Below are 144,179 nucleotides of genomic sequence, written 5' to 3'. Positions count from 1 at the left end.
AAAATCTCCAGAAACAGTGACTTTACAGGTAATGCAATGACACTAAATTCTTATCAATCAAGAATTACTCTGAATGTAAGTGGACTAAATGCTCCAATCAAAAGACATAGGGTATCAGAATGGATAAAAAAACAAGACCCATTATACACTGCTTACAAGTGACTCATTTTAGACCCAAAAACACCTGCAGATTGAAAGTGGGGGAATGGAGAACCGTTTATCATGCTAATGGATATCAAAAGAAAGCCGGAGTAGACATACTTAATCAGACAAACTAGGTTTTAAACCAAGCACTATAACAAGAGATGAAGAAGGGCACTATATCATAATTAAGGGGTCTATCCAATGAGAAGATCTAACAGTTGTAATATTTATGTGCCCAACTTGGGAGCACACAAATATATAAATCAATCAATAACAAACGTAAAGAAATTCATTGATAATAATAACAGTAAGGGACTTTAACACTACATTTATAGCAATGGACAGATCATCTAAGCAGAAAACCAACAAGGAAACAATGGCTTTGAATGACACATTGGACCAGATGAACTTAATACATACATTCAGAACATTTCATCCTAAAGCAACAGAATACACATTCTTTTCTAGTGTACATGGAGCATTCTCCAGAACAGATCACGTACTGGTTCACAAATCAGCCCTCAACAAGTACAAAAAGATTGAGATCATACCATGCATATTTTCAGACCACAACACTATGAAACTTGAAGTCAACCACAGGACAAAATTTAGAAAGGCCACAAATACATAGAGATTAAAGAATATCTTACTAAAGAATGAATAGGTTAACCAGGAAATTAAAGAAGAAATTAAAAAATACATGGAAGCAAATGAAAATAACACCACAATCCAAAAGCTTTGGGATGCAGCAGAGGCAGTCATAAGAGGGAAATATGTAGCAATACAGGCCTACCTCAAGAAGCAAGAAAAGTCTCGAATACACAACCTTACACCTAAAGGAGCTAGAAAAGGAACAGCAAATAAAGCCTAAAGCCAGCAGGAGAAGGGAAATAATAAAGATTAGGGAGAAATAAATGATATAGAAACAAATAACAACAACAATAAAATCAGTAGTACAGGTCAATGAAACTAAGAACTGATTCTTGGGAAGAATTAATAAAATGATGAAACCCTAGCCAGACTTATCAGAAAGAGAAAGGACCCAAATAAATAAAATCACAAATGAAAGAGGAGAGATTACAACCAACACCACAGAAATACAAACAACTGTAAGAAAATATTGTGAAAAATTATATGCCAACAAACTAGGCAATCTAGAAGAAATGGATTAATTCCTAGAAACATACAAACTAACAAAACTGAAACAGGAAGAAATAGAAAATTTGAACAGACCCATAATCAGCAAAGAAATTGAATCAGTAATCAAAAATCTCTCAACAAAAGTCCAGGGCTTTCCAAGAGGATTCTACCAAACATTTAAAGAAGAGTTAATACCTATTCTTCTCAGACTGTCCCAAAAAATAGAAATGGAAGGAAAACTTCCAGACTCATTCTACAAGGCCAGCATTACCTTGATTCCAAAACCAGACAAAGACCCCACTAAAAAGGAGAATTAAGGCCAATATCCCTAGTGAACATGGATGCAAAAATTCTCAACAACATAGTTGCAAATCAAATCCAGCAGTACATTAAAAGAATTATTCAAGTGGAATTTATTCCTGGACTTCAGAGGTGATTCAATATTTGCAAATAAATCAGTGTGAAACACCAGATTAATAAAAGAAAGGATAAAAACCATATGATTCTCTCAATAGATGCATAGAAAGCATTTGACAAAATATGGTATCCATTCTTGATACGAGCCCTCAACAAAGTAGGGATAGAGGGAACATACCTCAACATCATAAAGGCCATATGTGAAAGACCCACAGTTAATATCATCCTCAATGGGAAAAAACTGAGAACTTTTCCTCTACAGTCAGGAATAAGACCGGGATATCAGGGATATCCACTCTCACCATTGTTATTTTATATAGTACTGGAAGTCCTAGCCTCAACAATCAGACAACAAAAAGAAATTAAAGGCATTCAAATCAGCAAGTACGAAGTCAAACTTTCACTATTCGCAGATGACATGATATGCCATGTAGAAAACCTGAAAAATTCCACCAAAAAATTACAGAACTGATACATGAATTCAGCAAAGTCACAGGATATAAAGTCAATGTACAGAAATCTATTGCATTTCTATACACCAATAATGAAGCAGCAGAAAGAGAAGTCAAGGAATAGATCCCATTTGTAATTACACCAAAAACCATAAGATACCTAGGAATAAACCTAACTAAAGAGGTAAAAGATCTGTACTCTAAAAATTAAAAAGACACAAAGAAATGGAAAAACATTCCATGCTCATGGGTTGGAAGAACAAATATTGTTAAAATGTCTATACTACCCAAAACAATCTACACATTTAATGCAATCTCTATCAAAACACGACCAGCATTCTTCACAGAGCTAGAACAAATAATCCTAAAATTTGTATGGAACAAAAGACCCCAAATACCCAAAGCAATCTCAAAAAAAGGAAAAGCAAAGCTGGAGGCCTCACAATTCCAGACTTCAAGCTGTATTACAAAACTGTATTCATCAAGACAGTGTGGTACAGGCACAAAAAAAGACACATAGATCAATGGAACAGAAGAGAAAACCCAGAAATGGACCCACAACTATATGGTCAAGTAATCTTCAACAAAGCAGGAAAGAATATCCAATGGAAAAAAGTGTCTTCAACAATTGATGTTGGGAAAACTGGATAACAACATGCAGAAGAATGAAACTGGAGTACTTTCTTACATAAATAAATTCAAAATGGATGAAAGACCTAAATGTGAGATAGGACTCCATCAAAATCGTAGAGGAGAACACAGGCAGCAACCTCTTTAACCTCAGCTGGAGCAACTTCTTACTCCACATGTCACCAGAGGCAAGGGAAACAAAAGCAAAAATGAACTATTGGGACTTCACAAGGTAAAAAGCTTCTGCACAGTGAAGGAAACAATCAATAAAACTAAAAGGCAACCAATGGAATGAAAGAAAATATTTGCAAATGACACATCTGATAAAGGATTAGTATCTAAAATCAATGAAGAAGTTCTCAAACTCAACACCCAAAAAACAAATAATCCAGTTAAGAAAAGGCAGAAGACAAGACTAGACATTTTTCCAAAGAGGACATCCAGATGGCCAATAGACACATGAAAAGATGCTTAAATCACTCATCATCAGGGAAATACAAATCAAAACCACGATGAGATACCATCTCACACCTGTCAGAATGGCTAAAATTAACCACACAAGAAACAAAACATGTTGGCAAGGATGCAGATCAAGGGGAACCCTTTTACACTGTTGGTGGGAATGCAAACTGGTGCAGCTACTTTGGAAAACAGTATGGAGGTTCCTCAAAAAGTTAAAAATAAAACTACACTATGGCCCAGCAATTGCACTACTTAATATTTATCCAAAGGATACCAAAATAGTGATTTGAAGGGGCACATGCACCCTGATGTTTATAGCAGCATTATCAACAATAGCCAAACTATGGAAAGAGCCCAAATGTACATCAACTGATGAATGGATAAAGATGCGATATATGTGATATATGCGTGTGTGTGTGTGTGTGTGTGTGTGTATACATATACATATACATATACACACACACAATGGAATATATTATCCGTCAATAAGAATGAAATCTTGCCTTTGTAACGACATGGATGGAGCTAGAGTGTATTATGCTGTGAAATAAGTCAGTCAGAGAAAGACAAATACCATATAATTTCACTCACATGTGGAATATAAGAAACAAAACAGAAGAGCATAGGGGAAGGGCAAAAAGAGAGAGAGAGAGGGAAGCAAACCTAAGAGACTCTTAACTATAGAGAACAAACTGAGGGTTAATAGAGGGGAGGTGGGTGGGGGATGGGCTAAATGGGTGACAAGTATTAAGGAGGGCACTTGTGTTGAGCACTGGGTGTTATATTTAAGTGATGAATCACCAAATTCTACTCCTGAAACCAGTATTACACTAACTAGAATTTAAATAAAAATTGCAAAAAAAGGAAAGAAGAAGGATAATAAATCAGTAATAATTGTAGTAACAGTACAAGTAGTAGTAGTAGTAGTGATATTAACAGCAATAATAATAGTTTATACTCACTGTTTATTATATCGTATATATGGTCATATATGTATGACCATATCTATCTATCTATCTATCTATCTATCTATCTATCTATCTATTTACCTTAATGATAAAATCTTTTAAGGATTATCAGCATTTTCACATCAGGACTCTGAGACATAGAGAGATTGATTATGTAGCCAGTAAGAGACATTATTTATACATTTATTGACATATTTCCTCTCATAAGTTTCCATTTAGATGTAGTGGTTCTAAAGTACATAACAGTATTTTCAGATATTTTGCACTAACAACTACTAAGTGGGATGGAGCACTGCCATCTCTTGCTAATTGAGAACAGTGCAATAGAATAAATTTAGTCCATTTCTAAAGAAATGTTGCATGTTAAAATCTAGTTCTTATGTTCATATTTTTATTACAACTTTTATAACTGGGCCTAACTCCATACTAATTGTTTTAATCACTGCAACTTCAAGTTATATGAACTACTTGGCCATAATTAAGTAATACAACATGACAAGCAGTCCCTTTCAGGATGATTACAGGATATTATAATTTCATAATAAACTCCAGTGATGTTCTATCTTAATTATAAACCTTAATAGATTCTGTACACACTTAATCATCTTCTACATTGATATTCCCATAACTTTTAAGCAGTTCTGCTTGCATATAACCAGTGCTCAAACATAGAGTCACTAATGGGGCATAACGAACAAGTTATCACTGTACTTTAAGATGGAAACCACTCATTGATGTATGTGATTTTTCAAAGTTATACATGTATAAAATTAAGTGATTAAATCTTATAGTTTCATTACATATATAAAAATATAATATATATATTTGGCAGAAAATAAAGTGGGACTATGAGTAAAATAACTATATGTAAATAATAAAATATACTTTATTTGCTTTTTTTTTCAGAGAATGGATTGCTTTTATGTATAATAAAGCCTGTATTTAAAGAGTTTGTTAAATATTAGAAGAGATTTGTTTTAAAATTTCCAACTATAGAAAGTTAAAAAAAATTATGTTGAGTCTCTTTTTCAATAACATAAGTTCTTGCCAGAGACAAATCCACTCCAAAACATCTCTAGAAATTTGTAACAAATTCTCAGATGTCTCTCTTTGGAAAAGTGTTAAAAGGTAAACCTTGGTGTCAGTAATAATTTTTTTTCAAAATTAGTGTAATAGATCTTTCTCCTTTCAAATCATTTCTCATTCCCCTCTCCTATTCCAAATATCCATCAGTACCATTCACTTTTCCTTGTTAATACTTTGAAAATATCCAGTCTTTTTGATTACCAGCCACCAACCCCCCATTTTTACTGTCACATTACTAGTCCAAATTTTTAAAAAATGTTTTTACAGGTAATTGATTGCAATAGCTTCCTGAAACTAGTCGCTTCTTTCTCACAATTTTCAAGTTCATCAGCTACACTGAAGGCTACTTGATGGAAGTCACGTTTTTTGTTATCTACATCTCTCCATATCTCTCTCCCCCAGAAACACTAAACACATATACATATACATCTATTAGTTGCCTTTCTGTTGTAAAGAAAGGCTTTTCCACTCCCATTTATTTCTTTTTATTGGTTGATGGGTGTGTTGATTGATATCAATAGGGACTTTCAAATTCCTCTCCACAAAGCTTATAGGAATTTGCATGGGCACCAGAAACTACATGTGAATGCCTAGTTCCCCACAGACTTGCCAGTGGAAAGTCTTGTCATTCTTTTAAATGTGCATCAATTTGATAGACATGATATCACAGTGTTTTAATTTGCATTTTTTTCTGATTATGAGTGACCTAAGGGCCTTTTTAATGTATTTTTAATTGTGTATTTATGTCTATTTTTAGACTTTCTCTTCTCTTCTTTTTCTCTTCTGTTCTAATGCAAAGTTTGTTCATTCTTATGCCAGAGCAACAATATTTTAATTAAGGAAATTATACTATATTTTAATATCTGGGAAGATTAAATCTCCTTATAGTTTATTTTTCCCTGCTTTTTCTTGCAAGTTAACAAAAAGGTTTAACTTGGTATTTTTATTTGGATTGTGTAAAATTTATGAATTAAGCAGAACATAAATTTTATGATGGTTGGCATACCATCCAAAACCAGTAAATGTCTTTACATTTGTTCAATTCTCATTTTGTATCTTTCACAAGTTTAAAATATTTTCTCACATAGTATAGTATAGTTTTTGTACATCTCTTGTTAATTTTATTCCTAAATATTCTGTCTTTGTTGCTATTATAAATGGGGTTCTTTCTCTCTTTATATGTTCTGACAAGTTATTAACTGTGTGTATGAAAGATACCGATTTCTGTATATTAATTTTATATCCTATCCTATTTTACTGTATTCTTATATTATTTGAATTAGTTGTATAATAGATTCATTTTTCAGGTTGACTATCATATCATCTGCAAAAAGAGATAGTTTTGCTTCTTTTCCAATTATTCATTCCTCTAACTGATTTCTCTTGTTTAATTGTATTGGCTAGTCGGGGCGCCTGGGTGGCTCAGTTGGTTAAGCAACTGCCTTCGGCTCAGGTCATGATCCTGGAGTCCCGGGATCGAGTCCCGCATCGGGCTCCCTGCTCGGCAGGGAGTCTGCTTCTCCCTCTGACCCTCCTCCCTCTCATGCTCTCTATCTCTCATTCTCTCTCTCTCAAATAAATAAATAAAATCTTTAAAAAAAAAAAAAATTGTATTGGCTAATACTTCCAGTATAATACTGAGTAGCAGTGGAGATTGTTCCTAATCTTAGTGGAAAAGTCTATTCATTCCATGTTACATAAGGTGCTGGTTTCAGGACTAAGGGGTATTTTAGTATATCTATATTTTCTTCTTTTTTCTCTCCATAGTTACCTAGTAGTATGTATATTTTGTTAATTAAAAAAGAATTTTTTTAGAATTTGATTTATTCATTTGTTGTATGATTTCTGTATTCTCTACATCATTAATTTCTTTCATCTTTACTAATTCCATATATGTTCTTTTGCTCTTCCTTTCTAAATTTTTGTTTGGGAAATTATTTTATTTATTTTTACTTTTAAATCTTAGTATGAGTACTTGGGGCTATTATTTTTCCTCTGATCAATGATTTCAATGAATCTCATAGATGATGATATAGATGTTTTTATTATCTTTTTTTAAGGAATTTTAAAATTAAAATTTTTAATTTAAATTTAAATTTTTTACATTTTTGTGTTTCTCGTTTCAACCAGGTTTTGTTTAATAAGCTTTTAAAAATATTCTCATTTGGAAGGATTTTTTATTATGTTAATAATTTCTAGCTTGTTGTTTTGTCATCAGTTAATATTATTTAAAATATTTCTAATTTGTGGAAATTATTCATATTTCCATAGTGACCTAAAAACTATCAATTTTTTTAAAGTTGCACATTCTCAAACTTGAGAAGAAGGTGTATTCCATTATCACGCCCCATTACCAGTGTGTAAAATTCAATATGTATCCATATGCCCTACCTTACTGATGAAGTTTAAGCCTTCTATAGCTTTTCTTATTTTTGTCTATTTGAACTGTCTTATTTTCAAAGTGATATGTTAAATACTCTTTTTATTTTCATGCTTCTATTTCTGTCTTCATGAATCTCTTTAAATTTCTTCCTTATAAAATAGCTGTTTTGTTACTTAGTATAGACATACTTATGTGTTATATTTTTATTGTGAATTGTGGCTTTTAAGATTTAAAATGGATCTCTCTCTTATTGTTATGGGCATGATAATACGGTAGGCAAAATTCTAAGATGCCTGCCAAGATCCCCACCCCGTTGAACATATCCTATATAATATCCTGTCCTGGAGTATGGGCAGGACCTTTGAAGATTATGGGGTATCACTCACAAGATTAAATTATGTTTTGTGGAAAAAGGAATTTTGCAAATATAATTGAGGTTTCTTCTGAGTTGAATTAGAATTAATTTATGATTAACCAGCTGAATAAACCCAACTCAATTAAGCAAGACTTTAAAAGAGACAGACATATACTCTCCTACTAGCCTGAAGAAGCAAACTACCATGTTTCCAAGAGGGTCACATCGCAGGGAGGAATGGGTAACCCACAAGAGCTGAGGATGGCTCCCAACTGATGACCTATACGATAAAAGGTACCTCAGTTGTATAACTGCAAGAAATTGAGTTAATCCAACAATGAATGAGCTTGCAAATGGTCTCCAGTGAGATTATGGTCTTAAGGCAACACCATTATTTCAGTCATGTGAGACCCTAACCTGAGAAGTTTAACCTATAGAATTGTGAGACAATAAAAGTATATATTGAGTTCATTTAATTGTGATAAAATATAAATACATAAAATGTACCATTTTAACCATTTTAAGTGTATAGTTCAGTGGCATTAAATATATTCACACTGTTGTGAATCACCACTATGCATCTCGGGAAACTTTTCATCATCTCATACTGCAACTCTGTGCCAAATAAACAATAAGTTCCCATCTCTGAATTTAACTATTCCAGACATTTCATTTAAGTGGAATTATATAATATCTGTCCTTTTGTGTCTGACTTACTTCACTTAGCATAATACCTTCACAGTTTGTCCATGTTGTAGCATGTATCAGAATTTCATTTTTATAAGATGGATGATATTTCATTATATGTAGATATCACATCTTGTTTATCCATTCATTGGTCAATAGACATATGCATTATTTCTACCTTTTGACTGTTATGAATAATGTTGCTTTCAACATTGATAGACAAATATCTGTTTGTGTTCCTGCTTTCAGATCTTTTGGGTAATATAGCCAGAACTGGAATTGCTGGATCACATGCTATTTCTATGTTTAATTTTTTAAGGAATTGCCATATTTTTTTCCATAAGTGTCATAGTAGTGCATCATTTTATATTCCCATCAGCAATGCATAAGAGACCTAATTTCTCTACATTCTGGCCAACAGTGGTTCTTTTCCTTTTCTGTTTTTGTTGTTATTATTTTTCAATAATATCCATCCTAATGAGTGTAAAGTAAAATATCATTGTAGCTTTCATTTGCATTTCCTAATGACAACTTCATTATTTTGAAAGTGTGTATATCCAGTTTCCTCAACACCTTTTGCTGAGAAGACTGCCCTGTCCCCATTGAATGTCCTTGGCAATCTTCTCAAAAATCATTTGACAAAACACATGAAGGTTTATTTCTATTCTGTTCCATTGGTCTATATGTCTATCTTTATGCTAAGACCACACAGTTTGGATTTCTAGAGCTTTGTAGTAAGTTTTGAAATTAAGAATTATAAGATCCCTACCTTTGTTCTTTTTCAAAATTACTTTGGCCTTTGCGGTTCCCTTGAGATTCCATATGCATTTTAGGATGGGTTTTTCTATCTATTTCTGCAAAAATCATCATTGAGCTTTCAATAGGTATTGTATTGAATCTGTAGATAGCTTTGAGAAGTATCAACATTTAACGATATTATATCTTTCAATCCATGAGCACAGGATATCTTTTCATTTATTTATGTCTTATTTAATTTCTTTCAGCAGCATTTTGTAGTTATCAGTGTACAAGTCTTTTGCCTCCTTGGTTAAGCTAATTCCTAAGTATTTTATGCTTTTGGTGCCATTATAAATGAAATAGTTTTCATTATTTTCTTTTCAGATTACCCATTGTTAAGATGTAGAAATAACTGATTTTGTCTGTTGATTTTGTATCCTGCAACTTGTTGAATTTGTGCTGTCTTCTGGTTTTTCTACACATAAGACCATGTTACCTGAGAACAGAGATTATTTTATTTCTTTGTTTTCAATTTAGATGTTTTATTTCTTTTTATTGATTCATTGCTCTGGCTCAGACTTCCAATACTATGCTGAACAAAGGAGGCAAAAGTGGACATCTTTGTCTTGTTTTTGATCTTAGAGGAAAAGCTTTCAGTCTTTCATTATTGAGTATGATGTTAGCTGTGGGTTTTTCACATATGACAATGTTTATTATTTTAATCTGCCAAGTTTGAGGTAATTTGTATGCAGAAATATAAAACTGATATAATAATGAAGAAAACTCTATTAAAATAAATTAAAACATAATTAGAGGTGGAGACTGGGTGTCTTTTATCTCCTCTTTAGAAAATCTAAAGAAGAATTTAGATGAGGTGATGTCACAAAATAGTAAGGGTATAAAGGGAAATAACTTTGCTTTTGTGTCTCCCTGTAAAAATATAAAATATATTACAAGTGCATAGACATGCTTAAGAACAGATTTATGCTTACACATTCTTTCTCTCTTTCTCTCTTACTTTGTCTCTTGATTTAACACTTCATTGCTTCCTAGTCATTCATCAGAAGATTTATATCATATTATTGGTCTGTTGCAGATCCCTTCTTTATCAGGATCTGATGAGGTTCCAGGAAGTATTTTTTTCTTTTTTTCTTGTCATTTGTAAATATAATGTCCTTTAGAAAAGGACAACCATTTGACTGCATATACAGAATAGAGGAAAAGTGTTGTGATGACTCAGGAAAAAATATAACTATAATTGAAGGTTTATCAACTAAATCCCAGGCTTTCTTTCTTGTCTCATTTATTACAACTGCCTAAAATTTATAGTCTTTAATGTGTCTGAAGCTACAGCCTCTTGTCTCTAACCTCATCACCCTTAAGAGCAAGGACTTTGGAACCTGACTCTGGACTCAGATCCTGGGTACATTATGTATTTGTTTTGTAACTTTGTATGGGTTCCTTAACCTACCTGCCACTCTCAGTCATGTCACATTTCAGATTGAATTTAGAATCTCTGCTTTCTAATATCCGTATCAACAAATTTAACCAAGTCCTACATTCTATGCCTTTTAACCTGATCCACCATCCATAGGATCCATTCCCATACATGTTCCCTAAGTTTATGACAATACAAATTGGCAAAATTTGCAATCACTTTGGTATGATTTCTATTTATACATAGGCTACATTTTTTTTTGTTTTTTGTTTGTTTGTTTGTTTTTACCTTACTCACTGGAGCTACAGTCTGATTGTAGGTCTAGAAACAATGGGAGGTTATGGAGCATGTTTTGAAAAGGATTAGCAATCTCCTGTAATTCAACTACTTCAAGAAAAGCCATTACAGATTCCTTAGGTAAGAGATTAACTTTTTCAAACAAGGAAGGAAAAGCTGCTTCTATAGGCAAAAGAGGCTCAGAATTATTTAGGAATCAAGTTCCCCAGCTTTATTAGAATCTGTTCCATATAATCCCATCCATATTTTCAGATAAAGACTCCTTCCTACGGAATGTCCAACTTTAGTAATAAGAGATCTTGTGAAGTTGTAAATTTAAATGATTTTTAATTTAACCAGAAACAATTTTAAACTTCACTTTTAGACTTGGTTTTCAGAAATCTCAGTCCTATAGCTATAGGAGATAAAGGTTTATTTCAGGGTAAACATAGATAGAAGAATTTTCCTATCTTATCCTTGACTGGAAAGTAAAAACTCTGAACTCATTATGTACTTTCTGAAGAAAGTCTTTTGGTACACTTAGAAGCCACCAACCAGACCTATTATTCTTTCTTATTTTTACAAAATATTCTGTGGCAAAAAGTACCTGGTCATCCAAAACCATTCCTTCTATAGACACTTGGTTACAGGTGTCTACAGGTGATATTTTACGTTATGTTTTTGCCATGTTAACCATGTGTACATTATCACTGTTCATAGGGTCATTAATGTCTTGAAATATAATTACATCAAGTAACAAATTCCAGGTAGCCCGGGGCCATTTCAAGGTACCCTTTCAAAAGGTTCTGCTCCCCTAGAGTCTTTCTGGAATGAATTTCTCTATAATTTAAGGTTCAGTCAAAAGTAGAAGAACAGCTCGGGGTGATATAATAACGGACCAATTATAGGGAATACGCTGTGTGCAATTATGGGTGCTATGGAAGGTTGTTCACTCTGTATCTTATAAGAGCATGAAATTACTGTAGATCAGCAGTCAAGGAGAAAAGTGAGGCATGAAGCAAGAACAACTGTAAACAGTGAAGACAAACTGGAGCCCTCCTCTATCCCTCACGGCCTCCCATCGTTTTTTTTTTTTAAAGATTTTATTTATTTATTTGAGAGAGAGAGAGAGAGAGAGAGCACATGAGAGGGGGAGGGCCAGAGGGAGAAGCAGACTCCCCGCTGAGCAGGGAGCCCGATGCGGGACTCGATCCTGGGACTCCAGGATCATGACCTGAGCCGAAGGCAGTCGCTTAACCAATTGAGCCACCCAGGCGCCCCTCCCATCTTGATGGTGCAGTGAGGTGCAAAAGAAGTGAGTGCTCTTTATGTGGTGCACAGTTTGAAGAAAGTAACAAGTAGATACAGTGGGATTTGGAGTCCCTGCAATCCCAGCTGCTGCCCCACACCACCTTCTGTAAGACAGAAGATCATGACAAGGTGTGTTTCAGCTGCAGTGTGCTTGCCCCCTACACTGATTTCAGAGAGTGCTGGCTGCTTCTTCACTTCTGTCTTGCAAATCTCACAGTCTCTCCTGTGGCAAAACCTAAAGTGAAAAGGAAAACTAGGAAATCTACTTCCATTTAACTCAGTTGATGATGTGCAAAACTATCAGAGCATGTAGATATTATTATGTTAAACTACAGAATTCAACAATTCTTTGAACATTTCGGAAATCAATCTTATCCATCCTAATTATTCTATTTTGACCCATTATCTCAGCCTTTAGATCTTCAGTGTGTAGAGAGATACTGCATTTTGACCTGTTGCTTAAAACTGCTAAAAATTCATACATTATATGTGGGTTGAATTTCCATTAAGTTTGTTATTTCTCTAGGTCAGTTTCCATAGTGCCTGTATTCGATAGCATGTTTGTTTGCATATAATAGATCCCAAATGCAAGGAAAGTGTGAAAAAAAGGAAATATGAGTAAAAATCAAAATGTAGACCATATAATTTACTGACAGTTTCACTCATGTCAATTAAGTGCCAAGATTAGGGCTTTTCATTGCTGATACTCCATGACTCAACCTCCTATTAAGTATCAACCCATGGAGTCTGAGTAAATTTGGGGAGTTTTCCATAATTTTGCAAAATCTGAAAGATCCATCATGGGAAAAAATTCTTGAAAGAGAAAATACATATTACCTAATGCCAGTGTGTATTTGACATAAAAATTAACATTTAAGAACTTGCTCTGCTGGTTTAATTTGTATAGAAATAAACGGAATGGAAAGAAATCAGAGAAAGAGACAAACCATGAGAGGCTCTTAACTCTAGAAAATAAACTGAGGGTTGTTGGGGGGTGGGATGGGGGATGGGGTAATGGGGTGATGGGCATTAAGGAGGGCACGTGATGTGATGAGTGTTATATGCAACTGATAAATTATTGAACGCTACATCTGAAACTATGTTGGCTGACAGGATTTAAATTTTTAAAAAAGTGGGCACCTGGGTGGCTCAGTCATTAAGCATCTGCCTTTGGTTCAGGTCATGATCCCAGGGTCCTGGGATGGAGTTCCATATTGGGCTCCCTGCTCAGCGGGAAGCCTGCTTCTCCTTCTCCCTCTCCCCCTGATTGTGTTCCTGCTCTCGCTATCTCTCTCTGTCAAATAAATAAATAAAATCTTTTAAAAAAATTAAAAAAAGAAATTAAAAAAAGAAATAAAAAATAATATTGTAGCAGGTAACATTCTGTCTTTCACATCATTTAACAAGAAAGCTATACTTTAAAGTCATGTCTTGTCCCAGTTGTCAGTGATTCCCGCCAGTAGTACACATCCAATATTCTGCATGAATTTATTTAATGCAAGAGCTATGATGTTGCTGACTGTAAAATGCGAATTAATTTTTCGTAGAATATCCAACCAGCCATTTAAAAAATCTGTATGCTGATCTAGTGGGTTTAAAGCCTTTATGTATTTTATCTTGTATTCTATATAATTCCACCTATGTGATAATTAGTTATTACCACAGAATTAACAGAGACTAAAATAGTCTATCTGCTGAAAAAGAAGTTATTGGCTTCCATTATTGATTTCTGCGTTTAGAAAAGTAAGAATCATTACATACATTTCAATGCGACTCTATTCCATAACTAAATCATCAATATCTTTCTAGAGCAAATATTTTAAAATTCTAAAGCGCATCCTATCAGAACAGTCATTTTCAGTTCTTTTTTAATATTTTTTAAAAAATTCCTTACAAGTCTTTCTTCCATCTTTTTATTTCCATTAAAGTTATTTTTCTTTTTCTTTTAGGTTCTTTTTCTCCTTAGTATGCTAACTTACACTTACTTTTTCTTCTGTTTGCTTATTTAATATTTATTTCAATTGTCAAAATCCATTAAATATTATTCTCCATCTCTATTCATTCTTATTCAGCTCCAGGTAGAAATGAACATTCCCTTCTTTGTTCTCCACTGTGCATATATTTCTATGACAGGCTCTATGATAATTTATTCCTCTTACTTCTTTACATGTCTGTCACCTCCACTATCCTGAAAGCACTCTAGAGTCAGAGACTATGTTTTACTTTAAATCCCTAATGTCAAGCGCATTATCAGTAAAGCAGGCAGTGACTGAAGGATGGATAAGTGGATGAGTGAATAATAGGATCAAAGTGCCTTAGGAATCAGAGACTGTTTTTCTCAGTGCAGAAGGAGTAGTGTCATCAAAGATGTATTTGAGAATCCATGAAGCAGAAGTACAGTGATGTTTGTACAATGATTGGGAGTAAAGTGCAAGAGAATGATGGCTCTGTAGGATCAATGCCTTCAGTGTGCTGGTATTGGTGCAACTGTTCATACACCATGTGAATGTAAGACAGAGGAATAGACATCAGCTTGAATAAGCAGCACGTTTTCATAGGGTTGATTTAATATTTATCTCCTGAAGCTGTTCCCTTCTGTTCACTGGGAATGAGCCATCTTCCCTATGAGTTAAGGAAAAAAATCATACAAAAGGTTAAGAATTACTGCTCCATGGTTTAAAACCAACCATAAGTTAAAATATAAATAAACTGTACATGAGACCAATTTAAAAACATATTGCCCATGATTCATTATCTGGCTGTTGTTCCAAAGGCTGATGGGTGTTTATATCAAAGTGGGGGAAGGACTGACATGTGCTCACATAGTACTTTCTGGTCTCTTCAGGCTCCTGATGAGACCTTCGGCCATATACATAGTAAGAGTGTACACATAATGATTTTCCCCAATTACGTCCTTAGAATAGTCATGGCTGCAAAGGCTCGGGCCATTTTTTGTCTCTCTTTTAATATGTGGCTAAATTGAAAACTATATTGAGAAAGGCTTCTTTTCTTCATTCACTTGTCAGTATTGTAAGACATTTTTTTGTTTCAGAGCCTCCTATTGTAGCAAACAATATTTCTTGATTTAATTTCTCTTAATTTTATTATTGTCTTTCTATTGGTGATTCTTACATATCACTTGAAAGACCGAACGACTTCATTTTGCTTCTCTTGGAGGTGGATCAAGCCAACCAAGAATTTATACATTGTTTTGTAGCTTAGAAACACATCTAAAATTAAAATTGACTTGGGTAGAGGAAGAATGTCTCCAAGAGGACTTGTATTTTCATTATACAAAGGGAGGATGAAATTGGTATTTTGGTTTTAAACAAGATACACACACACACACACACACACATACAATTAATGTGATTTGCAATTTTATCCTTTTCCTGAAAATGGTTCCAATTTTTAATATTACGAAACAGGCAGTAAGAAACACTTAAAAAAAACAAGATATAAACATAAATATATGATTCCTGGCCTAATGACCCTCAATAATCTCAGACTTGATATATCTAATTGTTTGCTACTTGATTTTGTGCCTATGAATAAATGCTTTAATATGGGTGCCAATGCGAATTCCTCAGATTGTTTCCATAGATAAATGTATCTAACACAAAGTCTTTTTGGCACAAAGCCCATCTAGGCAAAGGCTAAGTTAGATCTATTTTAAGGAGAATTCTGGTCTACAGAGACTTTGTTACATTGAAGTTACTATGCATTTTTAATTAAAAATAATTTTCAAATTTTTATGATATCCCTAGGGTGCTATAAAACCAGGGTTTGTAATCACCAAGATAGACAGTTTACCATATGGTTTCAGGTAGTATTATGGCTTTGTAAGTAACGGTTTTAGCTTTAAGTATATGTTTGTCAAATATGCTGAAAGGACATTATGTGCATTTTTCAGGTTTTAAGAAAGGAAAACCATGTTAATTCAACATTTTTACATATCTTTATCTGTTTCTTGTAATCCCTGATCCTCATTAATGGAATGCCCCGAGGGGCACTTACAAGCAACTAAGCATTGGTTGAAAATGCATTATGACTTTATTTTCTTCCCAGAAAAAAAAAGTCTCGATCCATTTCCATCCTTATAAATTATAAAGTGTTGCTGCCCTTCGCTGAGGTTTTAACAGCACTGAGGCAGAATTCTCGGCTTCTCAGGTATTAATAATGGCTCTGCCTGTCTGCCCTTCAGCTGAGACATTAAACTGAGGTCTCATCCCCTTGCCTCTAGTGGCTGCTCAGGTGGAGTTAAAAGATCGCATCACGCTTTCCTGAAAGAGGATGGGGCAACCTCAGAGCCTTGACCTTCATTTCCAAAACATGTAATACACAAGGCTGGGGGTAAGTTATTGCTTCATATCTGAAGCTGCCAACTTGATTTCCATGGGCTGTGGAATCCTCAGAATCAAAACCATGAGTTCGAATTTCATTTTAGACTATTTTGAAATCATGAAACGTAATACAATCTCTCATCATTCTATTTTCCAATGCCGTAAGGGGAATAGACATATCAGTAATTTGATGAGAAATAACTTTTCTGTTATAGCTAAATTTCAGATGTCTCTTTTTGAGAACCCATTACCTAAGTAACATAGGACTTTGTAAGGAGGAGGCATAGCAGTTCCCACTGGTTAGAGACCAGGTGTATATTTCATATACCACATTAAATCAGAAGCCTTAGAAGCGGGTGGAATGGTCCAATATACTACGGAACATTCCCATGTCATTTCAAATGAATTTTGATTATTTCTATACTACTTGAAGCAAGCAAATATACTCAGTAAAATTTTCCTTGAGTATGTAGTATTATCCATTATAAAAGTAACTGATGGAAACAACCCAAATGTGTATCAACTGACAATAGTAATAATGATAATAATAATAATAAACCAATGTGATATAGCCATACAACGGAGTCTTATTCAGCCATGAAACATGAATATGGGTACATGCGATCACGTGGACAAACCTTTATACTAAGTGAAAGAAGCCAGACACAAAAGGCTACATAGTATATGATTCTCTTTACAAGAAATATCCAGAATAAGGAAATCTAGAAAGACCGAAAGCAGATTAATGGCAGTCTGGGGCTGGGGGCAAAGGAGAATGGGCAATGACTGCTAAATGGGCCTGGATGCTGAGGCTGGTATGGAACGAGGTAGTGGTGCTGGTTGCCCAGCATTGTGAACGCTAAATGGCATTAAACTGTACCTTTTAGAATGGTGAAAATAAGGGCGCCTGGGTGCCTCAGTCGGTTAAGCATGTGCCTTCGGCTCGGGTCATGATTCTAGGGTCCCCACATCTGGCTCCCTGCTCAGCCAGGAGGCTGCTTCTCCCTCTGCCTCTCTCCCCACTCATACTCTCTCTTTCTCAAATGAATAGAATCTTTAAAAAAATAAATAAAATGGTTAAAATAGTAAATTCTGTGTTATGTGTGTTTTGCCACAATAAAAAAGGTGTTAATATAGGGTTAAAAAAGTAACTGGAATAGACAATTTGCATTTGAAAATTGGAGCGAAAGAAGAATTACCAAAATAACTCAAAGCACACTCACTTGGATTACGTGAAGAGAATTGCACCTTCCCAGAATATAAATTAGATTTCATTTTCTTCACTTGACTACGGGAAGTGAGAAACTAAATGCTATCACATGATTGTATGACATGAAACAAAAATGGAAGTGATCCCCAACTCTTATCTTACTGGAAAGTTAAATAAAAACCTCGAAGGCAGGTTCTTTCCATTTCACGCTCTTCCCCCCCAAAAGTGCCTCGCAAAGTTCCCACCACATGTTGCTCAAGCAAGGAATGTTCCATGTACGAGGAGGAATGCAAGGGAACCACTACCATTTTAAAAAGAACAAGTCCAAAATTTTAAAGAGGCCTCTTTTAAATAAAACTCCAAAGGCCCTGAACCATAAAATCAAAGAGAGAGAGATTTCTCCAAATAGTCGTGATCTCAGAAAGTCATACCATCAGACTCTTTGAGGTATCTCAGGAGAAAGCCCTGAGGCTACCTCAGCAATTGTAGACCACCTCCTCTGAGCATCTGTAATAGGAGTAGGATCACAATTCACTTATCTGTATCAAATAATATACTACACTTTGCTTTGTCACCCAGTACAGCAAGGAATATAAAACATTGTTTTCAGCTGGATAGAACAACCCATTTCAGAAACCACTGAAGGGAAGTGTCTGTTTTAAGAATTTCTTCCCTAACACCATTGTCCCTACCGTGGCTTCATAAAGAAGTCAACCAGTTTAAATTTATGACTCATGTAGCCTTCTGGGCCACTTCATTAAGCTCTGTTATACTACTGCCATGCAAGAGATGGATCCCACTGGAACTTTGGACATGAAAGGAATGAAAAGTCGGTTGAAATAATTCAAAGACAATAGACATAGGAGGAGGACGGAAAGATATAAAAGCCATCAGCTCTAGTTTTCTCTAGATGTGTGTGCAACATTTGATTTGGAAACTATGAATCGGATTGAGTTCTTTCAGCTCCTGAGTGAAGATTTTATAATCAGATGACCAATAGCATGTTTCCTCTTCTCCAAGGACCAGACCAGGGTGATTCTGAGCTGAAAGAAGGAAATAATTACCAAACATTTTTAGAATGATTTCCTCATGGGGAAGGAGTCGGGAAAGGATATGAGAGGACCACCTCTGTAAAACTTGGACTTAGCTTCCACAACTGAAGTGATAACTTTGACAGCCAGGTTGCTATTTCCAGTACATCACAACTCTCCATAAAACTCCCTGTGTAACTGTTCAAGGTAAGAGGCTGAATAAAAAACTATGATAAAAAATAAAGCTGGAAGAAGGGAAAAAACTTTCTGTACAAACACATTTTAAGTACGCTTATTAGGGTGAAGTAATTTTTACTGTAAATATTTCATGCTGAGTCAGATTTTTCCTATATATGATCTCCTACCTGGAAATAAATCAGAAAATTTTGAAGGCCGCATGAATATGTTCAAGCCACTGGCAGAAAAATATGCTAATGGTGCTTTAAGAGACTGAATAACCAACAATTTTCACAAATGCTTAATTCAGGGTGGGTGTAAAAATGCCAACTCCAACCAGTCAATTCAATCATCAGGTAAAAAAAAATCAATTACATTTATTAAAAACATTTTTAAAAAAAGTAAAATCGATTACTTTGGCATCGCGTAACCCAATGTATTAGCAGAATGATGAAATTCCCTGTTTTCCCTATGTGGTTTTACCCATGTTATGCACAAATACAAAAATATAAATATATACATCTAAACTAATACGATGAAAATCACCCAAAAGTCATATGGAAATGTGGAAACTGTGGTGGCACCAAGTTAATTAATAAATAAGGAGCATAGTTACTACTCTAGGGCACCATTATCATAAGAGAATGACATAAGATGCTAGGCACTTCCCTATTCTCTTTGAATATATATAATAGCAAAAGTAATAGCCAGTATGTATTGATTAACTCCAAGTGCACCACCTCACTTAATCTTTACAACAGACCAAGGCACAGAGACATCGGTCATTTTGCTGGAAGCCAGGAATCTAGCAATGTCGGAACATGGATTTGAACCTGTGCTGTCGGAAGTCAGAACCTGAGCTCTGAGCTTTTATTCTGCCCCTATGAGATTATTCTAGAAATAGGAAGCTAGATGTGTAAAGAATTTGCAATACATTTAACTCAAGTTCCTAACTGATTCAAGTGATGGGGCTGATTATTCAAAAATTGCACTTTTTGTCTTATCCAGGGTGTTCCTTAAAAAATTTATAAATTTAAACATACAACTTAGGTGATTAGGGTTCAAATTTTTATTGGTTGAGGATATTTATTTATTTTTTTTTAAGATTTTATTTATTTGAGAAAGGAGAGAGAGAGAGAAGGAGAACACAAGCAGGGGGAACGGCAGGCAGAGGGAGAAGCAGGCTTCCCGCCAAGCAGGGAGCCCGATGTGGGACTCGATCCCAGGACTCTGGGATCATGACCCAAGCCGAAGGCAGACGCTAAACCAACTGAGCCGCCCAGGCATCCCTGGTTGAGCATATTGAGAATGAGGCCTCCGTCCCAGACAAGTCAGGAGCCCATTTCTAATCAAATTCCAAAATGAAGATAGAAACATTTCATTTCTTTTCAGAAGTGTTCAATGAGAACACAGTGTCTTTATAGCACTGGCCTCAAACTTAACCTGTAACTGTGGTACCCACAGATCCCCTCACGCTGTGCCATGAGGAAGCAGTGTGAGAAACGGTCTTGAAAAGGAACAAACCCATCCTGCTCTCTAGTACGCAGGAATGTCATGTGATATTAAATTAATGCCAGATCAGCTTTCTTTCCACTTCTTCATTTCCTCACCTTCTCTATTGCCTTATTATCCTCCAGTCCAAGGGGGACCAGTGCACAGAGATTTTTGAGGTCTATCTGCGAAGACTAATAAAGTTGTAGAAATCAAAAATCTTAGTGTTATTCTTGATTACACCACATCTATCTCGCTTTGGTTCCTTGGGAAATCATTGAATCTCTCTGAGGCCCTTTCTTTCTTTGTAAAATGACAGTAATTATACTCACTCTGAGTTTCTGTGAAAATCAAATGAGATAATGTGTGTGAAAATGCTTTGTGGATTGTCCAAGTTGCTCTTTTTGGTGAAGAGGCTAATTTAATAACTAAACCCTTCTTAATATGATTATAAATCCAAAAGCCAAGAAAGCCTTTAAAAATGATGTATTTTGATTTCCTTGATCTTAACTACCAGTCTAAGAAAGTTGTGAATCCAAGTGATAGCCATGAAAGAGACAGATGCAGAGACCAGGGTTGGGATCCAGTATGGGGAGGACCAGGCCTGAACCAAAGGAGGAAGGTTAGCGAGGGCAGAATGTCCCATGAATGCTCAGTCAGCAGGCCTGGCTGGCATGCTGGCATGTTTCAAATAGATAGAAATGTCATTTTCAATTTTTTTAAGGGTTCTGAATTTCTGACACTTCAGATACGAATATATTTAATTATGAATTTCAAAGGTAAATTTGAATGTTTTGAGTAGGTTAGTCATTCTTACAATTTTTATCTGTTATGAATAAATATGAATGTGCTAAAAACTTCTCCTTCTACAGCAATTGTTCAAATGAGTTACTATAATTCTATAAGTACATAAACAAAATTCTCAGATACACAATCATTGCATTAACATTAAAAAATATTTAAAAATTCAGAATGTTTTATTGATGAAATTGCCAAATTTAAACAAATTTATTGTTTTATTGCCAAATTTCTACATGAGGTTTTTTTTTTGCTTCAGTGATGTGTATACCACCAAAACATACATGTGCAAAAATATGAGAAAACAGAAAACTGTAAGACTAGCTCATACACAAATTTGTCTAGCAATCATACTGAACATCCCTCTAAGAACTGTGAATAAGAAAAATCAGAAAAAGTTCTAACTTTAAAAAGGTTTAAATATGAATATTCATTTCACTCTTAACAATTAGTAAAGGTCTGGCCACGATTTTATTAGAAAGGGAAGACATAATGCCTATGACACAGATTTAAGAAAGGAACAAAATGAGGAAAATATATAGCAGTTAAACAAAGCACAGGGGAATTGGAGCTGTGATCCATATTTCATTTTCAAAAAGAGAAGACCGAATATCCTTTCAAGTTTTGTTCCCCTAGGGTCTCCAAAATAGGACACTATATTGAAATCAGCAGGTCATGCACAAGAAGATGGTTTAACTGCTAATTAACACTAGATGATATACTGAGAATTACATGCTAATTAATTCTCTGTAGGTCTAAGTGCCCTTTCTTCTGTCATTTTCAATGAACATATTAATATGAAGACTAAGGTAGCACGTCTGTCACATGAATTAGTAATCAATGAAAATTGTGTGTCAAAAATCAGACATATTAGGAATTTTTTTATGTATAGAGATGACTGAAGTGCAGAAAATTGCTTACTGGGAAAAAGCTCACAGACGTTCATATAAATGTCAGTGTGGCTATTTTGAAAAACATTACAGCGTTATCATGAGAAAAAGAAATGAAAGTGAGAAAGGCACTTAAAATCTAAAAGATCCCTTCTTGTAAACCCTTAATTTCAACAGAGTTGGACTTGTCTACTGCCAGAGCATTGTGACAGTGACCCAACTACGCCTCAGTGAGTAATTTCATAAAATCCCTTTAATAAAATCCCTTTAAGAGTGCTTCTTACAGCCGCCCCTTCTAGCCGCCTCACCTCCCGGGTAGAAGACATGGATGAGGCCGAGCTGCCTGACTGTCGGAAAAGCAAGATTTCCCCTGGGGTAAGGGACGTCTACAGTTAAGTTGGGTTTTGGGGAGTAGCCAGAGGTTGAGTAGTTTCACTGTGTATTCCTTCCAGAAAGCTCAGTATTTTTAATTGTGGTCACCATGTCTCGCTGTTTTGCTAATGCCCTCCATCAATGCCTCCTCTGTAGTCTTCTGAGGGTAGTGAGGCTCACCTGTTTAAGAATCTCCCCACCACAAATAAACATTATCAAACGGATTTTAAAACCTCTGTGGTCGATCCTGTTTTAAAAGGCCTCACTATCCGGTCTTTAGATGCGATTTGTCTACTTATTTATTTATTGCTTTCATACATTATTCTATTCGGTCTCCAACATTTAAAAAATACCTAAATATTTTACAATCATTAAAGCTGGCTGGAGAACTTTAAAAAAAATATTGTTGCAAGAGAGTTTCTAGCAAAAGGCTCCCTTTTGGTGATGTAAGGTTGAAATGTGACTGAATATAACAATTATAATTTTTCACTTGCAAAATAATTCATCTCTTGAGTAAACATTAGCTGTGCATACATTTTTTAATAAGGAGAAAATATGCATAGCTGCTCAGAAATGATAATGTGCACCCAATAATGCATATCACACAAGGGAATGTCATTGTTTTGCTCTGTATTGACAAGGTTTTTTTTTTTTTTAAAGCAATTTCATTTAGAAAGGTCAAATTAAAGCCCCACAAATGAATGTACATTCTATTTTAACTAACAGAATTGGTACATACTCAAAATCAAAGTGAATTTTCATTGGTAATATTTATAAAAATAGTCAAGGTATATAATGATAGAAGGTCTTTAAAGATTGAAAGAGCAAGGTTTGATGACTAACACTGCAATTTAATTGTTTTATGATGTTGCATAAGTTTCTAAACTTCTGTTCTTAAGGTTCCACATATGCAAAATAGACATAAAATACTTGCTATAACACAGTGGTCTTGTGAGAATTAAGTAAGAAAATGTAAGTCAATTATCTAGCATATTGCCTGGCATATAGAAGACAACAAATGTTAGAAAATAATGATTATGATAAAAATAAACCTATTTTTCTTTAATCAGTGGTCCCATATATTTAACTCCACATTAGGTTTGACCCAGGGGTAACCGATACTATTATTGAAAAGTAATAAATAAATAAATAACACTAACATGCAAAGCTAGTGCCATGAAAAGAATCACAGGTCCTGGTCAATAGCTGTGAATCTCAATCAGTGTTTAATACAGTGAATCACAGCTAAGAAATCTTAGTTTAGTCCCGGTGTGTTAATAAAAATCTCTTTACATCTTTGGTTGTTTTCCCTTCAAGAAAGGAAACGTATAGTGCTCGCTTCGGCAGCACATATACTAAGAAAGGAAATATATAGTAGTTAAATGCATAGGCATAGGTTTTTGGGGCCAAACCAAGATTTTATTTATTTATTTGTCAGAGAGAAAGAGAGAGCCCAAGCAGGGGGAGCGGCAGGCAGAGGGAGAAGCAGATTCTCTGCTGAGCAAGGAGGCCGATGCAGAACTCAATCCGAGGACCCTGGGATCATGACCAGAGCCCAAGGCAGACGCTTAACCAACTGAGCCACCCAGACATCCCCAAACTGTAGATTCTAGTCCTGGTTTTAACATTAATATCTGTACAACCCAGAGCAAATTGCCTGGTCTCTCTATAACTCAGTTTCTTTAGTGATGATAAAGGTAGTATATGCTTCATAGAATTTTTGAGGGCATTAAGTTAGTTGAGGGTATTAAACATTTAGAATAGTATCTGGCATGAAGTAAGAAGTTGATTTGTTATTATCTATAAAATAAAGGTAAGCTGGGCGCCTGGGTGGCTCAGTCGTTAAGCGTCTGCCTTCAGCTCAGGTCATGATCCCAGGGTCCTGGGATCGAGCCCCGCATCGGGCTCCCTGCTCGGCAGGAAGCCTGCTTCTCCCTCTCCCACTCCCCCTGCTTGTGTTCCCTCTCTCGCTGTGTCTCTCTCTGTCAAATAAATAAATAAAATCTTTAAAAAAATAAAAAATAAAAATAAAGGTAAGCTGTAGATATCAAAAGTTTCCTCTAGCTCTGAGCTTCTATAATCACATGATTTGAATTGCATTCTTACCCTTACCCACTAACATGAATTTTCCTGAATCTGACAGCCCTTTATCATTTTATTCCCTTCCTAAGCCTGAGCATAAGTATTGGAGACAACCGGCCTCCCTATTCCTATTTTAGCATGTATATTATAGAACTAAATATGTATATATTGTGTCTGAAAATTGCCATGATTTAGGTATAATCAACCTATTGTTTAGAGCATCAGTTCTACTACCACATAATTTAAATATACCTCTGCCAGCAAAAGAGAATAGGACAGTATTTCATTCTTCTCTCTGTGGTATTGAACGAACTAACATAGAATCAAGGGAAGGAGTGCTGGAGCTGTTTCAGGAAATTTAATTGCTCCCTAGTGTATCCAAATGCCCCTTACATTTGTTATATTCCCATGCATAGGAACTTCTCCCTAAAACTTCATTATCTTGACAAAATTTTCTTTTAGTCTTAGCAAACCCTTTCACCCTTGAAAAGGAGGCTTGTGCATTGCAGGGAATGGAGGATATCTCAGAGAAATCTGGGGACAGGTATGAAACAAAGGAGTGATGTTTGGAAGAACTTGCTAATAGCATAGTATCAGCAGTGGTGGCTATGAACTTAATAAATACATTAAGTTTTTTTCTAACAGTGATTGATGAAGTCATGCTGTTTTATACTCCATGCTAGAAGCCGTTGGCATCAAGATTCTCAGTCTGTTTGGTACTCCTTTCCATTCACTTCATCCGTTCTGATAAGACTTGTCATCTTATTTTCTTGCGATTTGTCCTCCTTGGTGGCCCATTGCTCATCTTTTGCCCAAATACATTTTGACATATGTCAGGTTATATCATTCATTATCACCACAGCAAAGGTCCCAATCCGTGCCCCTATTAAATCTTCATTAACTAGTTTACAAAAAGTAAGGCAGAAAAATAATGGAGGGTTTCACTATATCAGTCATAAATTACACAGCCACGTGTACACATGATGCTAATTATATGTCCTGTATATCCTTTCTTATACACTTCCTTATCTTACCTGCACAAAACATACACATCAACACTAAAAAATCTAAAAAGTTTTAAAGCTCACATTCATTTTTACATTTATATGTACTCTCTCCTACTAACCTAAGAGTAGAGGCAAAATTGAATTATAAACATATAAATCTATCCACAAGGGGAAAACAAGTGAGTAGAGGGAAGAAAACAGACCAGTAGATAAAGTATTTAAAGAAATGTTTATAGGTTAGAAAGCAGATGGAGGAATGGAAAATGCCTTGTCATAGAGGAGGAAACCACAGTATAATTACCTAAAGAGGAACGTAACTGCAAGAAAAGAATCAATTTGCTGGGGCGCCTGGGTGGCTCAGTCAGTTAAGTGTCTGACTTTGGCTCAGTTCATGATCTCAGGGTCCTGGGATCGAGCCCCGCATCCAGTTCACCACTCAGTAGGGAGCCTGTTGTTCCTCTCCCTGCTCATGCTCTCTCTCTAATTAGTAAAATCTTAAAAAAAAAAAAAAAATCAATTTGCAGCTAGAACCCCAGTAAGGCAAGAAATAGTCATGAAGCTCAACACAGAGAAACCTGGTCAAAAATGTACTAGAGTCAGGTGATTAATACCCACCTCTCCCTCAACCCTCAAAATATACATATGAAACACAGTGTTATGTTTCTGAAAAAAAAAAATTACACTGACAGAATTTTTGGTCTTAAGGCCACCAGGCTCAGTAGAGAGTTGAGGTGCAGGGCTGACAGTAGAATCTATAAAGACCTGGTACTGACCAGCCCCTTTCAAAGTATGTCCTCTGTCCTACATATCAGAACACCCACTTCAAGGTGTATTACCCCCAGCAGAAGATCAAAGAATTCTTATCTTGAAAAACTCAAATATTCCAATTTCAACACAAGAGATTCCCTCCAATGATCAAGTTTGCTCATCCCTGGATCATCCATGGTAACAATCAACAAGCCCCACTCATTGGAAGAAAGAATTTAGCCTCAAAATGAGAGACCAGAGGACACAATAGAGGAAAGAAACTTCGGGGAAATAGAAACAAAGTAGGGAGCAGGAAACTTAAGTGTATAATCAGTATCCTCAAAGAGAGAAGATAGTCCATCCATGAAATGAATGCAGCATGTGATTAATTTAAGGGGAACAATGAGGAAATAGGAAATGGCCCCTGAAAATTAAAAACAGGACCGCTGAAATTAAATATTACTACTACCAATCATGGCGATAGAAAGCTTGGGAGATTCATAGGACGCAGAATAAAACCAGTTTTTAAATGTTAAAAGCAAAATGAAAAGATGTTTTAAATGAAATATTTAATCAAGAGGATCCAAAATCCAACTAATAGAATAAAAAAATAGAGAAAAACAATCATACAACAAAGTTTCTCATAACTGAAGGTTTGCTCCAAACTGAAAGTCCAAATATTTATCTCCTAACACCTGGAAAAGAGGCAGATGGTATAGTGGTTATGCATATGGAGTCTAGTGCTAGACTGCCTGCATTCAACACCCATATCCACCACTTGCCATTGCCTAGTTTTGTCTTAGTGCTCAGTTTCTTCATCTGTAAAATGGGATTGACATTGATACTATCTACCTCCTGTGAGATAGGAGATCTTCTATTATGAGGATTAAATTTATTATTATTATTATTATTATTATTATTATTATTATAAAATGCATACAAAGTACATGAAGTAACATCTTAGAATAAGTAAAGAATTGATTGTTATTACAATTACCATAAAAATTTTGGAAGTGGGTGGGAAGAGTTTGCATATAAAGTATCAGGCACTGGAATGGTATCAGCTTTTATAAACAACACATTAGGAAAAAAAATTAAACCATGCTTTTATAAATTTGAGGGGAAAATATTTTTAACTTAGAATTATCCAGAAGCTGAGCTAACACTCAAATCATGAGGGGTAGAACAAAAGTGTTTGTAGAACTTCAAAATTATCATGTTTTTGTTGTTTTGTTCTGTTTTAAATACCCAGGCATTCTTTTTCAAGAAAGTCCTGGAACACAAGCTATCTCAAAACAGGGAGGTAAATGAAGAAACAGGAAGATATTGAGAGTCCAGAATCAAGAGCTCCAATAAAGGAGAGTAGTAAAAGTCATCCCAGGATAGTAGCTGTGCATCAGGTCCAGAAGGGAACCCAGTGTAGATTCATGAGTGAGTCAGATGTTTATCAGAAAGAGACTGTTAGAAAAAGAAATAGAACTGATAAGTTATTTCATGTCTTGGACCATTTGGAAAATATAGTGGAGAGGACTTTAATCCATGAATCTGAGTATTATGGAAGATCCACTATAAATAAAAAATAAGTGAATTTTAAAAAATACACAAATATTAATTGCCAAAAAAATAACATGTACAGGACAAAAAAAAACCATACTGTATATCTTGGCTCAAAAGTGAACACCATTTACAGGATGATAGTAACATAAGTACTGAGGATTTATTTAACCAAATCCCTGCTGTAACTCTCCCAAAGGGGGTAGGAAGTGGTGAGGAAAATCATTATCTCCCATAGTAGGCTGTTGCTGGCTAATGTTTAACACTGAGCTAAGAAGGCAGGAAAAAATTAGTACTTAGAAATAGAGTGCCAAATAACAGAAGAAAACACTAAACAAGTTAATATCTGTTGCTGGGTAGCATGAGAGAGGTCAGGGGGAATGGAAATGTGTTATTAACAGGTTTTATAATATAACTTGAAATTTTAAATTATGTGCTTGGAATAAATGGATACAGTGATAGATTAATTGTAAAACAGTATTTTATTAAAACCTTCTGGCTCTCTGATGTAAGTCTCCTTCATCTCTAGAACCCTCTCATCTTAGCTAAATAGTTCATATATTAGTTTTACCACCTCTATCTCTGACCAGCTTTTAGGCTTCAGATTCTCTCATAAATTCCCTTTTCTTTCATTTCGGGACCTGCCAAAGACCCTGTGGATTATAACAGCAGGTCTTTCCCATTAATGCTACTGGCAGAGATGCCCAAAATATTCCTGATTGATTGAAGCCTGGTTTGCTAGTCCCTCACTTTCGGAACACTAAATTCCTTTGCAAATTAAAAACAAACACAGCTGAACTATCTTATGTTTAATTTAGCCTAGCTCAGATTAATGGAACTTCAGGCTGTTTGGAACCCTGGGATAATTATAAGAATATACATATTAGCACCAAACTTTCTTCTTTAAATCATTGTTTTAAATACCACATTTATGAATTCTAAGATGGTAGGTTTTGGGAGTGGGTTTCTGTTTTGTGGGGAGTTGGGGGGATTGATAGTATAGAAATATAGAGTGGATAATAAGGAAAATGGATTGTTGTCACAAAGAAGCCCCTCTCTAAAAAATTACATCAGAATTGCTTACAAATTTTTGTCACAAATAATTACTAATTACCAACACATAGGTCACGGACATACGTATATAATATTATTTATTTGGTGTAGCTGAAATGACTGTCCTTGCTTTTTTTCCCCTTCCCACTGTATTTAACACATGGGAACGCTTTTCTTGGGTTCTAAAGCTACAGCTGCAACATACAGCTTATTTCATGGATATGGCAATGTTTAAGACTCTGGCTGTATAACATAATTTTCCCCATGCCTTTGCACAAAGAGAAAAACAAACACAAAACCAAAAACAGATGCCAAAGTCCCTCACCCTATTTTATCAAGCTTATAACAACATAGTCTGGGGAGCTATTACAGTCTCAAATGGCTCGTGCCTGTGTCACAGAATGCCTTTATAATATTTCTTTGGCCCTGCTTTTTGGATACACACACACACACACACACACACACACACACATTAACTCTCTTTGCTGTGGCTTTTAGGCTCTCCTGCTACAATTTATTCCAAAATATTGCCCAGTGGAAAAGTAAACACAAGTATTTCCTCAAAGATTATAGTATTCAAGGTTCTCCGTTATTTCTAGGGTGTCCATTTGTCCCTATTTGCCTGAGAAAGTCCCAGTTTATATGTTTTCCAGCAAATTTAAAAATAGCAATCAATTTCACTAACAAAATTTGCCTGGTTCAGGTTTTTAGGTGTTGCATATCTAAGGAGATAGTGGATCCCAGTCAGGTCCTTAGTTTTTAAAGGATGGAATATGTAAATATTCTAGATCCCTGCAAGAGAGACAGTCCTAACAGGAGTTAGGAAAGGTAAAAATAAACAAGCAAACGAGATGGAAGATAAGTAAACACGATTCAAATACACTTGAATCAAGTGGAGCAATAAGAAACATTAACAAATTGAATCCTGACATCTGACTTAGACAAAAGCTGTTTTCAGCCTGGTTTGAGATTGTTAGCTTGCAGCTGGAGACATCTTGTGACTGAGAACATCAGGCCTACAAACTGATGCTTTGGCTAAGCAGTCAGGAGTCTAACCTCACAGGATCTCTTATATGAGAATCGTGGTAAGAGCCAACTAACGATTCACCACTCAGACGTCTGCTTTGAGCAGAACTTGTAACCATATTGACATCACATTCTACTTCATCAACCACAAAATATGCTGTAGGAATACAGAGAAAGGGGCAGGTCACTTACTAGAATGGAAACTGGTGATAAAGAAAAGTTTTGTGAGAAAAAAACATTTTATCTAAATATTTAAAGATGAGTAGAAGTTTGCCATATCAGGGAAGAAGAAGTCAAAGGCTATTTCAGACCCATCGTAATCCAGGAGTATGGCTAGACATGCAGTACACGCCCGGACCCATCAGATGAGGCTCAGGGCCCAACCAATATCACGATCTTATTCCCACAGGCAAGATTCTGTTTGTCCTAAACACTATCATACTACACTTCAGTGGCTGGCAGAAGCTGCAAGTTATCTTCTAACATGTATTTTCCCCCCTTGTTCTTTAATTTAAAAGTAATGTGAGCACATGGTTTTCCAGTTTCAATCCCCATCCTCCCCTGTCACTAGCTGAAACCATATGACTTGATTGTGTAAATGGAAGGGTTATGTTGTTAAGTGCTTCTGGGAGGTGCTTACTACCACCGTTCCTCTCTGTACTGGGAATGTGGTCTGGAGTCATAGCAGGCAGTTTGAACCATAAGAACAGGAGCCACATCCAGGGATGGTGGAACGTTGAGCTGGGTATACCTGGAGCTAGTCTCGCAGTCCTGAATGCCCTATTCCTGTAATTATTTCAATCAAAAGAAAAATAAATACATCTCATGTTTAACTCACTGTTAGATTAGCCAAACCTAATCTTTTTTTAATTTAATTTTATTATGTTATGGTAATCACCATACATTACATCATTAGTTTTTGATGTAGTGATCCATGATTCATTGTTTGTGTATAACACCCAATGCTCCATGCAGTATGTGCCCTCTTTAATACGCATCACCGGGCTAACCCATCCCCCCACACCCCTCCCCTCTAGAACCCTCAGTTTGTTTCTCAGAGTCCATAGTCTCTCATGGTTCATCTCCCCCTCCGATTCCCCCCCTTCATTTTTCCCTTCCTACTATCTTCTTTTTTTTATTTTTTAACATAAAATGTATTACTTGTTTCAGAGGTACAGGTCTGTGATTCATCAGTCTTACACAATTCACAGCGTTCACCATAGCACATACCCTCCCCAATGTCTATCACCCAGCCACCCCATCCCTCCCACCCCCCACCACTCCAGCAACCCTCAGTTTGTTTCCTGAGATTAAGAATTCCTCCTATCAGTGAGGTCATATGATACATGTCTTTCTCTGACTGACTTATTTCGCTTAGCATAATACCCTCTAGTTCCATCCACGCCGTTGCAAATGGCAAGATTTCAGGGGGTTTTTTTGATGGCTGCATAATATTCCATTGTAATATACCACATCTTCTTTATCCATTCCTGTTAATGGACATCTCGTAGCCAAACCTAATCTTAATTGATAAACCTTCTTAAGGATTGTCATTAATTTAGGGAGATCATTGATATAAATGGCCTCACATCAGTTCCAGGTCATCTTTGAAAATTGTACCTGAAAATCAAGTCAGATTGAACTAAAAATAGTTTTAATTATGCTTTCTGTTAAATGGTTGTATTCCATAGCACATCCCTCCTCATTTTTAGGCAAGCTGAATATTCAGCTCTATTTATGATATATTTTAGGGAAAAAAAAACACTTAAAAGCCTTTGTGTTTAATGACACAGAAATAGCAATCACTTTTCAAAGATGTTGTGGGAGCATAGATTTTAAATCAAAACAACAATGCCATTTCGAGCTGGGATGGACAAGCCTCAGAAGGATTAGGATTTGGGTTCTAATTTGCAAACAGGGCTTGTGTTGGATTAGGATTTGACTCCAATTTCCCTTTATGGATTTAGGTAAAGCTTTTATTAATCACTCATCCTAAAGAGTGACTTGAGTCTGTGTGGGATGGAACAATAGATATATTTTTATTTAATAAACTCAAGCAAATGAAAACTCGGCAAGTGATGCCGGCTGTTACAGCTGAGCTTTCTGCCTCTTAGATGCCCATTGCCTTTTAAGAAACTATGTCATGTTTTCAGGAGTCTAGGATTCAATTCTCAGAATTCACTTAGAGTCAACACAATGCAAATAATGTCCATGTTGAAATAATTTGGAAGAATTTGTTTTTAGATCAAATTTTTTAATGTGTGCATATGTGTGTATATATATATATTATATTATGTTATTATGCATTACATACTATGTTATTAGGTGATATTTATATTTATGTATGTGTATATAGATATAAAACTAACATGCAAAGAATTCTAGCTAAGCAGAATTCTGTGTAATAAAATGACAGTAATCATCGAAGATAGGAATCTGTGACAATACAAATTCTCATGTAACTGCTCATTCGGATATCAGGCCATGGACAGCTGGTGCCTGAGTGCCTCACAGCCCACTTTGGCAAACAGGGGCATGCTAAGTCTTATCTTCTGTGTATGGAGAGAAGGCAAAGGTGGAGTCATGAGGTCAGAGAGGAAAAGGCTGGGTGATTCTGTCTCGGGAAGCTGGGGTTGGCAGAAGGTAGGACCTAGTTTAACCCCAAATTCTCTTACCCCGAATCTGCCTGCCTGAGAGGTGAATCCCAGCAACCATGAAGAATTCTAATGTCTGCTACTGACCAGGAACTCCCAATCAGCCCAGAACCTGGGTTCTCCCCCCAGTTTCGGCAAGGCACACAAGAAACGCTAGAAGGCACCTAATAGCCAGGAATAGAATAAAGGTTGCTCTACAGATGGAGCTCAGGAATTCGGGCAGGCCGGCTTGAGGGCCAGTCCCTGACAGTCATTTCATTAACCTCTTAATAGCGATTGACTCTTTGGACTACATTTATTGTACTTTGATGGAGTTGCACTGTATTGAGAAGAAAGGCAAACCTCTTGTGAATTACACATTGCCCATCATTTCCTGTGAGTTGTTGTAAATACATATGCCTGAGTCCACCCCCAGGAAATTCTCATTAGGGTGTCTTAATGGAAACCAGGCATCTGTATTTCAGAACTCCCCGCCCCCCCCAACCCAGTAAATCTGATGCTTATCCATATTTAGAATCACAAGTGCAAATTTTTGCTTTATGGGTAAATTTTGTCTTCTCAACAAGATGGAAAACTCCTTAAGTTTTAACACCTGCCTTTCTATTTCTCTTGGTTACTCAACTGCTGTTACTAAGACAGTGCTGAGCACGTGGCGCTACTTGAATAACGTGATGCAGTGGGACCATCTTACCGGTCCGGTCATCTATCCCTGAGGACCTCTCTGTCCTGGAATAGGGAAATGAGATAGCTGTCATTATATATAGTTATCTAGCTGTATGTCACTATGTAATTATTACTATAAAACTACAGTTACATGTTTAGTTATGACATGCACCTGTAACACTACGTATAACCTGTATATAACTACATACGGCACAAGGCACTCAGCTGTAGGAACACAACCCAAAAGAACTGGACACAATGAAGACAGTTTTCTCTCAGCCGTGGAGAAGAATGGTGGCTGAGGAGCCTTGTACCCCAAGTTGTCACTGTAGAGAAAGCAATATCTCAAGCAGTATTGAACATAGAGGTGATAAGGAATTAACAGACCACATGACATTAGTAGTAAAAGTGCTCTGCAAATGGTATGGAGTGGCCTGAAAGGAGCAGAAAGACAGCAGGATGTAGCAGCAGCTAGAGCAAGAGAGATGAAAAGGTCAGGGAAAGGTGTTGAGCAAAGGCTGGGCAGCATCCCTCCTTGGGGACTAGCGATGGGGGCTGTTAATCCTGCAGTCCTACAGGAACACTGAATAGTGACTTGCTCAGGACCACAAAACCGGTGAGGTCTAAGGCATGTCAGACTATGCACGTGAGCATAATTGGGGATTCTTAGAAGTATTGATGAAAGGTAACTCCCAAAGTGATGGGTATTTCCTATTGGCTCATGAGTGTTGTTGAGACTTGAGATAGGAAATAATGTGTGATTGTGAATGTATTCAACAGGTAAAAATTTCTGTCATATTAGTGACATACATTTTGTACAATTAGTGTTTTTTTTTTTTCCTGAGGAGCAATGTAGAATAAAAATTGTTTCCTTTTTACTTCGTTTTGTATTAAAAGGGGACCATGGGATTAAAAATAATACTCTATACACACAAAGTGACTTCATTACATGTAAACATATTTGTTCATTCAGGTATTGGGGTTTAAAATATTAGGAAACTAAATACAATATAGTGAGTCCACAGCACACTCTAGTAGCTCATTCTTTAAATTGAACAAAGGGCCCAATAAGACTCTAAATACATTTCCTTCTCTATCCTATGGGGCAGATTTTCTCTGTTGTGTTTTTCCTCCATTCAAGATAAAAAGCTAAGGCCTCTCCCACTGTTGTCAGTTTGTTTTTTTGTTTAACTTCTGAACGGATCTTTAAGTATTTGGCCCTAAATTTTTTTTTTGTTTCAGGCAAATCACATAGAGTTAAAATAACATGGTTGGGGCGCCTGGGTGGCTCAGTCGTTAAGTGTCTGCCTTCAGCTCAGGTCATGATCCTGGGGTCCTGGGATCGAGCCCCGCATCGGGCTCCCTGCTTAGCAGGAAGCCTGCTTCTCCCTCTCCCACTCCCCCTGCTTGTGTTCCCTCTCTCGCTGTCTCTCTCTCTGTCAAATAAATAAATAAATAAAATCTTAAAAAAAAAACATGGTTGTTAATTGCAAATAATCGCATCAGTGATTGTCTCTTTTTCCCTTTCCTTTCTTTTCTTATTTATTCCCACCCATACACATTTAGTAAAACCTCTGAATGGGGAGGAGGAGCTATCTTATTAGATGCTGTTATTAGAAGAAAAATGCCAATGTGGACTTTTGATTAAAAATATTTGCAGCTCTGTTTTCTTGGCCAGATTACATAATCATAGTGTACAGTTTTGTTTTGTTTTTTTTCTCCGCTTGATAGTTTCTGAACAAAGTCATTGTGGTTGCTAAGAGTATGGACTTGGGAGCCAGACCTCCTGGATTCAAACTCTGGCTTTGCCACTCAAGCTGTGTGACCTTGAACAACTTGTTTAACTTCCCTGGGCCTCAGTCTTGTCATCTCTGAAATGAAGATTTTTAATGACACTCCTCTCATGAGGCTGTCAGGGGGGTAAAACACACTAATATTTGTCAAGTGATTGTAGCCGTGCCTGAAATGAAGTGTTATATACATGTTCAATTCAAGTGTCACAGTCTTGAAAAAGGTATAGGTGTCGCAAAATCATCATAGAAAATATGTATCTTGATCTCTGCCCTCAGTTCCTGGCACAGGGCTCTTAAATTCCTTGGAATTACTTGGGTGATTAGATTGTCTTTTGTTCCAAGGAGATATTGCCTGGTGGGCTCCTGCGTAGGGGCTGAATGAGGGCAGTCCCTGGAAAGACCACACTGTGATTAGCAGCTTGCAACTTCCAGGGCACCTGGGTGGTACAATCAGTTAAGCGGCCAACTCTTGATTTCAGCTCAGGTCATGATCTCAGGGGCCTGGGATAAGCCCCACTCTGTGCTCAGTGGAGAGTCTGCTTCAGGATTCTCTCTCCCTCTCTGTCCCTGCCTTGCTCACTGTCTTTCTCAAATAAATTAAATCTTAAAAAAAAAAAAAAAAAGGAGATTGGAACTTCTAGCCCCACACCTTATTCTCCAGGAAGGGGAGAGGGGCTGGAAATTGCATTAATAATCTATCATGCCTACTGGATGAGACCTCCATAAAAATCTCAAAAGCACAAGTTTCGGGGAGTTTCTAGACTGCTGAATATGTAGAAGGGCTGCGAGGGTGGCACACTGTGGAAACCCTGCACCCCTTTCCTATGCCTTGACCTCTGCATCTCTTCCTTCTGGATGTTCATCTGAATCCTCTGTCATATCTTTTAATAATAAACCAGTAAAGATAAGTAAGTGTTTTCTTGAGCTCTGTGGGCCATTCTAGTGGATTATCAAACTCAAGGTAGAGGTCTTGAGAACCCTGATTTATAGCCAGTAGGTCCAGAAGCACAGGGGACAACCTGGGACCTGCAACTGGCATCTGAAATGGGGGGGGGGGGAGGGTCTTCTTGTAGGACGTCCTTAACCTTAACCTTATCCTGTGGGATCTGATGGTATCTCCGGGTAGACAGTGCTAGAACTGAGTTAAATTGTAGGGCACCCAGCTGGGGTCTGAGAATTGCTTGATGTGGGGGAAAAAACCCAAATATCTGGTGTTAGAAGTCTTATAAGTAGGTGAGGAAAGGAGAAGTGCAGGGAGTGGTTTATCAATACAAATGCTATATAATTTTAGATAAAATGTACTTCCCACATGCTTTTCATAACATTATTTGAAACAGTGCGTTATTCCATAGCTATAATTATTCATTTCATTCCCCAAGATTCAGAACTTCCAATAATGTGATATTATAAGCAACACTAGAATAACATGTATGTAAATAAATATTTTACATATTTGTCATACTTATCATAGGGTCAGTTTCTATATGTGAGATTTATAGTCACAGCTTACACATTCATAAGGCTTCAGATGCCACCAATAGGTTGCGGCAATTGGACTTCCCCTGGTAGTTTACAAGAGAATATCTGCTTGTACCCACTTGCTCACTAACACTGGGAATCATCTCTTCTTTTTAACTCTGAATTTTGAAATAAACTTAGAATCACATATACTTGAAAAATCAGTACAGGGCGCCTGGGTGGCTCAGATGGTTAAGCGTCTGCCTTCGGCTCAGGTCATGATCCCAGGGTCCTGGGATCGAGTCCCACATCGGGCTCTCTGCTCCTTGGGAGCCTGCTTCTCCCTCTGCCTCTCTCTCTCTCTGTCTCTCATGAATAAATAAATAAAATCTTAAAAAAAAAAAAAAAAGAAAGAAAAATCAGTACAGACAAGCTTGTGTACTCTCCACCCATAACTCTTATTAGATACATTCTTTGGCATTTTATACCAGCAGTTGAATACTAATTCTCCCTAACTTGATGCACATGTTAGCCAAGTGATAAAGAAAATATCATTTATTAAATGCACATAATTGTACTAAATGTTTCAGGTCCTAAAACTTACTCCCAAACCTCAAACTGCCCGTGAACCTGGAACACCATGTTGTTGTATAAAAGCCAGTTTTCAGACCACAGAGTGGAAATGAAAGACAATTACATGATCACCATTTGTAATGTTGTGTTCAGTTCTGGAAAGCACACCTAGAGAGGAAATATTGAAATCCTGAAGAAGGTGCATAAGGGAAGAACTATATAAGAGACAGATGAAACAGAGATGATTATAGGAGAAAAATAAGAACTAGAGGAGACAATAACTTATTCCTAACAATTATCATAAAGTGATATTGGCAGAAGGACTACAGTGCATTTGCATAGATAATTATAGCCAATATGAAAGTTATTCTAGGCATATTGTTATTTCATATATAAATAAAATGTTCATTGTTATTTTGCATAACAGAGAGAACACTCCATTGAATAGAGGTGTATAAAGAGGAATAATAAGAGCATCTAGCTCATAACAATTATGTTCATCACCTAATGCAGGGCCCAGTGTGCAGCTAATACTCAGTAAATAACAGCGATGTTATTTTATTATTTTTATTCTCATCATTCTTATTATTATTATAGTGATGGATTTACTGCTTTGGGAAATATTAGATCCATGAGCTTTTTAAATAAGGTTTCAGGACTGGGGAGAGAATGTTAATAGGAGGTGGGAGGTTAGGCTGCATCGACATATTTCCTTCCAGGTCTTTGATTCAATTATTATAATTATGGTTTTATTTATATTCAATGAGATTATCATAGAAAAGTTGTAAAATTAATCTAAGTCAGCTTTTCCTTAGACCTCCCTTCTCCTCTTGCCACTCTCTGGACAGAGGAGCAGCTAATCCAAAGAGAAATGATACCAAAAAGGGGCAAGAGATGAAAGAAGAAACAAAGAGATTGGGTAATCCAAAAACTAATGAATGGCTTCCTGAGAAATCCAGGAATAATTCTGCTTTAGGGCAGAAAAAAAAAAAAAAAGACCAGGAATCATTTCGATGTTTTAATTTGACTGTGAAGGAATCATGCTGGACCAAACACATAATAATGTGTTTCTTTTTTTTTTTTTTTTTTTTTTAGGAGGATAATAGCCAATATTTATTTTTTTTTAATTTAAATTTTTTTATTGTTATGTTAATCCCCATACATTACATCATTAGTTTTAGATATAGTGTTCCATGATTCTAATGCTCTTTCTTACCTTTGTGGAACCATCTTTCCTATTTTCCAACTTCCACATGGGTAGTCATAGTCACCCTCGCTGTCTGGGATCTGACTCTAATCAGTTCATCTTGGCACCAATGGAGTCCTAAAACTGTGTCTCATCTCCCCTGATAAATTACCTGTATTCAGTACTGTACTGAGATGGAATAACATTCCAATGAACTCTTGTTATGGCAATTCAAGTTTAATATGTCGCAACTCAAGAATAATAAGAGTTCATTTGAACAAGCTCTTTCAATCATATACCAAAATAAATATCAATAATGGAAATTCCAAGCAAGAATGGGGACTGGGAGATAATACTGGAGGTGTGTCTTAATGCTAGACATAAAACAACGTGTTTATTAGAGGAAAGAAAATTGACTTGGGGACTATGGCACGTTATGTTAAGATTAAAACTCAGTGAAGTACTGTTGGTGGACAAATAATTATTGAGTAGCCCCAGTACAGGAGTATTTAGTATGCTATTGGCACAGGCCAGATCTATAGTCAGAGTTTGTCTTTTTCTCAGTTGGTGCTGGGTGTTTTTCCACTGTTCTAGTTCTTCTGTGGATCTTTAGTACTTCATATATTGATGCTTTCCACTTTAGACCAAAGTCTAAATGTCATGAGGGATCAATTTTGAATCTTCATCAGTCTGACGAAGACTTGATATGGTATCTGAATAATGGGAATATGTCTGGAAAAGTACTGGACCTGAACTTTGTGGAAATCAAGACCTTATAGTTTGGATAGTCTCAACTGCACACTCTTTAGAAGTTACCCTATGTAGAATTGATAACTGAAGTCCTATCAATACCTCTTGATAAAGACAAGCAGATGTCTATGCTTAATTTAGTGCTTTGAGGGTCAGGGAAGGATAAAGCTGTTATACATAATTTCTCATCATTTTCTGATTTAATTAACTTCACTGTGATACTCAATTTCAGGACTGAGTCCCTTTCCATCAGTGATATAAAGATCTCTTTTTAAACTAATTTTCTAATGCTTTAATACAGAAGTAACAATGTAGGAATGTATAACCAATTGCCTAAAGTTATTTCAAAATATAATTTCACCCAAGAACAATGAAATGGGGTAAGCTTGACTAATGAATAAATATAACAGAACAAAAGATCACCATACTGATAATTAAGTTTAATAAATTATTCCAAAAGAAAAGCCCAGGAGAATTAACAGAATGAAGCTATTTTTTTTAGATTGTAAAAATGAGTTTCCCTAATTTTTATGCAATCAGTTGCTAAGTGCAGAAGAAAGAGTAAAAAAAAAAAAAAAAAACTATATCAAAGGTTATAGTGTTTATAACAGAGCACATATTCAACAGACTGATGAGCATAAGAATTTCTTGCCATGAGATTCAGATTCCTTGGAGAAGAATTGGATGGTCGTTGACCATACATGTTCATTGGGTCTGTAAGGCTGCACAAAACGGAGGATACTTCCCAGAGCCAAATTGATATTCCACGCATGATCAAAAGAGGGAAGACTATAATGCAGACATGCAAGAACCTGTGTTCGCCTATGGCAGCCCCTAGATGATCACAGCGTGCCTTTTCATGGATCTTGCAATCTGGAAAGTGTCAAGGGTTGCCCAGGTACTCTGAGACCAGCATTTAGATTCCAAGAGGGAATGAACAAGTAAAAATGTTATTTATTGATGGGTTTGCAAAAATTCTCACCTCTCGATTAAGCAAACTTTTTGTTTTAATAAAGAAGCAAGGATCTTAAAAAAAAAAAAAGAATTTCAAGCAATTAAAATATGTGATGGGGGAGGGTCTTTCTCTGAAACTATCAAAGGTATTTGGAGTTGGAACTTTCTAATAGGTAATTATAATTTCTTATAGCTGGGTAAGTTGACAGGTGGGTTGGAAGAGTTAGCATGAATCTCTTACATGGAGTAAAACAATTGCAGTCAGGTGGGACTGAGGCACCAACGGCCTCCCTCCACTCACGACTCTGTACCTCAACAACTTGATCAAAACTCAAAGTTTTCATGAATTTTGGAAGTGAAACAGGATGAATGCCACTGTAATAATTGTTATAAGAGAATTTCCAAAGAAAGTAGAAAAAACTTTAGTATATGCCCTGGGATTTGTTGTCTTTTGGCCATCGCCATCCTATGGTCTTGTCTAGAGTCAGATCGGTTCCTCTTTATTTTCATTTATTTTTCGTAAGAGTTTAAAGCCATCTTTCTCTGGTTGTGTAGTGCCATGTGATGTGGTTAAGCAGTGCAATTTTCTTACAAATGTCATGCCTGCCTTCCATTCAAGTCAGTTTGCACAGCAAAGCAGATGCATAGAAGCTTGCCTGCCTACTTTGAACATCCTTACTCAAAATTCTTGCCAGGAGACATAAACTGCTATACCCTATGGTTCAGTTCTGATGAGGAAATTCAATGACTGCCTGAAGAATTGTAAACTTACATGTCTAAGTCAGTGTTCGATGCTATGACAAAGTAAAAGGGTATTTAAAATAATTTGTTATTTTTAATAAAGTACCGAAACTTGCAAGTTATTTTTTTAACAGAATTTGGAGGGTTTGTCAAGCTAAACAATTGGAGAGAACACTCATCAACATCATTGAGTTGTTCTTTTCCCTTTAGAACTGGTTTTGCTCAGTTACATTTATGTCATCAGTCTAACTAGAGAGAACAAGAATAAGACACATCTATTAAAGATGTACTACTTTATTTACTGAAAATTTTGTCAAAGACATCACACCATATTCTTTTTATGAGAACCCAGGGGAACAATGTTTTTAAGGTATCAATATCAAGAAAACATGTGCTTCTCCTCGTTTTCTGGTTTGTTCTAATAAGATTATAAATAACTGCATTGACTCTGCTTTGACTGAATGGAAAATGTGAATTAAAGCCTTGGTCTCTTATTTAACATTTTATTATGGAAAATTTCAAATATATGCAAGATAAACTGGATAGTGCATTGCACCCCCATGCATTCATCATTAAACTTCAATTATTATCCAGTCTTTGGCTTTTGTGTCATCTGAACGATCTCCCACTCTCCACAATTATCATTATAATGACAATTATTTTATTTAATATATACATACCTTACACTTCATGAATATCACCGTGTAACCCAAAGCTTTATCATGATAAAGAACATTTCCATCTCCCTTGCCAGTCCATCACATTTAATGACTGAATAGGTACTTCTGACATTTATCAATTTTTTTAGAGAGATGGGGGAGGGGCAGAGGGAGAAGAAGAGAGAATCTCAGGCAGGCAGACACCCCGCACGGAGCTGGACACGGGGCTCGATCTTATAACCCTGAGCTCATGACAAACCTGAGCTCATGATGTGGGCTGAAATCAAGAATCAGATGCTTAACCAACCACCCAGGCGCCCTGCTCCTTTTGACATTTAAATCTGTTTTATTTACTTCTTCCCTCATCCACTTTCTTAGTTCTTTTACCCAGATACCATCTACTTATTTTTACCTTTTTATATTATGCATATATATTTAAACTATTTTTTTGGAGTATAGTGGTTAAATAAATTCAAGAAAAAGGGAATTGTCAATGGGTTATTAACAAATGGAAGAAAGTTGATATATCTTTAAAAGAAAGTGTTATTTCTAAAAAAAAAGTAAAAGAAAAAGTTATTTCTTAAACACGTCTGAAAGTTCTATAATAAAAATGAATATGTAGAAGAAATGTAGGCACATATTCTTCCAGGAAAGCTATTAAGAATTTATGGAATTATGATGTAAAGGCATGTTATTACTTTCAAAATAAATTTAAACTTAATTTAATAAGCAGACCCAATTTAATGACCTTTAGAAGAAAATAAATGTCTAGAATTATGTCTTTTTATATAATCAGCCTATGCTAGAACCCTTTACTTTCATTTTTAGTGGTTTACCCTTTGATCTCAAAATCTGTATTTGGTATAATAGGCTACATCCTTTCATGACAAGGCTTATTGCTTATGATTAGTTAATACTTTTTAACTAAGGTAATGCATTACTTTGGTTCACTAATTTTAATGACTTTATTTACAAAACTTCAACATGATCTCTTCATAATGTAACTTTAAGATGTCTAGGTCAGAATAAAAATTGCTTCTTAAAATGTGCTTCCATAAAATATTTGGTTATATGGATTAATAATAATGATGAAAACAAAAACAGAAGTAGCCTATATAGTAATTGTCATGTACCAGCTGTATTCTAATTGTTTGAAATATAATTTATTAAATCCTCATAAGAGCTTGTTGAGATATATGCAATTATCATCCCCATTTTATAATTGAGAGAATTCCCTAGGCAGCTCAGAGGTTAAGCATTTAATCTCTGGAAACTGACAGCATGGGGTTGAGCCTCAGCACTAACACTTGTTAGCCGTATGACCTTAGTCAAGTGCTTTTGTTGTCCAATGCTATGGAACTGTCAAAACTAAGTAAGTTACATGAACTCTATTTCTTTTTCCTCCCCTCCCCCCGCCATAGTGTTTCCTTCTCCAGGGATTCTCCATGTAGCTTGGGCTTCATAAAGCAAGGTGATCCTAGGCTATTCACACATTTATGTCTTATGACATAGATTTACATAAGCCTCACAACACTATCTTTCTTAGTCATTAATATTTGGCATCCTGGGCATGCATGCAGTATCTAACCTCCTTAATTAACTTTGTATTATTATTTTTTTAAAAAATCCACTATTTTAAGAAACCATTTTCTGAAAGGTAAACTTTTTGTTTTGATTCTTTGAATGACGAATACCTACTACTTTAACGCTCATATATCCAAAGGTAACATCTTTTCTGATGACTCTTATGAGTACATAGTCTCTGTCGTACCAACCCATATAAGTGAAACAGTACAGAAACATATTTACTTACAAATTAATTAAAGAGACCAATGTGTATAGGTGACTGAAAATATAATAGCAAAATATAAAACAAACAGACGCTGAAAGAACTTCATTAAAATAATAAGAACATTTCAGAGCTTTTTCTAATGGAGTAAGTGATTAAAAATATCTCAGGATTGGAAAAAAAAATTAGGTTAGGTGCAGCCGCCTCCACGTGGACCACAAGAAAATTAAATCAGGGACACTACAGCTCGGTTTTCTGGGCATTGGGTGTTTCTTGGATATTAAAGTTAAAATGAAAAAACAAGGATATGAAGGAGAAAACTTTTATAAAAACTGGGAGGGCAAATATGGGGTTATTTTCATTCCACATTGGGCCATGAGGTAACTTGATGGGTTATGTGGACATCAGCCATTGAAAGGACACCGTGCTATCACCAGGAAAGGACAAGGTTATCCCACTTGTTAACTCCTCCCCAACCCATGCTGCTTTTATATTGTCAACACTTTTATTCTATATCTGCAGTCTGTAGGACGTCAGGGTGAGTGGTATGGGAACCACTAATTTTCTTTAACAACAACTTAAAACAGCTTATGACAAACCTCAGCTTCTGCCTCTGCGTTTAATCAAGGGACTCCTAAAGGGATATTTGTCATCCTTTTTATCTTCTTTATCCATACTTTGAAAGACAGGGCCAACTCAACCCCTCTTCTCCTTCCTTCTTCTTTCTAGCTCTGCATCATTGAGTGTAGTAAAGGCCAACTCCTCAGCCTGCCCCTCAACCCCCCATCTGATCCTAATGGTCTTTGGAGCACTCCCGTCTGTTGTCTATCTACAGTCTTACAACAGTAAATCATCTCTTCTTTTTTTAAAAATATTTTATTTATTTATTTAATTGACAGAGAGACACAGCAAGAGAGGGAGCACAAGCAGGGGGAGTGGGAGAGGGAGAAGCAGGCTTCCCTCGGAGTGGGGAGCCCGATGCGGGCCTCGATCCCAGGACTCTGGGATCATGACCTGAGCTGAAGGCAGACACTGAAGGACTGTGCCACCCAGGCGCCCCAATCATCTATTCTTAACTTATACTTAAGAAAAACACAGTAAGATATTATCTTCCTTTTTTTTCTTTATTCAAGTGTAAATTATACTAATTTAGTGTTGTTTTTACTAACACTGCAGCAAAGTCAACCCTACTCAAAAGTTGATAGGAGTTTGCTTACATAGCAGGAGTACTGCCACATGACCCCACCCTCACCTTAGTACCCACCGTTAAAAGATAAACTGAGACATTTTAAAAATTTGAAGAGTTTATCTGAGCAAAAATCTATTCCAGTCGGGTAGTGCCAAACCAGAAATGGTTAGGCGTTCTCCACCAACAGGAGTCAGAGAAAGGCTTATCTAGGGAAGGTGTGGAAGCACAGAAAGGAAATTATTTGATTGGCTATAGTTTAAAGCCTCGTTAGCTCTTTGTGATTGGTGGTTCCAGGTTTTGATTTCATAACCTTGAGGCGTTTACTGGCTTAGATTTTGCTTTGCTTACGTACCCTGCCGCAACATCAGAGCCACCTCAGTCCAACTGCCTCCTTATTTAATCAATTTAACACAACTCTACTATTTCTTACTTTGAGGTTCCTAAAAACAATTAGTGCAATTTCACCAGAAGTTTCCTGTTAAAATGCCAATTGTTAGCTGGGAATAAAGGTGGGAAATTTAAGAGGATCTTCCCTAATATATATATATATTAGTGCAAAACAGTTTACTTTTTCAAAAGGCTAATAAAAAGATCATACATAGAAGGTTTCTACCTTGGGGGTGCATAGTGAAGATAAGATTACAAACAAAAGGTAACCTCTATGTTCAATGTTCACTAGCCTATGGATACAAAATAGGTCAAAAATTGGCCAGTGGCCAAATTACAAGGGCTAGCAGTTCCCTCTGCTTGGCTACAAACCTCAATATGTCCTTCACCAACAGACCACAAGGGGGTGCCTCCTTGGCACTCACAGGAGTTCAAGCAAGCACTCTACCACCTTCAGCCGCTCTGTACCCTGAACAGCATTCTTGGAAGTCTCTTCTACATTCAGCTGCCCCCACCCCCCGTTTTTTTTTTTTCCATGCCATCTAGCCCTGTGTTAGTGAGAAGTATTCCTTCAATTCCACGGGGCCATGCAAGACACAGAGCATTCTGGTAGATTGTCAGCTCATGGCTAAGAGGGAATGTGCCAATCTTCTGGGTACCCACACTCAGAGTGGCATTGCTGCTTAAGTCTGATTTTTCTTACATCACACACAGAGCCATTTTATCCTCAGGGTACCTGTGTGTACCTAAATTAACTTGGAATTGGGGAAATTCTAGAATTGCTGTCCTGCTGATCTCAGAACTATTTAAACTCTCTTTTGCCTGGCTTTTCCTTTTTCCTTTGCGATGCATTTTCGCTTGCAGACCCAGTAGTGCCTTGCAGAACTTTAGCTTTTATTGGCAGCTAGTCTCTCTTCTACAAATTTTATGTATCTGAACTTGGATTGAAGACATGGTACAATTTATTTTCTCCCTGTAGGAGGCTCCATGGAAATCATAGAAAGCAGTGGATGTGGACAGATACTTGGTTTTGAAAGAAAAGATGTTGGCTAAATTTACATGACTATTTGAGACAGGTGGCACCCCCTTTCCATAACCAATGGAATGGTCTTCAGAGATGCAGTCTTATAAATAAAGAAAATGACACCTAGAGCAGCCAAATATTTTTTTAAATCTCATATACATCTGCTGATGACAGTGTCCAATGTCATCTCCATTCTGCTTGATCCCTTGGAATACATAAATTCACATGAAGGGTAGACAGTAAAAAAGGAACAAGACACAGAAGAGAAGGGGTGTGCAAGTTAGTGTTTACAAAAGGGCCAGCATTTGATTGTGAGCTTAGCTTCTTGAAAATGGGAAGGGAAAGCAGCAAATGGAAGAAAAATCGTCACTACTTCAGACCTTTAAAAAAGATGTCCATTAACATAAGTATGTCAAGGACACAAAATAGAAAGTTTTTTATTAAAAAAATTATGAGTAGATGATTGTAGGCACAATAAAAGAATCACTGCTACTTTAAAACATAGCTTTTAATTCAAATGGTGCCGAATCAAGATATAATTAAGGCCAAAGTCTAGCTCCCATGGTACATACGTCAGAAATTTCACTCCAAAGAATGGAGAAGGCATTTTGGACAAAGCTTATCCTTATAGCACCTTTCTATGTTTATTTCAGTCTTTTCTTTCTCCATTTTTCCTATACTTTTTGCTTATCACTGAGCCTGTGTCCATGTACTAAATAAGCAATTGTGCTTTCACTGATACTTCAAAATGTTCCACACAAAGGAAAAGACAAACAGCATAAGATCGTGGTCCCTATGTTCTTTTTGACAGAAAGGATGAGAAATGCCACTCAAAAACATAATTTCACAATAAAATGTTGACAAAGCAAGGCCTTTCCCACGTTATACGGCCTATGTTCCTGCCAATAACAGTTGCTGAGATCGACAAGAAAGGGATTAAGTGAGCATTTGCTTAAAGGTGTTTTCATATAATAGTAGTGCCACCTGACTGAAAATACTGGGCCACTTGCGTGAAAATCGCTTCTCCACTGCCATAAATTGTGAATTTATGTCATCAACTGGAATTGCATTAATTCATTGTAATTGGTAGACAATATGCTCATGTGTTATGAACTGAAAAATAACATCAATACATTTATGGAGCTGGAGGTCTTTTTTTTTTTTTACTTCCTAATGAAATTAATTACATATAACAATTTTATTGAGTTTTTATTCTTCCATTTTTTTCCTTACTTAATGAATCTTTTATAATTTATAAAGTAAATTATAATTCATGAATACCTGATTTGAAAATCAACTGAAATCACTAAGGAAGGGAAAATAAATATGTGTAAATCCTTATTCAGACATTATTTGCATGCACATTTATAAACATGACTGTTTATATATAGTATGCTAAATGTCTATGTACAAATATAAACGCAAGAATGGATACAATTATATGGCTATCAGCCAGTAAAACATGCAGTGCACATTATACTTTGTGGAATATATTTTGCCTGGATGAGTTGAAACAGATTGTATAATAAAATGAACATGGCAAAAGTGGGTTTTAAGTCAGGAAACAGAACAGTAAAGCAATTTCCTGAGTTATTTAAATGCTTTCAATGAGAAATGTCATTACATACTTGAGTTACACTGGCATATAATTACATGAGCATCACAAATAACAATGTCTTACTAAGAAAAACAGAAGTTATTATAGAAAAATTATTTCCCTTCATGAATCTTCCTTTTAAGCTCAGGTAAATACACACAAAGAGGATTTGCATGTTTTCAAAATTAATTCCAGTCATTAAACCATCAATTATTATGATTTTAAAAAGTTTGTTTCTAATTACATTTTTAAAAATCTTCCTTAGTCTTAGTAATACTGTGTGTTAAATGTGAAATAGCAATAATTATTTACTGAGAGTTAAATTCAAGTAATATTTTTATTCAAAATTATTATAATTACAGAGAAGGTAGTAAAACCATAGATTACATTTTAAAAAAATATCTATTGATTTTTGTATTAAAATTAGATATTTGCTAGAATTCCAAGATATTTATTCTATAGTTATAAATAATTTAGAATGTAAAAAATCACAAGTGACCATTTCTCCCACTTTAATGATGATGAAGATCCAGATTCTACAAAATCATAACATTGAGTTCGTAAGGAGCCGAGGTCACAAGGTAATTAGATAAAGTGAATTTTTAAGTGTGACAAGACAACTGAGTAGAGCAGGATATATGAAGTGTTTTACCCTTTAGTAGAGTATTGGAGGAACTGAAGGTAATTATAAAAGTGGATAAGAAGAAAAGAACTGATATTTTGGGTCACCTTGGTGGCTCAGTCGTTAAGCATCTGACTTTGGCTCAGGTCATGGTCCGAGGGTCCTGGGATCAAGGGGATCGAGCCCCACATCGGGCTCCCTGCTTGGCGGGAAGCCTGCTTCTCCCTCTCCCACTCCCCTTGCCTGTGTTCCCTCTCTCACTGTGTCTCTTTCTGTCAAATAAATAAATAAAATCTTTAAAAAAAGAAGAAGAAGAACTGATATTTTAATGAATTCTTTAAGACCACTACAGACCAGAGTATCAGTTTAGAATCCGTGGGAGTCCCAGATACACAAAAGCCAATCAGTAACAAATGACCTACTATTTTCCATTGGTTTTCACTGGTGATTACAAGAAAGGCTGTGAGTAAGGCAAAGACAGGAGAAAGCTCCCCTCAGTGGTGCACAGAAGGTGTTTTTTTTTTTTTTTCATATGAAGCAAAAATTATTTGGTACTAGAAAAGTGAAAGGATGCCACTTCCAAAACAAGATTCATTGCTTTTGGGCAAGTAGTAGAAATACAAGCCATCTAGGGGTGCCTGGGTGGCTCAGTCGGTTAAGCGTCCAACTCTTGGTTTTGGCACAGGTCATGATCTCAAGCTGAGCACGAAGTCTGCTTGGGATTCTCTGCCTCTCCCTCTCTCTCTGCCACCCTCCTCCCCCCACCCTTTATGCACTTGTGCACTCTCTCTCTCTCAAATAAATAAATAAATAAAACCTTAAAAAAAAAAAAAAAGAAATACCAGTCATCTGCTCCTGGAGGACAGGGAGAAAGCCTTTCAGCCCCTCACTTGCATGCAAAAGTTGGCTGCTGCTGCAAAGAGACAGGAGAAAACGCTGTCTGCCCCTGGAGGAAAGGCAGAAAATCCATGTGAGACAGGACCTTCCACCAATACAAAATACGTATCTGACGCTGCGAAGCCGAAGGTGGGGGTGGGGAGGGGAACACAATAGGACACAAGCTTGTACCAGGTATAGCGCAGAGCCCAGCTGCCACTGGGGAGGCAGGAGCGTAAGCAACAAGAATGCTGAGAAAACGTCACCACTGAGACTGGAACTGGAGCAAGAGAAGCCTGACTCTTACCTGACCATGAACCTGACACAGAGTAATAAGCAACATCAGTAGATCACCAGGGAGGGGGAAGAGTAAGGAGAGACTCTCTCCATGGTACCTGTGTGCAGGGCCTGCCGAAAGCTGAGGATGGAGCATGGGGCAGACGAACTAAGAAAAAGCCCTTTATGCCCATATGAAGCACAAGGTAATACAAGCCCACCACTGAAATGTACCATCAGTAATTATAGCCACAGTAAAACTCAAACCCAGCTCAGCTACTGATTAGATTAGCTTGGACCCCCACAAAATGCCTGACAGAAGAAGAGGTATGCCCATTTCTGGATATAAATGGTATTTATCTCCGCCTCTAATGTTCGGTTATACCCAACATGTAGCATTCAATCAAAGAATGTACTCTTGACCCTTGGGCAATGCAAGGGTCGACCCCTTTGCAGTTGAAAATCTGCATGGAACTTTTTACTTCCCCAGACTTAACAACTAATGGCCTACTGTTGATCAGAAACCCTACTGATAACATAAACAGATGATTAACACATATTTTTTATGTTACAGGTATTATATATTGTATTCTTACAATAAAATAGGCTAGAGAAAAGAAAATGTTAAGAAAATCATAAGGAAGAAAAATACATCTACAGTACTGTATTTATTGAAAAACAAGTCTGCATATAAGTAGACCCATGCAGTTCAAATTTGTGTTGTTCAAGGGTCAACTGTATTATGAGAGGCACAAAACAACATAACAAAAATGATCTATTGTCAAGAGAAAAAATGGTCAACAGAAAGAAACAGACATGGCTCAGAAATTAGAACTATCAGAGAAATACTTTTAAATGACTATGATAAATGTGTTAAAAATTTCTTTTTAAGATTTATTTATTTCAGAGAGAGAGAGAGGAGTGCGAGCAAGGGGGGAGGAGAACAGGGAGAGGGAGAAGCAAACTCTGCTTCATTGGGCACAGACCTGATGCAGGGATTAATCCCACTATTCTGAGATCATGACCTGAGCAGAAATGAAGAGTCCAACGCTTAGCCGACTAAGCCACCCAGGCACCCCAAATGTGTCAAAGATTTTACTGGGAAAGGTGACCAACCAGTATGAGCTGTGATAAAATTCAGTAAAGAAATGAAATGAAAGCTTGAAAAAAAGATGAAATAGAAATGCTAAAACAAAACATGGTATCAGAGATGAAAAATCACTGCAATGGAGTTTTAAAAGCAGACTAGCTATAGCAGAGGAAACAGCACACAGAACTATATAAACTGAAACTGAGAGAAAAAAGAATAAAAAACAGAAACATGTTTTCTATATCCATAGGATAAATATAAAACAGTCTAAAATATACCGATAGCTGGACTTCTGGTAGGAGAAGAAATTAAGTAACAGGTCAAAGGAAATATTTTAATAAATAATGTCTGATGATTTTCCAAAATTAATTTAAGAAGAAAAAAACACAGATTCAAGAATCTCAGAGAACTCAAGCAGTAAGAATACGAAGAGAAACTATGCTAAAATCCAATGGAAATAGAAAATCTTGAAAGAAAAAAAAATGTTTATAAAGAAGTAAAGTTAACATCATCAGACATCTCATCAAAAAGTAGGTGACATCTTGAATGTAGTAAAAGAAAAAAATAAAGTGACATCTTTAGATAATGAACTATAAAATTGGCAAACTACAATTGTATACTGAGAAAATAAACCTTTCAGAAATGAAGACAAAATAAAGATTTTTCAGAAATACAGAAACAGTTCATTAGCTGGCATCAGATAGGAACTACAAGAATTGTTCAAATGTTTTTCAGACAAAAAGAATATGATAGATGGAAATTGGATCTAAAGATAGAAATTAAAAAATCAAACGTGGGAAAATATAAAAAAATTTTCTTACTTTAATATTTTAAAAAGATAGCTCTATGAAGAAAAATAGAACAATGTATTTCATAAACATGTAGAATTTATAAGCAAGTAGAAATAAAATGTACAGGGAAAAAAGCACAGGATTGAATGGGCAGTGGAATGTATACTATTGCAAGTGACAGTTATAACTGAGATAAAGTAAAGATGGACTGTAATTGGTAAAGAAAGTTTTTAATTGGTGCAACTAAAAAGTCAGTAGTGATAAAAAAAAAAAGGAAACAAAAATTACTGTATTGACATCCAGTTTCAGCTCTGATGTGTAAAGAACCTGAAATAATCACCTCCATCTTTTTGACAACAACAAAAAAAAAGCTGTACAACCAGAAATTCAGTAACTTGTCTCAGACTCCCCAGAGAAAGGAAAATGCAGGGCAAACTGCCACCCCAAAATCTGAAGATAAGGTTAAGTCCATAGTGTCACAACCAAGGTTTGCTTATCTAGAGCACAGGACGTTGAGATACATAAATAGCAATTTTGACAAAAAGCTGGTGGCTGAGTGTGCACTATTGGGAAAGCAAGAAACTCCTGGGGCAGCAATCTCATAGGTCCCCACTCTTTAGTGTGTCTTATGTCCAGGAACCTCACTGGATTCCAATCCTGAAGATCTGAGAAATATCCCCTCAGTGGTCAGACAGATGAAGGGGAAAAGCTATCCTTGTCAAATGAGACAAATGAGCAAGGAAGACAAAAAAAATCTCCATCCAATATTGGAAAGGATAAAGAGAATTTTACCATAGTTTCTACAGATAGTAAAAATGCTAAGAAGGGAATATTATGAACAATTTATATTCATAAATTTGACTTAGATTAAATGGAAAAATGTCTGAAAATTAAAAATCTGTCAAAGTTCAATGAAAAAGAAATAGATAAACTGAGTAGTTCAATATCAGTTAAAGCAGTTGAATAGACCAATTGAATTTTTAACTTAAAACTTTCTCACAAAGAAAACCCTAGTCCCAGATGGCTTCACTAGTGAATTCTACCAAATATTTAAGAAAAAATTCTACAAAGACTCTTCCAGAAAACAGAGGTGTAAGTGATACTTACCAATTCATTTTATGAGGCTAGTTTTTACTTTGAAATCAAACTGAAGATATTACAAGAAAAGAAAACTACAGACCAATATCCTTTGTAAATATGGAAACAAAAATCCTTGGCAAATATTAACACAGTCCATAAAGTGGAATTTATTCTAAGAATGAAAGGCTGATTCAAAAGTCATAAATCAATCAATGTAAATTACTATGTTAACACATAAATAAGGAAAACATGTTAATATGAAAAGATTCAGAAAAAAACATTTGAGAAAACTAAGCAGCCATGCAAGACAAAAAAAAAAAAAAAACAGAAAAGAAAGAAAAAACACAAAACTGTCAGCAAACTAGAAATTGGAGAAAAATTTCTCAAGTTGATATACAACCTATAGCTTATACTTGGTAAGAAATGGCTGAATTATTTTCCCTTAAGATCAGAAACAAGCTAAGAACGTCTGGTCTCACCACTTCCATTCAACATTTTATTCCAAGTCTTAGAAAGTGCTAGAATGCAAGAAAAAGAAATAAAAGTCAAATAGATTGAATAGAAGTAAAACTGCCTTTAATGGAAGGCAACATGATTTCATTAGTAAATGATCCCAGGGAGTCTAAAAGTAAACTTCTAGAACTAATAAGTGGCTTTAGCAAGGTTGTAGGATACAATGTAAAAACTCAGTTGCATTTTTAAATATTAGCAAGGAGCAATTGGAATTGAAAATTTTAAATCTCATTTACAATATCGTCGAAAATTATGCAAATCATTTGGTATAACATTAACAAACTGTGTGAAAGACCAATACATGAAAACTAAAAAATATTGCTGAGAGAAACTAATGAAGATTTAATTAATTGAGAAATATGTTTGTGGGTTGGAAGATTCAGTAGTGTTATACCAATATCCTCTGAGTTGACCTATAGATTCAATGTAATTCTAATCAGACATGATTTCACTTATGTAAATAATTAAATCAAGTTATATTTTTAGAAGTTGGTGGTGTAAGTCAGGATAATTTTTAGTCTGGTTACACTGATCAAAATAAGACGCAAGGCAGGCACTAAGCTGCTGGTAATGTTCTTTCTTTTGATCTATTGCTGTTTACAGGAGTGTGTTTGCTTCATGAAAATTCATCAGGTTGGATAATTAAGATACACTCTTATTTCTCTATGTATATTATTTTTTTAAAAAAACTGTCTTCAGGGCGCCTGGGTGGCTCAGTTGGTTAAGCGACTGCCTTCGGCTCAGGTCATGATCCCGGAGTCCTGGGATCGAGTCCCACATCGGGCTTCCCCTTCTCTGTGGGGAGCCTGCTTCTCCCTCTGCCTCTGCCTGCCATTCCCCCTGCTTGTCCTCATTCTATCTCTCTCTGTCAAGTAAATAAATAAAATCTTAAAAAAAAAAAAAAACTGTCTTCAAAAATGAAAAAAAGAAAAAGAAAGGAAAAAGAAGACTGGTGGTAATTTGAAGTTCTAACTTGGAACAAATCCTCTGATTTTATATCACTCTTACTGTATCTAATGTTTCTTTTAGTTGCATAACCAGTACTTTTTTTTTTTATTTAGTGATTCGTCACTTACATACAAACAACACCCAGTGCTCATCATAACAAGCTTATCATAACATCACAACAACAGGCACATGAGCCACCTAGACAGCCTTTTTTTTTTTTTTAAGATTTTATTTATTTATTTGACACAGAGAGACACAGCGAGAGAGGGAACACAAGCAGGGGGAGTGGGAGAGGGAGAAGCAGACTCCCCACTGAGCAGGGAGCATGACGTGGGGCCCGATCCCAGGACCCTGGGACCATGACCTGAGACGAAGGCAGACGCTTAAGGACTGAGCCACCCAGGCGCCCCTAGACAACCCTTTAAATCAATCTTTGTTTCAATTTGATGCCCATGAGGTTGGTAAGTCAGAAGCAAGGAGAAATTTTTGAGACCTGGTTATGTTTACAATTCTTTAATATTCTGCATCCAATTAACAGCAGACAGCACTTCAACCTTGCTGTCTACACATTAGGGCAGGAATTAATGTCATGCAAATAGTGTCTTAATGCCCAGATCTATAATATTTTTTTTAAATTTTGTCCCCACCTTGGACACAATTATTTAAAATCATTGCTCTGATCATGAGAAAAGTTTTATATAAGTGGGATTCAATTTAAGTGAGACTCAACTTAAATCAAGCTTTATCCTTTGTAATAAATAGGGAGTAATAAACAAAATTAAGTAGACATTAAAAAGAGGGAAAATATCATGGAACAATCTTTAAAAGATATTTAACTTGGATTACTCAGTTTCTAGAACAAAATTGTTATAATTCATTTTTAATGCCCTGTAGTAAGCAGATTTGTCACCATTATTATAATTTAATCCTGAGAAACATTATTTAAACTACAAAAATAATGGCCTCAATTCAAATTCTAGGGCATAGAGCTTGCAATACTGGTTACACAACACCATAAGAGACTCTTAACAATAGAGAACAAACTGAGGGTTAATGGAGGGAGATGGGTGGGGGTTGAGCTAAATGGGTGATGGGTATTAAGGAGGGCACTTGTTATGATGAGCACTGGGTGTTGTATGTAAGGGAAGAATCACTAAATAAAAAAAAAAGTACTGGTTATGCAACTAGAAGAACCATTAGATACAATAAGAGTGATACAAAATCAGAGGATTTTCATTTTAAAGGATTTCATTAAAATCAGAGGTGAAATAAATACAGGTGGCATTTGGTTTTCCTAATAGATGCTGTAGGGGGAGGAGATCTGTTTCATCTGTCCCTACCCTCTTCCTCAAACAGCACTCCCTGGTAATCAGGGATAATGATTATGTCAGTTCCAAGTGACTGGTTGGCCAAAGGTGAGTTCATAGACAAGGCTACACTGTGCTATATTCTGACTCTCTTTTTACAAGGAAGCATGCATCCAGGTACTTCTGCCTGGAAGTAAGCTTGTAGTGATGTGGCAGAGGGTCCCTCCACTCTTACTTGACTATGAGAATGGGCAGATTATTAAAACCCTTTGTGCCTCTGTTTCCTTATCTATCAAATGGGGATAATAATGAGGTTAAGATTTGACTGCATTAAATAAAGTGCTAAGTACAGTGCTTGGAAGATAATAGGCATCAACGTTGGTTATTATTATTACTACTACTTAGAGTTCAGGCATAAAACTCTTTGCTGTAACCCAGTTTATTAAGAATTCTGTAGTGGATTATTGAGAATTAACCTAGTTATTAGCCTAGCAATTCCTCGATTCCTCATTTGTTATTGTTCAAGGTTATAAATAACATGTCCCTTGAGACCTTGATAGGGAAGAGAATAATTGTCCTGGCAGTATTTTGTATTTCTAGGTTTCTTAAGCAAATATTAACTCTCAATAACTCAAATACTAAATCTCCAACTGAGGCAATGTACAGCAGGGCCATAAAGCATTTTGGCCTGGATCTACTAAAATTTCTAAGCTATGGCACCTAAAAATTTCTTTTTTAATAGCTTATTTTTTAAATTGAGGTATAATTGACATATAACATTATACCAGTTTCAAGGCTACAACATAATGAGGCCATATTTGTATATATTGTGAAATGATCACCACAGTAAATCTAGTTAACATCCATTACCATACATAGTTATAATTTTTTTTGTGATAACGGACTTTTAAGATTTACTCTCTTACAAATTTCAAATATGCAATACAGTATTATTAACTATAGTCGTCACCATGACTTAACTATTTTATAACTGGAAGTTTGTATCCTTGGATGCCCTTCATCCATTTCTCCCCCCCTCTACCCTGCACCTCTGACAACCACCAATCTGTAATCTGTATCAATGAGCTTGTTTTTGGTGGTGTTGTTTTTAAGTCTACATATAAGTGAGATCATACGGTATTTGTCTTACTCTGTCTGACTTATTTCACTTAGCATAATGCCCTCAAGGTCCAACCATATTGTCACAAATGGCAAGGTTTCATTCTTTTTTATGATTGAATAGCATTCCATTGTTGTGTGTGTGATATGGATGGATGGATGGATAGATATAGATAGATAGATAGATAGATAGATAGATAGATAGATAGATAGATAGATAGATGACAGATACCTATCCATTCATTCAGTGATAGACACCTAATTGTTTCCATATCTTAGTTATTGAAAACAATGCTGTAATGAACATGAAGGTGCATATGCCTTTTCAAGTTAGTGTTTTTGTTTTCTTTAGATAAATACCCAGAAATGAAATTGCTGGACCATAAGGTAGTTCTAGTTTTAATTTTTTGAGGAACCTTCATACTGTTTTCCATGGTAGCTGCACCAGTTGCATTCCCACCAACAGTGCGTGAGGGTTCTCTTTTCTCCACATCTTTGTCAACATTTGTTAATTCTTTTTTTATTTTTATAATAGCTATTCTAATAGCTGTGAGGTGATATCTCACTGTGATTTTGATTTTCATTTTCCTGTTGATTAGTAATATTGAGCATCTTTTCAAGCACCTGTTGGCCATCTGTGTGTCTTCTTTGGAAAAGTGTCTATTCAGACCCTCTGTCCATTTTTTAATCAGATTGTTTGATTTTTTGCTGTTGAGTTTTATGAGTTCTTTATATATTTTGGATATTAACCCTTTATCATATATATATATATATATATATATATATATATATATATATATATGATTTGCAAGTATATTCTCCCATTCAATAGGTTGCTTTTGCATTTTGTTGTTGGTTTCCTTTGCTGTGAGAAGCTACTAAGTTTGATGTAGTCCCACTTGTTTTTGCTTTTGTTGCATTTGCTTTTGGATTCAGATCCAAAAACTCATTGCCAAGACTGATGTCAAGGAGCAGACCACCTATGATTTTTTCTAAGATTTTTTTTATTTTTATGTCTTACATTCAAGTCTTTAATCTATTTTGAACTAAGTTGTGTGTATGGTATAAGATAGCAGTCTAGTTTTATTCTTTTGCATGTGGCTGTCCAATTTTCCCAACATCATTTATTGAAGAAGATGTCCTTTGCCATTATATATTCTTGGCTCCTTTGTTGTAAATTAATTGACCATATAAATGTGGGTTTATTTCTGGGCTGTCTATTATATTCCATTGAACTTTGTGTCTGTTTTTATGTCAATATCATACTGTTTTGATTATTATAGCTTTGTAATGTAGTTTGAAATCAGAGCTTGTGATACTCCCGGCTTTGTTCTTCTTTCTCAAGATTGCTTTGACTATTTGGAGTCTTTTGTAGCTCCATACAAATTTTAGGATTGTTCATTCTATTTCTGTGAAAAATGCTATTGGAAATTTGATAGGGATTTCATTGAATCTGTATATTGTTTTGGGTAGTATGGATATATTAACAATCTTAATTCTTCCAATCAATGAGCATGGAATACCTTTTCATTTATTTGTGCCTTCTTCAATTTCTTTCATTAATGTCATAATTTTCAGTGCACAGTTCTTTCACTTTCTTCGTTAAATTTATTCATAGGTATTTTATTCATTTTGATAGAATTGTAAATGGGATTATTCTCTTAACTTCTCTTTCCCTGATAGTTCATTATTAGTGCACAGAAATGCAACAGATTTTTGTTATTGATTTTGTATCCTGCAACTTTACTGAATTCATTTATTAGTTCTAAGGTTTTTGATGGAGTTTTTAGGGTTTTCTATATGTGCAAATAGTGACAGTTTTACTTCTTTCTTTCCAACTTCACATGTCTTTTATTTATTTTTCTAATGGCTCTAGATAGGATTTCCAGTACTATGTATTGGAAAGTAGTGAAAGTGGGCATCTTTATTTGTTCCTGATCTTAGAGGAAAAGCCTTTAGCTTTTCACTGTTGAGTATGATATTAGTTGTGGGCTTGTCATACATGCCTTAATTATGTTGAAGTCCTTTTCTCTAGACCCATTTTGTAGATAGTTTTTAGTCATAAATGGATATTGAATTTTGTCAAATGCTTTTCCTGCATTTTTTGAGACAATTATAGGATTTTTATTTTTCATTTTGTTAATGTGGTGTATCATGTTTATGATTCGAGGATGTTGAATCATTCTTGCATCCTTGGCATAAATCCTACTTGATTATGGTGTACAATCATTTTAATGCATTATTGAACTTGGTCTGTTAATTTTTTGTTGAGGATTTTTACATCTATTTTCATCAAGGATACTGGCCTGTAATTTTCTTTTCTTGTGTTCTTGTCTTGGTTTTTTTATTGTTGTTGTTTTGTTTTTTAAGTAATAAAAATTTATTGAGAATTCCTGGGATGGTGGTTATCGCCTCCCGACCTGGAGGAAGGAACAAACACTACAGGCAATCACTCCGAAATCACACTGTCCCAACACCTCTGGCCAAAACAGGGAGGAGCAAAATCATTCCCCCAAAAACTGGTCAGGTTTTGTTCATCCAAGAAGGTTTGGGAGGACAGATGCAGGAGGGACCATCACATGATACTAGACTTGTTAAATGAGTTTGAAAATGTTCCTCCTCTTCTTATTTTTTGGAAGAGTTTGAGAAGGATTGATATTAATTCTTCTTTGAATGTTTGGTAGGATTTACCAGTGAAGCTGTCTGGTCCTCGACTTTTATTTGCTGGTTGTTTTTTTAGAAGTTTTTTAACCTGTCAGTATCACCTGTCCTTTTCTGTAAAATGCAGTTGACAGCACTTAGGACAGAATCTGGAATTTGATATGCACTCACCAGAGGTAAACTACCATCATTAACATTATCAGTTTCAGCCAGAGATTTTGACACTTTTTAAAAAATATATAGATATTTTAATTTTTAACTATTAAAATTAGAAATAAGAATCCAAAGAGCAACCTAGAGCCTTTATAACTCAGAGTTAAAAATTGTTGGTGATGAAAAAATCCATACAATGTTCACCCTTTGGGCAAGTTTAACATTGTACCGTAGCGGAATTGATACCTCTGCTGAGAGTTCTGTGGAGTCATTTCAGAATTTTGGAATAATTTCCAAATGTACCTATACCAGGAACACCATGAAATGCATACTTGCGTCCTGACTATTTATAGCATATAATGAAACTAAGATACAGAACAAGTCTTACAGAGGTCCTTTCACACAAGATGCACTAGATACAGAACCTCAAGCAGCCATAGGATGTCACAGAGAGAGGAGCCTTAGAGATACACTCTTGAGTTTCCTTACACAACTCATAGCTCTGTTTTAACTTATATAAAAGAGGTATGGCACTAAGCATACAGTAGCTATGCGGTAAATATTTGGTGAGTTTATAAATGGGTGAGTGAATGAAAAAAGGGATAATTTTTTTAAAAGATACATTGGTGTATCTTTAAGATACAAATCTCACATTCACATTTCCCTGTAAGTTGTCTGATGTGCAATAAATTTTTAGTTGCTTCAACATGTCTTTAGGGCTTCTCCTTTATTTTGGTGATTTATAACATAGAACAACAAATTAATTACCAGTGAAATATGTATAATTAAAGTTCTATATTAATTTTCTTGAGACATGAGAATATTTTTCATCATTGTTTCCCCTGTGTTCAAACTTACCGATCACATCGGTTGCTGCTTTTTTTTTTTTTTTTTTAGTAGAAATAAACCAAAATCAAATGTGCATGTATTCTTGCCCACTATGATTTCTTGGTCCTAAGGACCATTTCCTACATGCATATTATAATTAGGTTAATGAAATTTTTAACCAGTACTTTAAGCAATATTTGAAGAGAGTACTTACTAGGACTTTGAGATTCTAATAAATCCTTTATTGCTTCTCAGGGCAGAGATCCTTCAAATTTACGTAGAATATAGCTCATTCAATCAAAAATACCTTGGGAAGATTATATTCCATCCCACATACTTGGTTGGGCACAGCAGAAATCAAGGCAAGTTCGGTCCTTGACTTTTTGGAGGTTAAAGTCTCCTATCATATTATTAAGAATTCTGTTTCTTAACTAACATGGACCTCCAAATTCTTGGCCATGGCCCATGTGTTTCTTCTGTACTTTAAAGGGTTTTTTGGTCTGTAGTCATTAAAACAAAGTCTAGGTAAAAAGGCTGAAAAAAGTCTCTCAAATCTATGGAAATAAATCTACTCAAGTTTCAGAAACAGATGGAACCACAAACTAGAAATGAGGAATCTCTTGTTTTTGCTTTTCTGTATTCTAGTGAGGGATATCAATCTGTTATACTTAAAATAAATTTATGATACATATTTTAAAAGTTAAAAACTTTGAATAAATACTGTGACTGCCTTTTTTCCCAAGTACATACATTGGTGAGTGTTTTTTTTTTTTTCAGATGTGTATACTTACCTATGTTTACTGTATTTATTTTCAAAATGGAAATATGAGTATATTTTCAAATGTGTATTTGACCTCAAATACTGTGACTCTCCTTGTTTTCAAATATATGTTTAACTGCTTCTCATATATGTAAGTCACTCATAGCTTTTATGATATACTTATGAATGTGAAGTCCTCTCCTACCTGAGAATCCCAAAACTACTTTTTGGAAGATTGTGTGTATGTGTACATATAGAGGGTAAGGAGTTGATCCCATGTGTCAAAAAGAAAATATGACATTGATATGTGAAGAATTGTCATAGTCAACTTCACTTGCAAATAGCAAGAGTCATATTTCAAGAAAATTGAAATCTCTACTCTTAGTTTTGTAATATTTGTGTTAGGGTTCTTCAGAAAGACAGTAGTAATTATATATATGTTATATATACAATAAATTATATATATTATATATACAATAAATTATATATATTATATATTTTATTTTATATATGCATATACATACACATAACACACACACACATATATATTATAAGGAATTGGCAAATGTGATTATGGAGGCTGAGAAGTCCCATGATCTATCATTTATAAGCTGAGGACCCAGGAACGAAGAGAGCTGATAGTATAAATCCCAGTCACTTGTGGGGACAGGAGTCAATGTCTCAGCTCAAGCAGTCAATGAGAACAAATTCTCCCTTCTGCCTTTGTTCTATTCAGGCCCTCAACTGGTTGGTTAATGCTCACCCACATTTACCACATCTACTAATTCAAATGCTAATCTCATCCAGAAACACTCTCATAGACACACCTTGAAATAATATTTAACCAAATAACAGGGCACTGTGTGACCCGGTCAAGTTAACATAGAAAATTAACCATCACAACATTCCTGTTTTCTGCCTATGGTTACCTTTGTTTTTTCTTATTGTAGACAAATTCACATGGAGAAAGATGTGGCCACCATCATCTCCAAAGTTCATGCAGCTATGTCTAAATACTATGATTTGAATTCCTTAGTCTCCCATCCAAATATTCCAGGAAGGAACTAATTAGCCTATCATAGTGCAAGTGCCCCAAACTCATATAATCTATTGGCACTTAGATTCAAAGTCACCTTAATTTTTTTATATTTTTTTAAAGATTTTATTTATTTGAGAGAGAGAGGGTGAGCGAGAGAGAGCATGAGCAGGGGAAGGGGCAGAGGGAGAGAGAAGAAGCAGACTCCCTTCTGAGCAGGGAGCCCGATGTGGGGCTTGATCCCAGGATTCTGGGATCATGACCTGAGCTGAAGGCAGACACTTAACCCACTGAGCCACAGGCGCCCCTCAAAGTCACCTTTAGAAGGATGTGAATGTTTCCATAGCAACTTCTGACTGGCGATTTCCTCAAAAATCAAAGATAGTTAATCTAGAAGGGATATGGTGCATACCCCTGAAATGGGTCTCCCATATAATTTGGGGACACCTCATATTTGTGAGGCTACATCTTCATGTCTTACCTACAGCCATCAATTAGTATTTCTCTTTCTTTCCTTGGTTATCTGTAGAAATTGGACCTTGGCCCTTTCCTTTTGCCAACCTGAAACCAATCCCTTCTGAATTCCCAAGTATAGTTGAAATCACTTGAAGAATTTTCTTGCTGTCCTATAGAGTCATTCACCATTTCTTCTTTTTTGTAGCTCATCATGGTACTGTTTTCTGTTGCTTCCACTTTTAAGATATGTTTTGCTATTTCCATCTGGGGGGTATATCATCCACTTACAACCTTCATTAACATATCCACTCTTTTTGATGAGGCTTCTAATATCAGAGGCTCTCTTTTACACAAACTGGCTTTAGGGCCATAGTCTCTGGTCTCTCCATGGTTTTGCCATTCTAATCTTTCTCCCTGCCTAGAAGCTACCCCTCACTCTTCCAATCTTATTCTGATACATGGATAGATAGTATTCAAGACTCATTTCATTTAATCTAATAAATCATTGTCTAATGTTCTGAAACATTAAATATAAAATAACCCCATAATTTTTAATGTATTTTAAGAGGTAATTTTTTACGCTTTATTTTAATTATTTTAGCTGAATCCATTTTCAGGTCCATTAACAATTATGTAATAATTTGTAATATCACACATTCACAACTTAGCAACACAGAAGGGGTCTTTCAATAACATAAGGTCAGAAAAATAAATTTATAAAATAGAAATGCAGAAATAATATCAAACCAAGAAAAGAGTCAATAAAACGGTTTTATAGCAAAAACACTAAGAAGTTGAAAGTGCCAAAAATTTTAAATTAATTATGTACCTATATAACATGTTACACAAAAAGGCAAAATAAAGCCAGTTATTTTAGATTTTAAGAAAGCAATCATTTTCAAATTATAAATTAGAATAATGTAGAGAGGATTGCTAAAATTCATATACCCAAACCTAATGAGTGAAGGTTCTGACTCAGTGGGACCGTAGTGAGTCCTGAGCAACAGGGCCATCAGAATTTGAGAAACAGCCTTGAGGGGTGCTGCTGAGCTCAGTTTGTCCTTTCTCTTCTTTAGTATCTTTACTATAATAGTTAGGGTTAAGTAAACCCTATTATTTATGCATAACCACACGTGGGCCTAATTTCCAACACAGAATTTTATGACTACCAAAAAAAAAAGTAATGCTTTGAATGACCTAATTCCAACATCAGAATAAGGATCATTGTATACTTTTCTTTCTTTATCTGCCTAATGGGAGGTGGTCACTTCTCTCTTGGAGTCCTGGAAATGATCCCGCTTTGAACTATATTATGACACTTCCTAAGGAGGCTAGTTAACTATCGGAAGACATTTAGAGATATCTATTAACGACAAATAATGAGTAACTCTGGTTAGATCCCAGGTTTTAGCACACACACACAAAAAAAGAGTAGACGATGCTTCTCAAACTTTAATGTGAGTGCATTATCACCTGTGTGTCTTGTTAAAATGCAGATTTGGATTCAGTGGCTCTGGGTGGGGCCAAAGAGTCTGCATATCTAACAAGCTCCCGGGGGATGCAGATGCTCTCTGTCCCCATCACACTCTGAGTAACAAGGATAGAAACTATATTTTCATACTATATGCTTTCAAGCTTATTTATTATATGAGTTTATTCCTCTGGCCAATGCTAAGGTAAACTTTACATGAATATAATAAATTCTTAGAGAAGAAGAAATTTTTAACTATAATAAGCCTGGGGGAAAAAAGCTGGAAGGCTGGGAGAGTTTTGCCAACTTTTAAAAACATATATACATTTGTTAAATTAATCAGTCTACCAGAGTTAGCTTTATTTTAACTAAGTTGGAGAAAAAGGCAAAGAAATAATGTATAATAAAGGGCATTGTATTAGTTTTCTGTGTGCATAACAAGTAACTACACACTGAGTGGCTTAAAATAATACAACTTGGGGGCATTTGGGTGGCTTAGTTGGTTAAGCGTCTGCCTTTCTGCTCAGGTCATGATCTCAGGGTCCTGGGATCGAGCCCTGCATCTCCCCGCCAACCATGCTTGCCCACGTGCATACTTTCTCTCTCTCTCAAATAAATAAATAGATAAAATCTTAGAGAAAAATAATACAACTTGGTCACAAATTTCCTTGGGTCTAAAATCTGGGTGAGGGTTAGTTTAGGGTCTCACAAGTGAAATCACTCAGTCAGTTGGGGTTACATTCCTTTCTGGAGCTTGGGAACCTCTTTTATTTTATTTATTATTATTTTTTAAAGATTTTTTTTTTTTAAGTAATCTCTATATCCAGTGTAGGGTTTGAGTTTACAACCCCAACATCAAGAGTCACATGCTCTACTGACTGGGTTCCCCAGGCACCCCTGGGATCCTCTTTTAAACTCACCTGGTAGTTGGCAGAATTCAGGTTTTTTGGCTGTAGACTAAGGCCCTGTTCTCTTGTTGGCTGTGGAGGTATGCAGGAAGGGGGACACTCAACTCCAAGACTCCCGTCACAGTTCCTCACCACCTGGCCCCTCCCTTAACCTCTCCTGCTTTGACGTCTCTCACTTCTGCTGTCTGTGACCTCTCGACTGAGATTTAAAGCATTCATGTGATTAGGTCAAGCCTATTTGGATATTCTCTCTTCCAATTAAACAGAAGTCAGTTGATTAGTGACCTTAATTATGTAAGTGATATCCCATTATGTTCATGGGCTCTGCCTGCATTCACAGAGAAAGAATTACACAGGGTATGTTCACCAGGGGCTGAGAATCTCGAGGGCCAGGGTAAAATCCCACCTACGGAGGACATTTTTACTCTAAGGAGCAATAACACAAATCACCCTCTCTCTTCCCACACTTCTTTAGACATGATTGTACTCTACTAAATATTTTTTCAAAACCTTTCAAAAATTTTAGTCAACCTTGTACAAGGATAGATTAAAGGCATTGGCTGATTTATTTGCACCCAATGTATTTCAACACATTAATGGAATTTTTAAAGTGTAACCTTTCAGCTGTGGTTTTTTTTTTAAGATTTTATTTATTTATTTATGAGACAGAGAGAGAGAGAGCATGAGCATGAGGGGGGAGGAGGGGCAGAGGGAGAGGGAGAAGGAGAAGCAGCCTCCCACTGAGCACAGAGCCTGACATGGGGCTCAATCTCAGAACCTCAGGATCTTGATCTGAGCCAAGGGCAGACGCTTAACTGACTGAGCCACCTCTGCATCCCCTTTTGGCTGTGGTTTTAATGCATTAGAGATCTCTAAAGTTATTACAGCTTTCTCTCAGCTCTTTATCTACATAATACCCATGGTGGTCAATATTTTCTAAAGTTTATAATAGAAGAAGCCAATATAAAAAGTAACCATTTTCACAGCACTTTACAATTTATAAAACATTTTTAAACATATAACTTCGTAATAGTAATATGGAATCGGAATTATAATTAATAGATAAGAAAGCCAGACTCAAAGAGTTGAAGTAAGTTTTCCAATGTCCTTTCAGATAGTAAATGATGAGACCAAGTAACCTAATGCCAGTTTCTACTTCCAAGTCCAGTGCTCCAGATTTAGTGTGATCTATCATCTAAAGGATCTACACCAGAAGGATAGAATCATTAGATTTAATGACTAGAATAATTAATGTAACTGTTAAAGGTGCCCCGAAGTACAGGGAAGCTTACACACCTAGGAGAATATGGCCCCAGTAAGAAAAGAAAAGAGCAATGTATGGTGATAACCTACAATGAGTGCTATGAAGAGATCATAGCTGATACACAGATTGATAGTTTAAAAGCTTTGACCAGCCACATGGTTAGGAGCAGCTATAACAGGTCAAATAAAAAGGTGACTATTATATGCACTGGGAAAAATACTGTTGTGATATACTGTATCTTAAAAGAGTTTATAGAAAAATATGGTTTTCATTTACCCTGGAGAAGATAATGAAATGGTATTTTATAAATGGAATAAAAGAACAGTTTTTTTAAGGAGAGAAGGAATGAAAAATATATGTTGGAATTTATAATAAGCATGTAAGTATATAAATAATATGCATTAGCATTTTATAATTTTAGCCATATCCCCATAATTTCATTTCCTTTACTATAAATAAGAACATTATGTATTACTAAAAGCCCAAAATAGCATCATTGAAAAATATGAAAAGGAAATTATATGAATTATTTATTGTACAAATCATTTTCTAAAACATAGAACATACAGTCAGACCTAATAAACTAGACCTATACTACTTTATGCCTATTATTAAAAATTTTACCTTTTCTCTCATCACTGATGTTTAGCCTGGATTTTATTTTTATTTTATGGTTTTCTTTTAACCCTTACTATTTAATACATGAAACAGATTTGAACCAACGAGTACATAAGTTTTTGGTTAAGAACAGGCCATGACAAAACAAAATATTTACCGTAAAGAATACAATATTATAGGGGTAGTTTCCAAGAATAAAATCAAGCTACAATAACTTAACCAGAAGGCATCTTACATCTTGGCATTTATACGTGAGGTTATTTAAGCTTAAACCAGATTAAAATATCGATCTGTTCTACTAACATGGGGATAATTTCAGTCAAAGATGAACAATAAGAACACAATGGGAATAGATTGAAAATGCTAAGATTTGTATTCATTTAGGAGGAAAATATTAAAAACTGATGACTATGGTGATCAGATAAGGAGAAATGAAAGAACTAGAATTAGTATCTGTTCAGAAGTAGTATAAAGGATGAACGTGCTCTTCCCCATTATATCCACTGGTTACTTCCTCCACATCCTTCATCCCATCTGAGGCCACACTCACCCATCTGGCTGCCCTCACTCTGTTGAGTTATTTTAATGGCCCTCCCTAACACTCATATCTATCTGGCTCTCACTTCCCACTAGAATAGAAGCTCAACAAACATAGTAACTTCATCAATTCTGTTTCTCCCTGCAGTCACTGCACTTACTAGTTACTCAGTAATACCCACTGGATGATTCAAGAGGAACACAATTGGTTACAAATTGATTAAAACTGGAGAAAAGTTATTCAAATGCAGCAGAGCAAAACAGTTGAGTGACTCTCCGTTGGCATCTAATTTTTTTCTTAGCAAATGGTGGTTACAAACTATCTTGTATATTTTATGCTTTCCCTTCACATAATCAAATTTCAGTTTGGGGTTTGTTTTATTTTTAAGATTTATTTATTTGAGACAGAACGAGAGCAGGGGAAGGGGCAGAGAGTCTTAAACAGACTCCCTGCTGAGCATGGAGCCCTCCCCAGGGCTTAATCCCAGGATGCCAGATCATGACCTGAGCTGAAACCAAAGTGGGAGGCTCGTTTAACACAACTAACTGTGCCACCCAGGCGTCCCCAGTTTTGGTTTTTATTATCATAATGACTAAAGGCAGTGATAATCCAGAAACATGTTTTGACCTGGGCTTTCATGTTGTTAAGCATTAATTTAATGATATTAAATTTTTTGATCATTTTTTTAAAAGATTTTATTTATTTGAGAGAGAGCCAGCGCAAGTGAGAGAGAGAGCAGGAGCAGAGGGGCAGGGGGAGGAGAAGTAGGCTCCCTGCTCAGCAGGGACATGGGGCTCAATCCCAGGACCCTCCAGGATCATGACCTGAGTCTAAGGCAGAGATGCTTAACTGACTGAGTCACCCAGGAGCCCTTTGATCAGTTTTAATCAACAAATTAATTTACTTTACATTAATAAATTAATAATTTATTGGTATTTATTACTTCAGCTTTAAATAATAAATATATGTTTTAGCTCTTAAAAACTTTATATCAAAAATTTCACGAGGAAAGGTAGCTTTATCTTTAGGATTCTGAAACTCTCAGCTCATTACCAAGTTTTCCCAATGAAATAATTATTTTTATGGGATAATTTTTAATAATATATACTTAGAGTACAATATCACTTTGGAGCAAAATAAACTTTTAGATAAGGTGTCATCATATCATAAAAATATAACAAGGTTATTGAATAAACTGGACTTCCTAATGTGAAATGATAAAATACTTTTCTTCTATACCATTGCTTTCGAAAGTTATTTCTCCCTGACCCTGGATAAAATCTTAGGTAGACAACATAGCTTTTTCACTCACATCCTGCAGTAAACAAACAGATTTATAAACTTCAGATATTATGAGTCCTACTAATCTAAACAAAAATATATTCTCTCACTTGATTTAAAGATCATTTTACCTCCTCTGCTTGGTTCTGAATTAGGCCAGAAGCCTGAAGTAGAGACAGAGATAGATTTTTCTGCTACTTCCTTATTTTACCACTTTTCATTAACTAGCTCCTGTTTTTAGACCTTCCTCTTTAGGGAAAAGAGAGAAGCAGGGATTTTTTTTTTTTTTTTTTTTTTTAGAAATAAGCAAAAATGGCAAAGTGGTTATTCCCTGGCCTGAGGGCAAATGCCCACATTGTTGGCTTTGGCTTCTGTGTGGCAGTTTTTTCACTCTTCTTAACAGTCCCTATACGCCCATAGATATAGATTTACCTGCTGTCTCCAACATGCTGATGCCTCTTCTAGCTGGGTGCTTACAGCAACATCTCTGTCTTTGACCTCAGGTAGTTCAGCATATAACACTACTTCCTTTTTGGAGTTACTTGACCTCTTCAGGAGGGCCTCTGCAAAGGATTATTCTTATAACCACCCAAATCAGACTCCCTTTCTCAGATCTACTTAGTCCATGGCAGCATTCAATATTCATGGTCCTTGCTTCACCATCAGTGGAAACCAACTCTGCCCCACGATAGCCCTTTCCTGAAGACCCATTTGCCCTAGGACTTTTTCTTGAAGGTATATCAGTCAGGGTTCTCTAGAGAAAAAGAACTGATAGGATATATATATATGGGGGTGTGTGTATAATACATAATACATACTATACATGATATATAGTATTTTTCAGGAAACCTCAATTTTTGCTCTGCAGGCCTTCTAAGTGATTGGATGAGTCCCACCCACATTATCAAGGGTCAACCCTTTCACTCAAAGTCAGCTGATTGTAGATTTAATCACATTTGCAAATACCTTTTCAGAACACTGAGATTATTGTTTGGTTAAATAACCAGGGACTAAATATAGCCTAGCCAAACTGACACAAAAAACTGACCATTACAGAAGGCATCACACACTGGTCTCTGTGCTTTCCCCCAATTCCCGAGAGCACATTCCAGATTCTTAATTGGCTTGAGGTGCTATGAATGCCTCCCCACCAAGGAGGAAAAGGGAATGTAGAGCCCTCCCACAACACTCGAAAGGAAGCCTTACTATCAGCTTCTCTCTTGAATTCTTAGCTTTTTTCATATAACTTAGAGAAGGTTCATAGACCAATGGATGTTGAACCAGTTATGAGCCCCTTCAAATACAAGCTCCATATAAATGACCAAGTACCTTGTTTTAGAATATAACTGTATTCAATACATATCTTTTTTTTTTTTTTTTTTTTGATCTCTGGGTCACTAAAATCCTGAAGTGAGAATTTTATTATATCATCATGTTGCAGATGATGTACAAGGTACTAAAAACAGAGAAGAGAATGATATCCTAAGTGCAGAATCAGGAAAACTATGCAAAAGAAAATATAAATGAACTAGGTTATAAGGGATGAGCAGGACTTCTCTGCTAGGCTGAGAAGGAAATCAAGGAATTCTAAGTAGAGAAATTGGAATCGTCTAAAGTACAGAGGACATCTCAACTCATTCAATAAGATGAGCATAACACAGATAACAAAATTTAATAAGGGCAGTACACACAAAAATAATTACAGACCAGTAGGCTCCATAAATATATAAGTAAAATTCCTTATCATATAGTGGCAAATTAAACTCAATTATATATAAAAAAGATAACATATTACATAAAATGAGATTTATACCAGAATAACAAGGTTGGATTACAATTCAAAAATTAATCAATATAATTCTCACTTTAAGAAAATAAATTGCACAGGGGCGCCTGGGTGGCTCAGTCGTTAAGCGTCTGCCTTCGGCTCAGGTCATGATCCCAGGGTCCTGGGATCGAGCCCCGCATCGGGCTCCCTGCTCGGCGGGAAGCCTGCTTCTCCCTCTCCCACTCCCCCTGCTTATGTTCCCTCTCTCGCTGTGTCTCTCTCTGTCAAATAAATAAATAAAATCTTAAAAAAAAAAAAAAAAGAAAAGAAATTGCACATATGAGTGAAATCATATGGTATTTGTCTGCCTCTGACTAACATTTTTCTTAGCATTATACTCTCTAGGTGAAGTAGGTGAAGGGGATTAAGAGTACACTTATCTTTATGAGCACTGAGTAATATGTGGAACTGTTGAATCAATATATTGTACACCTGAAACTAATATAACACTATATGTGAACTACACTGGAATTAAAATTTAAAAAGAAAAGAAAGAATAAAAACAATATTATCAATTAGAAACAGAATAAAACTCCCTCAGTATTATTATAAAGGACATTTCTAAAAAAAAAAATTAAGCTAACATCATAATTAATGGTGAAAGAAAGAACCCTACCCTTTGGGTGTGAATAAAGCAAGAATATCTACACTTACTTTTGTTAAACATTTTGTTAAAGGTCTGAGTCTGTATAATAAGGCAAGAAAAATAAAGACTAAAGGCTAGAGATCAGATAGAAACAAATAAAACTGTCTCTATTCAGACAGATGACATGATTGTTTATGATGAAAGCCCTAAAAAAGTCTACAAAACTCTACTAGAGATGGTAAGTTCATTTAGCAAGGTCACACCTATAAGTTCAATATACAAAAACCCTTTGCATTGTTCATATACTGTTAGCAAATAGTTAAAAAATAAAATCAAAGAAAACATTCACTTTGCAGTAACATCAAAAAGGATGAAATATTTGGGAATAAATTTAGAAATGATTGGCAAGACTTTTATTCTGGATACTGCAAATCACTGCTGGGACAATTAAAGGTACCCAAATAAATGGAGATTCATAACCTGCTTATAGATTGGAAAATTCAATATTGTTAAGATGCCAGTTTTGCTAAAACTTATCTGTAGATTCATTGTAATCCTAATAAAATTTCAGCAATCATTTGTGTGGAACTGGAGAAACTATTTCTAAAATTTATATGGAAATGCAAAGGGCCTAGAATATACAAAGTAATCATGATGAGGTAAGAACTTATACTAACAGATTTCAAGACTTACTATATAGCAACAAATATCAAGATAGTATGGTACTGACAGAATGACGGGTATACAAGAGCAACTGAAACAGAGATTCAAAAAATAGCCCATATGTGGTCATTTGGTTTTCAACAAAGATGTCAAAGTAAGTTAGTAGGGAAAGAAGTTTGACTTTTACCTCACCACTCATGAAAAATTAATTTGAAACATGTCATGGAGCTAAACATAAAACAAAAACTTCTAAAAGGAAACATAGGATAATATGTTTGCAACTTGGGTTTAAGCAGAGTTTTTCTTAGTAGAGCACAAAAAGCAAAAATCATAAAAGGAAAAAAAAATTAATGAAGTAGACTTCATCAAAATTAAAAGCTTCTCATCAAAAGACACCATTCAAGGGGCACCTGGGTGGCTCAGTCATTAAACGTCTGCCTTCGGCTCAGGTCATGATCCCAGGGTCCTGGGATAGAGCCCCGCATCGGGCTCCCCGCTCCGTGGGAGGCCTGCTTCTCCTTCTCCCACTCCTCCTGCTTGTGTTCCCTCTCTCGCTGTGTCTCTGTCAAATAAATAAATAAAATCTTTAAAAAAAAAAAGACAACATTCAAGAAAGTGAACAGGCAAAAAACAGACCCATAGAAAATAATTATAACACATATGCCTAACAAATACATAAAAATATATAAAGAACGGGGCGCCTGGGTGGCTCAGTTGGTTAAGCGACTGCCTTCGGCTCAGGTCATGATCCTGGAGTCCCTGGATCGAGTCCCACATCGGGCTCCCTGCTCGGCAGGGAGTCTGCTTCTCCCTCTGGCCCTCCCCCCTCTCATGTGCTGTCTCTCTCATTCTCTCTCAAATAAATAAATAAAATCTTTAAAAAAAAAAAAAAAAGAAAAATATATAAAGAACGCCTACATCAACAATAAAATGGCAAAACTTCTCAATAAATCAGCAAAGACTAACAGACTCCACAAAAGTAGTTACACAGATAACCAGTAAGCATGAGAAAGACTGCTCAACATTATTAGCCCTCTAGGAAATGCAAATGAAACCAGGATGAGATACCACTCTACAGGAGCCAGAATGGCTCCATTTTAAGACTGGCATCATTGAATATCAGCAAGGCTGTGGAGAAACTCATACTCTTAAACACTGTTGGTGAGTATGCAGACTGATACAAGTTCTTTGGGAAAAGTTCCAGCACTTCTTTATAAAATTAAATACACACTTACTTCCTAACTCAATAGTTCCTAGGTATTTACCCAAAAGAAATGAAAGCTAATGCCAACAAAAAGACTTGTGTAAGAATGTTTATACAGGTTTTATTCATAATATGGAATAGCCCTGACACTGGAAATAGCCTTGGTTTCTATCGAGAGAAATGGAAAAACAGTGTACTATGTTAACACAATAAAATATAACTCAGCAATAAAAAGAACAAACTACTGATACATACAGTAACCTGGTTGAATCTCAAAACCATTATTCTGAGTGAAAGAACCCTTACACAAAAGAGAACCAAACTTTGCAATTCATTTATATGAAATTCTGAGAAAAGCAAAAGAAAAAGTTATAGTTAAAAAAAAAGCAGAACAGAATACATGGTAATCATAGCTGAAAAGGCAGGGGGTTGGGACTGACTGGGAATGAACATGAGTGTGCGCTGGTATTTCAATAATTTACCAGTTACACAGGTGTATGTATTTGTCAAAACTCATTGGCTAGCACACTTACGATTCTTGCATTCCACTCTATGTTAATCTTACTGAAAGCAAACAAAGAAAATCTCAAATATTTACTTCATAATTATAAGCATGTTGAAGGGTTTAGAGATAGCGACATCTGCTATTTTCTTTGAAATTGATAAAAATAAGATGAATTGATGGATGGGTAGATAGATGGATAGATATGTGATATGAAACAAAATATTGATTGTAGAATTTAAGTAGGGGGTAATAGGGGTGTTTGATGACAGTTTTTGCAACTTTTCTGTGTGTTTGATAATTTTCCTAAAAAAATGTTAATATAAGGTGTAGAGAAGAGAAACAGGACATGTTCCAAACTGTCATTTGAGCATAGCATTTGTTGAAAGGCAACTAGAAACATGCCTGGGAAGTAAAAGGAATTTTATTTGTGAAGGAAATTGTGTACCATGCTTTCAGCTTTTTACTATATCCTGTCATCTGTGGGAAAATATTAATGCAACATGCTCAGATCAATTCAACTCATTTTAAAATTGTTTTTGCATCACACTTTCCACACTACACACTGTACATCCCATCTGTTAGATCCTAACAATATAACTGGAAAAGAGAAAAATGTAGGGGATGTATTCTAATAAATAGAAAACTAGAAGATGATGTTTCAGACATGACAGTGGATAAAGGACAAGGAACTTTGTAAATACCAGAGCGCATGTCTTGCATGGGCAATTTTAGAGAAAGAACTCCACTGTCGGTGTAAAGGATAGACTGGAAAGCTTTGCAGCAGTCCCGGTGAGGAGAAAGTTCACGAAGGAAATTGATAGTAAAATTGGAGAGGGGCATGTCCTAAGTCCACTTACCATTAAATAATTCATTGTTGCTTAAAATGACTTGGTTGGGTAGGCTGGCATCAGAAACAAAATGAGTGCAGGGAAAATGAAAACAGTATTAGAGTTGTAAGAGTATTTAATAAGATCAAAGAGAAAGATTGCTTGTGAGTGTTATTTATTGCCTGGTGTTGAGGCTGGATTGTTGAAAATTCCATGAAACCAAACCCAAAGCTTAAAGTCACCATGGTTATCCTCACTATCATTCATGCTAGCCGCCCAAGGTAATCTTTTTTCAGTCGTTTTTTCTGAATGGATCAAATAATTCAGACCACCCTAGTGAGGTCTAATTAGGATGAACTTTTAAATTTATCTAGGGAAAAATGTGTTCAGAGCTAATGAGGCATTGCAGGGAAAATAGACCTAGCCGTAAGCAATCTCCGTAAGAAGAGAACATTTCAGCAGCCTAATTCAAAGACTGCATTGTGTGTGCATGTGTATTCAAGAGAGGTTTTTTCTCTTCAACTTCTCACCCTTAAACCAAATTTCACTTGAAAGAAGTGAAAGTGTTAAGATGACACTTTAAAATTTCATTTTGAGAAAAGGACAGGCAACATTCTTCTCTAGGAAGCCAGTAGCATTCTTTTCTTCATAAATAAAGCCCCTCAAATCTTTGAAAATGTAATTACATCTTGTAGCAACTGAAGCTAAACTGATGTTGAAAAGTGAAGAAAGCATCCTTAGTATATGCATTTTCATACTTATTTTGTATAGAGAAAAAGCAGGGTGGTTTTCTTTTTTCATAGGTAAGATGTGATCTGAAAGAATGCTGTGTTTTGAATTGTATTAACCAATTCAGACTATTTCAAGTAGTATTTAAGGCTATGAAAGATTGATTTATTTGGTAACATCTCAGTGAAGGAGAGCATCTCTCCACCACTAAGTGGTGGAGATTCATTTAGAAACAACCAAAACCCCATGCTTCACAGGTGAGGTTGATCTCTGGCAGGTGTTCCACACTGGGTCCCAGGACTTCCCAGCTGAAATACCTTCCCTTGTCCACAGTGGTGATTGACTTGCTAACAAACCCCTTATAAACAGCCCTCCCTTCCTCGAATGACTTTCTCACTTCCCTACCAATGTTTGCTGAAACCACTTCCCAGGTACCCCACTTCCTTGTGAGTCTTTGTCTCAGTGCCTGCTTCTGAGGAAACCCGGGGAAGACAATCACGGTATGTTAATTTTTAATGCAGAGCTAGAATCCATTAGCCAACATGTTCTCAAGGATCTTTCTTGTCTTAAAAATGAAATGAATCTTTACTTTTATTTTCTCGTACTATCTCTATCTTGTCGTTGGAATCAAATTAGAGTAGGCTCATGAGATTTAAAATTATTATTACATAGCTGTTCGTAGTATGGTTTTGCTTTTAAATATTTTACGTCGGGATTTTGTTCATTTGTACCTATTCTATTTTTTTCTTGTCAAAGATAGGCCTATCTTCACAAAGAACACGTTTTTAATTTTTTCCCCCTGTGGTTTTTCTATTTCATTGATGTCTCATTTTAGCTTTACTCTTTTTATTGTGTTTCATTGAGTTTCCTCTGTTGCATTATTTTCTAATTTCTTTTGTTGAATGCTTAAGGTGTTTATTTAAATGATCTTTATATATTTTAAATATACATTCTATATAGTTAAAGCTATTATTTCCATGTAAGGACTACGTTAGCTGTGTTTCATAAAATCTGACATATAACTTTTTAAATATCAAATAATTCTGAGTATATCTAATTTTTAAAATTCTTTCATGATTTCTTTTCCAACCTAAGGATCATTTAGTACAATACTATGTTGTTTTTAAAAATAACACATTTCCAAAGCTACCGTTTAAATATCAATTTCTAATTTTACTGTAATTTAAAGGGGAAATCTGTGGGATATGATTTTTAAGAATTTAATGAAGATCCTTCTTATGACCAAATACATGCTCTATCTTTATAATTTCTTAATGTGGGTATTTCTGTCTCTCCTTTGTGTTGTTCTACAACGTCTTTCAATCAAAAGATTTTTATATTTAACTGTAAAAAGTTTTTCTCCATTATTTTAAAAATATTTCCTATTTTTACAAATATTTTCTATCCTCCTTGCCTTCCCTTTCTTCTGGGATTTCTAATTTCAAGATGTTAATATTTCTACCTCAACTCTGTATAAATCTGTATTCATTTTCTATGGCTCCTAGAAAAAATTAACACAAACATAGTGGCTCAAAACAACACAATTCATTATCTTCCAGTTCTGGAGGTGAGAGGTCTGTGACTGGGCCAAGGCCAAAGTGTTGAGCAGGGCCACACTCCCTCTGAGAGCTGCTGGGGAGAATTGGTTTCCTTGCCTGTTCCAGCTTCTGGAGCTTCATTCCGAGCATCCTTGGCTCATGGCCCCTTCCCCATTTTCCAAAGTTGGCAGCATACCCTCCTCAAATCTTTCTGCTCTCCTCTCTACATTTGCACTCCAATAATCCAGGATAATCTCCCCATTTTAAGACTCTTTTTTTTTTTTTTTTTTAAAGATTTTATTTATTTATTTGACAGAGACACAGCAAGAGAGGGACCACAAGCAGGGGGAGTGGGAGAGGGAGAAGCAGGCTTCCCGCCAAGCAGGGAGCCCGATGCAGGGCTCGATCCCAGGACCCTGGGATCATGACCTGAGCCGAAGGCACACGCTTAACGACTGAGCCACCCAGGCACCCCCCCATTTTAAGACTTAACTTAATCACATCTACCAAGTCGCTTTGGCCTCTTACAATTGCTTAGCAATTTTTTCTAGCTCACTGTCCTGTCTGGGAAAGTCCTTCATTCTTCAAGTTCACTAACTTTGGTTTTGGTTATCTCTGTTTTTCTCATTCTGTCAATTATTTTAGAGATTATATTTATTATTTCTCACATTCCCATTTGATTTTTTATATGACCTACTCCTTCTCTATTCTTGTATGTCTTCGAGTTTATTAATTATGCTTATTTTAAATTATTGTTCTGTGAGGTCTCATAACTCTGTTTCATGTCACACGTATTGTTCAGTTTGTCGTATTCCATCCATAGGTATAGATATCCTTTTAGCTTATGAACTCATGATTTCCTAGGGGTAGCAGCTACCATTTCTGGTAAAGCATACTTGGGAAATTTTTAAAGGCCAAATCTTACACTGTATATTTTCTGGTAAGTTTAAAACAGACTGAATGAAATGCAAATGCAGGCTCCAGGCACCAGAGAACAATATAAAAACTCCTATATGATGCTGCACCACCACTAAACTCTTCTGGTTTTAGCTTGTAGAAATAGGCAACATTGGCAGAGATGGGTGTCCTTGGGTTGTAAGTCTAGTACCCTAGATGCTGGAGAGGGAGAAGCTAAGCTTGTCCCTGTTTACCTCACCCCAGCTTGGCTTTTGACTTTTGTGGCATTACCCATAACCCTGCTGCTACTACTGAGCCCTGTCAGTAAGGGGGCCAGGGTAACAGACCGATGCAGGGAAGGGAGGAGAGAGTGGAAATGGAAAGTTTTCTTTTACCTTATCCTCTTACCACCACCCCAGGTCCCATCTGTGTCTGGTTGCAGCCATCTTTCCATAAAGAGCCGCACACACCCACAGGAGTTTCTGATGACATCCAGTCTTCCCAAGGATTTCTCAGTGTTTTGTTAGTTCCTAAGATCCGTGTTCTCTTGTATTTCTATAGTTCTATGTTTGCTTTGGAGAGAGAGAGCAATCCAGGCAGTTCTCCACACTAGTTCTCCATCTCCTCTGACAGAAAGAAGCAGCCTATTTCCAGAATGGAGTTTATTTAGGGAGCCTCAGATGGTGGGTAATTCCTGGTTTCATTCCTGCATGACCTTTGTTCTTCACTCCCTCGCAGCTAGTTTTAGCCCTGGGACCCAATCTGCCCAGTGAAATGAAGGGGAAATATGCTGTGGGACGTCTACAAATCTTTATAGTTTCCAAATAAAGGACCCGCCACCATTTTCCTCTCATCTTGAATATAGATGTGGTGCCTAGAAAAGTTACAGCCATTTTGCAACCAGCAGGGGAAACCCAAAAGAACTGCAAAGCCAAACTCTTATGTTACTGAGCTTCTGGACCCATGCCTGCTCCTGCCTACCTACGGATTTTTCGTTATGTAAGAAATTTTGTTATGCCACTCTTAATTGTGGTTTCTGTTACATGGAACATGCAAATGACCACCTTCTTATTTTATATAATAGCTTTTTAAGAGAAAAATAATGAGTATTTAGGAAATACATACAAATCACACAATGGTTATGCCAAGGACTCTATAAATCATTCCAGTTAAACCTCATGGAAAGCCCACATGAGGTTATACACTTTCTACTTTTTTTTAATTAGAAAATTGAGGCTCACGGAAGTGAAAAAACCTTGCTGAGCGCTAAAATTGAAAGAAAATTCTGTTTTTTCAAAATACCGTATTACCCACCCGATCCACCAGTCTTTAATACGCAAATGAATCTATTTGTGAGAATATATGTGTGTGTGTGTGTATATATATGTATATATATGTGTGTGTGTATATATGTATATGTGTGTGTGTATATATATGTATATATATGTATATGTGTGTGTATATATATACATAATGTTTGTGTATATATATGTATGTATATGTATGTTTATATATGTGTATATATACACTTTTAACTTACCTCCTGTCCTGAAGAGACTTATTTTTGTAAATGACCTTCACATCTGCTAAAATTATGACTCTCAATTCCTTTGGTTCTCAGGGTTTTTTGTTTGTTTTGTTTTGTTTTGTTTAGCGTTGAGAATACACTATCATAAGGCAAAGCCCCTTGTGTGGGCAATGTCTCAAATACTTGCCAGCTACCAGATTATATAGTATCAAAATCTAGCGCTGAGAGAATGGAGCCCAAGCTAGGCACTTGGTGATGGTTCTGAAAAGGGAGGTTAAAATGTCCCAAAGACAGCCTTTGTCTCCTGTGCTATTCTATCTGAGACAGGCCCTGGGGATATTATTAGTCTCTTTAACATCTGTGAGGGAATTAAAGTTGGAACACAGGCCAGTGGCCTCACACTAGGGAAGTGAGATATAATGTGCAACCAAAGAAATCTAAGCTACAGAAAAGATGCTGTCATGCCTTTCTTTTAAATCCACTCTCTGTGTAAAAGAAACCAGGCTTTGTCACTGGCACTGACAAGGAACGGAGGCAGATCCAAAGACTATGTCAGACTACAGCAAAGGCATTAACCGAAGCACCCACAGCGTTATGTGGCTTTGAGCTGTAGGGAATAATGAGACTAAGTCTTGATTTGTTTTTGAACAAGCGAAACACTTAAGGAGATGGTAAATAGCCTATGTTTTGAATTTTTCAGCTTCGTGCCTAGATCAAGTGATATGATCTTTATTCTCCTCAGAATATTTGCGTCTGTTTCTAGCAAGTTACAGAATATTCTAATTTTGGAGCAGAGGTTATTCTTGTTTATTGCTGCCTTAAACAATGAAAGATGCAAACTTGACCACAAAAGACCTCAATAATTAACTCACAGAGACTCATAAAACTTTACCTCTGGTAAGGACCTTCGAGATCACAGGGTTCAACCTCCGTGCTTTACAGATGAATTAACTGAGATCCAGGGAGGTTAAATGACTTTGTCCAAGGTCACAGTGCTCATCTATGACTGCACTGGGACTAGAACCAAGAACTCCTGAAATCGCTTCATTGCAATTCTTCCTACCCCAGGCAGCTTTCATGTGATAAACTACCAATAAAGGCCCCAAATTAAAAGACATCCAGGTCATAAAAATTCCCAAATCTTCACAAATGTTAAAAGATCTGTAGAATGATCAGCATTGCAATGGCACATTCTCCCTCCTCCAACACCCACCCCCCCCCCACCACCACCACACACACAGGAACAGGAACCCATAAACCTGTGTTATGTCTCAAAGACATGCCAAGGTATTTTTGGCAGGGTCATGCATATGCCAGTATGGATCACAAAGAAAGGGTATTCCAGTAGATTGATTTAGTCCAGGATTTTGTTCTTCTAAAATACATGGGTTCTCTTTGGAGATTACAAACTATATAGCTTTGTATACATTATAAATAACATATACATATTTTAATACTTCCATTAAGGGAGAATAGTAAATCATAACTGCTTTGCTACTGGACTTTAATAGCCATGCCAAAGAAATGCCCTCATTATCCTGCTGTTCCTTCGGTTGTCCTTTATCATTTTCTTTGCTGGCATAATCACCTAAAATATAACCTTGGAAAAGTACCTTGCTTTTCTTAGTTCTAACTATTGAAAAACATCTCTGGGTGAGCACATTATCCTCATTTCTTTATTCTTGTGATCCTTATTCTCAGACTGCAAAGAGATACCTCTAAATCTGACTTCTTTTTGGTCAAACTTCCTCATTTTCAAGAGTGGAAGCTATAAACTGACTGACTGACTGACCTCCTCCTTCTGTTGGTATTTTGGACCCAACACACACTGTCCTGACTTTGAGTACTATACCAACCTTGTTGGGTTTCCTGAACTCCGTCCACCTCTTTGTCACGAGTCCCTTTATAAAAAAACTCTTCTCAACTTTATTGTCCAGGTCACATAGCTCGTAAGTATGAGTTCCTGGCCATACTTCAAATGTAACTTGTCTGCTTCCGGAGAAAGTTTACTAACTTTCCCTCACCACATCAAAGTTATACCATACTATACATATTCCTCACTGATAAGAAAGGACTCTCCACTGGCCTTTTAAATGTGTCAGGTATAATCAATCTGTAACAGGACAGTCTCCTCATATTCAGCTTTCCAAATACTTATAATTAAGTACTTGCTTCAATCACTGTGTTGGACACTTCATGTTATTGCATTTGATTTAGGAATGTTGAGTTTCTACAGCTGTCTAACAAAATCCAGCACTTTTCCTAGAGTTACCTACCTAAGCTGTGTACCTTTATGTCAACATTCATATTTCATACCCTTGGCAAAAAGTGCTCAATAGTCAGTCATCACTAGCATTATGGCGCATGGTATATGTTTTATATCTCTGTATTTACAGTTCCCCCAACCTCTGTTCTGTTTTTCCTAAGCCACTTGATAAATACATACTTTTATTTGAAGTAGAAATTCTATGCATGATATTAAGTAATCAATCATGCCAATTTTTAAATATTGGGGTTGTAGGATTCATAAAATTTTTCGGGACACCACTTCGTGGTACTTAATAAATAAATACTGGTTTCACTGTTTTAAACATTCTTGCCACCTTAACAAGAGATGTCTTCTGTGTTTTCTTATTTCTGCCATGGTAAAAAGTCACTAGAAAGTTAAGGTCTTTGAAATCAAAAGTCATATCCTTTTAGTACAGAGAATCATGTATGAGACCTTCTAATAACAGGGGAAGAACCAAAGATGAAAAACAAGGTTAGCTCTACCACAGATTTTATTTGAATCTAGTTCTCCTTTGGCAGCGCAGGCTTAGAGGTATGGGATCTGTGTCCTCTAAGGGTAAGCACTAAAATAGATGTCACTGGCAATAGAATAGATTCTACCACAGCTGTCTCAAACAAGTACTTCAAAATCATGCTTGGTAATAAGTAAAGAAGCCCAAATGGGAGACTTTCTACAGAAGCATTACTAGACACATTCCTGCCTTCTAACAGTGTGTCATTAAGGAATCAACTTCACCCTAAATCAAATTAAAATTTGTCCTATTTAAGATGAATTAATCCGTGATCCCTGGACCAAGACATTCCAATCTCAGAAATTGATGATTTAGTTATGTCTTCCCTTTTTTATAATTGATAAAAATATTTTTTATTAAACAATAAACTGAATTGGGTTAATATGTATCCAGATGTGCTTAAAATCAAACAGAATTGGAAGAACCTTTTTGATATTCACCATCAAGAAAGTATTGCAGCAGCCTGTCCTATGCAGGCCAAAGCATGCAACTCATAACTTCGTGTGTGTGTGTGTGTGTGTGTGTGTGTGTGTGTGTGATTTGCCTTTCTTTTGAGCTCCTGCTGTACTGTCTACTTCAGATCTTACTCAAGGGTTTTCTTAGGTCAAAGAAACAATTGATGTAAAGTTGCTGAGAAAACCTCAGGGGTGTGTTTGTATGTGTTTGTGTGTGTACAATTGTGTGTATGTCCATAGTTTTGTGAAAGCCACATTTCATCTTAGGGTTCAAAGTAAAATAGACCACTTTAATGAAAACCATAACAAAAAAACCTTTATTTGTTCTCAGTGGCAACACAACTTAAACCTTTTCTTATCCAGTTACTGTTTGCACACTCTAGTCCCTGGTCATAACTATTATGTTCCTCTTATATATTAATAATGTCATTGTTTTCAAGGAAGATATTCACATCATATAGCCAGACTTGAATCATAGATTTTCCATCTGTAAATTCTGTGCAGATCTTGAGAAAATTATTCACCCACCAGTCCATGCCTTTAAAATACCAGTAAAGTAGGATACAAATCAGTTAAATCCTACCACCTTGAAAAATCCATGTTTTAAATAAATTTAAAGGAGCAATGGCTATAGGAGACTTATTTTAGTCTCTGATACATGGTGGGAACTTAATTGGACTTTCAAAAAAATATTATTAATGAATCTCTTTTCTGATATAGTTTCTATCTCTGAAATATTGAATTTTATTTTGGGGGGTTTTAAAAATTCTTTCTAAAAGTAAGAGGCCACTCTACGACAGTTTATAGTATCTCTTCAATGTGAGTTAATAGAAGTGGTTTAGGGAAAATTATGAAGTGAGTGATGTTAACCTTCATCTCTCCTTACTTAACAATCTTATAACCCATTATCAATCACCCCCACTCCAAAATACGTACTACAAGAATGATGCTCTTTATAGAGAAAGAATTTTTAAAAAATCATGGACATTATCCTCAGGCTCTCCATTATAATGTCTTTTAGAATGCTATATCTCTTGATTCATTTTAGTTATCATAATTTATAACTATATATTAGTTTGGAGAACTGTTCATACTCCAGTTATCTATTGTTGCCTAACAAAATGCCAAAAAGTTAAAAGGCAGAAATGACAAAAATATTATTAGATTTCATCTTATTATTTTATGGGTTAGAAATTCAGACGAGGCTTGTTGGGTGTACTCTTTTTCTGCTTGCCACAGACTGGGGTCACTGAGTGGTATTCAACTGGTATCATGGCTAGTCAGGAGGGGACAAGATGGTCAATCACATGGCCAGTGCCTTCGAGACAATAGTTGGAAGATTGAGCTCAGCTGAGCCCCCTTCCACTCCATGTAGACTGAGCACCCCTCAACAAGGTCTATCCGGCAAGATAGTAGGACTTGCTGCATGACAGCTCAGATCTCCAAGAGAACAACATTGAAGTAATCTAGCCTGGTGCATTAGGCATATTAAGAAATGGATAAATATTTGTGATCTGAATGAATATATCTTCTGGAAATACTTTCATTATATTAGATAACTGAAAAGAAACTCCATAACTCAAAGTATGGTTAACTGATTTTTTAATATCAAGGGCATCATATTAAACCACATGCACTTAATCAATGAGTATGGGCTTGTAGATGAGATACTATTGCTTCACTTAACGACCACAGCAAACTTTCCATTTGAGCACTGGTAGTAACAGTGTTTGGGTACCAGTTACATATACTACCCTCTTCTGGGTGCTGCAGATGATATAAGAGCAAAAGGGGACTCAAAGCTTCCTATATCATAAGCTATATGAGGACAGGGGCATAGTACAGTGCCTGGTGTGCAGTATTTGTTGGGTAAATAAATGGGACCCTCTCGATAAGTATAGACTTTTCTCACAGGTGAAGAATTCATGCCATTACAAATAGATATGTTGTCATTTTTCTTTAAAATAAAAAGTATTTTATTGTTAGGAAAATATACAAATATTCTAGCATATAAGATATTTAGTCTTTCTGTGTATTTTTATTAGCTGGTAAATTTAGGTGGTAATTCATCTGATCAAAGAAAACATGGTAAACATGAGACTAGTTCAAAATCATTATACTCAGGGGCGCCTGGGTGGCTCAGTCATTAAGCGTCTGCCTTCGGCTCAGGTCATGATCCCGGGGTCCTGGGATTGAGCCCCGCATTGCGCTCCCTGCTCAGCAGGAAGCCTGCTTCTCCCTCTCCCACTCCCCCTGCTTGTGTTCCCTCTCTCGCTGTGTCTCTCTCTGTCAAATAAATAAAATCTTAAAAAAAAAAAAATCATTATACTCAGTTGGTCAACCTCATTATAAGATTTTTATCATTGTATATTCTTGTCTCCTTTGTTGTAGATTAAATGACCATATAATCATGGGTTTATTTCTGGAGTCTCTATTCTGTTTTATTGCTCTATTCTTGTGCCAGTACCATACTGTTTTGATTACTCCAGATTTATAGTATATCTTGACATCTCGCATTGTGGTATCTCCAGCTTTGTTCTTTCTCAAGATTGCTTTGGCTATTTGAGGTCTTCTATGGTTCCATACAAATTTAGCATTGCTCATTCTAGTTCTATAAAAAATGTTGGTATTTTGATAGGGATTGCTTTGAATCTGTAGGTTGCTTTGAGTAATATTGATATTTTAACAATATTAATCCTTCCAGTCTGAGCATGGAATAATTTTCCATTTGTGTCATCTACAATTTCTTTCATCAGTATTCTATAGTTTTTGAAGTACAGGTCTTTCCCCTCTTTGGTTATGTTTATTCCTAGGTATTTTATACTTTTTGATGCAATTGTAAATAGTGTTGTTTTTTAAATTTCTCTTTCTCCTACTTCATTATTAGTGTATAGAAATGCTGCTGATTTCTCAGTATTAATTTTGTATCCTGCCACTTTACTGTATTTGTCTATTACTCTCATATTTTTTTGGTGGAGTGTTTAGGATTTGTGTGTGTGTGTGTGTGTGTGTGTGTGTGTGTGTATACTCTGATGTCCTCTGTGAATAGTAACAATTTAACTTCCTCTTTACCAATTTGGATGCCTTTTATTCCTTCCTTTTGTCTGATTGCTGTGGCTAGGACTTCCAGTACTATGTTGAATAAATGTGGTGAGAGTGGATATCCTTATCTTGTTCCTGACCCTAGAGGAAAAGTTCTGTTTTTCACCATCGAGAATGATGTTAGCTGTGAGTTTTTCATATATGGCCTTCATTATGTTGAGGTATGTTCCCTCTAACCCCACTTTGTTGAGAGTTTTTATCATGAATGTATGTTGAGTCTTGTCAAATGTTTTTTCTGCATTCATTGAGATGATCATATGATTTTTATCCTTCATTTTGTTGATGTGGTGTATGATGTTGATTGATTTGTGAATACTGAATCATCCTTGCCTCCCTGGAATAAATCCCACCAGATCATGGTGAATGATCTTCCTAATGTATTGTTACATACGGTTTGCTAGTATTTTGTTGAGGATTTTTGCATCTGTGTTCATCAGGGATATTGGCCTGTAGTTGTGTGGGGGGAGGATGTCTTTGGTTTGGGTATTGGCCTCATAAAATATATTTGGAAGCTTTCCTTCCTCTTCTGTTTTTTGGGATAGTTTGAGGAGAGTAAGTATTAACTCTTCTTTAAATGTCTGGTAGAATTCCCCTGTGAATCCATCTGGTCCTGGACTTTTACTTTTTGGTATTTTTTGATTACTGATTCAATTTTGTTACTTGTAATTGGTCTGTTCAGATTACCTATTTCTTTCTGGTTCACTTGGCAGATTGTATATTTCTAGGAGTTTATCCATTTTCTCTAGGTTGTCCAGTTTGTTGGCATATAATTTTTCACAGTATTGTCTTATAATCCTTTGTATTTCTGTGGTGTGAGTTGTTACTTCTCCTCTCTCATTTCTGATTTTACTTATTTGGGTCGTTTCTCTTTTTTTCTTAATAAGTTTGGCTAAGGGTTTGTCCGGTAAGGGTTTGTCAATTTTGTTTATCTTTTCAAAAAACTAGCTCTTGGTTTGAAAAACAATAGAGAAAAAATCAATAAAAAGAAAAATAAATGTAAAGCATAACGACATGATTTGCAACTTTGAATTACAATCATAAAGAGCAAAAGGAAATATTTGTACTTTATTAATCATTCAAAAACTAAAATTAAAATCAAAACCAAAAATAAAACTAAACACATCAGTTTATGTTGGGGAGAATTAGGAAAAAAGAATAACAAGTTACATTCTGAGCATTCACAAAGCTGGTATCTAAATAACAATACCTACCATTTATTGAGTATTTATGATGAACCGAGTACACAACTATGTTGTATAATTCACTTTTCAAAAGAACCAGTGAATTATTATACCCATTTTACAGATGAGGAAACTGAGTCCTATAGTTGTTAACTCCCAATTCATACAGCTAAGTGACAAGCTAATATTTGAACCTAAGTCTGATTAGGCCAGAATCTATGCACCTAACCAATCTTAGTGCACAAGTGCTCTATTCCAATAAAGGAATTATTCAACAGATAATGATTGGGTGGCTACAAAGTATAAGGCATAGTTCAGGTGCTGGCAATAAAGATAGCAACAACCCAGATTAAGTCCGATTCCTTTGAAGCTAACTACCTAGTTCGGGAAGAAATATAGTGATATGTATATGGAGTATCCATATTGAGGTTGATATTAACGTAAGATCAATGAATAATATCTTTGCTGAAATATTTAAAGCATTTTTTACTTATATGCTTTTAGGATCTTGAAATTCCTTTAAGAAGATACCAAGTTCCTAATTATAATTAAAATTAAGTTAATGTAAAGAACTTTGAACCCATTTTTCCCTCCAGGTACAAAGTAGGTTTAAACTCACAAGGACAGTGAACTTCCTAACGTATATAGTAGTAGTCATGAGACCTAAGATACCACTTTAGACGTATAGAGTGCTAAAAACACAGGAAGGGAGAATATTTTTTTTTTTTAATTTATTTTATTAACCATCTTAAGGGATGAGTACGATCAAATTAAAATCACTTAACTAATGTAGAGGAGAACATGGTTGTACATTATAGGTTTGGGTTTCCTATTGGTCATATACTTATATAATATATGAGATAATACATAATATTATATCACCTATTGATAAATATTATATTGGTCAATGTATTTTGTGGGGATGGGTTTTTACAAGAAACTGATTGTTTCAAGTTAGCTTAAACTCAAGACTAGGGTTAGCTCACAAAACCAAAAGGTAAAGATGAGGCAATTCCAGGTATCCCACTAAATCAGTTTGTGGTCCTCCACAGGTGACATTACTATGACTCTGCCTCAATGAGGCCCACATTTTGATGCCTTTTATTAGATTTTCAAATTTTCAGGAGAGAGACCATGAATGGCCAAGCTTATGCCAGGGATCTCCACCTCTGGCCCAGTTCATGTTGGCCTGGAGGATTGGGTGATGTTGCAGAGACCTGGCCAGTTAGAGAATTGTTTATGGTGTCTACTTCAGTTTGCGCCACATTGTTTGTTTGCACTCACCATAATTTCTGCAATGCCTAGCAGAGTGCCTGGCATGCAATGGATAATTAATACGCATTAGTTATATGAATATTTCTCAAGTCTCAGTGTTACAGCCTATGGTGAGCCTATTATGAGCACTGGCATATAGGAGTATAATATATTTACGCTTTCAAAAAGTTTTATTGAATCAGGTAGTCCTAGTTTTCTAGGTTAAAACCAAGGTTAAACTTGGTTAAAACCAAGTCATGAGTCCTCTTTTCACTGCTTCATAATTCATCTGTTAAAGTATTTAAATGTTCAACATTGCCTAAAAACACTTAACAGTTCTTGAGGCCTTCATCAGTTTATTGGATGTTTTCAATCAATGAATTAAACGAATATATTAATTGGCCCAACACAACAACAATCAATATTCATGTTAACCATGTAGTGAAGCAGTTACTGAACATATATAAAGATGTAAGTATATACATAAAAGATGCTCGAACAGAGGAACACACACATATTTTGGTGATCCGTCTATTCTGTGGAGATCAGTCTTGGGATTCAGTTTCTAAATGCATTGTGCAATGAAATCAGCAATCTGCTATACTGGATACTATATATACTGGATCCTCAGGAGTCCAGACTTATGAGAACTGCCACTACCTGTCAATATAAGGACCACTAAAAAATTATAAAGACAGCTATGAAAAGGATTATAATAACCATTTATACTTTTATTTGGCTTTATAACTATTTTGATATTTTCTTTGTAAATATGAGAAAAACCTAGGGACAGGAAATCTGACCTCTATTTTTAGGTGAAGAAACTGAAGTCCAGAGAAGCTCACTGATTCCCCAAAGTAAACATAAATGCTCATCTATAGAACTGAGGTTCAAAATCTTGTCTGACTTGGCCCTGAAGCCCATGTCCCTTTCTTTACATCACATGCTTCCAGTAGACTTTTAAAATGGGACTTGAGATGATAATATATATCTTTAAAATAGTACCAGGAGAAATGTCACAAAATCAATTTGCCAACAGTTGAAAAAGAGGAGGCTACTGAATAACCTGAAACCAGATAATCTGTTCGAGAAGTAAATCCTCGGGCCTAACAATGACATCCATCCTCTAGTTATAGACACTCCTGAAAAACCAAAAGAAATTATTTTTACAAATGGAACGAAAAAAAAGCTGCCCAAATGCTTACAAAAAACATCATCATATTAAGCTGTAACTTTAAATAAAATATTCTCGACACCTGCACACTAAATTTGAATTCTTGTGACAAATATTTTAGGTGATAAGCAATCTAACAATAACATCAACCACTGTGACTTCATCCAGCAAATTCATTCTTTAGAAATTTTGCATAAGACATTTTCTAATTGTTGTAACCTTACGTTATCTTCTTTATATAGAAAGGTGAAGAAACTGTTGCGTGGTTGATAACCTAGTTGAGAACACGGACGATGTCTTTTTACATTGGATAAAATAAAGCCAACATCTACCACAGTACCTAGCATATGGCAAAACATTCAATAAATGTGCACTGAACACTTTTCCCTTTTGTGGGATAGGTTTGAACTAATCAAGCCACCCTGTTGTGCCCTGTCCCCGATGGAATGGAAGAACTAACTGCAGAAAGCCACTGTACAGTCGTGTCCACAGAGCTGTCAGAAATTGAATGGCCCCAGGTGGGGATTTATCTGTGGCTACACACCACACTGGCAATCCTGTCAAGGCCTTCAGGACGTTTTACAAAATTAGCTTAGGAATGAAAAGAACTTGATCATAGAAGTAACTGGTAGTGTAACCCAGTTTGAAGCATTTTCAAATGTCGGTCGTTAATATGTTAGCATGTATTTCCTAAAATCAGGTTTCCATTAGAATATCTCTTTTAACCCTTTGGCAACATGGCTCAATTCTGTCAATGAATCTGCAGTTTTATGTATGAAGGAGTATTCTAAAAATTTTGGATTTTATCTGTAAACTATAACTAAATGATTCTGCTGACTCATCTCTGCATTCTAGAGCCCCCACCCCAGTTTTTCCCATTGAGAATTTGAGAAGAGTACTGAGAAAGGATTCTGGGGACTTGAATAACTGCCCTATGACCTTAGGGAAATAACTCAAGTTCTCTCAACTTTCGTTTACATACCCCTAACTCATAGTTTAGCTGTGAGGATCAAATAAGAGGATGTGCTTCATAAACAGTCCTACAAATGTAAGTTAATCTTATTGTGAACATCATTTCGCCATTTTGATGCTCTTATGGACATCAATGGCAGAATCCTAGATGAATCTCTATTTTTACCACAACATTTACACTTTATAGGTATTGGCTTATGTGTCTCTTCCCTCTGGTACAGAAAATGTGATTTAATATTTTAGTGTCCCTGCAAATGCTTCTGTTAACCTACCTGTTGGTCTTTCAGCAAGTATTACTAAGATCCATAATTAAGTGCAAGTGATGCCAGAGGATGGGAATACAATGGTGGACTAAATGCCTTATCCCTTATCCTCACAGAATAAATACACCATCAAAATACGGCAAAGTCATTCTTTCCTACTCAGTGTTTCTCAATGAGATCAAGTATTTGGAAGACAAAGAAACTGCATTATAGTTGAAGAGTAGTCATATATAGCCAGACTCTAGGACTTTCTCCCTCCCAGAACTATTTTTTCTACTTTGCACATTCTCATGAGATTAAAAAAAAAAAAAAAAATTGGTCAACCTAACTCATATTCAGATAGCCTACATTATAAAAACAACATTACTAGGATCATCTAAATTTTGTAATTGTCATTAAATACTGTTTAGAAATAGCCTAATATCATATGTGGGACACATATGAACCTGCAGATCAGAAAGGGATTCACTGTGAAAGTTTACATTAAAATAATGACCCCCACTCTTGTTCATAGCCAAAAATGTGTGATTCTATGTACATGCCCAGAACTCTGGGCTTCAAAACAAGATAAAAATTCCTTCAACTCACCTTGATCTAGAAACAAACAAATTTGCCAGAAATTTTGTCCTCCCTGGAATATGAAGGGCAACGATAACATTAATGACATTCTGTTGTATGTCAAACCGATATAAGAGCTGCAAACATTGGACAAAAAGACTCCCATCCCTAATGGCAGAAATTATTGAAACCACAGGGCATATAGCACTCTCTCTGGGACCCTTTATTGGGGAACGGCTGGAGGTGGGCTTTTTGGAGCAGCCTGTAGTTAGCCCTCTATTCATGCTGGTCAGGTCTTTTACCAAGAGGGTTTTGCTTTCGGTATTTATGTAGGTGCAGCAGGCGACTGTTTACCTCAGGGGATGAGAGTCAATCCAGCGCTTCAGAATCCATGTGCCACGGGCAGCTCTGTTGCCCATGGAAACAAAGCCTTCTTTGGAGGGAGGGAGCTCTGCAAGGGGCAAGGCAGAAGATAATCTTTATCAATCAGGAAGGTGTTTTTGCTGCATGAACAACAGCCCTTAAAAAATTGTACAGGATTACAGTATTTTATAATCATTTAAGAACTTGCTTTTGATAGCTCTACATTATATACACTAATAGGTTCACACTCCTTTGAATGAGTTGGTTTTCGGTAAGGAAACCTCTAACTGGGAAGAACTTTAACACTTTCTCCTCCCTCCGCAAAGAGAGGGAAAATGTTGATGCAAATTCTTGTCTAACATGTAGGGGAAGGTTCTTCGATTGTGTTATTAAGAAGAAAGCTTTGGGGGCACCTGGGTGGCTCAGTCGTTAAGCGTCTGCCTTCGGCTCAGGTCATGATCCCAGGGTCCTGGGATTGAGCCCCGCATCGGGCTCCCTGCTCGGCGGGAAGCCTGCTTGTCCCTCTCCCACTCCCCCTGCTTGTGTTCCCTCTCTCACTGTGTCTCTCTCTGTCAAATAAATAAAATCTTAAAAAAAAAAAAAAAAAAGAAAGAAAGAAAGCTTTGGATGCGGATTAGGCTGCATGGACCACAGTGCATGGTTTAAAGTGACCTGCAAGTAAGTGGCTTGGACTAAAAGCTCGCAAATGCCTTCTTTTTCCAACATTCAAAATGTAAATTAAATCTTATGTTAGATTTCATTATTAATAAACATTTTTGAAGATTAGCAGCCTGACCTTTCCAGCGGCCTTGCAATTAGCTCACTTTGGGCCCAGACAGCACAGTGGGAGATGGATTGCAAAAGGCGGAGAATGAGAAACCACTGAAGGCAGTGTGGCCGTCATCTAGTGAATAACGTAGAAGGCTACGGGGCAGGAACAGAAAAAAGGAAGGGAAAGGGGAAGAGTGAGAAATTTGTATTTATTGAGCACTTGCTCTCCCTCAGGACCAGAAACTTTACATAAGTTACCTCACATAAACATGGCAATAAAACTGAAAGACCTAGATCATTGTCCCTATTGTAGATACTGAGGGGTTACAGAGAGACCTGTGGAGATGGACTTAATCAGTGTTTGAATAAATACAAGTGAAGGAAAGGAACTTCATAACTGTTTCTGAATATTCCTACTGAGTCAAATTATACCTCTTTTTTTTTTTTTAAATTACTGTGCCTGTGGTACTGAGGGCATGGATGATGTTCAGGAAACAGTTCTGTTTTTTTCAATGAATTATTTTATTCATTGAAACAAAAATATGACCACCTACATTATGTAATATATTCTGGGCATAATGTTGAGCCTGGTGGAGATTGGGTTGTGAGAATTTTGATTCATTGTTATTCTTAGGCATCTTTATAATGTGATTTCATTTTTATTTGGAATTCAGTTTTGATATCCCCAAAAGGAATAGAGTAAGCCCATCCCTATTTTGCATCAAAGGAATATCTATGAAAACAAATAAGGCATAAAATGAAACTTCATTTTCCTGAGATACAGAAAGCATGTGGAAAAACCTGGTGATTTCTTGGTATGGATCTGGTTATGGGACAGGCAGACTCTCTGGATACAAATCTGGGCTCTGCTACTTACTAGATGTGTGACTTTGGACATGTTACTTAAAAATCTCTGCAAATCCCTTTTCTCACTTCCAACCTGGGAATTCTACTATCTCCCCCATAGAGGTGTGATTAGTAAGATATATTTGACAAAACTGTTTTATTTATTTATTTATTTTTAAAGATTTTATTTATTTATTTGACAGAGAGAGACACAGCGAGAGAGGGAACACAAGCAGGGGAAGTGGGAGAGGGAGAAGCAGGCCTCCCGCAGAGCAAGGAGCCCGATGGGCTCGATCCCAGGACCCTGGGATCATGACCTGAGCCAAAGGCAGACGCTTAATGACTGAGCCACCCAGGCGCCCCAGCAAAACTGTTTTAATTACTACCCTAGTTGCATGTTGTAGGAAGAATTAACAAAAGTCTCTGAAGCACTGAAGAATATGGGTAATAACTAATATATGCACTAAAAGTCAAGTCTCAAGATCCATATATTGGTACCTACTGTGTGAAGTATGTGAATGACACATAGATCTACAAAGACAGATCAGACATAATTGATGGCCTTGAGGAGCTTATCACCTAGTGGGGAGAAAGACACCTAAGTTATTTTAATACAAGGTAGTAAAGCTGTTGGAGAGAGCTATACATAAGATGTTGCAAGATGACAAAAGAGAGATAGTTATGATGAACTGTAGGCTTCGTGGAGAAGAAAACCAACCTGAAACTTAAGAATGAACACAATTAAGAAAGGCAAAACTTTTAATAAATGCTCTAGATTGAGCAGGTCCAAAATCAACCTTAAGGAGATCCCAAACAACAAAATGTACGGAAATATAAACAATATAGTTTATACAAATCTTTAATACCAAACCAAAGAGACTGGATTTCATCCTGTAGATGGTGAAGAGCCACTGAAAAGCTTTAAAAAGGAGCATGATTTGGTCACTTTTTCTTTTTCTTTTTTTTCTGGAAACATCTCTCTGGCTGCAAGATGGGGATAGATTGATGGGCTGGTGAGGTGGGAAGTAAAAGGGCACACTGAAGATGACGAATTTGGTTAATTGGCTATCTGACTATTTCATGCTAATGAGAATGAGAGCCTGCTTGGACTTGGTATCAGATGGTTGTAGTACAAAGCAGGAAATAGATTTCAGAACAATTTCAGAGATGAGATCAAAAGGATCTGGCAGTTGGTTGGACGTGATGGATAAGGAATAGGATTCAATGGTAATTCCAGGTGGATGGTGCTACTTTTTACAAAGCTATACAATGTGGGGAGAGAAAAGAAAATCTGGAAGACAAAATCACAAATTATTTCAAAAGAGAACTGTTAAGTAGCAAGTATTTCTGCAATGTTTGGGTGGAAATGTGCAATAAGAAGTTAGATTGCCTCAGGGCAAATTGAAGCTATAGACATACATTTGCCTCTCACGTACATAGATGGGCAAAGGTTTCATCTAAAAGAGAAAAGGATGGTATCCAAAGAGACTTAAGATTTAAAGTGAGGAGAATCGTAGACCATGAGAATGGAATACAAGAAATCACCACAGTTTAAGTGGTATGCAAAAGAGGTTCTCATAGGAGAAACTCAGAAGTAGAGGTCAGAGAGGGTAAGAGAATAACTGGTCCCACAGAAGGCAACTAGGAGTTTCAAGAAAGTCAAAGAGCTTATACATCCATCTAATAAAAGTTGTTGTTTTTATTCTAGGCCTTTATTCCAAGAATATAAAAGTTGAAACATGTCCATGGGTTGTTGACCCTTGCCAGAGCAATTTTAGTGTGCTTGGCACAAAAGCTAATCCCTGTGAGTTGCATTGTAAATGAGAAATCGGGAAGTGGGGACAATGAGTGTAGATTACCTTTTCATGGAGAAGAGGACAATCAGGCTGTAACCACAAGGAAGTACAAGGTCAAGAGAGGCAAATTTAGGATGAGAGAGCCCAAAGGACATTTAGGAAAAAAAAAATACTAGAATGGAGACGTTTGGAAGGAAAGTGATAGTGGTATATAATAGAGAAAGGTCATAAGGGACAAGAAGAGTTGTATTTGAGAACAACAGGAGAGGCAAGAGGAAGAGACATGCCTCACCTTTGAGAATAAAAATGGCGCATAGACACTATTTCCAGTTCTGCTATCTGCCACTTAGAATCGTGACATCAGACAGTTCACTAAATCAAATTCCCAATAATATGATCTCCCCCCATAGAGTTAGTAGTTTAAATAAAGTAGGTAAGTAAAACACAGAACTTTCGATTAATAATTATATTCATATTGGATTATAAGTGAAGATGGACAAAGTAGTACTGTGTTGTATGTGTGATGAGAAGAGAGCTAAAGGAAACCAAATCTATTTCCTCAAATTCTCGAATGTTGTCAGTGAGATATTCTTTCCCTTTGCTTCTTCCTTTGTCCACATTCTTTGGGACAGAGATGGGATGGGAAGTAGACAAAAAAATATTTCTAGAAATGTCAACGTTCTACTCAAAATGTATTGATCTTGTGTTGTATTCAAAGCACTCTACCAAGGGAGGGCGTTTAAAAGTTAATGAGGACAGAGACCTAACCCATTCAAGCTCATGATCTGGTAGGGTAGGGAGGTAAATATAAAAACACCTAAAGGGTAAAAATACTGTCACCTAAAGTTGTATCTTTTACCTCTTTAAAAGCAAAATAGAATCCAACTATTTTAGAACGCTACACTACTTTAAGATTTGAGATACTTAGCACTCTTGAAATGTCATTTGATGTGTAGATACATTTGACATGCATTAAAGAAGAAGTAACCTAAGAGGTTTGTCAAACCAGAGGAAGTGTGACTTTCTGGGCTGAGAGGGATGACGGAAGCCACTGGAATGATTTATTGATAAGTGATGATATGCATTTGTAGTTCAAAGAAGGGTAGAATCAGCTCTCACTAATAAAAAAATTCCATTCTGAAGGTATCTTTCATTTTTTTAATTCATTTCACAAACAAAAATAGGATGTAGGCAGGGAGAATTGCTTTCCTTGAAACAAGAACTTTTACAAAGTGAAAAACTTGAAATTAGATCATACATCAGCATGAATAAGATAGCCTAGCATGTTCTCCACTTGCAACTGGTGCCTTGGTAATATGCCTGGCCTTAACAGAGCTGTCTGTGGAAAAGTAAAGATTGTCTTCCTCACATGGCATTGTTTCTTGCTTGGACCTGTGGGTAGCGGGGGGGGGGGGGGGGGGAGTTCTTTATTTGCAACTCTAAGATTATTTTCAGATTAGTGAACAGCAAGTCTACACACTAAGCTATGCAGCCAAGTTGTGGGATATTTAGGAAAAATATTGTATATGAGAATCTCTTATTTAATATGTCTTGATGGTACAATTTATTTCCAAAAAATGTGGTTTCTAAATGTATAATACTTAAAAGCTTACTTTTACCAAATTTATCCCCATAAAACACCCAAGTATACTTATCAAACAGTGTGAGTTCTAAAATTACTTGTGAAAAATAAAGTTTGATATATAGAATCTGTGATCTTCAGTGGATCATGCAGTAAAATAATCAGAATAGAAGGCAGAAAGTACCAAAGTAAAATCAAAAAAGATTTAAAAGTATAACAGAAAAAAATTATAGATCTATAAAATATTTATATAAATTCACCTGTGTACATCTGATTTGTAATTTTCTGTTAAGGGTTTTAAATTCAGCTTTTTAGTTAATCCATGAGAATCATATCTTCTAGATAGAAAGGCATTCTGTGGAGAGCATCCTCACTTACAAACAGATCTCTCTGGTGTCTGTTGAACACAGTTGACCTACAAATCAAAGAAAGATTGAGAGTCATAGCCACTTCTCTGTCCTCTACAGGAGACAGAGACTGGACTTACTGGAGAAATGTGTCACCACTTGCTGATATTCAGAGTGCTAAGCTTGATGGTTTGTCACAGATGGAAGGATGGCAACCCAGGATCAAGTAGAAAATTGGGTTGGATATGTTTCTGGAAATATTTGGGGGACCCGGGGATAATTGAATTCAACTTTATGTTCTTTTTCACCATTTCTCTCTGTTGTGGACTGAGTGTGTCTGCCCCCAAATTGTAAGTTGAAACACTGCCCCCCAATGTGATTATATTAGGAGGTAGGGCCTTTGGGAGATAATTAGGTTTAGATGAAGTTATAAGGGTGGAGCCTACATGAAGGGGATTAGTGCCCTTGTAGGAACCATGGGCAGGCTTGCGTCCAATCTCTGTTCTCCACCACATGAGGATTCTAGGAGAAGTCCACAGTCTGTAGCCTGGGAGGGGGCTCTCACCAGAGCTCAGCCATGCTAGCGTCCTGATTTCAGACCGCCAGCCTCTGAAATCATGAAAGTCGATTGTTTATAAACCCTCCAGTGTATGGTATTCTAGTACAGCAGACTGGAAGACTAAGATACTCCCCGACTTTTCTTTTCTTTTCTTTTCTTTTTTATAATTCTTCTTGCGTTATCCAGGCTTTTGGGGGCTGAATTCATATATACATGCATGTGTTGAATTCCAGATCCTCCTGCAACAAAGTTGTTGGTGTTATTTCTTTTTAGGCTATTGAAATTAATTCAATTGGCCTAAATCAATTTGGATTGTACCTAGGATTTGTGGATTAAGTGTCTCTGATACAAGGATATAGTGTATCTTTCCTTGAAATCACCTCAGATACAAGCACTAGACAAAAGCTCATTTTATGTCTTCATCCCATTACTCTGTACCTTAATACATTCAAATTCAGGTAGGATCTGTATTTAAATACTAAAAGGATAAATATTTACAGGGAGACTAGCTGGTATGCTGAGCAAAGTTCATAATGTTTAAGCTGAAGGGGGGGGCTTTGCAACAAATTCAAGTATAGGTTCAAATGACAAAAATCATACATTGTTTTGTATTTATTATTGGTATTTCTTATCCCTAAGAAAACAAATGGTAGTAACAAGACTGTGTGTGTGTGTGTGTGTGTGTTGTGTGTGTGTGTATGTGTATTCAAGGGCAGAGTGGATTTAGTTGATCCAGGATGAAGCATAGTAAGAGGAGAATATCAATACTCATTCATATAACTCTATAGATGCTTTTTCTATAAGGAGTGGAATAGATTTGAATTTATAAACCATAATGACTACTTAGCACAGATCATTACTTAAAAGCTCTTGTTACCCGCTTCTGCTTACCACCTCTAGTTCCCTTCCTAGAGAAACACGGATGCCTAAGACTCCATGTCACAGCCACTTCCTTTTAGATAAGGCGAACACAGACAGGATTCTGCCTCTGTGTCAGACAGTAATAAACATAAGTTTCCATGCTGCAGGAAAACAATCCTCCTTCACAATTAAAATTGTAAACGCTCTGAAAACCAAAGAAATACTGGTGGTGGTTGTTTTTTCACATTCCCAGTAGTGCTAAGTACGTGGGTCAGAAAAGTCACACATTCTAAGATGCAATCAGTAGTATATTATATTACTAGATTTTTGTACTAGAGCTAGTGCTGAACTCCACAGGGGAGGTGATAGAATAGGATACACAGGAAAAGGCCCAGGAAACAGAGGCCAGATAGGAAAAGACCTAATAAAGAATGGTAGAGAATGACAGACCAGAAAGTGCTGGGTTTTACACACACACACACACACACACACACACACACACACACACACACACACACACACACACACACACACACACACACACCCTGATTCCCCAACCAGGGATCCTACAATAGCAAGCTATTGCAAGTTGTATGTGTATATTCTCCACTGCCTCCCCCCTGCACTGTTCTTTCCCATCTGATTATCAGCCTCCCCCTTGCCCAGGTCTTCTTGAGAGTATAGCACCTCCCCGCCATACACGTATATATGTTTCTACACCTGATACACATTATGTTAGCATATTCATCTGGAATTCTGAGTGTGGCCACAGATGCTTCACAATAAAAAAGGAAGTGAGACTCTATTAAAGTTGTAGGATCGCTATGAGATGACCACAGTGGGCTGTGACATTGGAGCTGGAAGGCTGGTTTGGGATTGGCACTCACATGGCACCTCAGCGGTGTTCCCTTCAGCTTCAACTTCTCTTCCCGTTTCAACATCAAGTAGCTGAAAGGCTTAAGCTAGTTTTTCTGTTCTGGTTGCTGAGCCCAAAGGACAGGAAATCATTACAGGGAAAACATTTCTAGCAAAGGTCACTTTAATAGAAAATTACATCAATCACCGTGAAGAAAAAAAAATACATTTCAATTGATGTCATCTGTCCATGGGATAACATCCGTTTTAGTTTCTGACTTGAGTTTTTAAAAGTTAGTCTAACTTTTGGAGAAAGCACATTAAAAATTAACCGTGCCTTCAACAGTGATTTCAATCTTTTAAAAAGGAAGAGATGGTTATTAGCTATTTCATGTCAGAAGCTAAATGGTTACCTACTTAGAAGGGGAAGAGATTTTTTATTTTTTTGGATGTACTCCCAGTGGAATGCTAAAAGGAGCAAATCTTTCGGAGTCAGAAGATCAAGTGTTTACTTTAGCATATTTTCTTACGTGATTGAAATTTGGCAGATGCACACCTTAAAGATGGTGATAATTTTTTCTATGTATTTTAAGTATACGGCATTTACTTCCTAAAAATGGCTTGTTTATTTTGCTTTTGAGTTTATGTAGAAGGAAGCAAGGGAGGGAGGATGTAAACGAAGGAAAATTAGGAAAAGGCAAGTATATGACAAGTGCAAATGTTGCATCTGTTTCTGGTTGTCGTTCAGCCCTGTACTAGAGCTGCCTAGAGTCCCCTGGCCTGAAATGCCCACAGTTTAAAACAGACCCTTTTCCCCTTTTATTCCCCCCAAATGTTTTCATGGCAAAAATAGCTTCTCAATCATCTCCTATAAAAATGATACAGAATATTTAAGGCTGATATTAAGTGTAGATTCATAATGTAGGCATTATGCAGCAAATGATTCTATCTGAATGACCAGCCTTAAATGGCCTGGGTGCCTCTAGCTCCCAAACTACACACATATTTCAGCCTTGGTCTCTGAGCCTTCCTTTCCCTTACAGGCCCCTTAAGTGCAAAGTCTGAACATCACACCTGGAAATGTTCTTGCTTGGACACTAACACTTCTTTCTGGCCTATTACAGTGATTCTTTTTTTTTTTTTTTTAAAGATTTTATTTATTTATTTGACAGAGAGAGACAGAGAGAGAGCACAAGCAGGGGGAGCAGCAGAGGGAGAGTGAGAAGCAGGCTCTCAGCTTAACAGGGAGCCTGATGCAGGGCTCGATCCCAGGACCCTGGGATCATGTCCTGAGCTGAAGGCAGACGCCCAACTGACTGAGCCACCCAGGCGCCCCTATTACAGTGATTCTTAAAGTGTGGTCCCCAGACTAGCATCATCAGGATCACCTGAAAAAATCTCAGGCTTCATCTCAGACCCAGTGAATCAAAATCTCTGAGAGTAGAGCCCAGCAGTCTGTGTCAGCAGTTCCTCCAGGTGACCTGGATGCACATGAAAGTTTGAGAATCCTTGCCCCATTGGAACCAAACAGAGAATGGGTCCGCCTTTCACTTCTCTGCCTAGTAGCCCCGATCCCCTAGATCTGATGAAAATGAAAGAGATGCTTGACAAAACATGCTGGTAGAAAGGGCTGCAGGTTCTAGGGCTCACCTAAAAGTTCTATTTTACTGGCACTGATTCCCAAGGCCAGGTTTAGAAAAACCAGCAGGCCATCAGAGGCAAATCTGTAGCAAACCTGCAAGGATTTATTCTGGGGAGTAAGTCTGCCGTCTATAGTTATCTAGAAGTACATTGTTATCATCTGGCGGGATATACACTGAGCTTGGTGGGCTGTTTGATCACAATACCTCACGTTGTTCTTCAGAGTCTTACCTGGGTGTACTATGTTCACCAAAGAAAAGGTAAAATGTGGCAATGTGCAAACAGTCCCAAGGATGGCCTGTCTCTCCATATTCTCACCACACTGTTTTTCTTCTCCTGTCTTGTGGCCAGGGGAATCAAGCCAGAACAAACGAGTTCATACTTCTGTTATAACCACAACCTCTTGGCGTTTAGTAGTTAGTAATCTCCCTCGTTGGAAAAGCATTCTGAGAATTTCTCCTTTCGTTATCAACTTACATATTTTTTTACTGCAAATTTCACTCCCGCCCCACCCTTCCTCATAGAGAACCTTGCATATAAGAGCCTGTGATTTCATCAGTTTTGAGAGATCTTGCTCAAAATGTCTTCTCTTCAATATTAGGTTTATTTCTCTTCTCTACATTTTTATGCTTTGCCTAGATTATGTGAATGCTTTCTCTTGTGACATTATTTTAGGTCAAAAGCCAACATACCAAAAAGCTTTAGCAGAATTATAGCATATCCACCAAAAGAAAACTTCTGTTGTAGTAAATTTTTCCCCCACATTGGAAAGGAATGAAAAATGCTGAGAAATCTCAGTGCCAAAGAGATACTATAATATGTGCTGTGGTGGGGTTGCATTGGTTTTCTGGGGATTTACAAGAATATGTTTCAGCTTGTCAAATTGAGCAATATCCTTCCCCAAACTAACTAGTAGCAAAAAAAGAAAATTTGCATTCCAAACAAAATGGAAATTACATTTTGGCAGCCAAAGGAGATGCAGAGCCTTGGGTTTCTCCTCTGTTGGATCTGACCTAGGGCCACCTTTATTTCTCTTACTGGGTTAGGGGTGGGAGTTGCTAATGGTAAGGAGTAGACTATGCCTTTGTAAGGGAGAGGAATGATTTTTCCCTCTATCCTTCTGAGTTCTTAGCTGAGACCCCTGTAATAAAAGACAGATTAACTAGGAAAAAACAAACAGAAGTTTATTAACACATATACCTCCCCTAGGGAGATACCTGGGAAAAAATGAGTAACTCCCCAAAGTAGCATAGAATTCAGACTGAAATACCATGTTAATACTGAAAGGATAAAGGGGATGTAGGCCTCTTAGGGGAGAGTAAATGGTGTTTAGGGAAGATGGATGAGCCCTTACAAGAACAGATGGGAAGTATGACCTTTCATGATAAAGTGTAACTGACTGTGGTGTCGACTTCTAGTCTCTCTCCTGTGATAAGGTCTGTCTTCCCTGTTGATGAAACTCCCAGGGAGGGGATTTGTGACAAGTAAGTTCTTTAAGGATCTGTCTTTAGGCAATCAGAGCATTTACAGAAACCTCTTCCTGTATTTGCTGGTTTTCAAGTGCCTGTAACTCAAAATAATCAGTATTCCAAAGCATATACTGAACCGTATGGTCATATTTTGGGGTGGCATATTCTCCTAACCCTTCACTTTCCATCTTGACTTCTCTTCAACTGGCAGAAATTTCAAGACATTGCAAAGATTGTTCTTTCCAGATCTCGAAATGAATCTTCTATGAGATTTATTCTCTTTGGCCTCACAGTGGGAACATTGATCCTTAGGGTAGGGTGTCCTCTTTCCAGACTCCTTCTAAGGCTCCAAAAATCCGGGTGCCTGGGTGGCTCAGTCATTAAGCGTCTGCCTTCAGCTCAGGTCATGATCCCAGGGTCCTGGGATCAAACCCCACATTGGGCTCCCTGCTCGGCGGGAAGCCTGCTTCTCCCTCTCCCACTCCTGCTTGTGTTCCCTCTCTCGCACTCTCTCTCTCTCTGTCAAATAAATAAATAAAATCTTAAAAAAAAAATACTCAAAATCCAAATATGTAGGGTAGAGATAACAGTGTTAATGAGTGTCAGACAAATCTCTCCACTGCTGAACAGGCAGCTGAAGACTTTAACCCATAGGCAGACTAGAAAGTCCTGGCCACCATTGTCTTTCTCCATCTATTGACTTATGTATGTGAGCTAAAATCCTGGTCTGGCCCCAGGTGACCTCTATTTCAAACCTTGGGTAAGAGGTCATAAATATTGGATTATATCCTTTAAAAATTTAGGGAACTCTCTTCTAGAAAAGAGACTTACCAAAAACATTCTAGTGCACTGGTCATGTCAAAACATCTGCCTGAATAACTGGATGTTCTCCCTTCACCAAGGGGGAATGCTACCAATCTTACCTACCCAAAGGCTTTGTAGTCCCACTGTTGGTGAGACTGTGTTGGGATCCCGGCATAACTTTGAAATGTAACGAGAAATGCTTTCCTGTGGAAATATCTATAATCCTAGTAGATGACATGGGCTTTTCTTCCTTCCACACTCAACCATTAATGCCTTTGCAGAACCAAGATAGCTGAGAAAACAGCTATCAGCTGTTAGTCTATTTTCCTTGACATCAGATAAAGGACTAGGCTACCTAAATCAGAGACTTCAATTCCATACGAAAATTTAATGTCCTTACCACTCCTGGGCAATAAGTATTAGGATTTAAAATACAACATTTCAACAAAGCGCTCTTCACTTCTCTTGAAATACTGTGAAAAATCCACATATACAAGTAAGTGAATATTTTTAATAAGCCTGGTTTGCAAAGAGGCTATCTTCTTTGCTTTCCTTCTTTTCTAAATATATTTTGTACTGGCTCCTAAAAACCACATTAGAAAAGGAAATTTGTGAAAACACTTTCTAGGGGTTGTTATGTTCTCCCTTAGAAACAAAGTGAAAATCATTATGGTTACTCAACAATCTTAGTGTGGTGGGATAATATTCTGAGATATTGTTCTTTTTCTGTCCTGTATTATTTCTCTTTTGTTCCCTTCCATTTTAGCAGTTAGCTGGTTCTGTTCCACATTGCCTTGGGGTATGTATGTGGTAAGTAGCAAAAGTAACATAAAAAAGACCGCTTAGTGGTTAGAAGTGAACTCCAGAGTTAACAAGTCCTCATTCTGAGTCTCACTTTGCTATTTAATAGTGTGTCCTTGGGTAAAATTTTTAACTCTGTTCTACAGTTTGAAAACAATGATAGTGCTTATGAGATAAAGTTTTAATATTGAGATACTATATTTAGGCATTTAAACTATGCTTAAAAATGGCAAGGACAGGGGTGGCTGGTTAGCTCAGTTGGTAGAACATGAGACTCTTGATCATGAGATCATGAATTCAAGCCCCATGTTAGGCATGGAGCCTACTTAAAACATTTTTTCTTAATGGTAATGATAATTATTGACACTTATTGAGCACTTCCTTTGTGTCAGATACTGTTCTAAGATACATAGTGACTCATTTAATACAGACCCTATGCTATGGATATTATGCTACTACCACCATTATCCTCCTCGAACAGATGAGAAACAAGGGCATACACCATTGATTGGCTGTGGGTCTTGATGATGTTGGGTGGAATCAGATAACTCCACTCCCAACTGCTACAAGTGTTTATTCTTGAAAAGGTTGCTACTGGGACCCTGTACTTCTCATGGTGAACCATAAGAACACAAGAGAAAAAGCAATATTCACTAGCATATTTAAAGTCTCTGCTGTGTCTCATCACCATCAAGACCAACAGATAAAGGTGAAGAAGTAAAATCTGTTTGCCCTAAAGCCATGGCAAAAATGGGGAAGTGAAATGTTAATGAGAGAAAGAGAATGAGAATTGAAAGCAGGAATCCAATCTACCATAATCATTTAACAGAGAAAATGGATATGAAAGAAGTATTTATAATATGATACAGTGAAGTCACATTTAAAGTGAAGCTTAGACTATAAAGTCAGTGAGTCAGAGGAAATATATTGTATAGAGTTTTAAATTTTCCCAGAAAACTCTTTGGGAAGACAACTTATTGAAGACTGAGTTGTTCATCAAATCCTATTCGGTCAGGCTCCACTTCAGTGTTGGAACAAATAGTTGTTTTGTTGTTTGATCATCAAATCAAGCATAAGCCTGTATGGGGTCACATTGAATGAACCCAGCATAGCAGTGGGATCTTACCATCTGAGATACAGGTAATTGAGAACAGCTAAGGGAACCCGCCTAGGAACTCACGCTCATTCAGGACATTTGCTTTGAATGGAATGGGATATGGTTAGGGGCTATAAAATCAAGCACTGGGTGTTATACGCAAACAATGAATCGTGGAACACTACATCAAAAACTAATGATGTAATGTATGGTGATTAACAAACATAATAAAAAAAAAATCAACCTCTGTTTAAAACCTTTCTCTCTCTCTCCCCAATCCCAATCCATGCATATTCAGTTGAATTTGTATTATTAAGTGAATGTTTAATGCAATTACTGGGGCTGCATACTAGAAGGAGAAATAATTATGGCCTGGACTACAAATCCTTCCTGGAAGAGAAAAAGCCAATGGATGCTTAGTGAATACCTACAAAGGTAAGGCACCGGCTTCCATACACTCTATGAATGACAATTGAATTGAAACTTAAAAATGGTTGGGATTTAAATAGACAGAGATAAGAAGGAAAGGTATTCCAGGTGGAGAGAACAGTTTGAGGAAATGCACAGAGGCAGGAAAATTAAACAACCGAGACTAATCCCAATTCATAATAAGTTAAAGAATATGAGTCAAGAATCAATTACCAGGGGGTTACTTTTACTGAAATATGTAATGTCATTCAGAGCTGATATTTACAATGGTAGAATGCTATTAGCACAGGAATTTGTTTAAACAATCATTAGGCCAAATTCTCTTTAATTCTCAAAATAACAGTTTTAACAATGGCTTAGGAAGTTATTTTCAAAAATAACACCCCTGTTTAAAAAATATACTTTAACTCACTATGAAACCTGACAATGTGTCATCTATTTAAATTACAAGTACCATTATTGAACAACAGATAACATTCCAGCAATAAACTAGTACTTTAGGGAAAAAAAAAAAAAAAAAATCAAGTTTAAAATAATTAAGGAAGCAGTCCTGGCATTAAAATTATAAACTGTGAACTAATTTAAAGGAAAATTACAGTTGCTATTTTATGGTCAGATAAATATAAAGGGCTACTTGTACCTCATTCAAATTGAGGCCAATTTCTCTACATGGTTTGTATTTTACCTAAAAGGTAGGTATAACTATACATTTCCCAAGTCTTCAGAGTTAATAATAATCCCAAAAAGTTCAAAATTTGAATTTCTTCAAGCATGAGAGTGTTTACTATGGGCTACTATATATATATCACATAAAGCCTTGTAACTGATAATGTAACAGATGGCCCTACTGTAGGTCTCCATTCTATGATTTGTAGGTCTATTTAATACATTCAATTTCCCTAAATCTCAACATCCTGGAAATAAAACTCATTACTACCCACTATCTTTACACCTGTAATTATTAATTCGACAGCACAAAACAGACTTCTATGAATCAATATTTACTGAACTCTCAGAATCTACATGGCAATGTATCAGTATTACAGGTGTTCTTTAGAAAGCAAGCATTTCCTCAAATAAGACCTATTTCTTTTATTTTCAAGATGGCTCTTTTGAAATGTCAGTCTGTGTTTATGATATTGAGGTTAAGTCTTTTTGAAAATCAGCTGATCCTAATATTTAGTCAATGTCACTTTATTCCATGAGTCCCAATAATTTTGCCTCTGTAGGGAGCAAAGAGGGGTACAAAGCTCAGCACTGAAAATTCAGAAACTGAAAATTCAGAAACTTTTATTAAGCTAACATGTAGTCAGGCACCATCCTAGGAGCTGGAATATGAAAATGAATAGCATCAGATCCAGGTTATGTCTTAAAGGAGCTGAAGAAAAGCTAAAAGGGGGAGAAAAATGAGTCATAGTGGAGACTAAATAGTCAAAGGGTAATGGTGAAACTTACTCATCAATAGAGGTGCTTCAAAATACTAAGAACAGACAAACCCTGGGGGTCATGGAAGTTGTCCTTAAAGAAAATATACAAGCTAGAATTTAAAAAAAGAGAACTCTCCAGGTTGACTAGCAGTGAGGAAAGACCGTTTTCTCAGATGCTAAAGGATCTCTGCAGATTCATAGGCAGATTTCCCTCCCTTCCTTAACCCCCAAACCCCATATCCATTATTCCTTTTTTTCCCCCTCACAATATCTCAGCAGGGGATAATAACTTAACATAATACTGTAAAAATCCACCCATGAAGCAAAAGGAAAAGCTCACATTAAATGTGAAACTCATCTTCCCTATGAAGGTTTGGGAAATTGCTACGTGGAACATTCTTCCCCCTAGCAATTGGGCCACTGTTCTTGTGAATTTATAGTTAAGTTAAACACAAAATCATTCAAGACAAGCAAATTTAGTATTATTTGCATGTGCTCCCCTCTTGTTTTGGAGTCTCCTCTGTAGTCTCAGATTGGGGTTAATTACTGATGATTTCTCCCTTTGTATTCATAATTTTTCTCCAGCAGTTTCACACGGTTATTACTGGGACTTTCTTTTGTCCTGCTTAATTAAATGTTGAAAAGCTTCCAGTTGATTTCGCAGTCTGCAGAGGTAGCTAGATAATTTGCAGTCTAAATAAAGTGTTCAGCATTGACTCAACTCTCAAGACCCACTCTCTTGCAGGCGATGCGTATGAGATGATGCTGTTGGTTTTATTCATCAGAGACGAAAAACAAACCAACAGACAAACAGTGGCTTAGAATAAGGTTCACCATCCTTCAAACAGGATGTTGCTTCTTGGATTTTGGCCTTCTGGGTTTCTCTATAATTCATTCAGTATTGAGAACTAATTGTCATTTTCACACTGAGTCACTCACATAAAGGAATAAAAGGCAGCTGCAAGTGTGAAGCAGTTGAAAAAGGCTCGTGTCACCAAGGAAAATGGCCCCTTTGCAACATGACAGAAATCTCACTATATGCATGTAAGAGTCAGTGCTCCGAGAAGGCAGTTTAACTCACAAAAACGCATTTCTGTAAGGTCAGCTGGGGAGAAGGCATTTCTCAAAAAAGAAAAGAAAAACGTGAAAATGCGGATGCTAGGTAGCACTTGGTGGGCGTGTATGTAATAAATAACAGTGCTTGTGCTCATGCACACTTGCATTATTGTAACAAATGGCCAAAGCCTAGGGATGAAACTATTTGAAATCTGAAAGCCATAGCGTACAGACCTGTGAAATATACATGTGGCTGTACTGCGGCTTTCTGACCACTTTGGGGTCTGTAATACACTGTGTAAGGCTCATTAAAATAATACAGTGAAGCCCACAATTCCCATTTCTGTTCAGAAGAGGCACTGTGGGAATAATCAGAACCTGTATTTTCCCCACAAACCTTTTCTGCAGATTCGGCACACCGCTGGTTTCTCTCCACAAACCTTTTTAATCTGTGGACACTGTCTGCGAGCTGCTTCCTGTTGGCGAGGGGGTCCTGTCCTGCTGCATGTCCTCTATTTGAATCACATGCCAAAAACAAAAAGGAGATGGGCTATTAGGGTGTGTTGTGAAGGAGGTCAGAATTCCTCAGAAGTCCTTTCAGTGGAAAGATTACTATCTCCAAATCCATCTGATCTTCAGTCTGGTTACATTAGGGTTTTTGAGAAATCTTCTGATGCCCCCTTCAGCTTTTATGCAGAGTTAAACCTAAATCATGGAGTATCACCCAGTTAAGTATTCACTGAGTAGTTCCTCTGATCCCAGGCACACCAGGCATTATGGGAGATAAAGAAATGCAAAACTTGGTTCTTGCTTTCAGACAAGTTATAATTGAGTTAGAGAACAGAACTACAACAAGATAAAAAATGAGTATGCTGAATATGATTTAAATAGTACACTTCATAAGAAAACTATAGGTTGGGACTAATTAAATAATGGGAGCCACTGAAGCTTAAAACCACCAAGGAGGGATGAAGTCTTCTACTTTAAGTGTGATCCACAGACCAGCAGCAAGACTGGGAGCTTATCAGAATGCAAACTCTCAGGCCATGCACCACATCTACTATATCAGAGATTGGATTTTCGCAGGATGCAGGTGACTTGTATACACAATCAAGTTTGAGAAACAGTGGACCAAACTGTAAGGTTCAAGAGGGCAGGAATCCTAGGCTGATGCCCAGTGACTAATCTCCCAGCACTGATAGGTGATAAATAAATACTCATTAAAGAAGACAAGCAGTCCATTGCTAAGCACATAGAGCACAAGCAAAATCAAGGGTACATGTCAAGATAAAAAGGATGTATATATATGTTTTAAATACCCAGAGAACCCCCACTATGGGCATAAAAAAATAATATTTACATTAATTCGAAGTCTTCATTTGCTTTGAGAATATCGTCTGAATTCCTGGGGAATGATATTTAAAATGTCATTTAAAGAAAGTTATTTTTATTCATTAATTTCTACTAAATAACTGAAATTTATTTATGATACTTTAAATAAAAAGCTAGCTTTTAGTATGCTTGTACAAAAATAGAAAAACTCTAAAAATATTTTGCTTTCATCTAATTATTCTTTATTGATATGATTCTATGAAAATGCTCTTTATATTAAATTCTCAAAAGAATATTAAGAAACTCATGACATTTCGTACTATGCCCATTATCAATTAAATGAAAAGTTAGAACTTTATAACATTCAGAATGTAATCAAACAGGCTTTAAAAGCATGTCTGTCTAATTTTTATTATCAGGTTTCTATAACTGGGCATAACTGTAGTTTTTTTAATTGTTGAAAAATTCCAATGCAAAAATCAATAAGAAGCACAGAAAGCATTATGTAAAAACATCATAGGGGTTTCTGAGTTATATTTTAAACTAGGAAGAGGCTGGTCTAGATCAGTCGTTCTCACTAATGGCAACTCGTTTTAATAGCCTGGATAGTTTACCAAAAATACCAATGGCCAGGCCCCACCCAGTCCTCTTATGTCAGAATTTCTGGATATGAGGTTTCACTATGTATTAGATGAAAGAGGTCTGGCTATAGTGTATCATCCCTTTACAGCTTCTTTTATAATTACCCTTCTCACTTATACACATCCCATTTTGTTATCAGTATTTGTATTTTGCACTAACATTACTGCCATAAGTCATACAAGTACTTTGGCTAGGAATAAACAAAAGGCCCATTATGATAAAATTCAAAATCAATCTTTACTTCATTTGTCTGTTGACTCTTCAAGAAAGACAACAAGGATACAGGGGTTTTAGGTCTTCCTTAAACTTCCTTAAACTGTGAGCCCTGCCTCTGACTCTACTCTTGAAAGTAGATACAGAGTTGATGAAGGTGGAGGTTAATGATCCTTTGCAAGCACCCACCCCCTCTACTCTTTTTTAGGAATCGATTACTAAAGTAATTTCCTTTGGGGCCACAGCTTAGTGTGTCTGCATAATTCTTCCATCAAACCAGAAGTCAAAAATGTATTATTATTTCTAATTTATTCAACACTATTAACCAGATATTGATTGAAGGTTTACCATGTGTGAGGCTCTGTATCTATCCCAAATACACATTGGGATAGGACCGTGAAAATGGCAGACATGGTCCGTGTGCACAAGGAGCATACACTTTAGTTATGGGAGACAGACAATGTACAGCAGCAAATAAAGTAACTTCAGGTAGTAGTAAGTGTTATGGAGAAACAAAAACAGGCTAATGTGATTCTCAGTGATAGGATGGGGTAGACGGTCAGGGCCTCTCTGACAGTGTAACATTTGAGCTAAGATTTAATTGCAAGCAAGAATCATCTATAGGAAGATTTGGGGAAGAATATCTCAGGCAGAAAGAATAGCTTCTTGCAAAAGCTGTAAGGCAGGAATGAACTTAGCATATTCAGAGACCAGAACAAAAGCATGTGACTAGAGCAGAATGAGCAAGTATTTGAATAATAAGAAATCAAGTGAAAGAGGATAAGTAGAAGCCACATGATATGCCACCTTAGTGGCCATGGTAGGAGTTTGAATGTATGATCTTGTATGTTCATTAAGGTGAGAAGCTGTGCGATTTAAGCATTTGCAGGGAGGTAGGGTAGGAAGAGGAGTGGCAGGATTAAGCAATGGGCCTAACATGTCTGGGATAATGAGTATCTGGGAATCTCTCTTGATTTTTACATTGATTTTTATGGAAACAATTCTTTTTATAAGTATTTTGGTTTAAGTTGTATTTTCTTGGAGCGTATCATTAAAGTATAATGTGAAAGTTTTGCATTATTTTATATTCAATGAAACAGAATCAGAGTTCAAAGAATTTGCCAAAAGCCACATAACTGGTAAGTGGTAAGATTTGGGACTAAATTCAAGTTCTAAAACTTGGAGTTACATGTTCATTTTTAGTGTTAAAAATAAACGAGAATAAAATGACAAAAACAGAAGGACACAATAAAGAAACAACCCTTCCTATTTAGTAAATAGTAAAATGTCTAATCTGAAGATCTGTACTCTGAAAATGTAAGAGTCATGTGCAGGGGGCGCCTGGGTGGCTCAGTCGTTAAGCGTCTGCCTTCGGCTCGGGTCATGATCCCAGGGTCCTGGGATCGAGCCCCGTATCGGGCTCCCTGCTCGGCGGGAAGCCTGCTTCTCCCTCTCCCACTCCCCCTGCTTGTGTTCCCTCTCTCGCTGTCTCTCTCTGTCAAATAAATAAATAAAAATCTTTAATAAAAAAAAAAAAAAAAGTCATGTGCAGGAAAGCTGCAAATTTCAAAATGTGAGAACTTTTAGTTTAAGGCAATATGGTGATCACAATCTGTGATAAGCCCTCTCCTAACTCACCATTATATTATCCATTCAAAACAAAAGGCAAACACTGTTAACAGTTTGAACTGAGGCCCATTTCAGAAGTCTAGGAGGCAGCCTGAACAACTCCTGATGGGCAGAGCTTCTCAAGGCCCCAGGGAGGTGGGACAGGAATAAACAAGGAGCACAACACGAGAGGAAATCTAAGGATGGGTCTGGACTACCTGCCGTGGTAAAAAGTTCATTTATGGAAGTTCTTTCTTTGAATTGCATCTAAACTTTCATTAAAATATTAAAGTTATTTTCTAGGATCCTATGCATTGTGGGGTATAAGAGCATTTCTGATGATTAGGGAGAAGCAGACAAATGAAAGGTAAAGTTATCTCTCCAAATCAGAGTCGGGTAATGAGGCTTTCGATCAATGGACATCTGTCCCCAGCACAATTGGCAATGCCCAGGGAAACTCTCAGAACAAGCTGGAAAATAATGTTGGCACTACTTTCTAACACATGAGAGCTCGTGCCACCATAATTTGGATTATATGTCGATCTTGGGAGCAATATTGGAATCTGGAGCCAGACTGCCTGGGTTCAAGTCCTACCCTTCTACTTACTACTTATATAATCTTGTATGAGTAACATCTCTGTGCCTCAGTTTCCTCATCTTTAGAAATAAAGATAATAATTATGTGTATTTCATAGAACTGATGTGAAGATGAAGTGAATTGAGTACACCCATGGCACAGAAAAGCCCCTGAAATGTAGTAAGTGCTATCTATGTGAGTATTGACTCTGTTTAACATTGTTAGTTCTTAGTGTTGCTGTTTATTCAGTTATGTGGCTTCTAACCCAAAAGAGGTGGTGTAAATATGTGTATCGGAGAAGGGCACTGATGGAGCTCAGAAAATCCTTCTGTATCTGCAGAATGTAAATAGCAATTTGCAACTTTTGCATGTAATCTATTTTTAATATGAAAAACATATATATATACCTGTAGATTGTTGATGAAAACATGCATACTTTCCTACCTAAAACTCTCAATGCTCATTTACAACAAATAAAGTAAAAGGAATGAGGTAAAAAGAGACTACATGTAAGCACAATAAAATTATGGATAAGAGGTCTTCAACATGACTCAACTTATTTATATAATCTTAAGACTGGATACTACACACAAGATTCATTAAAAATATTGACATGACAATTTATAATTGATGCTATTTGCTTTTTCCAGTTTCATTGAGATATAATTGACATTCAGTACTGCGTAATTTTAAGGTGTACAGCATAAGGATTTGACTTAATATATATTGTGAAATGATTACCACAATAAGTTTAATTAACAGTATCATCTCATATTTGATTTTTTTAAATAGATTAAGAGCCCCACATTAGGTAGAGACCAAGATCAAACGTATTTAGTAAAGGAGTCAATGGGCCTATTTAAATGCCTAACCAGTCGTGACACGAATTCTGGAATCTCCCATTCAGGCCTAGTCCTCCTCCTGGTTCAGTGATCGAACCCACCCACTCCCATTGTAATTAAGTGTCTGCTACAAGTGAAATAGCACCCAGAAGAAATTCTAAACCTTCAAAATGTGTACAATCCTATGTGAAATGATAAAGATAGGATTTGAGGAGGGAATATAGACCCTTTTCTCCTCCTTCAGAATGCCATTTCCTTTCTGACCTTGCACAGCCCCTCTTTTCCCTGAGTCACAGAATAGTTGGACCGTCACACCTCAGCTAACTGCCTGCTGCTGACCTTCACTCTTCCACACACCTGGTTATCCATCTCCCACCCCAAGCCAAATCCTCCTAGTAATTCCAAGCCTGCTGGTGAACTTGGCTGACTCTCCCTTTCCCACTTGACTTCTATTTTATGAATTATCTCAACATGAACTATAGCTCTCTACATGACCCTTGCCTCTCAGCCCTGGAGAATTTCCATAACCTCAGTTAGCCCTATGTCAGTTTTATTCACTGTGGGATACACATTACTTATGGCATTATCTTTGGGCATTCCAGGACATGATCCAGAAACTGGGAAATCAACACTCACAATGACATAGCCATGCCTTGGAGGATCTCATAGTTTAGCCAGGACACAACATCCATGTAATCATTACAATGTTATATGAGAAATTAAAAAGAAAAGTATGCAGAGTACCTGGGAGCAAAGAACAGAGATGGACTGAGAGGAGATGGGGCCATTTCCTAAAAGTTGACATTTGGGATGAGTATAAAAGGACAAGACAAGGTCCATCAGCAGAAAAAGTCTCAGGATATAGTAGGTGGGATGAGAAATCCATTATAGGCAAAGGAAATAATATTTATGAAAGCCTAAAATATTACTGATTCCACCTTAATTTTATAATATCTTTTACATGTGTAGATTCCCTAGTCCTCTATTAGCATCTCTTTCTCATTTAGCCCCAGCACAATTTAGAAAATTAACACCTACTTCTAGCCCCTAATCTTTGAGTTCTCACACCATCACAATAAAATATCCAAAGTATACCCCCAGCAAATGAATAATTTAATAAATTGCATTCAAATAACTAGTTAGACATTTGAGACATGAAAAGAATGTGGAATACATTTCAGACAGATCTATATTTAAATATAAGAAAGGAAACTATACAAGTATAGACATAGAAAAAGTATGAAAGAATATTTTTTATAATCTTGGAACAGGGATAGCCTAAATGTGACCTCAATACCAAACACTATAAAGAAATTTAACCAATTTGATTTAAAAAATTAGATGTGAATATTTGGCAAAAGGGAACATGAACAAAAGTAAAAATGACACTATAGCTTTGCCCCTTGAGATCTACTTTCCATCCTTTTTTTAATCTACTCTCTATCCCTGTGACCGAATAGGCCTCCAAGGCCTCCAGAAATTGAATTTGACTGAATCAGTGGCTCCTGGGGGTTCTCTGGTTTCCCTTGGGCTTTACCATGGGAAGCCCTAGCAGGCTTGGTGATCGCTTAGCACTTGTTGTGTTGCTCAGTCAATGTCCACTGTTATTCTCAATTTCCAGAAATCTCTTCTTCCCTTTGTCCTTTCACCCTAGAGGTGTCCACTCTAGGTTACTGCATAATCCCCTGTGGTATCCTCCCTCCACCATACCTTTTTAAAACATGGTCCTACAATCTTCATAAATGAATCTTTCTCAGGTTATCCTAGTATGATTGGGCCATGTGTTTTCTGTTGGGACCCTGACAGATACAGTAGAAAAGAAATTAAAATGTATATAACAAAGATTACTGTTTATAATATACACTATAAAGAAATCACTGCAACATTAACAGTAGTTGCTATTTAGTGAGTATTTATGCCAGTTACTTTGCAAAATGTATTCCAAGAATTAACCCATTAATTCTCATAACTATACTAACTATACTAAGAAGATTCCAAGATAAGTAAACTGAAGCTCAGAGAGATGAAGTAGCTTGCTCAGTCATAAGGCTGGTATTTGGAGAGCCAATGATCAAATCCCATCTGATTGCAGAACCCACAGTCTTAACTAAAATGCTATACTAAGAAAAAGCAAGATTAAGTGATTTGAATAATAAAAACAAGAGTTACTACTTAAATGGCATTTACTATCTGTAGATAATTTTCTAAGCATTTTATTTATATTAACTTATCTAAATCCTCAGAAAAACTTGAGGTAGAAGGGCTAATTAATGAGATCAAGGTCATATAGCTAGTTCGTCTTCCAACATGGATACACTGATTTGAGAATCTGTGAGCTTCATCTCCATACTTTACTGATTCTTAGTGGTGAATAGAAAATCTACTAGAAAAGAAATACAAATGAATATGCCCAATATATCAAATAATCAAAGAATTAAAAATAACATTGAGATATTTTTGTCTATAAAATTGGCCAAAATATTCAAGATTTTTTTAAGGTTTTTTTTTTAAGATTTTATTAATTTATTTGTGTGAGAGAGAGTGCACAAGCAGGGGGAGCGGCAGGCAGAGGGAGAAGCAGGCTCCCCACTGAGCAGGGAGCCCGATGTAGGGCTGGATCCCAGGACCCTGGGATAACGACCTGAGCCAAAGGCAGACACTTAACCGACTGATCCACCCAGGCACTCCAGCCAAAGGCAGACGCTTAACTGACTGAGCCACCCAGGCATCCCTATGCAAGATTTTTTTTTTTTAAAGATTTTATTTATTTATTTACTTGAGAGAGAGAGAAACAGCATGAGAGGGGAGAGGGTCAGAGGGAGAAGCAGGCTCCCTGCCGAGCCGGGACCCCATGCGGAACTTGATCCCGGGACTCCAGGATCATGACCTGAGCTGAAGGCAGTCGCCCAACCAACTGAGCCACCCAGGCACCCCCTATTCAAGATTTTTTAAAAGCTAGTTTGGATGAGATTGAAAAAATTGGACACTATCATATGCTACTGGTAGGAATATAAAATGGAATCATATTTCTTAAGAACCTAAATATTTATCATTAGATTATCCATTAAACAAATAATGGTGCAATTAAAATGGAATCATATTTCTTAAGAACCTAAATATTTATCATTAGATTATCCACTAAACAAATAAAGGTGCAATTGTAAATGGGATCGATTCCTTGCTTCACTTTCTTCCACCATACACAAAAATAAACTCAAAATGGATGAAAGACCTAAATGTGAGACAGGAATCCATCAAAATCCTAGAAGAAAACACAGGCAGCAACCTCTTTGACCTCAGCCACAGCAACTTCCTGCTAGACACGTCTCCAAAGGCAATAGAAACAAAAGCAAAAATGAGCTATTGGGACTTCATCAAGATAAAAAGCTTTTGCACAGCAAAGGGGAATAGTACAAAACTAAAAGGCAACCTACAGACTGGGAGAAGATAATTGCAAATGTCTTATCAGATAAAGGGCTAGTATCCAAAATCTATAAAGAACTTAAACTCAACACCCAAAAACCAAAAAAATCCATGAAGAAATGGGCAGAAGACATGAACAGACATTTCTCCAAAAGAGATATATAAGTGGCCAACAGACACATGAAAAAATGTTCAACATCACTCGGCATCAGGGAAATACAAATCAAAGCCACAGTAAGATACCACCTCACACTGGTCAGTATGGCTAAAGTTAACAACTCAGGAAACAATAGATGTTGGTGAGGATGCAGAGAAAGGGGAACTCTCTCTTACACTGTTGGTGGGAATGCAAATTGGTGCAGCCACTCTGGAAAACAATATGGAGTTTCCCCATAAATTTAAAAATAGAGCTACCCAAAGACCCAACAATTGCACTACTAGGTATTTATCCAAAGGATACAAAAATAGTGATTCAAAGGGGCACCTGCACCCCAACGTTTATAACAGCAATGTCCACAGTAGTCAAACTATGCAAAGAGCCCAGATGTCCATTGACAGACGAATGGATAAAGAAGATGTGGTATAGATATACAGTGGAATATTACCCAGCCATCAAAAAGAATGAAATCTTGCCATTTGCAATGACATGGATGGAACTAGAGGGTATTATGCTAAGCAAAATAAGTCAGTCAGAGAAAGACAAATGCCATATGATTTCACTCAGATGTGGAATTTAAGAAACAAAACAAATGAACATAGGGGAAGGGAAGGAAAAATAAAGTAAGATGAAAATTGAGAGGGAGGCAAACCATAAGAGATGCCAAACTCTAGGAAACAAACAGGATTGCTGGAGGGGAGGAGGGAGGGAGGAAGGGATAATTGGGTGATGGGCATTAAGGAGGGCACTTGATGTAATGAACATGGGGTGTTATATGCAACTGATGAATCACTAAATTCTACCTCTGAAACTAAGACAGATGATAGATGATAAGATAGATAGATAGATAGATAGATAGATAGATAGATAGATAGATAACAAATAATGGGACCATTCAGCACTGCCATAATTAAGCTTCATAGATATACCCATTGACAGGGAGATGAAATGGAATTATATTTTTCAGGTTTAGGAAAAGCTTACAAAACAGTCTGCCCAATGTGATCCCATTTACATAAATTTGCCTATGCTGTCCAGTAACGTCTAGAAGATGTTCACTAAAGTACTCACAGTGATTACCTCTGCATTGGACCTGTGCCTGTGTGAATTAAACATGCTCTTCCCCTTGGGCGCCTGGGTGGCTCAGTTGGTTAAGCGACTGCCATCGGCTCAGGTCATGATCCTGGAGTCCCAGGATCGAGTCCCGCATCGGGCTCCCTGCTCGGCAGGGAGTCTGCTTCTCCCTCTGACCCTCCTCCCTCTCATGCTCTCTGTCTCTCATTCTCTCTCAAGTAAATAAATAAATAAAATCTTTAAAAAAAAAAAAAAAAACAAAAAAAAACATGCTCTTCCCCTTCCCCATGCCCAGAGGGAGCAGACTGTGTGGGCTGGTTGTTAGTTTCCTTTGGCCCTTAGAACCAGATGCCTACATGGCTATATAACTTGCCAGTGTACATGGCACCTCCCTTGGGATGGTGTTAAACTTAAATATATGTTATCAGAAAAGAAAAATGCTCTTTTTATTTTTAAAAGCATACCCTTATGAAGTTTTCCTACCCAACCCACAATTTCGTTTGTAGTTTAACTCTCTGATTTGAATCCACAGTAATAAAATAGTATTTATTGGCCTCACCAGTTTATTTATTTTTTAAAAATTTTATTTATTTATTGAATGACAAGTGACCAGGGTGGGGGAGGGACAGAGGGAGAGGGAAAAGCAGACTCCCCACTGAGCAGGGAGCCCAACTTGGGGCTTGATCCCAGGACCCTGAGATCATGACCTAAGCTGAAGGCAGCCGCTTAACTGACTCTGAGCCTCCCAGAGGCCCCATGGCCTTGCCAGTTTAGAATACTTGATTGATCACTTGAACTATTTCTCACCAATATACTCAATTCTGCTTTTATGCCAGAACCTCCTTAGAATTCTCTGGTCCTTAATTTCCAAATTCCTCCCATCCAATCCTACACCCAACATACTGAGCTCTCTTTAATACCGTACAACTGTGTGCATGGTTTTCAAATTCAGTGGGTCTCAATCTCACCATATTAAAATGTTTTTACCACTCTTTTTTCAGATATGTCTCTCACTTACTTCACAAAAAAATTCCAAACTTTCACTACCCTCTGCAAGAATTCTACCCAATGCCGAACTTCCCTTTTTTTTTTTTTTCAGAAGGCTGACTTGCCACATAATCAAGAAAATTTAAAACATCAACATGAACTACCTCAAACTAGAAGCATCTGCCTTTCATTCATCTTGTTTCTCTTGAGGCCCATCTCCATTCCTGTTAGCCACCTCTGGGACTTGGCTGCATTTCTTCTTTATCCTCAAGTTCTTTCTATTATTTCTTTTCCCTCAAATATCTCTCAGCACATCATGCCATTTTTCCATCCAGAGTACCTCCCTAACTGACACTCCATCTCTTCTTTCTCAGTCAAGCTTATTGAAAAAGTGTTTTTACTCCCTTTTCCTTTTGGGGCTTTCCTTCCATTTCTCTCTCCAGACACTCCTACACTCTGCCTTCAGCTGTCTCTCCACTTCTCTGAAACGACTGTGACCAAAGTCACGAGAGACAAGACCATGTATTTTGCAAGACACATTGAACACTTTTCGAAATCACTATTTTACTGGGTCTATACTACTTTTGATATAGTTTTGCACTGATTTCTTCTTGAATACTTTCTATTTTTTTGTGGCTTCTGTGACATATATTACCTCATAATAGTTCACCTAACCAAAGACCATGTTAGCATATTTCATGTGTCTGCCATTGTCTTTCAGTCCGCTTACCATGCCCTCCAGTTTCCATCTTTAGCTTTCGCTTTAGACTTATTTATCACGTTGCCTATTGTAGGACTTAGGGATATAGCAGTGAGGAACAGGAAATCCCCACTCTCACACAGTTTTTCTAGTTTGTGTGTGGTAAGTGAGGTCAGAGACAGAGAGACAATCTATACCAAAATAAACAATAGAAGACAACAGATTATGATACATGCTATGCAGAGAATTAACTGGATGTGATAGTCACTGGGGGTCTAAAGAGGTTTCACTGAGGAGGAGGCATTTGAGCTGAGATTGAATGACAAGATGGAGGCAGCCATATGAAGTTGTCTGGAAGAGCAGTTCAAGCAGAAAGAACAGCTAGTCCAATGTTGTAAATGAACTGAGCATGTTTGAGGAGGACAGAGAGGTCTATTGGGTTACAAGTCTAGTGGATAATGAGACACGGTGAATGTGTCAGAGAATGTGTTAGATCAGTAGAGGTTTTAAAGCCAGTATAAGAAGGATTTAATGGGAAACAGTGGAGTGATATGATAGAATTTGTATCTTTATAAGATTACTCTGATTGTGGGAAATGAATTGCAACCAAGGAGGAGTGGCAACAAGAAGACCATTTAGGTGGCTTATTTAGACTGTTTAAGATACAACAATGGTTTGCTGGACTAGAGCGGTACCAGTAGAAGTGGCAGCAATGCCATTTTGGGGTACATTTGGAGATAATGGCGAAAGTCCCTGGTAAACTGAGAATAGTGACAAAAAGGGACAAATCAAGGCTTGATCAATGTGATATAATTCATTAAAATCATAGATGTGTGAGTGGCAGTGATGGTAGAGAAACAGATATCAAAAGCATGTCTTGGGGCGCCTGGGTGGCTCAGTAGGTTAAGCATCCGACTCTTGATTTCCACTCAGGTCATGATCTCAAGGGTGGTGAGATCAAGCTCCGTGTCGGGCTCCATGCTGAGCATGGGGCCTGCTTAGGATTCTCTCCCTCTCCCTCTGCCCCTCCTCAACTTGTGTGCTCACGCTCTCTCATGTGCTCTCTCTCAAAAAACAAAACAAAACAAAAACAACCATGTCTTGACATGTGTGAGATTATTATTGATATACCTATGGAGGTATCAGGAATTTGGAGAAGTACAGTTTGGAATTCAATGGAAAGTATAAGGCAGATGATATAAATTTAGAAGTTACTGGATATGACTTGTATTTAAAGCTGGGGGACAAGATAGGTCTATTAGGTGGATTATGTTGCTATAAAGGGAGGGGACAGTGGCACACTGGTTCACTCCAAGGTTTGAGAATCACAAGAGAATGAGTTAGCGACTGAGCTTAAGAAGAGAAATAACCAGAGTATTAGAGGTTAAGAGACAAATGTGTTTTAAGAAGGAGAGAATGAATATCTGGCTATGCTGCTTTGAGTCAAATAAGATAAGAAAGATGATGAAAATATTCAGTTTTGACAAAATGAAAGTCATTTGTAACCTACACAGGAATGGTCTCAGTGAAATGGTGAGGGCAGAGACACTATTAGAGGAGTTCATAGGACAGGGGGAGAGAAAATGGAGTCAGCAACTCTAGGTAACACTTTCAAGAAGTTTTGCAATTGGGGTAGCAGAGAAATGAAGTGATAACTAGAAGAAATGAGGTCAAGAGAGGATCTGTGCTTTTTGTTTTGTTGTATTTGTTTGATTTTAGTTTCAAGACTGACAAAACTGCCTCGTATTTGTTCCAAATTTCTGTTAAGTCACCACTATCAATCCCATCCCTCAAGACTGGAATGTGGAAACTTCTCTCCACTCCTTTGTCTCCCTCATTCATCATCCACAAAGTTTTATAAACAGATTTACCTCCTGTTTCTTGACTCTAGCTCCTCCTCTCCATCTCTGTTACTATTGTTTTAGTTCAGATACTTATCTAGATAAAACCTCTCCAATCTTACCATAGTTTAAATCCATTTTTTAAATGGAAACCAGAGTCAACCAGATACAACTATTTTAATACCTCGCATAAAATGGCTATTTCTCAGTGTCTACATAATTAAGTTCAAGCATCGTAATTTGGGACAGAAAGCCTAATCAACTTTCTTGATTTCATTTCATCTCACTTCTTGTTCTAATATTTATCAGTGCTGAGGAATATTAAACTACTGGACTAGTTTTTGTTGCAGCCCATATTGTTTGGGGCTGAGGAATTTCTCTGGGCCACTTACTCACCCATTCCGTACAGCTGAAATTATCTGCATGAGCATTTGTCTCCACCAGTAGTATGGAGGTCCTTTAGGACAGCGACCATTTATTATCCATTGTTGTGTTCCAAGCCATGGCTGGTACTTTAAAAGCACTAAGTAGGGGGTTGCCAATCTAAACAATAGCCCACTAAGGAGATCTGATGCTCAATGATACTTATGCATTACAAATATCCTCTCCCAAATGGAATTTCCATACTTAGAAGATAAAGGGCAAGTTACTATAGCAAAAAAACTATGGATTTTGGACACAGAAGAAATTGCCTTCAAGTTCCAGGACTACTATTCGTTGATTATCGTAAGTCATCTAGGCCCTCTGAACCAGAGTTTCTTCAATTGGAAAAAAGGGGCTACTGATACTTATTTTCCTGGTGTACTAATACTTATAATATGTTGATAAATAAAAGACATAATATTTATAAAACTATACACTTAGGATAATGCCCAGAAAATAATGTGTGGTCCATAAATGATAATATCTCTCTCATCTGTAAAGTTCAGATTCATTCATTCCCTAAATATTTATTAAGCATCAACTATGATGTAGATACCATTCTAGGAATTAGAATGCAACAATAAGCAAGACAGCCATGATTCCTACGGTAATAAAATGTATATACCCTAGTGGGGAAGACCAAGGCTCAACAATTAAACTTTTTGTTATTTCATTAACATTGTGAAAAGTACAACCAAGGAACATAGTGTGATATGAAAGCTCTAAACTTGGCCACCCATAACTTTCTTTTCATTATTTCTCTCATATGTCCTTTGTTACTAGAGTTCATTTAGACATTTGCTCAACAATGTTAATTTTGATTTGAAGACAATCTATCAGTGATCAAATATATGCCAAGTGCTCATTAAAGCAAAGATCTGGGTTACTCACTGTAAGGAATAATGAGAAGTGTATACCATAGTCTTTTGTGTCAAGGATCTCGGTAGTGGAAATTAGTACTAAAAATGAGTAAATAAGTGCCAGGATAATTTAAACACAGAGATTCTCTGATGTGGAAGGCGTCAACCTGAAGATGGTATCTGAAATGGTCAATACCTAACAACTATTATCAATCAATTATGCACTGTAGTCTCTCAGAACCTTCCCTCCTACACAACAGCCACTACATTAATTTGGGCCCTTATTATTTGTCACCTAGATTATGACTAGGTCTTCTGAATGTCTTTCTTCTCCAATCCCTCTCCTCTTTATTGCTAGGGTATTCTGTGCAAAAACACAAATCTGACTTTGTCACATCCCTGCATTTAGGCCCTGCATCCCTGTCAATGGCCTTTTAGGTTTTCAAATAAAGCCAACATTCTCAACATGGCATCTGAGCTCTTACGTGATCCAGGTGTCATGATCTGGTATTGCAGTGAACTTCCTGCACATTGAAATCTAGCCACAGCAATGTTCAATTTCCAATTGGCCCATATTCTCTCAGGTCATTCTACTTGTCTCCATTCTCCTTTGTATTTCATTTTCCAAACTCCTACTATTCTTCTAGGTTCAGATCATGCGCCATCCTTTACAGGAGCATTTGCTGTAAATTTCCAATTTCTGATAGGAGTGTTCATCTGCTCCTGTGAAACTTGCTGCCTACCTCTCTTAGCAGCTATCATCTCTACCCACTTGTCTGCTTGTCACTTTCCCCCATTAGACTGTGAATTCACAGGGCAAGGACTGTCTTTCTTGTCTTTGTCTCTCTAACACCTGACAAACTTCCTGGTATCACAAAAAAAAAAAAAATTTTTTTTGTATGGATAAATATATGAATTCTTCAAGTAGTAGAGGTTTTCCAAGGCATAGTGTTAAACTGAGAAAAATGGCTGAGAAAAACCAAGGTATAATCTGTTAGATAATGGGAACAAATCTAATTTGGCAAGAGCAGCAATTTTCTGGAGCAAAACAATGATAACAAGTCTAGGAATGTTTATTAGATAGAGCTTTTGGTGATGATGAATATTTTCTATTTTGCATTGTCTAATATAGCAGCCACTAGCCACCTAGTCTACTGAGTACTTGAAATGTGCCTACTATACTGGAGGAATTAAATTTTTAATTTTACTCAATTCTAATTAATTTTAAATTTAAATGGCCACCTGTGTGGTCTACTATATTGGATAGCACAAAACAGACAAGTTTGCAGAAGGCCCTGATGTCAGGGTAAGGAGGGAATACAAAAATTTGAAAGGCTCTAAGCAGAAAATTGACATAATCCAACGAGTATCTTAATGCGCTATGAAATCTAAATACAAATAAGCAATGATATAAAAGTATGAAAATCATATTGTTATAATTGATATTCTGGTTATTTATAAAACTTTTATTTTGTCCCTCACTTGAATCATGTAATGAGGTGAAGATAATGGACAATTTTTTAACCTAACTTACTAATGTAAAGTGATATTGTATTATTTTTGGAAATCTTCCTAATAGAATTGGAGTAAAAACTTGACTATCAATTATTTCCTTATAATAAAATTAATTGGGTAGTAAAATGCACACTTTGTGATTTTGAAAATATTGTAACTATTCATTGCATGTATTTCATATAATAGGTAAATAACATGCTCATCTAGTTGATCTGCATCCAGAAAAATGTCAATATTATACAGCTGGCTGACAATGGCTTAGACATAAAGTGACCACATTTCTTACTCTCCTAGGGACAGTCCTAGTTACACCTGATGCGTATGAGTTGACAACTGTTAGATTCTTCACATCCCCTTTCAGCCTTAAAAGTGTCCATGTTTAGATGATAAATTATATGGTCACTATTTATGCACCCCTACCACAAACTGCAATATACTTTTATTAGAGCAAATACATGCATTAGACTGCTTAACAGTAAAAACATCCAATATGCTTCTATTTGTTTTTTGCTCTGCCAATGTAAGCATGAACAGAAAGCCCGAGATTCTCAACTAGGTAAGAGAGGATCGGAGGCTGAAGTGAAGACATTCTTAACATATCTGAAATACTTATGAATTTCAAATTGTGAGATAAACTTCTTAAATTTGTAGACACAATTGTGTTTTCCTCATATGGTTTATCAGGATAAATTAAGATGATTGTATAAAGCACTCAACACAGCACTTGGCAGAACCTGTAAGTGAATATCAGCTGTTATAATTCTTATTGTTATTTCATGTTATTGTTCTTGACATCGGCTTCCTGTTCTACTGCCCCTTTGCATAGGCACAGCCATCCAGGAATGAGGTTTGGCCAGCAAGAACATGTCCAGCATTAGGTAGCTCAGGTGGCTCCAATCCTAGTAGGACACTCAGGGCACCAAAGGTGGATTCTAATAAGTGTCAGAACAGGGCAGGTGTAAAAACTACACTAACCTGACCAAACTTAACAAGGGAAGCAATATGACTGAAGTATCTCTCATGAGTTCTCAAGTAGGAATACCTGCATTTATATGTTTATACAATACACCCAAAGTGCTACCTATTTCCACACCCAAAGCAGGCTTGCTCGTGCTCATTTCAGATTACAGAGGCATTATTGTATGGAGTGAGACTAGGGGTCCTACATCACCTTATTTAGATAGTATTCCTGCCTCAGAAGTTGTGATAATTAAAGACAATGTTTAGAAAATACTGTTTCCTAGTGGTTTTTTTAATAGTAACTATTATTTAGAGATCATGATAGCTAAACCATATAGGGAAATGTGAACAAAGACATATGAAAAAAAGAAGAAAAGAAATTAATTCAAAACAGTGGTCATTTTGGACTTTAAGATAATTAATGAATTTGTTGGGGAGGAAGGACTAAAGAAATCTTTCTAAAAATCTAAGAAGTTTACCTGGAATTTAAAAGCATTCAGGCAGTCTTAAATTATTTAAAAATATATATTTGTAACATAAGTGTATAATCCTAGGAAGGAAACAAATCCAAACATACTAAAGATGTTTGGAAGAATGCAAGGCAATGGATGAATGAAAGGCAGAGTCATATGGATATGTTCTGAGAGTTAAGTTGAGATGCATGTATATTATATGAACCTGCTTGGCCATCAGCTGGAGACTAAGGGCTAGGGAATGAAGAGGCAAGAGAGAGAGGATTTTGTTATAACATGCCTCAAAAGAAAATTGTAAGCTTCTGGAAGAGAAAATGCCGGGATGTAAATGATGGTTCAGGAATCCATTTTTTACTGCTGTACGTAGGGTGACTTGCACATGGTAAGAAGCTATGGGAAAGTAATAATGAAATGGAATTGAGATGAAAAAAGCAGCAGTGAAGATAAAATGGGGGCAGGGTGCAATAGGAGTGATTTAGCCTTCTTGTTTGTTCTTTATAAGAGAGGAGAAAGCCATTCGTGTTATTTTCAGGTAATACTAAATTGGGACATGTTAATAACCACAATGGGGATAGAAAAACAAAGCAGTGATTCCTATATAATAAGCACATGAACCAACATATTAATTAGATTCAGTATGGAAATTCATCTACAAAACACTACTTTAATTGATATAATCAAGCAGAATAAATGAAGAGTTGACAAAATAGATTGTTGTTTTCTTTTTGCTCCTCCATGCCACCTGATACATAGCAAGTAGATTTTTATATTGAATCACAGTATTTTCCCTTAAACTTGGATACTTAGGCTTTTGCAAAATGTAAGATGGTGATTTTCATTAGTCTGAAAGGAAATATGTTCTAAACTTAACATCGATGCTATATCTAATGATTCAGGCTCATCCACTCAGGGCCCAGAGAACAGGATATATGGGAAAATGTTGCTGGATATTTTTGCCAAGAATTGGCCAGGAGATCAGGACATTGAGGGAAAGAGATGGAGTCCAGCAACAACCAGAGAAAATGGGGAGTTTCCTAGGGGATTAGAACAAAGATACTGTCAAAAACAACTCAGATAGGAAGAGATTTTGTCAGAAGAAAATCTATTGCATTAGGGACAAAACTCTAATCTCAGAAATCTGCAAGCATATTAAAATCAACAGAAAAGGCTTTTCTTGTATAGGATAAGGAGGGGTAAACACAGATAAGCAGAATCTTTTAAAGGGAAGCTGGACAAGCAAAGAGAAATGACCAGTTGGGTACGGCAGGGAGAGTGTCTTGCTGATTCCCAAAGAAGCCAACAAAGAACACATTCTACTTTTTAGTGCTTGCTCTGGCTTGGGGGCAAGCAGAGTTCAAGAGCCTGTAGTAAGGAGAGAAGCTTGACTAAAGTTTGGTCAAGACAAAGAGAAGGTTAAGAAATGGTCAGTTGTGGGACGCCTGGGTGGCTCAGTCGGTTAAGCGTCAGCTTTCAGCTCAGGTCATAATCCCAGAGTCCTGGGATCGAGCCCCACATCGGGCTCCTTGCTCAGTGGGGAGCCTGCTTCTCCTTCTCCCACTCCCCCTGCTTGTGCGTTCATGCTCGCTCTCTCTCTGACAAATACAATATTTAGAAAAAAGAATGGTCAGTTGTGAACACTTGATCAATGTTTTTCCAATGGTGTGAATATTAGACTTAGATCCATATTTGGGTGGGAGGTTGTATACAAAATTCAGGAAGACAGGATCACTAGGGAAACTAGTGTAGAAGTTAGTTAGGCCTTATTTCAGAGCTGGAAGTACAAGATGATGGAGGCCAGACGTTGGAACAGTTATCACCAGGGCCTAAAATCCTTACCTAGTTCCCCATACATAATGTGCCAAATGCCCTGCATGCTGGAAGAGTTGCCTAGCAAATGGAGGAGGAGCTGAGAGCAATAGAAGAAGCCCCTCGCTGATGCAGATTGAGAAAATAGAACAAACTCCTTGGATAATAAAAAATATATATTCATAATGTGGCTCCAATACTGTATATGAAATTTTTCTTGGATATTTTGTTGTAGTGGGTGGTTTTAATTAAAAACTAGGATATCTGGAATACCGTCTGATAAAAGTTTTATTTTTTTTTAAAGAATTTATTTATTTATTTGAGAGACGGAGAGAGTGAGAGAGATAGAGAGATAATGAGCAGGGGGGAAAGACAGAGGGAGAAGCAGACTCCCCACCGAGCAGGGAGCCTGATGCGGGACCCAGTCCCAGGAGCCTGGGATCATGACCTGAGCTGAAGGCAGATGCTTAACCAACTGAGCCACCCAGGTGCCCCCTGATACAAATTTTAAAAAACTGAATCAAGATTGTCCCGAATGATTCAAAAAACACAACTGCCAATCTATGTTCACCCAGATAGATATACATTCACAACAGTAGTAGTAATGGTAGCTAATACTTAGTGTTTGCTATGTCCGAACCACAGAACTGAGTTCTTTCATTCATTATAACATCACCCTCTTGATAACCTGATGGATAGGTGTTATTATTTTGCAGATAGTGATAACCTTCACCACAATCCCATCGTGCAAGTAAATGAGGCTCTGAACATTTAATTAATTATTGAAGTTCATATAGTTCCTAAGGGCAGCGCCAGAAATTGAAACCAGATGTTTCCAATTTCAAAAGCCATGTTCTTTTCCACTACTCTAACTGTGTAAAAGACTCAGTTACATTCCAATGAGTGTGTTTTCATTATGTGATGTTCTGCTATATTCGGATCACTGATACCCCTACACATACATATACATTTGGACTGGACATGTATATTTAATATACTCAGATAATTCCCACTGTGATCTCTGGAGGTCTGCCTTCTTTAGTTTAAATCACCTTTCTTCATTTTGTACTATATTAACTCCCACTTGTGTATAAGTTCTTGAGCTTTCCACACTATGAGTCTTGCCTGGTCAACTGAACATCGGGAACCTTGAGAGCAAGTGAGCAAGTACAATACTGTAGTATCCTTGACGTTTCACAAAGATTCAAAGACATTGGTTGATATTTATATGACGAAATTAAACACAAAAGTTGATGAAATAGCATGTGTGATAGAAACAATGTCTAATGTATAGAATTCTTAACTGTACTTGCAAATATAATGACTATTATGCTTCAGTTCTAGATGATTATTCAAGGATTTGGGGATTGGAGAAAAGAAAAGGAACTAACGTCTACAGGGAGCAAACTGCGTGCCAGCCATTTCATACATATTCTTTCACTTAATGGAAGCATTGCTGCCCCTCTTACAAAGGAAGAAACCAGGGTTCAGAGATTAAACAACTTTGAGTAGACATTGTCAGTATGTTCATAAAACTGAGACCTGATGTTGGATTTCTATTACATTAAAGCCTGTAAGTTTCTCCCTCACACCACCTCCTCCATTCAGTCATCTAGTGACCTCAGCAACTTTTCATTTGAAGATTCCGCATCACTATGTAACAGAACAAGCTCAAGAGCTAATCAACACACATTTCTAAATTAATTTATTTAAACTACAAGGTTTCATTTTATCTTTCTTCCTTTGTGTGTATTCAGCTATCTACTGCTAAGTGAGACATGAAAGAGATCGACAAATATGTAAAACAATGCCACCACTTCTATTTTTTGTTTTGGAAAATGTAGTTATTATTAATAAAAATATGCTGTTTATGTTAACATGTAATAGGGTTATTGCTGTTATTTTTAAATGAATTAAAATCTTCATTTTCCAGTTTAATTTCTTTGTTTTTTTTTTTCCCCTGGGATATTTATTTGGGAGGTTATGATATTTTTAGATTTTTTTCTACCAACATCTTTTGAGCTTCATGTGTGCAGTTTTTCTTTTTTCTGTATAATAATTCATATTTTTTCTTTGAGTTTTTCCAACTTTTTCCTTTACATTTTTGGAGTTATATTCTCTTTCTATATTCAGAAGTTTTTCCAGATATTTTGATATTCACACTTAAAGTCTAAAGCTAGCCAGTATATTTTATCCTTCTTAACGTATTAATACAAAGACCATAGAACACTTAACAACGATTAATGTTCCAAATTTAAATAATATTTTGTCTAAAATTTTTAGTCTAAGCCCACACATTCAACACTTCATTGTTGTTTGTTGAGTCTCAGGTTTAACTGCTGATTCGGAAGTTATCTGTAAATATAAGCCACATAAAAAAAACTCTGATATTCTCAAGAATTTTTAACAGTGTACAGGAATCTTGAGGCTAAAAATTTGAGAACTCTTCTTCTAAGCCAATATCAGTGTTTTTTTCAATTTCTAAAACCCAGGGGGGCAGAAAGTTTAATTTCCCACTACCCTACCTAGTGTAATCAGCCAATGCCTAGGAACTAGAACTTTCAAGAATTCTTTGTTTTATATTTATTTTGTGTTTACTATGGAGTCTAGGATCTGCTTTGTGTCCTGTCAGTAAATAATTCCTGCTTAGCAAATAAATTGAATCCTTTAATACCCTGCCTCCCAGATTCAGCTATAGCATTAGGAAGCAGTGTGTCCAGTAGACATTAACAGTGTGCCTGAAGAAGCAGGAGGGTAAAGGTTCAATTTGAGGTCACATCTCACAGGATTATTTTAGATAATAAATATGGCTCATTCACTTCTTCAACAAACATTTATCATATACTACTCAGTGGGGGCATTATTGCTAGACCCTGGGGAGTCAGAATTGAATATGATTGACACAGCTCCTACAGTCTTGGAACTTATGTTTTGGGGAGAGAGAGCCATTATTAAATGAATTGTACAATCAATGGTTGAATTATATTTGTAGTAATTATATTTATAGACACCTATAAGATGTTATAAGATCCTATAAGGCCCATAGAAATGAATTTATGTTGTCAATTACCTGCCTCTATAAGCCAGAAAAGGGGCTTAGGCTAGTTTCTTCCTATTTAGAATAAGAAGAATGATGCTGGAGGGGAGTGGCTCATTCCCTGTAACCCTTGGGAGGGGCAGAGGGAGAGGAAAAGACGAAAAGAATCTCAAACAGACTCCCCGCTGAGCATGGAGCCTGCTGCAGGGGCATGGGGCTCATCTCACTCCCTGAGATCATGACCTGAGCTGAAATCGAGAGTTGGTCGCTCAACCAATGGAGCCACCCTGGCATCCCACGCTTATCAAATTCTTACTCAGATTACTGGTTCAATAATTTGATCAATTTCTGTTTTCTCCACTCATATATAAGTTCCATGAAAGAAATGGCTATTTTTTATTTCTTCACAGCAGAACTCCCTAAATCTAGCAAAGCACATGATATGTGGTGAGACATGGTAGGTCTTAATACACTTTTGTTGAGGAAATGAATGAATACACATCTGTCCAGAAGGCTTAGTAGAGTTTCCCGATAGGTTCCTACTAGATATATATTGAATTTTTCTAGATATATAGAACTTATAATTAAAAGGGACTAACAAAGGCCAAGGATTTCTTTTGAAGATTTTATTTATTTATTTATTTAGAGAGCACGTGAACAAGGAGAGGGGCAGAGGGCGAGGGAGATTGAGAATCTCAAGTAGACTCTGCAGAACCCCAGGCAGGGCGCAATCACAGGACCCTGAGATCATGACCTGAGCTGAAATCATGAGTCGGACACCCAACTGACTGAGCCATTAGGCACCCCAAGGTCAAAGATTTTTAAACTGTAATTTTTGCTAAGCAAGAGTCTGTCCCAGTACATTAACGTGGCAAAATATTTTCATTCAGAAATAAGAAACTAGTGAATACCAAGTACAGAGTTTTCTTTTGGCAAACAAACAGCAAGACCAGAAGCAACCAAAGAAGAAAACCGAGGAAGAAAAAACAAAACTGAGGCCACAACTCAATACAAATGGTGCCATAAATGGGACAAATGGGAACAGACAGGCAAAGAAGGATCCAATGAATGAGGTAACAGGATGAACAAGAAAGAAACTGGAGAAACAGAGAATTGATCAATATGGCAGTACAATTCATGGGATAAGAACAGAGGTTGGTGATCACATTGTGAGATATAGGTGATGAGCAGAGGCAAAGGGAAAACAAGCTGGGAAAAGAAAGGGGGAAGTAGACTGAGAAACCATCCAAATCTCCTTGGGTTGGTAAATTTTAACTGCCTCTCCGGAGAGGAAGAATTAATGTCCGAACACAATTCTGCTTACAAAAGCTTTCACGTATCTAATTTTGCATGCAGAATACAAATGGCTGATACATTTATTTCATAAGTCTACCCATGGTAGTAATAATACATTATCAAGTAAATACTCCAGTAAGAAAAGAACAGCAAGTTGAGGGTTGTATCCAAAATACCCAAGTTGGTTAGAATGCTATCAACCCTTTGATCATTAGAGTGGTGCCTGGAAAGACTCTCTTGTTGTTCTCCTGAAATGGTGCACATTTCTTAGTGGTACGGGTGCTGCTTGCTCCCTACTTTAGCACCTTCTCCAGGGCTATGGATTTATGCGTGTGCGTGTGTGCGTGTGTGCGCGCGTGTGTGCGTGTGCGTGTGTGTGCATGACTGTGATATTGTGATTATAATAAGCCTACAATAATAGGATTTATAATAATTATATTATTATAATAGGATTAAAAATTATAATTTGTCCCCATTTCTGGCACGGAGCTCCTAAAACCCTTGAAATTTCCTAAGTGATGAGAGAGATAAAGATGTCTTTTGTTATTCATACCACCCTGAGTTTATGTTAATTAGGTGACCTTTGGCAAGGCCCTAGGTGACTTAAGGATGGGGGCTGGTTGCCAGAAGAACAAACCGTGATTAGAGGACTAGCACTTTCAGGGGCGCCTGGGTGGCTCAGTCGTTAAGCGTCTGCCTTCAGCTCAGGTCATGATCCCAGGGTCCTGGGATCGAGCCCCGCATCGGGCTCCCTGCTCGGCAGGAAGCCTGCTTCTCCCTCTCCCACTCCCCCTGCTTGTGTTCCCCCTCTCGCTGTTTCTCTCTGTCAAAAAAAAATAAGAATAAAATCTTTAGAGGACTAGAGCTTTCAGTCCCACCCCATGATCTTCAGGGAGGGGAGAATGGCTAAACATTGAGTTTAATCAGCAATTGCCAATGATTTAATCAAACATGCCCGTGTAATGAAACCTCCATAAAAAATCCCAAAGGACAAGATGTGGGGAGCTTCTGTGTTGGTAAACACGTGGAGATGCTGGGAAAGTGGCATTCAGAGAGGGTACAGAAACTCCACATCCCTTTCCTCATCCCTTGCCCTTTGCACCTCTTCCATCTGGCTGTTCTTGAGTCATATCCTTTTATAATAAACTGATAATCTAGTAAATAAACTGTTTTCCTGGTTCTGTGAGTTGCTTTAGCAAATTAATCGAACATTAAGTCATAGAAAACTCTGACTTATAACTGGTCAGTCAGAAGCACAGGTGACAACTTGGACTTGTGATTGGCATCTGAAGGTTGGGGGGTTGGTCTTGTGGGACTGAGCCCTTAACCTACGGAATCTGTCACTATCTCCAGGTAATGTCAGAAATGAGTTAAATTAGGGGCACCTGGCTGGCTCAGTTGGCTGAGCGTCCGACTCTTGATTTCTGCTCAGGTCACCATCTCAGGGGTGTGAGATTGAGCCCCGCTTCGGGCTCTGATCACTTACTCAGGGCTGAGTCTGCTCGAGATGCTCTTTCTCCCTCTCCCTCTGCTCCTCCTCACCCCCGCTGGTACCCTATCTCTCTCAATTAATCAATCAATAAAATCTTAAAAAATAAAAAAAAAGAGTTGAGTTAAACTGCAGGACACCCAGCTTGTGTTCAGAGAATCTGAGAATTGTTTGGTGTGAGAAAAACGACCACACATCTGGTGACGGAGAGTGCCAGAAATGAAGTGGAGTACTGAGAGTAGAGGAGACACACAGAGGAGTGTTTTTCCGTAGAGTGATGGTAAGTAATTTATAGAAGTATTGTTTTATGAAAATAGTATATTCATATAAAGATTTTATATAGTTTTTAACATAAACATTAGACTTCAAAGAAATTCAGGCTTGAGCAGAAATTACTCATCAGATCAAACATGCCCCCTCCATGGTATACTTCAGAAGAAAAGGTGTAAAGTTTTGCACTGGCTCTGTTTACTGAACAGGGAAAGGGAATTTCATAATACCATAGAAATTGTACAAAGTAATTAATATCCCCTTATCTTTAACCTTTATAATGTAGACAGACAATAGATAATTAACACATGAAGATAAAAATCAAAATTCCTTTCTAGCTAAGGTTCTCTTCATGCTTATCTAGCTGTTGAGTGGTACTGATAATTGGTAGCAAAATTAACTAGTTTTAGTTCAGCCTTTTTTTTATCCACAGCCCCATCTTCAGGAAAATCCTTCTACACAGATCAAAATATTTGTACAACCCAAGAACAAGAAAACTGCTATAGTCTGAATGTTTGTATCCTTCCCCCTGCTCCCCCAACCCTGCTGCCATTCATATGTTAAAAACTTAATGCTCAGTGTGATAGTGCTAGAAAGTGGGGTGATTAGTTCATAAATGGAATTAGTGCCCTTATCAAAGAGAAGCTCCCTTCCTCTTCCTCCTCGTGAAGGTCTAGTGAGAAGGCAGAGCCTTCTATGAGGTAAGGGGTCCTCAACAGACACTGAACTTGCTGGCCCCTTGATCTTGGGCTCCCCAGCCCCCAGAACTGTGAGAAATCAATTTCTGTTGTTTATAAGCCACCTAGTTTATGGTATTTTTATTGTGGCAGCCTGAACAGACTAATACAAAAACCAAGATTGTGAAAAATAGTCACTGTTCCTGCAAAAAGATGGAAGTCTTCAGTATTGCTGGGAGAAGAAGTCCTGTGTTGTTTTGTTCTTTTGGCCATTTATAATGTCTGCAGCATAGAACCTATGGCTCACACATTTCTTGTTACTTTTACGTTCCTCCCAACTCAACCAGAAAGAAAACTTGTAATGAAGACAAGTTCACTCTTCTAACACTAATAGCTGTTGAGAGTCTCATTTGATTGGGATATAAATAGATTCTGTGAAGATTGGTGGGTTAACCAATGAAAATACTTAGGAAACAAATTAGGAGTATAAATTGTTGACTAAAAATAACTGCTTCATAGGGACCCAGTCCCATAGTGAGTGGGAATGAGTAAAGCACGGTTCTTTCTAGGAATAAAGAACTTTCTGAGATGAATGACAAGTAATAGAAGAAGAAAGCCTGATGAATGGAAATCCCTGAGGAGAAAAGTGCTCATTTGTACTTTTCTCCTTTTGTGTAAGGCTGATTTCTAAAATGTTGATTTTATTGTGTGGATTAATTTTCTGCTCTCAGGTTTGTCTGGACAGTGAAGATTGTCATATAATTGCTCTGATTATTTTAACTCACTTTTACTAAATGCTCCGGTATTAATAATTTCTTTTCATCCTTTAATTGATATATCATTTATGTTAGAAGCTATTAAGAAAATGTATTAAAGATGCATTAACCAGAATAACAGAGATCTTTCCTCTCCTGCCCATTCTCATTCATATTGCAATGACTGCTTCCCCCATCACCTTGACATATCCCACACCTCCCCCATTTTATTTTTTTCCATAATACTTATCACCATCTGCCATATCAAGTGTATGGGTAAGCATAATTCCATGACGATGACAACCCCCCTCCCCGCCCCCCAGTGAATCCCATCCCATCCATGTAGAATGCCCTACTTTTGAATCCAGGCAGGACCTATGAGTTGCTTCTAGATAAAAAAGATGGCAAAAGTATAGGGATGTCAGTCCCTTGATTAGGTTATATTACATAAGACTCCTTCTTAGCAAATTGAAGCAAGAAATTTTCCTGATGGCCTTGAAGAGGGAAGCCACCAGATTCTGAAAGGCCATATATGAGGAACTGCAGGGACCTCCAGAAGCTGAGAATGGCCCCTGGGGACAGCCAGTAAGAAGATAGGGACTTCAGTCCTATAGATTTAAGCAACTAATTTCTGCCAACAACCACATGATCCTAGAAAAGAACCCCAAGCTCCAAAAAGGACCTCAGGACAGCCAACACCTTCACTGTAACCCTGCAGAGGACCTAGCTCAGCTGGGCTGGGACTCCTGCCCATGGACACTGTGGGATAATAACTATATGTCGGGAACTGTTAGTTTTGTGGTAGTTTGTTACTCAGCAATAGAAAACTAATAAACTGGGCATTTTATGTATCTATATATCTGTATAGTTACTGCCTGGCCCCTGGCCCTCCCAACACACTCATTAGCTTGTAAGCATCATGAGAAAAGGAATTTTTTTTTTTTTTTGCCTGATTTTGAAACTCCTGTTATCTCCAGTGTCTGAGATTACTCAGCACCTAGTAGGCTTTCCTTAAATATATGTTAAATGAAAAAATATTTTTGTAAAGTTCCAATTTTTCATCAGCAACTATATCTTATATCAAAGCTGTTATTAAATAAAGTTCAAGATAACATGTTTTAAACTGAATGGCTTATTAGTTTATAGGGAATTGGGGTCCTTCCGTCCTATGGCCCTATTTTAAATTTTTATTAGGAAGTTTTTTTTTTGAAAACAGAAATAGGACATTTAAAAGTCATTTAATCACACATTCAACATTAAATACTTGGAGTGAGTAGAAAAGTATACCAGGTATTTGGGAGTACAATTTGAAGGAGACTCACTTTTCTCTTTTTTGCAGTCCAATACGGGAGATAAACAGGTGACCCAGGATTGCATACAAGTGCAAGGGATTCTATAACAGCAGTATTAGTGCTGTATAAACTAAGAAGGACAAGAGTAATAACAGCTAGCGTTAGAGTTTTTGTTATGTACCGCATCTTGCAAAGCACGTTACATGCATTATGCCTTTTTTTTCTTTAACTCTACTTTTTGTAGTTATGTTTCAAAGCTAAAGGAAACTAGGTTTAGACAGTGTCACCAACCCATAGTTACACAGTGAGTGACCAAGCTGAGATTTGGACTCATACCTGCCTAATCGCTGTACCAATGGCTCTCAAACACCACAGTGACTAAGCATTACCCGGAGAGTTTGTTAAACATGAGGATTCTAGAGGCTCCTTCTCCAGTGAATCTAGGACAAGCTCAGAAATACACTTTTCTTTTTTTCAAGCAGTTATCCAATTAATGCTGATTCAGGGCATCCAGGACTGTAAGTAACGTGGCACTTTACTATAAATTCAGTCTTAGGGAGAGGTAAACGTGAAGGCTTCCTCCAAGAAGTAACACTGAGCTATAAACCAGGTAGAAAAGGTGAAGGGAAAACGAGAGCCTAGGCCAATATCACAATCTACCAAAAAAAAAAGGAGAAAGAAAGAAAGGAAGGAAAGCAAGACAAAATTAGAGCATGCATTGCCTGCGGCAGGAATTCTAAGCAATGTAACTGGGTGGGTATAGTGGTGCATAGAGAGTTAATAGAAGAGGGAGGTAGATAGAAGCCTGATCATGAGAAGTCTGTCTGCTATCCTAAGAAGGAGTGTCACATGATGAAAGATATCTGGAGATAAACTACTTGAAGTCAATTCCAAGTACCTCTTTGTAGGAGGTTTGAGCTATGGATAATTTACCTAACTGCTGTGACTCAGTTTCCTTATCTGTCATTAGTGATCATAATTCTATCTCATAGACTTATTTCAATAAAATAGTATACACAAAGCACAGAACAGTGCCTCGCACATAAACACATATTAAACTTAGCCATTAATCTTATGCTGAAGTCAATGTGTCACCCCTGAGTAATTTTTTAATGCAAGTCTCTCTCTGATAGCTTGTTAGTGGCTGGATTCAATGGAGGGAGATACTGAAAACAAGATGAACAGTTAGCAGACTGTTTAATGCATGCCAAGTGTATGTAGTTGGAGGAGGGATAGAAAAGCAGGGTCAGACATGAGAAATATTTAGGAGTAAGAACTATAGAACTCAAGAACGACTGTATATTGGGAGTGAGAGGATGAGGGGGACTCTGGATTTCTGACTTAGGCGACTGGTGCTTTCACTCGTCCATTTCCCTGGCTGTGGGTATGCTGTTAGGTTCTGAAAGCAGATGTTGGATTTTTCTCCCTTTCATTGACTGACTGAGAGGGTTGGTAATTTTTTCTACCTGAAAGCAACATCATTGCTTCATCGGCTCCAGAGATACTAGCAGCCGATTTCAGTTTCTTCAAGCAGCCTTGGCCTTGCTTCTGGCTATATCTTGATTTATATCAACATACTTAAAGCCTCGTTAATGTTACCCAGGCTAGACTGTCAACTGGGATAAGCTTTCTAGCAAGTTTTCTCCCACCTCCTCTCACTTTCAGGTTCATCAAACAAGGCATATGTTTCTGTCATTGCCAAATTACTGACATACACCACAGAAAGTGCATTCCCATTAATTACAGGGCTGTGTCAGAAACACCTTGACGCTGGAGCTGTTGAAGGTACCCATTATGCATGCACTAATGGTACACCGTGTACCTATCCCCCAAAGCCCAGCTACAAAATGCCAAGGATTTGTCATCATGAAGTGAAATCATTAGAGAATATGGGTGACTTTTGACAAGTGCCTACACTTGAAGAACTTTTAGGGAATAGCAAATCAGGGTAGCATATTTTTGGAGAGAGTGAACTTTACAGATAAATGCCTATTTTTAATATATCTTGATAAGTACAGAGAAGTCCCTGACTCTAGCCCAGGCTCTAGCCCTGATCCCATAATCACAACCTTCCTCAGTATATCCTGTTAGTTACCACTGAAGAAACAGAGCCAACAGGCTGCAGGTATATCTATAAACATAAGGAATGTCAGTGGGACAGAAAGTCAACAGTATAGAAACCAATATATATTTTACAAAATCAATATGTGGCAAGATGAAGGATGGATTTGGGGAGTAAGAATTGGAGGCACAGCGATCATTTGGGAGATTACTGCTGGGTAAGAAAGGATGATGACCTGAACTAGGCCGGTGATGGGGGAGATTAGTTTGAATGTCAAAAGAGGTAATACAAACACAGTTTATTGCTTTGCCAGAATCCACAAGTATCATTCCACAACTTAAAATCATCTCCAGTGGTTCCCCTTTCTAAAGAATAAAATTCAGCCTTGTTGATATCACAGCCTTATCTTTTGCTCACTAAACCGACCATCCTCTGAATGATCTCCACCCCATTTATCTATGTTTTTGCCACACAAGATTAAACTTAACATGCTACTTCTTTTAATTCATTTAAAAATCTCATTCAACAAATATTTAGAACACCTACCATACGCCATACTTGTTTTTTCTATCGTATCTGTTCTAGTGATACGACCACTCAACATGTATTAGAAATCTAAAAATCACTTAGTCATGTAACTGATACATTTATTGAGCACCTATCATGTTTCAGGCAATGTTCTAAGTGCTGGGAATGTGATTATGAACAAAACAGATTAAAGAACCCACCTGCAGGAGACTTACAGTGTAGCTAGGGGGAGCACAGTTAATAAACAAAATAAATAAAAGATTTGCTGGGCCAGATGCTTCTAAGTACTATGGAGAACAGTAAGTTGGGGAAGTGGATAGGAGGTGAATTAAGAGTGTCAGTTTGGCAGAACAGAATTTTAAATAAGGTTGTCAGGGAACTCCTTACTGCCAAGCTGTGTTTGAACAAGGCCATGTGGAAGATAAAGAAGCAAGCCATGCAGATGTCCAATGGAGGAGCATTCCAGGCAGAGGAAAGTGTAAATGCAAAGTTCTGCAGTGGGAGTATGTCTGGAATATTCCAGGAACAATAAGGAGATGCAGTGTAACCAGGGCAGAGTGAGAATGAGGGAGAGTAGACAATGAAGTGATACTGGAAACGTAGGGTAGATTGTGTAGAACATTGTAAGGACTTAGGTTTAACTCAGAGCAAGAATTTTGAGAATAAGAATAATGCAGTAGGACCTAGATTTCCACAAAGCACAAAGATCAAAGCAGGGAGGCCAGTCAGGAGGCTACTGCAATAATCCTCACAAGAGGCAACATTATTGTGGACTTAGTGGCAGTTAGTTGTGCAGGTGGGAAGAATCAGTTAGATTCTGGACAAATTTTTATTTGATTCACTTAGAGATAAGATGTAATGTATTAGAGAAAGAAGAAAGGACTCAAGGAGGACTCAAATAAGATGCCATTTATTGAGATGGGTAAGACATTAGAAGCAGGTCAAGGGAAAAGTCCAGAAGTTAGACTGTAAACCAATACATCTAATGTCCACTAGAAATCTAAGTGGGGATATTGAGTAGAAAGTTGGATACAGGAAAAAAGGATATAGGAAAAAAGTTTCCTCTTTTGTGAAGAGGAAAGATCCAAGTTGAAGACAGACATTTAGGGGTTGTCATTTCTGCTGCCCAATATGAGTCACCAGCACATGTGGCTATTTAAATTTACATTAATTTAAGAAAAAAGGTAAAAAATGTAATGAGTCCCACTAGGCATTTCAAGTGCTCAATGTAGCTAGTGGCACATGGGCCCAGTGGCTTATCATATTAGACAACCCAAATATAGAACATTTCTGTCATCTCAGAAAGTTCTATTGGATAGCACCAAATTGGGAGTATTTAAAGACATGAGATACGAGCCTTGATGAAATCACCAAGACATTTGTTTCTAAGCTTGGAAAGAGAGAGCTGTTGACAGGGCCTGGGGGTGGGGGTTGATTCTTTTTCTCACAATGCCACAATTAATGGGAGAAAAATTCTTCAGATTTCACTCTTAGAAATTTATTCTAGTTAATCCCCACTTCTCTCACTCTACCTTCACTTTGTATTTCCAGCCTTCCTTAACCTCTTGCAGGGATGATTACAGTAGCCTCCTAACTGATCTTTGAGCTTGGGTCTCTGTCCCTCATTTTCATCCTCCACAGTCCTAAAATAAATATCTAAGTCATTCTTCAGTTTAAAAGCTCCCAATAGCTTCATTGTCACCTACAGAGTCAAGGCCAAATATGATATTATTGAATATGAAACTTCTATAACCTGCCCCTTCCCTCTTCAGTCTCCTATCCCATATTCTCTATTTAACTTTATGATCCAACAATAATGAACTCCTAGTAGTCCTCTTCTAACCTTTGTTTCTTAGCTCCTTCTGATCTCCTTTTCCTGAGATAAAGGCTCCACCTTTGACAGACTTGTACCCACCTTATATGGCAAAGCTCAAGTGTTGCTTCCCCTAGATTTGGGTAAGATGTTCCATCATATTTGTGCCCTTATAACACCCCATACTCCTCTCTATTATAATATTTGACACCTCTGACTGGAATGATCTGTTTCTTCCTCTCCCCAGAAGACCATGGCTCTCAGAGTTCAGTTGCCTATACTTTCCATGGTTTTCATTCTGCAAGGCTAACTATACTACCTAGCATGTGGGAGGCAAGAAAAGACCACTTTTCAAATGAAAATGAAAGTAACAAAGAGATTTTGTGATTTCTTGGCAATACGTGAACTAGTCTCATGTTTGTTCACACTACTTCAATATCCTTCTAATATCCTGAATTGTCCTACTTTTCTTCTCCTTCAGCACTCAACTTGAATGTCATTTTCTCTGTGTACCTATGTGTCCTCACCCCAGTCTCATCTTTTCTTCTTAGCACTATTTGTAGGTCTCCAAGATGCTACTTTTCACAGTGATAACCATGTCTCTTTGGCTCTTCTGAGTAGGTTTTATGGACAGGGAGGGCATGATTCATTGACTACATCTTGTGTCTTGTGTACCATTTAGCACATAGTAAGCCTTCAATAAATGCTTGTTGAATAAATCTCTTAATTTGTACTGACTTACTAAGAGCTCCTGAAATGGATACCATTATATAAACCATTTGATTACAAATAAAAAAACTGATTAGAAGTACATATGAATACAAAGGACTTCTTAAAATGATTAAATCTGGAATGAGCTTTGAAGTGAATCTGATTTTACAGGTGAAGAAACTAATGCCAGCAAAGTGAAAATGAGTTTTTGAGCCAGAAAAATTTTAAGTATCTTGACCATCATCTTGCCTCCTGCTTTGTCCACTCTATATCCTGCTGCTCTGTTTCTCCTCCATTCTTCTTCATCTGGCTTCTCACCCACACTCTCAGCCCTGCAATGCTTGCATGGGCATTTGATATGATGGACAAAGATAAATATATATTTCCCCGGCTTTGCATTACAGTGGCATTTTGATTATGAGGTTAAGATTTCTGCCTGAGTAGAAACAAAAGCTAACATAATATTTAATTTAGAAATAATATGCATCACAAGCCCACTCCCTTTCTCCTCATGGGAGTCTAAACCCATCCTGTATTTATTCAATAAAAAGAAATGGAACGATCAGGTTTCTTGCAATAAATTGTTTCAGGCCAGAACAATGCTTAGAGGGAGCTGGAAATTCTCTCTCCCAAATGTGCAGTAACACTAAGAACTGGTTCACACAGAGCTGAACTGACCATACCCATTTTCTCAGACAGGTTAATTGGGTTGAGAGTGGACTTTTCTAAGAGAAAACCACCCATAGACACAATCTCCACTATTTAGACACACACACACACACACACACACACACACATACACACTGGACAATGTACAAAAATAAATTATAGTAATTTCTCCCCAGGAAACTACCAGAGAGGGTGGTCATACCAAGAACATTAAGAGACTTAATAACGAGCATTTACTATGAGTGCCCCTGAGCTAATTACTACTTTCCAATTAAAAACATTTGAGCAAATAGAAAAATACTCATAAATGTCGTTGATCCAGAACCTTAATCTTCAAAATATGTATTTGTTCTTTTTTTTGTAAAGTGGGAGGGGGTCACATATCTTTAAGAAATATTCTCTAAAAGCATTAGGGAAGAGATACTTAGCCATTATTCTAAATCAAAATTATTGAGACTGTTTCTAGTTTCCAAAGAAATCTAATTATAGCCTGATTTTTTTTTGGGGGGGGGTGGCTTTATGATATTTTGCTCCAAGATTTTTGTCTCAAATAACCATTTTTCAATGTTTTTCTTTTATGGAAAATGCTGTTTGAAACTAATTTTCTCTTTTTCTACATATGTATAATGAACATGACTAAGAAACATATGTGAGAAGCTCCCAGGATCATGTTTCCTCTGAGGTTGGGTGGTGTAAAGTAGAAAAGGGTCTGAAAATGATAGATTTTATAGCCAAGATTCTTTAAATCGAGTGCTCCAAACACTGTGGATTTGGTTACTCTTGATTGACAGATCACAAAATCTGGTCCCAGTTCAAAAGATGGGCTCAGTTCAAGGTTGCATTTACTATGGTTTACTCCCAGAGCAACTAACGTGTTTTAGAAAACATCTACACTGGATAAAAAAACACAGGGGTGGACACAGCCTTCCATTGCCTCCTTGTATTCCTCTTAATCATATCCTCAAGTTCAGAGCTCTCAAACGTCTGTATGGAGAGAGAAGTCCTCGGGAACAGAGGCTCACAGAATGGTGAGCTCTCTGACTTTTGTATTCAGAGCCACATCAGCACAGAGCATCAACTCATATTTTTCTACTCAGGAAACCACATCACAAAGCCTGCTTTCCAAGATCTGGTTCTTGAAATTCTTGTCAGGCCGGCGCAGGGATAATGCCCCCTTCTCTTTGTGTGCCTGACTCACAGATCCTGCGTATTCTTTTTGTTTTGTTTTAACTTATTTCCGTATGAGGACTTCCTGGAGCAGGCCAACCATAGACGACTATACCGCTCAAGGAAGAAAGTTGTCCTTGCATCCTTATGGGACAATAAATAAGAGCAATGTACTATCAGTGGTTTAAAGCCCTTGATTACCTCAGTTCTTGTCCTATAAGGAGATAACATTAGGTGAAAAGGAAAAGGAATCCAGTCTCCATGTTCTCAACGTCAATTATATAAAAGGACCTCTGATAAAGTTCTGCAGTGATTTTTAAAACTTAAGCCTGTCTTAGAGACTGCCAAAAATCTCAATTAGTACCAAATATCACAACATTTTAATTTTAAAGCAAAATCTATTTCACAATAAGCCAACGTATGTTAAATGCTTTATATTATCCAGTTGAGAGAAAACTAGAAAAAGAAGGGGATAAATTAATATTCTTGCAAACAATTTTGATGTCTACCACCATGAATTATTCAAAAACTTTCAAGAGGCCATTATATATTTCCAAGGGATATTTTAAATTAAAAAATTAAGTATTCTTGTTCCAGATGCCATATTGTAAATAATGACAGTCACTTTAACATAATTTTCCCCTTGTCAAAAGAAAAGAAAAGAAAGAATTATATATAAATCTCCTTTAATATTCTCTGCCTGATGTATGATGTTCTGAGTAGCTAGGGACTCAATCTTTCTGGAAGGAATTTTATCAATATTAAAAAACTGAGGATCTGTCCCAGATTCTACAGAACCCACAGACCGACCCAGCCATGTAACCAAAGACACAACAACTCTCCAATATCACCAGCCTTCCCCACCTATAAGGTAGTTTCCCCACTGTCCCTGAAATACAGTCTGGCCATGTGAATTCTGTACTATTTTTCATATCGTTTCACCACTGTTAATCTCCAGGACATCACAAAGTGATCAGTGTTATAATAGATGTGAAAACAGTGTGTAATGGGAACATATAGGTGATGTTCCCAGCTCAGATTGTCAAAGGGACATGGAAGGAAAAATAGTATTTAGCAGGCATAGAATAGTTGATGGCCATTTTAGAAAGAGGAATAATTTGTATGAAAAGGAATAAGAATTGGTATTTTATAGGAGAAAAGGTAAGAAATGTCGACTAGATTTAGGTTCTGGAGGGTCTTGTGTGATTTACCAAGCCTGGACTATAATCAGAACATTAGAATGAGTTAAAGAAACATTTAAAAAGAAGAAAGAAAATAAACACAATTGTATTTTGGAAAGAGAATTCTGGAGGCGATGTGGAGAACAGATTCAAACAAATTAAGACTAAAGACTTAATTTAGTTTAGAAGTAACTAAAATGCATTTCTTCCCCAGAGAAATGATGAGTGATTGAATTAAGGGAATGGCTATGAAAGCACAGACAGGATGGGTCCCAGAAATGTCATCTAGACTGGTGGCCAACAAGATGGGGAAGGTAATGGAGAGTGGAGAATTCAGAATGATTCCCTAGCCATTGCCTTGAAAAACTGTGTAGATGATACCACTCCTCACAGAGATAGGGACTTAAAGAACCAAAAGTTTCTTTGGGTAGGGTGGTAAAAAAAAAAAAAAGAAAGAAAGAAAAAAAAGAAAAAATGAGTCAAAGTAAACTATGGGTGCTGAAATAAAATTAATAATGTAAACTAACAGGCACGACTCCATCTTTATCTCATTTCCCCTCACAAAAAACCTCTGTGAGGTTATTACTATTATTACTCCATATTACAAGTAAAGGAATTTAAAGAAACTAAGTAAGCTTTCCAAGGGTAAATTAAATTCTTACATGGCCAGTAAACCCTTGGATATGCACGGTTAAAGCTCCAAAGAGAGCTGTTCACCGGACATGTAAGTGTGGAACTTGTTAACTTTGT

At 36.8% G+C, this 144,179-nt stretch overlaps 1 long non-coding RNA gene across 1 annotated transcript; it reads left to right on the top strand.

Annotated features, from left to right (window-relative positions):
- Positions 1–22,698: 22,698 nt before the first annotated feature.
- On the top strand, positions 22,699–128,660 carry LOC118533969 (uncharacterized). Its single transcript, XR_004916442.2, has 3 exons — positions 22,699–22,802; positions 111,540–111,601; positions 127,821–128,660. It is a non-coding gene; the product is annotated as an uncharacterized LOC118533969 (long non-coding RNA).
- Positions 128,661–144,179: the final 15,519 nt, after the last annotated feature.

This window comes from Halichoerus grypus, chromosome 5, assembly GCF_964656455.1.
Source record: "Halichoerus grypus chromosome 5, mHalGry1.hap1.1, whole genome shotgun sequence".
NCBI classification, from domain to species: Eukaryota; Metazoa; Chordata; class Mammalia; order Carnivora; family Phocidae; genus Halichoerus; species Halichoerus grypus.
Note: the sequence above shows the minus strand (reverse complement) of the source record. Positions and strands in the feature narration are given on the sequence as shown.